This window comes from Mixophyes fleayi, chromosome 2 (genome assembly GCF_038048845.1).
Source record: "Mixophyes fleayi isolate aMixFle1 chromosome 2, aMixFle1.hap1, whole genome shotgun sequence".
Taxonomy (NCBI): Eukaryota; Metazoa; Chordata; class Amphibia; order Anura; family Limnodynastidae; genus Mixophyes; species Mixophyes fleayi.
The window spans coordinates 47,453,016-47,597,194 of record NC_134403.1 but is presented as its reverse complement, the minus strand read 5'-3'; the positions used below and the strand labels follow the sequence as shown (position 1 = coordinate 47,597,194).

General features: G+C 40.6%; 2 protein-coding genes across 4 annotated transcripts in view; one reads left to right on the top strand and one right to left on the bottom strand.

Moving 5' to 3' along the window:
* Window positions 1–53,452: 53,452 nt before the first annotated feature.
* Window positions 53,453–105,913, bottom strand: CDK8 (cyclin dependent kinase 8). Of its 3 annotated transcripts, XM_075198921.1 has the most exons (14): window positions 105,783–105,899; window positions 105,310–105,746; window positions 83,922–83,997; window positions 82,672–82,782; window positions 78,986–79,126; window positions 66,016–66,073; window positions 65,122–65,253; window positions 62,108–62,251; window positions 61,583–61,652; window positions 60,016–60,088; window positions 59,462–59,559; window positions 57,133–57,235; window positions 56,658–56,816; window positions 53,453–54,936 (listed from the first exon to the last, which is right to left on the bottom strand). In XM_075198921.1, exons 2-14 carry the CDS (start codon window positions 105,435–105,437, stop codon window positions 54,811–54,813), a joined length of 1,419 nt encoding a protein of 472 aa, XP_075055022.1. In that variant the 5' UTR covers window positions 105,438–105,746; window positions 105,783–105,899; the 3' UTR covers window positions 53,453–54,810. The 3 variants fall into 3 exon arrangements, with proteins under 3 accessions (XP_075055022.1, XP_075055023.1, XP_075055024.1); XM_075198922.1 differs by having other exon boundaries at window positions 53,455–54,936; window positions 57,157–57,235; window positions 105,310–105,905; XM_075198923.1 differs by lacking the exon at window positions 53,453–54,936 and having other exon boundaries at window positions 56,663–56,816; window positions 57,153–57,235; window positions 105,310–105,913.
* A 35,835-nt stretch (window positions 105,914–141,748) lies between these two features.
* The window catches only part of ATP8A2 (ATPase phospholipid transporting 8A2), a 612,290-nt gene continuing 609,859 nt past the window's right edge, over window positions 141,749–144,179 (top strand). Inside the window, exon 1 of the mRNA XM_075198918.1 lies at window positions 141,749–141,858. Coding sequence (XP_075055019.1) covers window positions 141,816–141,858 — 43 coding nt within the window. The 5' untranslated portion in view covers window positions 141,749–141,815. The remainder of the gene's footprint in view (window positions 141,859–144,179) is intronic.

Here is a 144,179-nt window from a genome sequence, read left to right as displayed (position 1 = left end):
TTCTGGCTTTCAAAAGTCATATTTAGCAGCAATATTTATACAATATTTTGAGGAGAAGAAGAGAAATAGACCCTTCCCTATGTTGGCATGTGCGCATAGTAACTTTTATGAGATCCCCGGGATTCGCATATACAGTAGTTAGGGAAAATGTGAATGTAACCTCATATTTACATAGCGGCTTTAGTGAACCTCCTGGTAGGTTTGCCCTCAGTTTAAAAACATTTGAACATATGACCCATTATGTGTACTCTCAGTATTTAGTTTTAGGTCCATCCAACTAGCAGAAGTGCTGTTATGTGGCAGATGTGATCACATTTATCAATATCACAATCACAATCATAATTGTGCCCAGATCACAATGTACAATAATCCTTGCTCCCACTTACAATCCTTATCCATATAACATCACTTCTCCCAGTAATCACATCACAACTGCTCCCAATAATCGACATCAATCTTACTGCTACATATATTTCAGTCTTACTGCTACATATATCAATCACTGCTACATATGCAATATAATAAGTATATACACCCTTGTTGAAACTTGAGGTGTTGTGATATAAAGCCTGAAATCAAGATAAATCATATCAGATCTTTTTCTACCTTTAATGTGACCTTGCAACTAATTATGTGAAAAACAAATAGACAATTTTTAGGTAACAGAAGTGAAAATAAGAAACGTACAATACCCTGCATAGGTGTGCACACCCCTTAACTGAGTCGTTTTGAACAAGTCTCTTCAAAGCCTGAACTTTGCATTTATTACACATTTCTCTGCACAAATGTTCATGGTCCATCAAATTGTGAGGGGATCTCCTGTACACTGATCTTTTTAGGTCATTCCACCGGTCTTCAACGGGATTGAGGTCTGTGCTCTGACTGAGTCATTTCAAGACTTTGTTCTTCCCTTCCTGAAGCCATTCCTTGGTTGACTTGAATGTGTGCTTTGAATCGTTATCATGATGGAAGGTGAAATTTCTCTTTATCTTCAGCTTTCTGACAAAGACCAACAGGGTTTGTTCCAAAGTATGTAATTTACATCCGTCCCTACTCCATTGGAGCTTACTGACTATATTTCCTACCCCACACACACCTGTGTTAATTTTGTCAGCAGCCAATTTACCTACCATTGAATTTGGATCCGAGTTGGGGGAGTAGAAAGTCTATTTTTGAAATGTGAATGCTATTAATTTAATGTTTGGGCTGGTAGGTTGGCAAATAGGCCTATTGTCACAGCCACTATGGTAATCGGATTCTTGTAGCCTGTCTAACTAGACGCTGCTTAGCACCAGAGGTGCGAAGTCTAATGAGACAGATTGTTTGTGCCAGGGACTCCCGCAAGGATGTATGGACATTGCGGCCTCTGCCCTGCAGGTCGTGGTCCTCTGAGTGAGTGCCAGACAAGACCAGTAGAGAGAACCCAGAGGCTGGGAAAAAGTGATGATCCAATAGAGAGTGAGGAAGGCCTGATGGTCTGCAGAGTTGCTGGAGACTAGGAGTGATAGTCTGCAGGAGGTATGGCGACCACTGTGGTTATCTGCAGAGTTGCTGGAGCCAAGGAGCGATAGTGTGCGACAGGTATGGAGATTCCTGTGGTTAGCTGCAGAGTTGCTGGAGCCAAGAAGCCATAGTTTGCAGCAGGTATGGAGACTCCTATGGTTAACTGCAGAGTTGCTGGAGACAAGGAGAGAGAGTAGAGCAGGTGTGGGGCAGGAGATCAAACGGAGCCAAGTCTGAGTCCTAGAGAGATCTGACTCAAGAGCAGATGCCTTACCTGTGGAACAGATGTCTTAAATATCCTAAGGGATAATTAGTCTCCCAATGAATGGGATGAGGAGATAACAGCTGAGTGTGCACATGCATAGTCCAGGATAGCAAACTGTTGTTGTCAGGGGAAGCTGCTGTGCCACAGTGTCACGATTCCACACGAGGTATCAAGCTAATGAAGTGAATCCTAGGGTTTGTACAGTTTGGCACTACTCTATCAGGGCGCGGAGTCTAACAAGGAGACAGTGTCCACCAGGAACCGCCGCAAAGCAGTCTGGTCTTAGCTGTGTCTGACTCGCAGGTCGCGGCCCCCACTAAGAGTACTGAACGGAAGCCCTTCGGAAGGCTAGAGGAGAAGGAACCGTAGGAGGAGTAATCAGCGGTGCTGATCGCTAGATAGGCACATAGGAACACAAGTTGGAGCGTGAGCTCTGTAGTAAACAGAATACAGGTGCAGCGGATAGAGCGTCGGCTCTGCAGTCTAGCCGGTTACCACACAGAAATGGAGTGGAGAGAATCAGCCTAGAACAACTGTAGAGGGTCAGCTCTGCGGACAATAGTATACAAATGCAGCAGGTGGGGCGTCAGCTCTGCAGACAATGGTATAGGAATACAGCAGGTGGAACGTCAGCTCTGCAGATTATGGTATAGGAATACAGCCGATGGAGCGTCAGCTCTGCAGATAATGGTATAGGAATACAGCAGGTGGAGCGTCAGCTCTGCAGACAACGGTATAAAAATCCAGCAGCTGGAGCGTCAGCTCTGCAGATAATGATATAGGAACACAGCAGGTGGAGCGTCAGCTCTGCAGACAACAGTATAGGAAATGCAGCAGGTGGAGCGTCAGCTCTGTGGACAATGGTATCAACAGGACACACAGGGGAGCCGCATCTATCACCAGAGGGTGACTAAGAGAACAGGCACCAGCGGTAGTGAGGAGGTGCCTTTTAAACTAAGCGCCACAACAGTCCACCAATGGGAGAGGAGGAGAGGTTTTATTATAGCCAAGATGGCGGCACCCAGGAACAAGCAGACCGCCGGAGGCAGGTAAGTCTGCCGGGTGTTGGGTGCGCTGCCCGATCACTCGGTGCGTTACACACAGAGCCGGCAGGATGCTCAGTGTGCATGGACAGGTGAGTGCGCCAGACCTTGGGTGTCGGGTCCGCAGGTCCGACGTGTGACACCTATTTTATTATTTGAATAATATTAATTTAATTTCAGGTTCTATATATTTTATAACAGGCTGGTTGGAATAGGGAGACAGAGTAGTCACTAGTTTCTTTGCTTTTCATAAGGTAAATAATAATGATCATTTTTCCAAACAGGAACTCAAAATTCCAGGGTCCAGCCTAGCGGCAAATAAGCTAAGACACCAGCAACAGCAGCAGCAACCAGTCAAAGCTGCAAGAACCGGTAGGAGAGCAGCACAAGGTTGGACAACTGTCTAGTGCTTGTAAAGGGCTAGGAAAGCTCCCACAGTAGGGCAACTCTGTCTCCTCCAGCAGTGTGCTGTCGCTGGGAGGCAGCATCTACTCCCATCAAGATTGGGGAGTGGGGCGCCAGTGGTCTCTCTTGCCCAAGGCACTAAAATATCTAGTTAGGGCCTTGTAAATATATTTGTCAATGTAACTTGGCACCTCTAAGTTTATAAGATACACTAATGCCTGGCCTCCTGTGGAGTACCATTGTGTAGATTGTTTAGTTAGGTTACTCTGGGTCGGACAAGACAGTTATGCAACGTGAGGACTATTTAGCCTTCCCTCTACCACTTCAAAATTCCTTTTGTGTTACATTATCTGCAACTATCAGCTCTGAGCAATGCAGGATTTATACATTAGCTGTTCCAACCATGTAACAGACAGCTGGTGTTGATATTTGATGGGAGGTGTAGTTTATGGCTACAGTCATTTTGCACTGTAGGGATTCTCACCTCCAGCCAACTTGTGAGATAGATCATTATTCAACCACTTAAATTCACTAGACATTAGTGACAACGTGTCTCATGTTTTAGTAATGTCACTAGTTAAGAGTGAATTGATAGACTGCATTTTCATGGATATTTGTTCGGCCAACAAAACTGCCATTTTTTAGTACTGTGTTGACATTGGGGCAAATTAGTGTGACGTTCAGTGTTCTGAAAGCATCATTTAAATCACTGTAAAATAATATTTGAAGCATTAGAAAAAAGATACATAAAGAAGGGAGATTGAAAGGTCGCTGCAAGCATAAAATAAAGGGAAGGAAGAAGTAGGGGGAGGTGGACGTATAAATAGCAATGGTTAGGGAAGTGGGATTGGGAAGATCACTAGGGAGTATACATATTAAGCAATAAAACACAGATGCGTAATACAAAAATACACCAGCTGGACAATAGGGAAGTCCAACAATAACCAGTTAGGCAATTGTGGATCATGAGAAATGAAAGATCCAAATATAGCTTTCCTGAACACAACAAAACTTCAGATGAAAGACCTTTGACATTCAGTTTTAGCAATTCAGTCAGCTGTTGCCCTGATAGACTTTTGTAATTGGCATAAGATTATATCATCACACCTCATTAGTGCCTACACCTGCATTCCTCATATTTAAGGCACCTGTTCTCAGCACTCCCTGCCTGAGTAAGGGATTAGTATTGAGCATTAGAGGACTCATATGTCTGTGGTTACTCTGTTGTAGAACTTTGGCTTGTTTGACCAAGCCATTTTCACCAACCCCTTACAGTTTGTAACTTTAATCATTCGGCCCTCTCTCCATTCCTGACTTTGGCTTGTGACTGTTTTACCTTCTCCAGGTCTTGACTTTGGCTAGTCTGTTTGGCCATTCTTCTGTCTGGATTTCCTTCCTGGATGATCAGATGAGGCAAATGTTATTAGGTCCAAGACATTTAGTCCTAACCTGTGTCTTGCAGTTCCCACTCCTGTCTGTTGCAGGTCCTACTGCTCTCTGTAAACTTTGTTCTTCCTGTACTCAGGAAGCAGTAGTATATAGGACTGGTCGCCTGGAGATCACTGAAGAGTAGAAGTGGTATGGCAGAGAAGACAGCAGCGGAGCGTTGATCCAATGCAGACAGGCGAGTTGACACAGGCAGGAACACTGTAGAAGCATGGAGAGCGGATCAACTGGCTGCAGACACGAGGAGTACTGGAGAGGAGCGATAAGCAGGACACTGCAGATACACGGAGGTAGCGGATAGGAATCAGCAAGTGCGGTCACGATGAAACACGAGAGCGTTGAGGTAGGCTGGAACTGTTGAACACGGAGACAGCGGATAGGAATCAGCTGGTGTAGTCTCGATGAAACACGGGAGAGTTGAAGTGAGCTGGTAACTGTAGTGCACGGAGGCAGCGGATAGGAATCAGCTGGTGCAGTCACGATGAAACACAGGAGAGTTGAAGTGAGCTGAACTGTAGTGCACGGAGGCAGTGGATAGGAATCAGCTGGTGCAGTCTCGATGAAACACAGGAGAGTTGAAGTGAGCTGATAACTGTAGTGCACGGAGGCAGCGGATAGGAATCAGCTGGAGTAGTCACGATGAAACACAGGAGAGTTGAAGTGGTCTGGAAACCACAGGAGTTGAAGTGGTCTGGAAACCACAGGAATCAGCTAGGCTGAATACACGAGGAAACACAGGAACACCTTCAGAGGCTCATGGGGAATGAGACTCCAAGATCAGGCAACGAGGTATAGACAGCAGGTGCTTTAAATAGGGAGTGTTGCCTGATCAGCCAATTAACTCAAAGGAACAGATACTGAAGGTTTGAAAGGGCTGCACATGTGCAGACCCTCAGGATGGTGGACGGCCACGGTTCCTAAACATACGGGAAGAAGCACTCACAGTCTGGTGAGTGACAGACTTAAATGTGACAGACTTCCTAAAGTGTGATAATGTCACAGATCACTTTTCAAGAGCACAGTGAACATGTTCCTGCCAGTACATGGGATATTCCCATTCTCATTATTATTCATGAATGCCCATATACTCATATTCTGACTCAGAACATGGCATCTTCATGCAGGTATGTAAGAAAGTGAGTTTAAAAGAAACTATACTACTGTAACCCACAATAAATGTTACATATAATGTGAACCTAACCTTCACTGCTCAACAATGGGAAAAAATGTATGTAACTTCTCATCGCATGTCAAAATGCATCAATCACACAGAGATGCAGGTCAAACTTATCAATCGCCTGTACCTTACCGCCGGACTGGTTACACAAGTTCTGGCCAAGTCAATCAAAATTTTGCTGGTGCCACTGTGCTCAGATAGCCGATATTTTTCACATCTTTTGGACATGTCCGGTGCTGCGGCCGCTCTGGGGCGAGGTATTTGTCTTGATCTCAACTGTTTTAAACACCACCGTTGCTCTAGACCCCGCCCTAGCTCTTCTCCATGTATACCCGATTTCCATTTCAAAACAGGATCGATATCTCCTGGGGCACATATTGATAACCGCCAGAGCAACAATAGCCCAAAACTGGAAGTCCCCTGTCTCCCCTACTATTACCTGAATCATTTCCAAGATCCAGTCCAGCTTTGAGATGGAAACAATAGACATGCCCTATTCCTCATCTGCATCAACCCCCATTATAGGATGGTTTAGGTGGCATGAATATATCACAGAAGGTCCTGGGGCTCCCCGGGATACCCCCGACAATCCACCAGCCCACTCTCCAGCGGCCCTCATAGAATCCCCCAGTCCATTGAGCAGACTACACCCCCCGGCACCCCTCCCATGTTGGAAGCATCTCCGGACTGTCAAAAGGAGGGTTAACGTGTCTTGATGAATTCTTGCATTCTCTTATATGTATATTGCTGACACTGAGCCTTAGTTCAATTCAGTGACTCCCCCCCCCCCCCTGCGTGGGTCCCCCTATGTGTTTCCCCTTGTATGATTTCCCCCCTTTTCTTTTTCCTGTACCCCATACACTGTGGAAAATGTTGAATAAAAATATTGATGCAAAAATAAATGTTGCATATGTGTGAGCTAATCAGACCGGGGTTACCGTCTTTTGTGGTAGACGGCTGCACTTCAGACAGACCAGCCAAGGATATCACACCAAAAAGTATTACATATAAGAATACTCCAGGCGTATAACATAGAAAACATAGAAACTGTTCTCTAGTTGTTCCTCAAATGATTCCCCAAACGATAGTATCATAAATTGGAAACAAAGAAAAGAGACATTAATGCAGTGTAGTGTTTAGGGTATAAAGCTTTGGATTTGTATAGAACATTTTTTTTTTTACTACTTATGTATTCCTGAGAGTTTGTGTCCAAATACTTTTCCCTTAATACACCACGTGCAAGAATTATGTATATGATGTTATTATATATTTTTGCACACAAGCCAATTTCTTTAAAATTATATGTAGACGTTCAGCTGTTAAGTTTTCCTTTCTTGCGCCACTCCTTAAGATCTCTTGCTTTTCAATTGAATAAAAATATATATATATATATATATATATATATATATATATATATAAAAACAAAAAACAGTGATGCACTCTAGACCAAATATTGCACAAGATAAAATCCTATACTAATCAGCAAGCTCACCCCTACCAGGGCATTATGATATAATCAGCATTCACATGTAACAGTTCCGGGTTAAAACAGCTGGCCGACACCTTTCAGCTGGAGAAGTATTTTTCTTGCAGTCTCCCTCCCAACGCGTTTCAACCCACCTTCTGGGGTCTTTATCATGACATGTATTATATTGCATCCGACAGTGATTATGTAGCTGTCAGACAATCATAAAACGATTGATGTAATTAACTGTGTGAACATTTTAAACAACATGAATTCCAATAAAAGCAATATCTTAATACATGTTAAATTCTATTAATTTTACATAGAAATGATTCTTTTCCAACCTGCACCTTATCGGCATATCTGCTGCTTCATATGCAATTAGCTCAAAAGACGGAATAGGTTAAATACCGTATAATAATCTTCGGAATCTAATCTCATCCTCACAGTTACAACCTCTTCCGCTTTATCTACATCAAACTACCGGACTACTATTACCTATCCCAACAATTTTGTGGAAAGTGATCTTAATAAGCCTTTCCTAAATTGTACGTCCGGTTATCATATAAACCTAACAATGCGCCATATCTTTTTGATGCATTATGTCCTCTCCATACTATGATGCTGCTGATTTTTTCCCGTTTGGTGGTTTCAATCAAAGAAATAGACTAATTACCATTCGTCTAGGGAACATACAATACAAGGCTTTCAACTATTTTTTTTTTACATACTTCCTTATTTTCCATATGAATATTTGCCCAAAACACTATGGCTCCTATTTACTAATGTCCCCATTGTATGAAAGCTAGTTTTCAATCCTTATGGCATATGCAAGGATTGAACTATCTTTTATATTTAAAAAAACCTCCACAGGAACAGCAGTTCAGAAAAATGGCGAAGTACAACACTTACTTTATACTGCCTCTTCTCCAGTTGCGATACTGATTGCGATCTTGTTTCCCGATTTCAATCCCTGTGCGCATGCGCCGAATGAAAACCTCAGGCAAGCACACTGACTCTCCCTGAACTGCAGTGTTACTGAGAGCTCTGACGTGAGTCATGTGACATTGATGGATCATATGATCCATCCACACATGCACTGTGAAGATCTGCTCTTCGGAGCAGAGCTGAACGCAGCTGAAATCTATCACATATGGTAATGTACGGCAGCCTGACCTGGCGCACATTACCATATGTGTAAAAGCATTTTCAATACTTGTTAAATTGCGGTACATAGCAGTCCCCATAGACATCTATGGGAACTGCTATGTACTTTGAAAAAAAATACAAAGCATCAGATATCTACGATATTGCTGCTATGCATGGATGATAGATTTGGAACATACTTCAATGTGCGTCTATTCCCCGAAAACAGCCGTTTTCGCGGAATTGACATGGTAATTAGCTATACTAAATAGGCCCCTATAACTTACAAAAACTTAACAGACCAGCATCTTAGGATTGTGTTCAATATTGCCAACAGATGTATACTTAATCACAACCTGCAGATCCTCTTTTATCTTAATATCCATAGGTCTGTCATATACAGCACCGGTAAAAAAAAGTTTCTCATCAACTCCAATAGTACCTTATATGGTAACTAAAGCTGATGTTTCTTTAGACCTACACGTTAATTGACTTCATATGAACAAATGAAATAAATGGAAATATATATAAATTGATTTTATGAGAGCATAAATCTTGATATAGGTTATGTCCTTCATATAATCACTTTAACATTCATACGCCTCAAGTTAATAAATCATTGATAGTATAATTCTTTTATAATTCTTACTTACATATATTATATCTCTGTATACATTCCAGATATGAAACTAGGACTTAAAGTGAATGACTAGAGGATGGTTGATTCTATTTTATTTATGATAGAAGTTCACATGCTATAGTATAGAAAAAAAAAATATTATATTGTTTGTCAAATATACAATGTAACATATATATTACACTATATAGATACAAAATCAAGAATGAGCGCTAATGTATCTCCCAACAGCAGCCCGAGGTACATAAACAACGGAGAGCTAATTTCCATCTGCGCATGTACAAGGTGAGAAGGTTCCAAGCCTCGCTTTGATCTATAGTGACGCTTCCGTATCACATGACTGCCCACGTTTGACGGGATTCGCGGGCGAAATCACATGACTGGACTGCAAGAACTTGTAAGGACATTACTTTGGGTTTCCTGTTACCTTGATAAAGAATATTGTATATTCGAAACGCGTTGGTTAATTAGAAATACCGGCTTCTGGACTACCCCACGGATTCACCTGCTGATTGAGAGCTGATGGACATCGGGTAAAGCCACTACTATTCTGACTGTAAGACACTATTTGAATCCTATATTGGGGTACGCTCCTAGAAGCACATTAGAACTTGTTGGTTGTTTTATAATACTTTTAATAAAAATGGCATTATACTATGATCTTTTCTCTGTACATATATCCCACATCATTGGAGTTCTGTATGGAAGATAACGTTGGAGTCACCGCCAGATGGTTGTTTGATGTGCTGTACCCAAAGAGAGTATCTTGTAAGCTTACACCCTGCGGGGGACCCCTCCACATGGTTATTTATATCAGTTGGCCACATAGATCACCATTGGAAGAGGGGTTTTCTCACTGGAAGATATTTCTGACATTTATCCATCTGTTGGGACTGTACTGCTCTATGTGTGTATTATTTTATGTGTTACAGCTATCCATGTATGCTGGCATTCCATTGCATGTGATCCTTCTAGCGCTGTGAGTTACACTTTTCTGTTATAAATATATATTACACTATTTGAATGGCATGTTAGAAAGCCTTTAATTTTGTGTTTAGAACCATTCGTTATAGACTTATACCCCGTGATCTTAACATGATCACTCTTTAAAGTTCTACATGGTAAACAAGTACTGCACCGATGGAGAGCTACTGTATTAATGTGTTTTATCTTATTCTCTCTAGGTAACACACTGCAAAAATTTTATTTCTCAAACTAGGGGCCTTTCTATAAATAAATTTTGGTCTGTCTGGCAAAACACTTTTTTGCAGACAAGAAAAATCAATTCTGTTTGTCGGCAGTCTTGATTATTCATTTCATTTTACTTCTTGAATTGTAACCAGTAATCACTACTTTATTTATTTGTTTCATGTTCTTTTAAAAACTCAATAAAAACCTTTTAAGTTAAAAAAAAAAAAAGAAAAATCAATTCTTACAAAAAGCATATTCAAAAAATGCGGTCGAAGGCACCCATATGAAAGTAAGAAAATTGGAAAGATTTTTATTTTAAAGCCAAAAAATAAAGTGGAGGAAAAAAAAGAGCTGATAAGTGATATAGCATTTATTACCCAATACAACAGGCAGCATAGGAAGTATAAGAGTGGGGTCTCTAAGTACTGGAATATACTGAAGAACAATCCAGTCTTAAAAAGTGTATTGCCAGACAGACCGACTTTTGAGCTGTGTATATGAAGCAGCAGATATGCTCATAAGGTACAGGTTGGAAAAGATTCATGTTCTATGTAAGATTAATAGAATTTAACATGTATTAAGAGATAGCTTTTATGTGAATTCATGTTGTTTAAAATGTTCACACAGTTCATTACATCAATCTTTTTATGATTTGCTGATAGCTATATACAATCACTGTCGGCTGAAATATCATACATGGCTTGATAAAGACCCCAAAAGGTGGGTTGAAACGCGTTGGTGAAACAAAACTACAAGAGAAACACTCCTCCAGCTAAAAGGTGTCGGTCAGAAGTTATAGAGGATTTTATCTTGTGCAATATATGGTCAAGATATATATGTTTTTATGAAAAATTAAAAAAGAGAATGTTCTTAAAGATATCGCGCCAGAATTCTGTTGTCAGATTTTTGTATAAATTATAGATAGATATAGACATATACATATAGAGATATAGAGATATAGATATACATATCTATATATTTACACACACATGTATATCTCTATGTGTCTATTTCTATCTAGATATATATATATATATTTATATATATATATATATATATATATATATATATATATAATAGTAACAAAGGGAGGCATTTATCTGAAAGTCTGGAAGATGGCAGGGGCATTGCAAAGGCCGAAAGGCATTACCAGATATTCAAAATGACCATCCCTCATATTGAAGGCGGTCTTCCACTCGTCACCCTTCTTCATCAAAAGAACGGGATAGAGCATCTGCCCGCCCATTTTTAGCACCTGGACAGAAGGTAAGAATCATATTGAAGCGAGCATAGAATGATGCCCAGCGGGCCTGCCGAGGATTCAAACAGCGAGCTTCACGAATGAATGTCAAATTTCGGTGATCTGTGAATATGGTAACAGGAAATAAAGCACCCTCTAGTAAGTGTCGCCATTCCTCCAAAGCTGCTTTGATAGCGAGAAGCTCTTTGTCTCCGATTCCATAATTAATCTCGTTAGGAAGAAATCGTCTGGAGAAGAACCCGCATGGAGAATGGGTACCAGAGGGTGTGTATTTGGAATAACACAGCTCCAATGCCTATTGAAGAGGCATCTACTTCCACAAAGAAAGGTCGCTGTTGATCCGGCTGGGAGAGAACAGAGGCAGAGGAAAAGGCTTTTTTTTAGAGTAGTGAAGGCAGAAACAGCCTCTGGAGACCATATCTTCGGATTGGCAGATCTCCTAGTTAACGCTGTGATTGGATGCAGAGAAAGCATACAAGCAGAATAAAACATTGGCACAGTTATGCACTTAGATTGAGATTAAACCAGGTAACCGATATATTTTTATTAATGTTTATGTACCAGGAGCCTGCACAATTTATGGGCTATCGTGGATCTTGCTATCGTACCCAGTGCGCATGTTTCGGGAGTGGATAATTCAAACCTCGCTTTGGTGGAAACCAGGACTTCCCGATATTGCACATGCGCACTATAAACATGAAAGATCTATGCTCTATTGTGGATCCGTCGGTGCGTCTAATGCGCATGCTCCGGGAATGGATAATTCAAGCCTTGCTTCAGTGTTGACTTGGACTTCCTGATCTTGCGCATCTGATCGGTAAATGCCTCTTGAAGAGCCTTGATTGGAGGGGCTGACCACCTGACTGGATGTATTATGTTTTAAAGGACTCCTGTATCGCTTTACCCGCTACCTTGAAAAAGAATCCTTGTGATTCGAAACGCGTTGGCCCTGCGGGGAAGCGTCTTCTTAGAACTACCTGGGGATCCACTTTTTGATTGGCCGTGAGTCCATGGGAATCGATTTATTCATCTGTTTATTACATGCTGTATGAACTCTCCCTTGTGGTACGCTCCTAGAAGCACATTAATCCTTGTTTTATTTAATAATTTTTATAATAAACGGTATTATGCTATGATCTTTTATTTTTTTGTATACTCTACGTTGGAGGCTTCCTGTGGAGAAAAAATACTTGACTACCAGATGTGATTAGATGCGCCTATGTCCAAGAATCCATCTTGTAAGCTCATTACCTGCGGGGACCCCTTCACGTGATTTATTGTTTATTAACCCTTTCACACACTTGGAAGAGGGATCCTATTTATAGGATTTTTTGTACTTTGTTAGGACAATATTGCCCTATGTATGCTTTTATTTGTTGCAGTATTTCATCTTGTGATGCTGGCATTTGTATTTATGTGATCCATCCAGCGCCGTAAGTCACACTCTATTATTTATTTATGCTCCATGTAAGGAAATAGGTGGTTTTTCCTGTGTAACTTAGGCTGCTTTTTGGTTATACATCAGCGCTCATTCCTGATATATTTTGCATATAAACTTCTAGCCTAAACACACACAGGTGGTCTAATGAGGTAATTAGATTAAGGGGAGGAGACTTGTGTATGTAAAACCTGAGTTGGACAGTTGTGTTGGTGACTGATGCTGGAAGAGCTGGCCAGTCAGTAGAGAGCCAGACTGTGTTTAACTAGCATTAGGGCCACCAGGAGGTATAAACAAGGTGACATTGTTTACTGGTGTCATCAAGTATTGCTCTTTATTGATTGTGACGCAAACAATAAAGTACCGTTTAATTTGGAGCTGTCTGTGTCTGATGCGGGGGTGGTGTCAGTGCCAGAAGTACTACAAGTGATGTCAGAAGGTGTCAGAAGTTGTACAATAGATATATATATATATATATATATATATATATATATATATAGATATATATATATAAATTTTTCTTTCACTCTCTCTCTCTCTCTCTCTATATATCTATATATATCTATATATATATATATATATATATATATATATATATATTGTAACAAAAGGAGGCATTTAGCTGGCAATATGCAGAGAAAGCAGGGAAGTAGAGTAAAACATTGGCACAGTTATGTACCTAGGTGGAGATTAAACCAGGCAAAAACATATGTGTAGTTTAAAATTGGTTTACATTGATTTAAAAGCTGCTTCCTCTCAGCAAACAGACAGGGTGGGTCTGATAGTCTAAACAGAGCCAGGGATGGGCGTTTCCTTTTAAAGAGAAGGTGGGTGTGTCACCTGTCCATCAAGCTAGGCCTGTGGGAGGAGTGTCAGGTATAAAACCCTGCTTGTTTCATTGTTCAGGGAGATCAACTCTGGGCTAGCTGGCTGATCTGGACAGAGAGCTGGACTATGTATAGTAATAATTGAGGGTCTCCATAATTGCTGTGCAAGTATACGGTGTCAAAACATTATTACCATCCTGACAATAAAGAACCATAAAAAGGAAGAAGTTGTACGCGTGTGCTTCTGCAGTAGCGGGCTCTTGCCACACTATATATATATATATATATATATATATATATATATATATATATAGAGATATATATATATATTTATTTATATATACTTATATATACACACATATATATATATATATTCTATCTATATATCTCAACTGTCGAAAAGCAGGAGATCTTAAGGAGTTACCCGAGAAAGGAAAACCTTCACAGATGAACGTCTACATATAAATTTCAATGAATTGATTTGTGTGAACCAAACAAGTGCATTCACAAAGGGACAAAGGGCTAAGTGCTCATGGGTCCAAAAGAAAGATATAGCAACAGCATATTATTATTATTATTATCCATTATTTGTAAGGTGCCACAAAATTTCTGCCGCGTTGCACAGAATACGAAAAGTTGCACGTACAGGGTAAAACAGTACAGAACAATAAATGAATAATACCAAGACTCCAAGAGCTCCAAGCATAGCTAGTATAGTGAAGTTCGAGCAGAAGAATAGTTATAGAGACAGGAGGAAAGAGGTCCCTGCTTGTAAGAGCTTACATCCTAAAGGGAGGGCAAACAGACAGCAGGTACAAAGGGGAGTCAGATGAGGGGATCTAGTGCAAGAGGAGCGAGAACAGAGGAAGAGAGAGGTGAGGAGATCAAGCATGGAAAGATATTTAGGTGGATGGCTGGTAGGCTTTAAAGAACAGATGAGTTTTAAGCGCACGTTTGAAGGTGCACAAATTAGGGGACAGTTGGATAGAGCGTGGGAGCTCGTTCCAATGGAGAAGGGCAGCCGGAAGAAATCAGAGGCGTTTAGCAGCACGAGTGCTCTTCTGAAGGAAGCAAGTGAATTTAGAGTGCCAAGGTTTGGGTATCAATCGGTGATAGCGGACAGAAGAGGCGGGGATGACAGCATCTAGGGCAGTGGTGAGGGAGTGGTTGCAGAGAGAGATTGCCTGGGCAGGTCAGACCAGAGTGGGAAAAGGGGGAGAGGAGGGATTCAAGAGAGGAGGAGAATGAAGTAGAGTCCCTAGCATCATAGGATGGGGGAGAAAAGACAGATTGAGTGAACTTCAAAGGAGGAGAAAGAGAGGGAATGCACAGCGGAAATGACCCGAAACGTACAGTAAGGTGATGGGAGGATGCCAACTCCACCTCCAAGACAGTCATCCGTTCTGGTGGAGTGGGTGAAAGAGAGACCCTCATGGGAGAGAGCAGCAGGGGAAGTAATGTCAGTAGAGGAGAGCCAAGGAGGTTAAGAATGTTGGATATGAAGAGGTCACGGATTTGGTGTTCCAGAGGGCACAGGAGAAGAGGAGGGAAGGAAGTGGGGAGATTTAGATGAGATTGGCAGGGTTGCTGGAGCATATGGGTAGGTTGAAGGTGGGGAGGGGAAAGGGGCCAGGGATGAGGATGGGTATGGGACTGGAGCACGGAAGTTTGGTGAGTGGAGGGGAGGGAGCGGATGAGAACTATATGAGAGTGGGCTGGTCATGGGGAAAGAGTTGTGCGAGAAAATAAGGTGGGCGAGGAACAGGTAGTGGCAAGGTAGCAGAAATGAGGTATTACAAAAGGTAGTGAAGACAGGACAAGGAGAAAAACAGGATGAGAGGTTAAAGTGTAGAGACGGAGACAATAAGCATCAAAAGTTAACCAGAAGTGAAATAGAACAGTATATGCAAAGTAATAACAATAGGTAGAGTTATAGTGATTACAATACCAGACAGAGTAGATAGGAATAGCAATAGTGAATAGTGAATAAACAGTAAGGGGGGTATTCAATTGTCAGCGTTAACGCTGAAAAATGAGCGCTCAAAAAATATTACCGCTTATACGGTAATATTGCGCGCGAAATCCATTAATACGGTAGATTACTCGCGGAATTTCAGCTCGCCGCTCAGGGAGCGGCGAGCTGAAATTCCGCAAGTAATTACCGTATTAACGGTAAGATTTTTTGAGCGCTCGTTTGTTAGCGTTAACGCTAACAATTGAATACCCCCCTAAATGTAAAAAAGTAACAATTAAAAAAAGTTACAATGAATGCAATACCAGGCAGAGAAGATAGGAGGCAAGAAAAGCAATGGTGAGTATTCACCAGTACAGATGAATCCAGATGATCAGTGTCCACAGGAACAGGTGAATTTAGGTAGTGATGTTGTGAGCAGGAATTCAGGTGAGTCCAGGTGCAGGGAATGAGAGTCCAGGTGCAGGGAGTGAGTCCAGGTGAAGCACAATGCCAGTGATGTAAGTAGTCCTTAGGAAAATGGCTGGAAGATGAGTCCATGAGGAGTAGATCTATTATGTGCAGGCAAGTCAGTGAGGGGAAGAGCTATAGGGTGAGGCCAATATGATGGCTGGAGTTCAGGGGGTCCTGGAGAGGAGCAGTGGGGAGATACCAAGACATGGTATGGTGGGAGAGAATAATCCAGGGACATTAGGAGAGAATGAAGTCCTCAGGAGGAGGACCTGTGTTTTATCCTCCCCTAGGTGTCCCCCACAGCAATGTATATGCACTGCTTTTAACACTAGACTAACTAACCTGGACTAACTCGCCCCTAAAGAGCCTGGTGTTTTCCTACTGTATCTCTGACTTGTAGCACCTGGGCTTGCTGCTCTTGCTGTGTAGTGGCGACATTCATGAGGGTTTTCAAAACTGCCTCCATGTTAGCATCTGCGTGGGTTGGATAACGGAAACTTGATTCCCTAAGCATCCACACTTCTGACACCACTTGTGACAAGAGCACACTTCTAGTGAACACACGTGAACAACTTCTTGCTTTTTACTTAGTGTAATGTGAGGATGGTAAAGGTATTTGACATCATACAGATTCCACAGTTTCTTGTGACCCTGAACACTAGCTAGACAAAGACCAGCCAGCTTCCCCAGCGTTTGTCACCCTGAACAGTGAAAGAAACAAGGTTTTTATACCCGACATTCCTCCCACAGCCCTAGCTTGATGGGCGGGTGACACACTCACCTTCACTTTAAGAGGGAACTCCCATCAACTGCTCTGTTTGCTCTGACTTCAGGCACACCCTGTCAGTTTGTTGTGGGAAAAGATACTTTCAAAGCATGTAAGTTAAACCAAACTTTAAACTATTATTTTTCACACATATGTCTTCAACCTGTTTATCTTTAAATTAGGTGCATTGCTGCACAAACGTTTTCCTCTGCTTGCATGCTTTCTCTGCATATTGCCCACTAAGTGCCTCCCTTTATTACAGTACATAGGTACAGAGCAGAAAATTAAATGCATGGATGCAATGAACAGAAAAATTTGCATGACATACAGAAACAAATAAGCATAAGGCATGACAGGGACAAACAAGGAAGACAAATATAGGACAGACGTGAGACAGAGAGTAGGAACCCTGCCGTGGGAGCTTAGATTCTAGAAGAGATAACTGGATCTTCCTTCTTTGCTATCCTCCTCAAGGCCTGAGTTAGCACTCTGTAAAGTTAGCATCACATATCCTGGCTGACCCAAAATGTCTAGTAGTAAGAAAATGGAAGCAAAACGTGCCTTCCTCCATTGCCTCCCTTGAGACTCAAATTGATTAATTGCATGCATGGGAAAAAACAAACAAATGCTACCTGCACGTTAAAAGAGATACGTGTTACTTGGTTTGCAATTCATTAGAAAGGGGGCAATTGGCAGCCGTGACAAGATGGTTAACCAATATGGATATAATCTCCTCTCTATAATCTCACTATTTTATACGAATACCATTCTTTGCCACAATGTTCCTTGTAATATACAGCTGGCTACTACTACCTTCATTTCTATTACTGCCATTTACTCTCAATATTAATATCATTACTTATTTATTGAAATGTATTTATGTAACCAGGCAGTCTTATGCTGAACAGCCAGGAACACAGGGTGAATCAGATGTAAGCCCTGCCAGTTAGTCTAAACTGGGAGGAGAAGGAAGGAAAAACACACAAGAAGAGGTGCTGGCAGCCGGAGGTGTGTGTGCCAGCAACCGGGTAATGGGAGAAGTTGGATAGGAGATTCTGTGGGAAAGACAGTGTTTACAAACAAAGAGAGAGACATCAGTGCTATCATAATAGATGTTGGGTGTAGCTTTGCATAGAAAGGCATTGTAGCTGGATCCCTGCAGAAAATAAGATATCAAGCAGCCTGAGGGAGCTTACACAGCAAAGCGAGCCTATGTGCGGAGAGGGAGACTACCGCCAGATTCATAACTAGGGCTGTGCAAGAGGAGCGACCACTCAGGGTGCAATGCTGAAGAGGGATGCAGTTTATGAATATTGTAGGTTAATTTGGTTAAAACTGAAGGCTACGGGGACGACTGTTTTCCTTCTCGTCTCAGGCGCTATTTTAAGCTACGGCTCTGACTTCTGCTAACAGCGAATTGCATGTTAGCAGAGAGGGACAGCTAGCAAAATCAGGCTTGCAGGTAGTCCATGTCTCAACAGTGGCCACAGGGAGAGAGATAAGTAATAACACACCAAACACTGTGGCAACATTATTGCTGCATTAAGAAAAGAACACTATACCTCTAATTCCACAAATTAGACCTCTTTACATTAATATGTACATATAGCAAAGACTGTGTTACATTTCAAGTATAAGAGATCAAATGCAAGTTTACCAACGTTTATACATGTGCACCAACGTTAACTAGTTAATCTCACAAACTATTCAATATTGGCAGGACTGTGATTATTATAAACCATTGCTTAACTATCTTTTTTACACTGTGTGTGAGTGCATTGTGGGAGAGTTTGGGCGCCAGTGAAAGCACGTGTGTTGGCTATCTTGTTTGTTATTATTCACTGTACTGTTGCCTTTGATTATTATCTTATCAGTTGTTCCACTTATCCCATCCAAAATCTTCCCATATTTAAATCTGCCTTACCCATTTACTTTCCCTATAATAAACACCCAGTTGATTGTTTGTAACCACATGGTGTGGTCCATTATTATTCAGTGGGTTAGTGTGATTGGGTATAAGGGACTTCTAGAGTCAGTCCCAGGTAGATTCAGTCACATTCTGCATCTCACCATACTGTGTACAGGACTCGGGTGAAAACACTAAAGAGAAACAGACAACATTTCACCACCCCTTTTAGAGAGCTAGGGTATGGGGTGTTACATTTATATAGTGCCAATCATGTTACATAGCATTATACAGAGAATATGTAGTCATTCACATTAGTCCCTGCCGCATTGTATAGTCCCTACCACACACTCTCCGTAGGGTCCATTTTGTGAGAAACCAATTAACTTACTGTTAGGGCTAACGGCTACCTGGATACACTTTTAGAACAGGTCTGATAGAGATCTTCACCTATAGCAGCCGCCTTTCCTGTAGAAGTGATAATATTCGGTGGTACTTGGATGTCCCCAGGATTTAAATCTAGAGTAGTAAAAGTTTATCAGGGGTAACCATAGCTCAAGAAAGAGGGTGACCGGATTACATGAGATAGGTACCAGAGGCAGAGCCGTAACTTAGAATTCTAGCGCCTGGGGCGAGAAAGGCAAATGCCGCCCCCCTAGCCCTCAATTTTAACCAAATGTACCTAAAATATTCCTAAATTGCGCCCCCCTTCAGCGTTGCGCCCTGGGCGGTCGCCCCTGTCGCACAGCCCTAGTTACGGCCTCTGGTCCAGAGGCAGTCCAAAGGTCTTGGGTCAGTAGCGAGAAGGGTTCCTGGGAAACAGGCCAGAGGTCAGGGCATGTTGCAAACATGGGGAATCTAAATAGACAGGCAGAGGTCAGGCGTAATCAGCGTTCAAGCAGGGTCAAGGTCAAACCAAAGGTCACAAAAGGAATCAGGTCAAATGCAGAGTATCCACAGGACAAAGCAGGCCAGAGCTATTCAGTAAATGTGCAGCACGCGGAATCTATAACCGGCAGGGAGGCTAAGCCCTCCCCTGCCTTAAACAGTAGTAGCTGATACACTCGCTGAGACGAGGCGTAAATTAACTAAGCATCCTGGCCATTGCCATGGTGATCGCTGGGGCGACGAGGGCGGAAGTGACATTCTGGCTGTTGCCATGACAGTCTGGGCGTAGCCGGGGGAGCGAGGTTGCGAGCCACTTGCGGTTCGTGACACTTATCGGACTGAGAGAAAACCTGGAGCACCTGAAGGAGATCCACACAAACACTGGGAGAACATACAAACTCCACACAGATAGGGCCCTGATTGAAATAAAACCGATAAGCCCAGAGTGGTGAGGCAGCAATGCTCTTTTATAAGAACAAAATGTCATCCGATGCGTTTTACATTCTATTGTAAGAGACAGTATTTTTGCAAAAAGTCAAGATTTATTATAGATCACCATGACTGAAATGAATTCCTCAGTGTCATGTTTGTCAGTAGTTATTATCCTTAATTACAAATAATACTTCAGCTTTCCCATGTGAGTTATTTGTAGGTTAACTCTTTGCTTTGTAGAATACAGCTGTAATTGAGCCTGTGTGTGATTTAAGGGATATTATATTCCTATTGAAAGCCGTTTCCCGAGGTTGCTAGGCAACACAGTCCTAAAAGCTCAGAGCTCGCAAGTCACAAGTGTGGAATGAGAATTAAGGCAACTCAATACTTTTTTCTTATGGCACTAAAGGTAGCTAGTGAGTTACTACACATATACTTTAAGACAAAGTATTGTTCTCTGCATTAGGTAGATTGACTCTGCAAATTTACTTTCATTATTAACAAAAGGAACAAAGTGATCCATAGAATTTCTTTACTCCATAATGTGCTTTAAAATTACAGCACTGACAAAAAAATTGTATTTTAGAAATGGGTAGCATTAGAATGTACCGTTCCAATATATTATATATGGAATACAATATATAACTGCAGTGCTGGTATAATCATATACTAAATATTACTAAGGATGAGCGGGCTCGGATTCAGCTAATCCGAGCCCACCCGAACAGTGCACTGTTCGGGTACTTCCGGCCGCCAAAGGAATCCGAAATGAGGCTATGACATCCAAGTCTTGCTTCAGATCTCGCGATACTCGGATGTCATAAATACTCACCTTGCGGCCGCCATCTTCATTTCGCCTGACATCAGGGAAGAGGGAGGGTGTGTAGGGTAGTGGTGCTCCCGCGTGATCAGTGCTCTGTCCTTGCTGAGTCCAGTGGTGCTTTATGCCTGTGTCCAGTGCTCTGTCCTTGCTGAGTCCAGTGGTGCTTTTGTCCTGTGCTCTGTCCTGCTGAGTCCAGTGGTGCTTTTGTCCTGTGCTCTGTCCTGCTGAGTCCAGTGGTGCTTTGGCCAGTGTCTGTCCTGCTGAGTCCAGTGGTGCTTTAGTCCTGTGCTTTGTTGTGCTAAGTCCATACAAATTTTATAATTATTAAAATCTCATAAAAACTACTAAAAAAAAATTATTTAAAAAATTATACAAAATTAATAAAAAAAAAATATTTAAGCAGTTCTAAAGAATAGGTACTGCAATCTATATTACATTTATTACTTTCAATTTTTAAGCAGTGCAAGAGAATAGGTACTGCAATCTATATTACATTTAATACGTTCAATTTTTAAGCATTTCCAAAGTGTGTGTGGTTTAGGGGTACACTCATTAGTGCTGCATATAATGGAGTACAAACATTTGGAGGATAAAGTAGAGAAAGAGCAAGACCTACTTCCTCCTAATGCTGAAGCTGCTGCCACTAGTCATGACATAGATGATGAAATGCCATCAACATCGTCTGCCAAGGCCGATGCCCAATCTCCTAGTAGAGGGCATGTAAAATCCAAAAACCCAAAGTTCCCAAAAATTAGCAAAAAAAGAAAATTAAAATCATCTGAGGAGAAACGTAAACTTGCCAATATGCCATTTACGACACGGAGTGGCAAGGAACGGCTTAGGCCCTGGCCCGTGTTCATGACTAGTGGTTCAGCTTCACCCATGGATCTAAGCACTTCTCCTCCCCCCCCCCCCCCTCTAACAAATTTAAGAGACTTAAGCTGTCATCAACAACTAGTCCAAGTCCAGCGAGTCCAAGGGTTTTTGTGGTTGCGAAGCCTGACCTTCCCATCACTGTACGGGAAGAGGTAGCTCCTTCAACCATTTGCAGCACACCCTCTGCATATGCTGGAGCCACCAGGGGGGGAAACAGTTGTTGTCCATGGGATGAAAAAGCCCATCGTCATGCCTGGTCAGAAGACCAAAAAATCCATCTCTTCTGTCTGGAGTTATTTTTATCCGAATCCGGACAACAAATATATGGCCATATGTAGCTTATGTAAAGCTCAAATAAGCAGGGGTAAGGATCTTGGCCACCAAGGGACATCCTCACTTATACGTCACCTGAAGAACCTTCATAATTCAGTGTTTAGTTCAGGACCTGTGGCTAGGACCGTCAGCAGTCCAGGGACACCTAAATCCCTTGGTCCTATTGGATACATACCACCAACACCCTCCTCGTCAACTTCCTCCATGATCTCCATCAGATTTAGTCCTGCAGGCCATGTCACCAGCCAGACTGAGTCCTCTTCAATACGGGATTCATCCGAGGAATCCTGCAGCGGTACGCCTACTACTGCCACTGCTGCTGTTGCTGCTGGTAGTCAGTCATCTTCCCAGAGGGGAAGTCGTAAGACCGCTACGTCTTTCACCAAACAATTGACCGTCCAACAGTCATTTGCCATGAGCACCAAGTACAACACTAGTCATCCTATGGCAAAGCGGATAACTGCGTCAATAACAGCAATGTTGGTGTTAGACGTGCGTCCGGTGTCCGCCATCAGTGGAGTGGGATTTAGACGGTTGATGGAGGTATTGTGTCCCTGGTACCAAATCCCGTCGAGATTCCACTTCACTAGGCAGGCGATACCAAAGATGTACAGAGAAGTAAGAACAAGTGTCCTCAGTGCTGTGAAAAATGCGGTTGTACCAACTGTCCACCTAACCACCGACATGTGGACAAGTGGTTCAGGGCAAACAAAGGACTACATGACTGTGACAGCCCACTGGGTAGATGCATCGCCTTCCGCAGCAACAGCAGCAGCTGCATCAGTAGCAGCATCTCCACAACGGCTGCTCGTTCCAAGGCAGGCAAAGTTGTGTATCACCGGTTTTAATAAGAGGCACAACGCTGGCAACCTCTTAGAGAAACTGAGGGAAATAATCTCTCAGTGGCTTACCCCACTTAGACTCTCCAGGGGATTTGTGGTGTCAGACAACGCCAGTAACATTGTGCGGGCATTACATATGGGCAATTTCCAGCACGTCCCATGTTTTGCCCACACCATTAATTTGGTGGTGCAGCATTACCTGAAGAGTGACAGTGAGGGAGGAGCTGTTAAAGCATTGCGATTCCACCAAGCATGTAGGTCTTGTGGATGAAGCCCTTCGTACGCTTTGCCAGGATCCGAGGGTGGTCACTCTTTTAAAGTCAGAGAAATACATTCTGGCCACCGTGCTGGATCCTCGGTTTAAAGCGTATGTTGTGTCTCTGTTTCTGGCGGACACAAGTCTACAGAGGTGCAAAGACCTGCTGGTCAAGAGATTGTCCTCTGAAGAGGACCGTGACATGCCAACAGCTCCATTTACTTCAACACCTGTGGCTGCGAGGAAAAAGCTCTGTTTTCCTAAAAGACCCGCTGGCGGGGATGCTGAGAACATCTGGTCCGGACTGAAGGACCTGCCAACCATTGCAGACATGTCTACTGTCGCTGCATTGGATGCTGTCACAATTGAAAAAATGGTGGATGATTACTTTGCTGACACCATCCAAGTTGACATGTCAGACAGTCCATATTCTTACTGGCAGGAAAAAAAAGGCAGTTTGGAAGCCCCTGTACAAACTGGCTCTATTTTACCTGAGTTGTCCCCCCTCCAGTGTGTACTCGGAAAGAGTTTTTAGTGCAGCGGGGAACCTGGTCAGTGAGCGGCGAAGGAGGTTGCTTCCGCAAAACGTTGAAGAAATGATGTTCATAAAAATGAATTATCAATTCCTCAATCAAGAACAGCACTGCCCTCCAGAGACTACAGAGGGACCTGTGGTTGTGGAGTCCAGCGGGGACGAATTGATAATGTGTGAGGATGAGGAAGTACACACTTAAGGGGGCGAGCAATCAGAGGATGAGGATGAGGACGACATCTTGCCTCAGTAGAGCCAGTTTAGTTTGTACAGGGCCCAAACAAACCAATCATTTCAGCCACAGTAGTTTGGTAGGCCCTGTCGCTGAAATGATTGGTTTGTTAAAGTGTGCATGTCCTATTTCAACAACATAAGGGTGGGTGGATGGGAGGGCCCAAGGACAATTCCATCTTGCACCTCTTTTTTTTCTTTGCCAGCTCGTTTTGTGGGGGTCCAAACAAACCAATCATTTCAGCCACATTTTTGTAGGCCCTGTCGCTGAAATGATTGGTTTGTTAAAGTGCGCATGTCCTATTTCAACAACATCAGGGTGGGTGGGAGGGCCCAAGGACAATTCCAGCTTGCACCTGTTTTTTGGCCATTATGTGCTCTTTGGGGCCTAGTTTTTCAAACTGCCATCCCGTCTGCCACTGCAGTGCCACTCCTAGATGGGCCACGTGTTTGTGCCGCCCACTTGTGTCGCTTAGCTTAGACATCCAGCTACCTCGGTGCAACCTTTTGGACTAAAAACAATATTGTGAGGTGTGATGTGTTCAGAATAGACTGGAAATTAGTGGAAATGAATGTTATTGAGGTTAAAAATAGTGTAGGAGTGAAAAAAACCAAAATAATTGATTTTAGCACTTTTTATGCTTTTTAAAAAAAAATCAGAACCAAAACCCGAAATCAGAACCTAAACAAAGGCAGTTTGGTATCTGTCTGCATCAGCCCCTCCCCCATTCACTTGTAGTAAAATAGAAAAAAAGCAGCCTTCATAGACTGTAAAATTACTGTACCCAGGTCGGCGCTATCAATAGGTGGTCACCTAGGGCTCCAAAGTTTAGGGGGAAACAAAAACAAGGAATGAGTGATGTAATGTCACTATTGTCGCCCGCAGTGCTCCAACTCTAGGCCCCGTCTACTGACCCAGAGGAGCAGCAGCAGCCGGCAGATTCTTACCTGTCAGTGATGGGCAGGGAGTGTGGTGCTGTCACAGCCCAGGACTAGACTCCCGGTCTGACACAGAAGCAGAAGATGCCCCCCCCCCCACATACACACACTTGCTCCACACAGTTAAGAAAGAGGGAGGGAGGGGGGCTAGGGGCATAGATAGCATCTGACGGGGGCACCCAAAGGAGGGGCGAGCACCCCAGGGCCCAGGGAGCTTCCACAGGCCCTGCAGTCACCTGTTGCACAAATAGCCCACTCACCAGCCATAGGTTGCACAGTTACTCTCGCACTGTTAGTCATAGACACACGTTATCACACCCATCAGATTACCAAAGTAAACCCAGAGCCTGTTAGAAAAGAGGCAGAACTAACGCAAAGGGGATAATTCAATTAGCCGTAATATTCTCAGGAACATCGAGGTTGCGCAGTTTTACCATTACTACGGTAAAAATAAACACTCAGTGTTTCTCGCACCTCGACGGGGTAGAAATGAGCGGATGTTGCAGTAGAAATAAATGCACAAAGTGTCCCCGGAATGTCCGCGAGACACTTTGCGATCAATTGAATTCACCCCAAATGGGTCTAATTTCTGTAGCATAAAACGGACAAAAAGCAGTGTAAACGCAGTTTTGGTGGTTCCGTGCACCGCAAATTGCGATTACACCTCGATTTCATCCAAAGCAAAAGATTATATAGCAAAATGGCAATGTTTGCAAAGGAACAGAAGTATGCACCTGCAGATGAGAGGATTAGGGCGAATTTTCAAATTTCATTATTTGCAAATCATGTAGTTTTGCTGACCAGTGCAAAAGACAAGGAGCTGGATTTACTAAACTGCGGGTTTGAAAAAGTGGAGATGTTGCCTATGGCAACCAATCAGGTTCTAGCTGTCATTTATTTACTAAATTCTACTAAATGACAGCTAGAATCTGATTGGTTGCTATAGGCAACATCTACACTTTATCAAACCTGCAGTTTAGTAAATATACCCCAGGGTTTCAATTTGTGGAGTGAGATTATTGAAATGCGATAAAAGGGTGCAGAACACACATGTCTATGGGCGAGCCTTGCTATGCGGAGTCTGTTTCCACTCCACAGTGCACAAATTGGCTCTTATTTAAATAAGATAAGTATTTCCGGTGGAGATTACTCTGCATACCACCCAACTGTCCCGTTTTAGGCAGTTATAATTTGGTGGCTGTGTCCCACCATCCAGATTGGGATAGCTTTGTCCCATGGAGGGGAAATTTGGAAGGTATGTCTCAATCACTGCTGGTCTTTGTGGCAGAGCAGCAGAGAATGGTGTTTGGAGAGGAGGGCGAGGATAATACGTGGCAGCCCAGCACTTCAAAAGAGTTACACATGGCCCCTGGGGTGTGGTCACACCCCCTGTCCTGAATGAAGAAGAGGCCAGGTGGTAAATGTATCAAGCTGAGAGTTTTCCGGTGGGTTTGAAAAGTGGAGATGTTGCCTATAGCAACCAATCAGATTCTAGCTGTCATTTTGTAGAATGCACTAAATAAATGATAGCTAGAATCTGATTGGTTTTTCAAACCCGCCGGAAAACTCTCAGTTTGATACATTTACCCCCAGGTTGGGAGGAAAACCATTGTACTATACATGCTGTGAGTCTGCATAATATGGGTATTCCTGCCTAAAGTTGGCGTAGGGCTGTGATTTATTTTAAATAGTTTAAATATGAAAAGCTGAATAATTTGTTTTAATATGTCTATAAAAAGATTGGACTAAATGCTGGGCAGATATAACTAAGCATTTACTTGCACACTATAGGAGTATGATCTGCTCCTACTATAGAAGACAAGTGTTGTCATAACACGCTCACGTGTTGCTTTGGTCCTCTCTGATACTGTAGAGGAGCAGATAACATTGTGTATCTGAGAGAAAGCTGCTATGTAGATATACTAATACCTATACTGGGCTTAACATGTAATAAGTGACTTATGTAACACAGTGAGGTAATGAGTAGCAGACATCAAGTCAGTCTGGTTACTATATGAAAATACTGTATAACCACTAAGCATAGCATTTAATGTTTGTCAGATAGCACCCTGGTGAGAATTTAACCCAAGCTGTGAGGCTGCAATGCTAACCACTGTGCTCCTGTGCAGGCCAGTGTGATCATTATTACTTGTGACTTATTTTACTGAGGACAAGAAGAGACTTGATCAATGTTTTAATAATCAGCAAAAGGGGTCTCTCTTAAAGGGAGATGATATTAGGAGGGTGCACTGTATAAATGGTGCGTGGTAGCAATTACCTTCATACCTGTCAGTAGTCCTAGTTTTGCTGGTACTGGACTAATTGTTAGACTGTTAAAGAGAAAGAGATTATAGAAAGTGGGTATAGCTATGGCAGAATGAGAACATGTTTAACATATCTGGAGGGGTCTGTGTGTGTGTGTACTTTCTTAATTTTGCTGTTTTAAAGTGTTAAGATGTATATTCCTGGCACTAAGGGTCTATGGCAGCTGTATACAATATTTCTTTCATATGTAATGCATTAATATTACTACTGCTGAAGATTATTTGATTTTTTTGTAACTAGCAAAGCACTTATTGTTTTTAATGTGGGGTTTATGCCACCTGCTGGTCAAATGTATTCACTTTGAAAAGTTTTATTTTTTAATTCAGGTTTTGTTTTGTTTTATATGACTGTTCTGTTCTATACCTATTTGCAGTCATACTTATGTCTGAGTGTATTTGCATTGCAGTGAGGTTTTTATGGATGTTGCTTGTTTTATTTTAGTGTGGTCCAAGCATGGCATCACTGTTGAAAAAAGTCCATTATCTTTATGGATGAGCATTATGTACATACACAATAGGTATGTATACACTGGTTAAACCGCTTGTGTTTAAACAAAAGTGCTGTGCAGTACATTTCCCATTTATGTATATGGCCCATTCATTTCAGTGGTTGTGCTCTACATGTAGAAATTCCATTGAAATGGACGGGCCAAAGACAAGGATGAGCGCCAATGTGCAGCTCTGTTAATTACTTTTTTTATTCCAAATTAGTATTGATTCAATATTCTCTATTGCTGTGTGATAAAAGTAAGGAGACCCCCGGGACTGCCCCTTACTGCAAGCCAATAACAGGTAGTTAGCTGGAAAAACCACTTGTGATTGGCTGAGGCGCTAAGGGCAGTTGATTCTTCTCTCATGCTGCGTAGGGACTGGAACCACTGAGGTGGCAATATTGCCACTCCAGATGTCCCAATATTCCTCATTATCCCAGTACACACAGCACAAGGGAAGAGTCCCAGCAAGTTTCAGCATGAGGCTTGTAGTCTCTGGGACAGGGGTCCATTTTTTTTGCAGCCCCCTAACTCCATAGAGATTTCACCCCCAAGCTGACCAGTGTGAGTCTGATCCTGCAATGACAGGGGGACCCCATGTTGCAGGTTTCCCTGTTAATAGTGTGCTCTGTAGTGTTCAGACTGATTGAGGGATTGGGGTGGGGGTGGGGGCACACTGCCAAATTATTTATTTATTATGAGCTTGTTCAGTTCATTCCAATAGCCCATTAATTTCAATTGAATTTCTACACACTAGAAGCACAAATGACATGAATGGACTATAGAACTGAATGAGAACATTTCTGTATCACTTGCACCTGGACTCATTCACTTTACATTAAGGAATTTAGACTGTAAGCTCCAATGGGGCAGGGACTGATGTGAGTGAGTTCTCTGTACAGCGCTGCGGAATTAGTGGCTCTATATAAATAACTGATGATGATGATGATGATATGCTCCCATGCTTTATAGTAGGGGATTGGCTACCCTTGTATAAAGATGCAGAGAAAAGGAAGAGACCATAACACTGAAAATTGGAGAAGAAAAGTTTGTCTTTTAATCACTCCAACTATTCATTTGAAAAGTAGATTACTATTTCTAGAATTGCCAAAAAAGAAACCTCTGATTAGGTCATTAGAAGATGTTGATTATTATGATGAATATAGACAGACAGAGGTAAGAGGGCCCTGCTTACAAGTTACACTTGCTTTACTTTGTATAGTAAACTGTTCCCTTTAACTGCAAAGTGATCCAATGACAACTTATATAATAATATAAGCGAGACACTAAAGCAGAATTTAAGTGAATTACTTAACATAACATAACACACAGCTTCAGATGACACACTTCATTTTGTGGTAGCTAACACTGATATTTTTCTGTTGAGTCACGGAGCCCAGAGTGATGATTGAAGGGTCTATAGCTATTAGTACAGTACCAAGGACAGCGGCTCAAGCAAGTGCTCATAGTATTATAACCCCACACAGAGAAGCTAAATAGCCCAAGGTGAAATAAAATAAACTCTTGTGTTGAATTTGTCATGTAAGATATACCTGACTGAGGCATCCCACTAGTGATTGGCTTCATGCTTTTCTGCAAGATTTCAGCATTCTGAGTTACCAGGCAAACAGGACGAGCATTGGAAGAGTTGTACCTGGACATATAATATAGCAGCGGCTCCTATCAGCCATTCAGTTTAACGGTTAGGATTCAGCTTATTTCTTATATGCGGCACAGGTCTAACTATAGCCCCCAAGGCTGCTACAGGGCCTGGAGCCACAAGGGGCCCAGTGAGATTCAGGTCCATATGGGCGCTTTTCCTGCTATTTTTCTACTATTGGCCCCAGGAGTGCTTGAGATTACAGACATGTATCATATTAAACATTATACTAGAGGTGCCTAACATTATTATAGTGCCACAGAGTCAGCCCTGTGTCATAGATTATAATTTTATATATTAGAGCGTGTGTCTTTCTATATTCTTATGTGATTCATTCATAGACGCTGATAGAATAGAGTCACCTAGTGGCAGAATACTGAGCTGATAATAAGATTACTAAATCATACTGTATGATTGACGCCGTACCAGTATTGTAGATCATTCATTTATTAATCCAAACCTCTCTGACCACACTATCACACTGAACAGCCTTACTAACCTCAGACTCTCATGGGTTTATATTTCTATGTAATCTGTTCTGTGACCTCTTTAAGTTTTATCGCCAAAGCCCAATCATTTGATACAGATGCTCTTTGCAAGAAATAGAGTAAGTGCCCCAGAAGGGCAACTTTATGGGGAAATCAATTATATTGCCTCTCCAAAGGTAAGATATACGGCCTGGTCTGCAGGTAGTGGGGGGAGGGGGGGAGCTCTCTTCCATTCATCTACTGATTATTTGCAGTTTCTAAACTGTCACACTCTGGTTATATGGAAGTGAAATGGAACTCTGTCTTTTCAGAGGACACATCAACCATCCTATTAGCAAGAAACATTGTTGTGATAAAAGTCTACAGTTCAGTGCTGATCCTATTTATTACATTGTCTTGTAGGACTAGGGCATCTCAGTACAGGGGACAATATGGAAAGTATATTGCATTTAAATTAGATTTCAGAGAAATCCTACAGATCCGAGTTTTGGAGGTCTGAGTAGATACAAAACACGACTCTATTCTTTGCACCAAAATCGGATCTGAAAACAAAGCAAAACGGAATTTCCAGGAAAATATGGAACCAAAACGCTTGCTATACAGGAAGTGTGTCATTGCACTTCTGGTTAATGTGTTCCAAGCTGGAGTGTGCAATTGATAGTGGAGGTGCATTATTGCACCGTCCTGGGGAATACACACCTGCTAGGCAGGTGTCCCAGTGACTCACCTAGGAATCGCTGTGTTTGGTTGCTATAGTGAATACCCCTTTTGTATACTTTCAGCTCCAACACTTCTGGGTTTGGCACTTCCGCTTATGCGTTTCAAAGTGGAAGGCATTGTGTTTGAAGTTCATTATAGAGAATACAAGGGAGCCATTGCCTCATATATTATACAATGATATGCAAACTATCACCTTTTGATGAACCATGAGCTGCAGCTGAAGACAATCTGGGATTACATAAGAAGTCAGGTAACTGTTAGGAACCCCTCTAGCCGGTACAGCACAACCCGGAGTCTGCTCTGCCAGTCAGGTGTTCACTGGAGCCCCTAGTGGTGGGGACAGACTTGGCCGCAGACTAGCAGAGGGTCGTGAAGTGCGTACCGATTAGGGAGAACCAAGGAAAGCGGAGTGAAGTCCAGGCAAGGGTCGAGGGCCGGCAGCAGACAGGGAATCCAATACACAAGCCGGGGTCAAGGGTCACAGGCATGGTAGCAAGGTCTAGATACAGGCAAGAGGGTCAGGGTCACAAGAAACACAGGCAGGGTCCAAATCCAGGCAAGGGGTCATACACAGGCAATCCGATCGTAATATCCACAGGACAGAACTGGGAACACAGCAGCTCAGCAAACTGGCAACAGGAAGCTATAACCGGCAGTGAGGCTGCAGACCTCACTGCCCTAAGTACCCAGGCAGACCAATCAGGGCTAGAGTACACACTTGCAGGCTAATTGCCTGCCATGCTGCCAAACAAATCATAGCTTGCCCCAGGACCTACACTCAGGTGTAGGTTAATGAAGTAATATGACCTGGTAAATCAGCCCAGAGGCTGCGGGGAGGTACAGAGCATGCGTCCGGCTACACAGCATGCCGGAGCGCATAAATATCACTTTCGGCGTCCGGCCGTTGCCCTGGCAACGAGTACCGCCGTGGCTCGTGACAGTACCCCCCTTTTCCTTGAGGAGGGGTTAAAGAACCCCGACACCCAGGTTTCCCAGGGAATTTTTTGAAAAATTCCTTCAAATGTCTTGAAGAGTGCAGTCGTCTCCGCGGGACCCAGGACCGCTGCTGTAACCCGCGATTCTTCCACTGCACTAGGAAGTGCACCTGACCCTGCACTTTTTTAGAGTCGAGAATCTTCTGGATAATGTATTTTGGTGGTTTGTTCATATTTCTCACAGGCAAACTTGAAGGCTGGGATTGGTTCGGGTATAGTACTGGCTTAAATAGAGAACAATGAAATGTGTTGGGGATCCTCAGTGAACCAGGAATCTTTAATCTGAAAGCTACCGGATTAATCTGCTTGATAATCATGAACGGACCAATGAATTTAGGCCCCAGTTTCTTACAAGGCTGTCTAAGCCTAATATTCCATGTTGAATGACACACTTTCTGGCCCACTTTGAATGAGCAGGTGGTACGGTGGCGATCCAACTTTTTTTTAGAGAAAAATGAGTCTCGTTTTAAGGAGCACTGAACTTTCTTCCAGATACTTCTGAGATCTGTAGCTGTAGAACGTATCTCTGGAATTCCAGCGGACCTGACCGAATATAAAGAATTGGACCTGGGGTGGAAACCAAAATTACAGTAGAACGGAGAAGTATGAGTGGGTGAGTGACAGGAATTGTTGTACGCAAACTCTGCCCAGGGTAACAGAGAGGACCAGTTGTCGTGGAAGACTGAGGGTGGTATGCAGATGAAAGACCGATTCGGGCAGTCCTGGCAACGGTCGGCCTGAATCCAGGAAGTGACGTCCCGGTCGTCATGGTGACGGCCGGAACGTCGGAAGGAGCAGAAAGCGAGCCGCGGCGGCTGTGAGTACCGCCGCGGCTCGTGACAGTAACTACATATGTACACATGTTCTTCTATATGGTTGTCTTGACAGAGGACAAAATGTAGGGCCAAAACGTCTACTTATAATGTGAGATATGGAAATTAATTAAAAGAAAATGAAAGCAGAAATGGTGATTGTATCTTTTAGTAAACTGCCATGTATTTTTGCCGCTACTCTGTCACTAATTTTAGCCAGTCAGCTCGCTGCATACTTTGGCCAAAATTAGAGAAACTTTGGATAATAGAGATCATTAGAAAATAGACTGTAAATGACAGAAGATGAATGTTAATGTTATAAATAGAAATACAGGAGCTAAAAATCACATCATTTTACCTATTTTTCACAATGTTTTAATTAACTCCAGATCCAAAACCAAAACCTTTCAGAATTTTTGGGCAAAACTTGTAACAAAATCAAAATACTAAGATGTTTTAGAACCAGAACAAAAACACGGGGGGTCAGCGCACATCTCTAATTTTTATACATTTTGCTTCTTCTGTGAGTCATTATATTCCGGAGGGCTACACACTATATCAGGGGCGGATCTAGAAAATTGCTATACCCCGGGCGATTAAGGGGGGGGGGGGGGGCGATTTAGGCCCCGTCCCCTTTTTTACATCAAAGGCTGCCGGCGGCTGCACAGTATGTGCAGGTCCACTCGGCAGTGACAGTGTGCTGCCTGGCTGCTATGATTGTGTCCCTGCTAGGGGGGGGCGATTGCCCCGATCGCCCCCCCCTGGATCCGCCACTGCACTATATATAGACAACACCGAGATGTATCTGTGTATCCTTTGTATATTGCAGCCGGTCAGGCAGAGTCGGATCATCCATTAGGCAACCTAGGCTCTCGTCTAGGGCCCAGATAACCCTTACCTGTTTTTATGTTTTTTTGGGGGGTGAGAAAGGGGCCCAAACCAGGATGTTGCCACAGTCCCATGGGGACTTAATGCTGCTCCACTGTCAGGTTTGATACTATTCAGCAATGTCTGTAGAAAGTAGCTATTGCTGAAACAGTTATATTTTACTTATGTTTGGAGCCTCGTTTCATTACATTATAGCTCTGGCATTTCAGGGATTGGGTGTGAGGTTTTCCATAGCTGGAAGCATCGATTTGTCTTATTACAGATAATAAAATCCAGGCTCTTCAGTTTTTTTGCCTTTAGTGGAATTTCTCACTTGCTGTCAGCTTCATTTGGGCAAAAAAGCAACTCAGTTTTCCTGGCACACGCAGCCCAGTGCAATGTGGAGACTTTCAAGATTATCTGTCGTGTCTGCAGCAGTGAAATCAGAATGTTTCACACAAAAGGGTTGTTGTTGAAGGAAAATTTTCCTCATGGTGTATTTCTAGTCTTGGATCACTGATAAAACTCTGAGGCAGCACAGCGTGGAACTGGGCGTTGTTTAAATTGCAGGATCGACCTGATAGCAGATACTTCGGCTATCACACAGGACACTTTATTGAGGTTTGTTCAGTAAGGCATCAGTCCTGACTGTATGCTGGAACCCATTAACCAGTTCTGCTGATTCCTGAGCAAAGTCATTTGATAGAATACATTGAGAGCCTCCCATTCCAATAGCCAGGCAGGTATTCACAGGGTGGGCTATACCAAATGTTAGAAGTTGCCGGGGTGAATGGTGATTGAGAGGCAGTCAGAGGTACATTGAGTGTGGAGTTTGTATTGATATATTCAATGTAAAATGTATAGGAAGGTGGTTTTCTCAGATAACCTGGACGATACTGTTGTGTTTGTCTCTAGCCACAGGTCATTGCCAGAAACCGAAGACCTTTTAATATCATCTGTAACTCGTGTCGCCATTTTAAGCTAAAAGAAGGGAGTTAAGTCTGAGGGGTGTTGTCTATAGCAACCAATCATATTCTAGTTTTATTTATTTAGTACATTGTGCAAAATGCAGCTAGAATCTGATTGGTTGCTATAGGCAACATCTCCACTTTTTCAAACCCCCAGTTAATATAAATACACCCATAAAAGTCAATGGTTTAGTCTGGCCTTGCTTAATGAATCATGTAACTTGTTTAATGAATCATGACAATTGTGCAGTGCTTACAGTGTATGAGGCAGTTGCAGGTAAGTGAAAGTTCTAGTGGTACTCTGAGCAGAAAGAGAGGAGTGTGATGGGTGCTCCCAAGTGTCAGTTATCCCTAACCTCCATGCAAGTACATCCTGCAACTCATTCAGCAGAATTATCAATAAAGAAGGTCTATAATATGTCACATATCTTCAATTTCTGCCAAAATTTACTATTTGAGGTGAGAGGCAGCCAACTATACCCCTGAATAAGAGGAGGAGTGTGTGGACAAGTGTCATAATTGGCTTCACCCTATTAATGGTACACCAGGGCAGTAATGGGGTATTTCTACTATGCTATGATATGTATTGAATCATCATCAGTTATTTATATAGCGCCACTAATTCTGCAGCGCTGTACAGAGAACTCACTCACATCCATTGGAGCTTACATTCTAAATTTCCTATCATACATACACACACAGACTAGGGTCAAATTGATAGCAGCCAATTAACCTACCAGTATGTTTTTGGAGTGTGGGAGGAAACCAGAGCACCCAGAGGAAACCCACACAAACACGGGGAGAACATACAAACGCCTCACAGAAAAGGCCATGGTTGGGAATCGAACTCATGACCCCAGTGCTGTGAGGCAGAAGTGCTAACCACTAGGCCACTGTGCTGCCCAATGAATAACATCATATAGAATAATATCATAAGATTAGTCGTTGAAAATGAAAGGATAATTCTACTGAAAATTTAGTTTCAAGCGGAATATGCTAAGTGAGACCTGATCGCTAAATGTTACTTGGACTCCAGTGTTCAAGACTCTCCAGTAGGGGGCCACCCAACCTCCTGCTGCTCCACACATTCCTTAGCTGCAACAGACTGAGTCAGCAGAAGGGAGGCGGTTCCAGCGATGTCTGCTGCACTCTCGTTGCTCCTGCCAGCAGAACATGGCACCTGCAGGAACAAGCCAGAGATGGAGGCGGCGTATGCAAGATATCAGGGGACCCACCATAGTAACCGAGTTCTGGCTGCTACTGCTGCTTCCCCTGTAGCTACGCCACTGAGAGTAACCTCGAATAAGACGAAAATTATTCAACTTAATCCACTGTAGAGGGATAATAAGACTCCACATAGATTTCCATCAGTTACAAAACTCCAATGCAATGTTGTGTCCTTTATTCTTCAAAGTCTGCTCTGCGTTACATTATTTATAATAGGTCCTCATAACTTTTTTTTGTTTTTTGTTTTGTTGCATGTGGGGAAATGTATCCTGTTCTATTAGTTAGGTTGTTCAAGATTAATTAATACTTCATAGCGATTGCATTCATAAAATATTAAATAAAAGGTTTTTGGATGTTAGCAAGTTGGACGTAAGTGTCCGAGGCATGTGTCCAGTGGTGGGATTCAGCCGGTTCGCCAGAACCGATACCTAATTTTAAGGTGAGATCGGCGAATCGGTTGCTCCAGAGTCCACCCTCTTCATTGGTAAGGGGAGCAGGGTACTTTAAAAAAAGAAAAAAAAGAAAAGAAAATACTCACTTGTTCACTGCGTTAGCACTCCTCCTCGCTGCTCCGTCTGCACTGCTCCTCGCTGCTCCGTCTGCACTCCTCCTCGCTGCTCCGTCTGCACTCCTCCTCGCTGCTCCGTCTGCACTCCTCCTCGCTGCTCCGTCTGCACTCCTCCTCGCTGCTCCGTCTGCACTCCTCCTCGCTGCTCCGTCTGCACTCCTCCTCGCTGCTCCGTCTGCACTGAATGTCAGGCGTGACGTCATCACACCCAACATTCAGTGAGTAACGGAGCAGAGCGGACCCAGCAAGCAAAAAGACAGAAGAGAAGAAAAGAGAATAAAGAGCAGAAAAGGTAAGTGAAGGAACGGAAGTAAGGGGGAGCAAAAGCAGCATGGCAGAGTGTGAAGGGGGATCAAAGGCAGCATGGCAGAGTGTGAAGGGGGATCAAAGGCAGCATGGCAGAGTGTGAAGGGGGAGCAAAGGCAGCATGGCAGAGTGTGAAGGGGGAGCAAAGGCAGCATGGCAGAGTGTGAAGGGGGAGCAAAGGCAGCATGGCAGAGTGTGAAGGGGGATCAAAGGCAGCATGGCAGGGTGTGAAGGGGGATCAAAGGCAGCATGGCAGAGTGTGAAGGGGGAGCAAAGGCAGCATGGCAGAGTGTGAAGGGGAGCAAAGGCAGCATGGCAGAGTGTGAAGGGGAGCAAAGGCAGCATGGCAGAGTGTGAAGGGGGATCAAAGGCAGCATGGCAGAGTGTGAAGGGGGAGCAAAGGCAGCATGGCAGAGTGTGAAGGGGGAGCAAAGGCAGCATGGCAGAGTGTGAAGGGGAGCAAAGGCAGCATGGCAGAGTGAAAAGGGGGATCAAAGGCAGCATGGCAGAGTGTGAAGGGGGAGCGAAAGCAGCGTGGCATAGTGTGAAGAGGGAAAAAGCAGCATGGCACAGTGTCAAGGGGGGGTAAAAGCAGCATGGCAGAGTGTAAAGGGGGGTAAAAGCAGCATGGCAGAGTGTGAAGGGGGCTACAGCAGCATGACACAGTGTGATGAAGAACGGCATTACTGTGGCATAATTTGAAATGGGGGCACTACGGTGTGGCATAACATGACTTATTACTATGATTATCTTGATATTAGCAGCATAAAATAAGAAATATTTTATACACACACGCACACCTGGGTTTGACTAGATAACTGCCTCCTGATATTGATATAAATAATTTATCATTATGCAGCTTTTACAATATTTGTTGTTTATTACTTTGCTATTGTCTGTGTAATGTGTTAATAATTTGTACTCTCTTACTGCCTATATTTAAGTTTAATTCCTATTGTGATTCAATTTATGTGTTGCCATGTAACTTCCGTTGTTGGTACTTTATATTTTTTTTTAGTTTTTTGTCAGCTATTATTTAATATTTGTTCATTAATATTTTAAAACGCTTTCTTATAACAATCTAGTTTTGTGTACCTCTTTTATTGTTCTTACTTGAGTATTAAATAATAAACTACCTTTCGGTATATCTTTTTGTATAATTAAAATAGTCATTAGGGCAGAGAACCGGTTGCTAATTTATTTGAATCCCACTACTAGGTGTGTCTGTTGTCAAGCGAACGCATCTGCTACTCATTCAGACCTGGGCATATCTTCATCTCTGAATACAATGTAAATACGCATACACTTGTGTGGGCTTTATTCAATCGCAAGTTACGCTTACACTTGCATTCTACTCTGAATCAGGCCCTTAGTGTTAATTTGGAGATATTCAAAGGGTCTACAAACATTTGTTGCAGCATCTATAGTGAGGTGCCGTTTTAGTTTTCCAAAACGTCCATTACCAGTCCGATCCCCTTGGTGGACTAGAAAATCATGGGAAGAGAATTGACCCAGAGTAAATTCGAAGTTATTCCAAAGCGGAGTGAGAGGAGAGGTTGAAGAGGTGAAGCTAAAATTGAGTCTACATTGGTCCCACTTTTGTCAGGAGAAATTAATAATTGGATGCGAGAGCTCTAAGGTGGGTTTCTGACCTGGATGCTGCAACTGCAGCCAAGGAAGAGATCATTGCAGAAAGTGGCCTAGAGCCATGAGTATTCACAAACTAGGCCATCGCCTGGCTTACAGTCATGGCCAAACGTTTTGAGAATGACACAAGTATTGGTTTTCACAAAGTTTGCTGTTTCAGTGTTTTTAGACCTTTTTGTCAGCTGTTGCTATGATATACTGAAGTACAATTACAAGCATTTCATATGTGTCAAAGGCTTTTATTGACAATTACATGAAGTTTATGCAAAGAGTCAATATTTGCAGTGTTGACCCTTCTTTTTGAAGACCTCTGCAATTCGCCCTGACATGCTGTCAATCAACTTCTGGGCCACATACTGACTGATGGCCGCCCATTCTTGCCTAATCAATGCTTGGAGTTTGTCAGAATTTGTGGGTTTTTGTTTGTCCATCCGCCTCATGAGGATTGACCACAAGTGCTCAATGGGATTAAGGTCTGGGGAGTTCCTGGCCATGGACCCAAAATTTCGATGTTTTGATCCCCGAGCCACTTAGGTATTAGTTTTCCTTATGCTGGAAAAGCATTGTTTGTCACAAAACTGTTCTTAAATGGTTGGGAGAAGTAGCTCTTGGAGGATGTTTTGGTACCATTCTTTATTCATGGCTGTGTTCTTAGGCAAAATTGTGAGTCAGCCCACACATGAATGTCTCGGGATGATTTACTGTTGGCATGACACAGGACTGATGGTAGCGCTCACCTTTCCTTCTCCGGACAATCGTTTTTCCAGATGTCCCAAACAATCTGAAAGGGGAATCATCAGAGAAAATGACTTTACCCCAGTTCTCAGCAACCCAATCCCTTTACCTTTTGCAGAATATCAGTCTGTCCCTGATGTTTTTCCTGGAGAAAAGTGGCTTCTTTGCTGGCCTTCTTGACACCAGGCCATCCAGCAAAATTTTTCGCCTCACTGTGCGTGCAGATGTACTCACACCTGCCTGCTACAATTCCTGAGCATGCTCTGCACTGGTGGTGCCCCGATCCTGCAGCTGAATCAACTTTAGGAGACTGTCCTGGTGCTTGCTGGACGTTCTTGGGCGGCGTAAAGCCTTCTTCACAACTATTGAACCTCTCTCCTTGAAGTTCTTGATGATCCGATAAATGGTTCATTTAGGTGCAATCTTACTAGCAGCAATATCCTTGCCTGTGAAGCCCTTTTTGGGCAAAGCAATGATGACGGCATGTGTTTCCTTGCAGATAACCATGGTTAACAGAGGAAGAACAAGGATATCAAGCACCACGCTCCTTTTAAAGCTTCCAGACTGTTATTCTAACTCAAATCAGCATGACCGAGTGATCTCCAGCCTTGTCCTCATCAACACTCTCACCTGTGTTAACGAGAAAATCACTGACCTGATGTCAACTGGTCCTTTTTTGGCATGGCTGAAATGCAGTGGAAATGTTTTTGGGATAAAGTTCATTGTCATGGCAAAAAGGGACTTTGAAATTAATTGAAATTCATCTGATCACTCATGACATTCAGGAGTATATGCAAGTTGCCATCATAAAAACTAAGGCAGCAGACTTTTGTGAAAAATAATATTTGTGTCATTCTCAAAACTTTTGGCCATGACTGTAGATGAAACTCCAGATAATAGAGACAGATGTCTGAGAAGCCCCATCATTTGACCCCCAAATATTTTATTGCTCCTCCAAGATAAAAATGTAATTACTTTTTTTTTTTGGATGAAGCGTAGGAGGTAGAAATGTAGGGGTAGGGTTTATACCTTGACTAGCGACCATACAGAGATAGAGTCTTGTATAGGTTCTGGAATGAGGTATGCGAAGGGGCTAGAGTAAGAAGGATATCTACAGGGAGTTTTTATAGTCTTCTAAGACCAGCGAGACACCCTTTGTATCTGGAGGCAAGTTAATTCTTGTGCCTTGATGATGAGTGCAAATATCAAGTGTGAAAGGGGACACCCATGTCTGGTACCATTGGTAATATTGAGGGTCTCTGAGAGAAAGTCATTCACCAAGACCCTGGCCTGGGGAGTTGAATACAGAGCTTACAACCCCTGTAGGAAATCACCCTCAAACCCAAATTGATTCAGAGTTTCCATCATTAGGAGCCAGCTAATTCTATCAAATGTTTTCTCTTCATCAAGAGAAAGCACTGTTGGGATTTACACACATACACATATATATATATATATATATATATATATATATATATATATATATACATACACTGTGCAAACGTACATATTATATATGGATGGAATTGACAATATAGCATGATAAAACAAGACATAAACTTCGGTCCTTAGGAAGAATTATTATAGTTCCCAATCAATAACATCTGAAAATCAAACACTATCCTAATTTGTTTATTCTGTGAAGCAACTATGATTCAACTAGCTCCTATCTAATATCTATTGATCTCTCTAATATCTCTCTCATATCTATCTCTCTATATATCTCATATATACACAGAATTGGTAGTGGTGAAAGAGATGTAAGATAAGTGGATTCAGTGACCTAGATTCACAAATGTGTGTGAAGATTCAGCTGCTTAATTGCCTTCTGCTGCTATGAAGAGGTTACACAACTAGGTAAGAAGAGGAACAGTCTAGATATGACAAGGAAGAAGAGACTACTGTGGACAGCACATGATTTCCTTTCCTAGAAGTTACATTTTATTCTAGTCACTTGCCCCAGTTTTGAGCCTGGGAAATCTACACCAGCTCACCAATGCACTGTTAGACCAGAAAATAAGCTATGGTTATCTTCATTAAGGTTATAAACAAAGCTGTAACCAGGCCTGGAATATGGAAATCAATATGCAGTCATGCCCAAAAGTTTTGAAAATGACAAGATTATTATTTTTCACAAAGTCTGCTGCCTCAGTTTTTATGATGACAATTTGCATATATTCCAAAATATCATGAAGAGTGATCAGAAGAATTGCAATTAATTTCAAAGTACCTCTTTGCCATGACATTGAACTTTATCCGAAAAACAACATTTCCATTGCATTTCAGCCCTGCCACAAAAGGACCAGCTGACATCAGGTCAGTGATTCTCTCGTCAACACAGGTGAGAGTGTTGACAAGGACAAGGCTGGAGATCACTCGGTCATGCTGATTGATTAAAAAAAAACAGACTGGAAGATTTTAAAAAAGGAGGGTGGTGCTTGAAATCATTGTCCTTCTTGTTAACCATGTTTACCTGCCAGGAAACACGTGCAGTCATCATTGCTTTGCACAAAAAGGGCTTCACAGGCAAGGATATTACTGCTAGTAAAGTTGCACCTAAATCAACCATTTATCGGATAATCAAGATCTTCAAGGAGAGAGGTTCAATAGTTGTGAAGAAGGCTTCAGGGCGCCCAAGAACGTCCAGCAAGCGCCAGGACCATCTCCTAAAGTTGATTCAGCTGCAGGATCGGGGCACCATCAGTGCAGAGCTTGCTCAGGAATTGTAGCAGGCAGGTGTGAGTGCATCTGCACGCACAGTGAGGCAAAGAATTTTGGAGGATGGCCTGGTGTCAAGAAGGCCAGCAAAGAAGCCACTTTTCTCCAGGAAAAACATCAGGGACAGACTGATATTCTGCAAAAGGTACAGGGATTGGGTTGCTGAGAACTAGGGTAAAGTAATTTTCTCTGATGATTCCCCTTTCAGATTGTATGGGACATCTGGAAAAACTATTGTCCGGAGAAGGAAAGGTGAGAGCTACCATCAGTCTTGTGTCATGCCAACAGTAAAGCATCCCGAGACCATTCATGTGTGGGGTTGCCTTTCAGCCAAGGGTGTGGGCTCACTCACAATTTTGCCTAAGAACACAGCCATGAATAAAGAATGGTACCAAAACATCCTCCAAGAGCTACTTCTCCCAACCATTCAAGAAGAGTTTTGTGACAAACAATGCCTTTTCCAGCATGATGAAGCACCTTACCATTAGGAAAAAATGATAACTAAGTGGCTCGGGGATCAAAACATCAAAATTTTGGGTCCATGGCCAGGAACTCCCCAGACCTTAATCCCATTGAGAATTTGTGGTCAATCCTCATGAGGCGGGTGGACAAACAAAAACCCACAAATTCTGAGAAACTCCAAGCATTAATTAGGCAAGAATGGGCGGCCATCAGTCAGTATGTGGCCCAGAAGTTGATTGACAGCATGCCAGGGCGAATTGCAGAGGTCTTCAAAAAGATGGGTCAATAGTGCAAATATTGACTCTTTGTATAAACTTTATGTAATTGTCAATAAAAGCTTTTGACTCTTATAAAAATGTTTGTAATTTTACTTCGGTATACCATAGCAACATCCAGGGGCTGGCCGGCAGACTTAAGCCCAGAGGGCAAGCAAATAGCACTGGCCCATAAGCAGCGGACCATCCTTAAAGGGTGGTCTTGGTACAATATATATTTATCAATATAAAAAGAGGCAATTTTAGTGTTGCTTAACGCAGCGATACTTTATTATTATAAATGATAAATCTTAAATAATGAAAACAAAAAATGCAACAAATAACAAATCTCACTTTATATTGCATTTTATTTTATGTTTCTTCTCCCTACAGCACTTTTGTTTTTTTCCACATACCTCGCTGATTATAATGGGGTATAAATCATATTATAGCAATAGATTATATAATGTTCTATTACAGTACTGAACACAGGGGCAGATTTATCAAAATGCAAAAAGCCTTTAAAAACCTGATGTTTTTGCCAGCAAAAGGGCTCGTTTTTGCTTTTGACTATATACAAGTAGGGTTATTATTTTAGGGTTAACCTAAAACAAATAATATGAGCGGTGCTACTGGTAGAAGAAGTAGAGCACTAAGGGGCATATTCAATTAGCTTTCCAGTTCGCGGTAACGCGCCTTACCGTGAAACCTGCGCAGTATTGCCGGTAATACAGTACCGCAATAACGCAGATTTTCGTATGCAACCCTATGGGCTGCGAACGAAAATCCACGTTATTGCGGTACCGCGGCTTGACTTCGCGGCCTGTTCCAGCGTGATCCCGCGAACCGGAAAGCTAATTGAATATGCTCCTAAGTGTCAATCTGACACCCTGGCCCAAAACTGGATTAAAGCTCTAGGGGGCCCGGGTACTTTAGATAGGGGGGACCCCTGTGGTGTAACATGGTTATCATTTTAGACAAATTTTATACAATTCACAGGCAATACTGTGTGCACTATTGTTAGGTGCACACAGCTCTGCCTTCATGAGCGGTGGTAGTCTCTTCGCCGATGTTGATAAATCTGACGCTGAGGGCACCTATAAAAGAAAACCGATTTGAGAAGACAACGACAAGAATATACACAGACTTACCTGATCAGCGACTGTCCATATATTCGATCCTAGCAGAACACTGACAGGAGCTTCTTCCGAATGCACAGGTGTCCGGCAGTAGTGTCTGACGTCAGTGCGCCCTTGATTAATTTTTATTTAAAGCGGCAATGTCGGGACCATGCAGGTTTACTGTTGAGAGGGGTCCCAACATTGCCGCTTTAAATAAAAATACATTTTTAAGGGGATGAGTCCCCCCCAACCCAAATTAAAAAAAAAAGCGAGAGGACGCTTCTTTGACAGTGCCGCGGCTGCTATATAGTACAGTGCCCCTATGTAGCGGCACTTCTTTAGCGGAGGGGAGGGGTTTCTGTAGACCCAGAAACCCCCCCTGCGTGCGCCCCTGGCACATGTCGCATGGTACGTGTCCCATGTGACATCAATAGGCCAGGCCACACTATTGGAAGGGAGATAGGGTGGTCGGATCCTAAGGATCCGCAGCCAATTGGAGAAGGTGGCTGGTGCCGGAGGAGGGGCCAGCTACCAAGTAATAAACACTAAGGACCAGCCCTAAACCGATCTGTTTAATCCAGCCCAGGGGCATGTGCCCTCCTGCCCCCCGGCCCAGCCCGCCCCTGGCAACATCTGACAAAAAGGTCTAAACACACTGAAGCAGCAAACTTTGTGAAAACCTATACTTGTTCCATTCTCAACACTTTTGGCCATGACTGTAGCAGCCAGTGTGTATGGAAGTCATACTGATAAGATTGCACGTTCATTAGTCCTTATTAACATATCATAGGAATGGGTTAATTATCGCTAAATTATAATCCCTATTTTTTTTTATACAGAGAGGAGGCAGCAGGAGTTGGGACCAAGGAAAGTTATTACTGAGGTGGAGCAAAATAGTAGCCAAACTGTCGCAAAATTGTAAATCCGGGGCTGACCCAATCTCTAATAAACCGAGCTATTACTTTTTCCTTACTATCTTGTAATATTTTTTTTTATAAAATTACTGGTTATCTGGAAAATAACCAGATTATGTTGGGTTTTGATAGAACAGTTTCTCTTTACAAAACAATCTTTCAAGCATGCAAAACGCAGAGGAACAACTGCTTAATGTTTATTGTACTTGGCCAATTTCTTCAGACTTGACTTTGTTAAATGCGGAGGTTGGTCTGAATTAACTGGTTTATCAGCAGATTTTAGCCCCATTTTTCTTCTTACCAAAGCGCTGCTTCTATAAACTAATATTCTAGAAGGTACATAATGTTACCTAAGAAACCCAGACTAATATTATAAATGATTCAAGTGTATTATTTCCAATAAATCAGCAACCTTCATATGTCAGCAATTCAACCCCAGTATTTTCTATAATCAGTATTTCTCATTTGTATACAGTTACATGATCCAACCAGTTATTTGTCTGTGGAGCTGAGCGTGCAGAATGTTAGATAATATGAGGCTGTAATGTAATCATAGAAGAAACAGTTTATTGATGTGTTTATTATGGTACAGAAAACCCATAACGAACTCGGCGTCCCTGGCTCTGCACATGTTGGTTTTAACAATGACCTTGAAGACAGGAGTAAGTGTATGTGATGCAAACAGATACATACACATAAGATTAAAGCAGAAAATGGAGAGAAACATTTTTTTAAAAAGTATCTTAAGCATTTTCTATTAAAATTTCGAAAGTAAAACATCCTGGAATGTATCAAAATTAAATTTATCATCAAGGCTGCAATATGCTTTATATCTGAACTCCCTGAAAGGAGGTCCTGGTTATGTATGGATACTCTACAAAACAAACATCCTGAACTTAACCCCAAATTTCAAGATTATATCGAGATTAGACAGGCAATGTCCTCACAGAGAAGATCGGTTTTGAGAGGTTATCCATCTCATCCCTTTACGGAATCCTGCTTAACTCAGTCCAGACATGAGGGACTGGGAAAGAAATCTTGGATCCCCACCCCAAGATGACTTTTGGAATTAATTAAAGAAAAAGTAGCCCAAACTCAATCTCAGCCATGATCAAAAAAATGCTTATAACTACAGATGGTATTATAGCTATGAAAAAGTCACAACAATGTACAAGTCCACCACCTGATTGTTGGAGGGAATGTGGACAGATATGAAGCTTCCCAAATACCCTCCCCTAAACATTACTCGCCACACAAGCTTTCTATATAAGTACTACTGCTATAAGCCTATGCTAATGTTTTGAAACAGATTTAATGTATTTGTATTTTGTTACAACTGTGTACATATAATAATGTAAATCTTCAGATCCTGAATGAATGTATTATATTATTTCCTAATGAAGTTTTTATCTATATGTTAAATAATCACAGTGGATGGGAGGTATACACATGTAAATCATGTACAGTAAGTGTGACAGGCCCCCCTAGAGATTCTGCCTAATCTATGTTGACCGCACCTCCAGTTATAGCATTTACATCTCTTGCGGGTACTCAACCCCTTGTGCAAATATACGCGTTGATGATAATTATTACGTATATCTTCGCAGATTGATTAAATAAATGTTCCGCCCCCCCCTCCCCCTTCCCCCCCTCCCCCTTCCCCCCCTCATCAACTCAGCCACAGCCTGTTCAGCACTGGGCAGTATTCCCCACAGTGTGTTAAAAATCCTTTATTTCAAATAAAGACCAATCCATTGTTGCATTTGTTTTTTATTGCTTGCCTAATTCCTATGGAAATATCTTCTTTCTTCTTTACCTGCTGTTTTTTATGATATTCAAGTGGCTAAAAAGAGGAACTTGCCCTCAGCAAGGGTAAAGTGGCTTAACTTTAAGCCACGGAAGGGGGGAGAGGGGGTGAGCGTGAGATAATAATAATAATAATGATTGTCAGTTTATCATGTAAGGGGGCCCCTGCTTGTGAGAATTTATAATCTAGGGGAAGAAAGAAGCAATCATCATCTGTAACCTTTCTCAAAACCCTGCAGTGCCAGAGTGACAAATCATACATAAAAAAAAGTACATAAGAGGTTGACGAAGGAGATGCAGGCATCCGATAGAGGGTAGAGAGGATCTTTCTTACCAGAGCTTACAGTCTAGAGGAAGAGGACAATGCTGAGACTATAGAAGCTAGTGGACCTTGGAGTGGATATTGGTACGGAGTTATTTTCTTCACCCCATATTGCAGCATTTTTTACCTAAATGGAGGCTTGTCTTCTAGAATAATAATGCCTCTCTGCACAAAGGCTGTGTGGTCACCCAATGGTTTGACAAATTTGAATTTCATGGCCTTCTTGGTCACCAGCTCTGAACCCAAATCTATCATTTGAGATATTATGTAATATCTGTTACGCTGACGGTCAGTACACAAACTCACAGAACTAGTGGGCGGAGGTCTTCACCTTTAGCAGCCTCCTTTCCCATAGAGCTTTATACGCTCACCGGTACTCAGATGCCCCTAGGACTTATCTCCAGATGTAGTGTGAGTTTGTGAGACTAAACCATAGCGGCAGGCCAGGAGGCAGCGAAGATGGCAGCGGATGGTCAACCGAAATCCAAGGTCAGGGGTCACTTGCAAGCAGGAATAGCCAGGAAACACGCCAAAGGCCAGGGTCACAAGCAATATAGCAGGGTCCAAGGCACAGGCAAGATGAGTCGGGGTCACAGGCAAAGAGGCAAATCCAAGGTACAGGCAGGGGTCATACACGGCAAAGACTATCCAAAAGGGTTAACACCAACAGCAGCAGGTAGCAGGCAGAAACGGGAAGCTACTACTGGCGGGGAGGCCGCCCCCAGCCTATGCCTAATTAATAAATTACTTCCTAATTAGCCCACAGGCTAGTTCTTCAATTGCGCACGCGCCCGGCTGTTCATAGCGACGGCCGGGACGCCTGTGAGAGAGTCACGGCGGCTGTGCACCGCCGCGGCTCGTAACAATATCACTCAGAATAGTTTTCCAAAACCATAAACTAGGGGTCAGTTGAGAGACTTTCTTGTGGAAGAACGTTGCTGCACCTCTCCTGCACAATTACAGAAGAACAAGTGCCGTGGTGCATATAAGCTGTACAAGACTTTATATTGATGTTTCCTTTTTGTTTTCTCTGGGTGCAGATGATATGCATATTTTCAATAATAACATATATTTTTTTCTTTCAGTTATTTAATTTTTCATTTCTATTGTCTTCCACTTGTCCATTCGCCCATGCAAAATTTAGTCTTGTGCACACTGGTTACTTTAAGGCATCTACAATGCATTGCATTCCAACTTTAACACTGTACCTTGTGTCTATCAATATTAATCTATTTAAAAATGTACTTAATGTTTAAACAATTATCCTTATGTGGCCAGGAGGTAAAGCACTACAGCTGGGCTCACCGCTGAAGAACAGAATCCCTGGGGATCTACATACCAGCTGCCAGGAGTACATTTCAAATCTGATGTGGCAGTAGGACCCAGGGCAGAACTACTGAAAGTTAGTTTGGTGGGAGAACCACTAAGTCTGGGCTAGTCGTACACGGAGAGGAGTAAAATACCAGCAGAGCTTTCTCTCAACCTCGGAAATCGCTATTGTCACATCTTCCTGAAGATCCGAAAAATCACTTGAGGAGGAGGTAGTCAGCAACATCTTGGAAACTTCCCCTTCCCTTCATTGATTGAACAAGATCTACTTTGCCAGGGTGACTTTTGCAAGCAATGCCCAGTTGTTAAGAGTAGGCTCGGTGGATAAACGGCTTTGGTAGTCTTGCTGTTCTTCATCGAGATACAAGTGTATCTTTTTTCACATCTTCAGTGAAAAGTAAGAGCTGAGCCATGTTCCAATTGGAAACCTCATACATCTTCCTGAAGTTGCCTGCGTTTTCAAATGCAGCAGTGCAGCCCTTCATCATGGCATCTCGGCACTCCACAAAGCTCAAAAATCTTTTGCAAGCTTTGCCCAACCTTCAGTGCCAGTTAGAGTGTCTTAAATACACCTGTGTCCTCGTCATAGCCAGCTATCAGCTTCACAGCATCTACTATGTGCAGACTGTTTGATGAGATGGTAAAGTCTTCCATCCTCCACAAAGGGGTAGCTCTTCTGGCATGTAACAGTAGTTTGCCTATTTCTCTAAGGTTTTGATGGATGTACTCCTGCCTGTTAACATCTGAACCGGCACGGTTGAAGAGATGCTGCCCCATCTGCATGATGCATCGGTTGTTTTTGACTGTAAAATTGAATCTGTGGTCATGTCGCTAAAGAGCTTCCAAAGGCCACCATTGAGGTCCGGTGGAACAGGCTGACTAAAGGCGCACAGAAACTGGACTCCGTTTTTGCAAGGTTTGGGTTTGTTGCCCCTTCACTTTAGCTTACATCTCTTCACACATATGTGTCGTCACAGATATTTTCTTGCAAGCAAACCTTGGAAGTTTTCATGGTACCAGAAGGCCACGTTTTCTGTCCTTATTGCCTGTCTAAAGTGGCCTCTATTGTGAAGATGTGTCAATTGCATGCACCGTTCTTTCGAGTGCTTATGAAATTTCATGGCCCAGACTACTTCAGTCTCATTACGATCCTGCTTTGCTCCTGTGATGAACAGATTACAGCTAACCCTCTAATCCATCCCCTGGCTGTCCTTCGTTGAGCCCAACATACTGCCTCAACGCTCTGTCCACTCACTTTGGACCAATCAGTCTTGGTCCAAAGTAAGCAGTCAGGAGGACTTAGCCAGAGAAACCAGCACAGAAGTATTACAGCAGCTGCACAATGCCCAAAAGTGACTGATGAAGGAGCCTGGATGTGGCAGCAATGCCCTCTTACAACTCAAGGAACCAAGTAATTACACAGTTGACAAGCAGCATCCTTAGGAGTGCTCAATGATGGCATGTTACTGACATCAGCGGAACCACATACCGGTTACTCGATAGTATGGCAGGGTCAGCAAAAGTAACATTGGGCCCAGATGTGGCTGCTTCTTGGAACCTCCCCTTAGGCTGTTAGCATATAATCCTGCTCGGGATCTCTATGCAAGGTACCAAGAGAGTTGATTTTGTATTATGCCACTGTAACGAAAATAAGTTAAATTACTTTGTTTATGGAATGATGTCTGAACAGAAAGGAAAAGCAATGTATTTACTACAAACTGCAGAAGGGTCACACCCATAAAGTAGTCATCAATATGTGAAAACCCCTTAACATCAAGTGGCTGCACACCATAGTTACAGTCTTGTATCCTCATAAAAGTAAAGTGCTTGCATAGGATAAGGTCATACACTTGTTAGCAAATCTGAAATCAGGTAGAATTTGGTTCCAGGTAAGCTTTTTTTTACGCATGCATTATACTAATTATGCAACAAAGACCTCTGCTTTGAGCCTTAAGTGTGGATGGATAGTAAAGAACTGCGATGAAGGCGTTCAAACAGAAAATAAAAGCATACTTAGCTCGCAGGCACAGATTGATAGATGGACCTCCCAAGAGATAGCAGTAATGCTCCCATGCCACACGCCTCTCTACACTTAGCGCTTCATCTGTTCAAGTAGATTTTTCACTCGGTGGAACCTTGATCATAATCAGTGTATAACTAACTTTGGTATCAATTAAGTAGAGTGTTTCTGTTTTGGGAATAATGTGCTAAAAGAGCCTTAACTTTTGGATTGAACCCACTGTGGAGCATCATTGTTTTGGCGTGTGCACATTTTGGGCGGAGATATACACACACGGATATCAAAGCTGTACTCACAATACAAAGCATGCAATAAAATGCTTTGCTGTAATTTTCCAGTGACGTACAGGCAGGAAGGGCTAGTTTCTATCTTATACGATATCTGCTTTAATAAACCATCACCTTACATGGTAAGTATTCTAATTTAGAGTGTGGAGTAGATTATCAATGTTATAAAAGTGCTGTGACTGTACTACTAAATCTAATACTCTGGTATTTAGACTGGCAGTGATCTTTTTAAATGTGCATAATTATGATAGGTACAACCCTGGTATTTCGTTTTAAGAAATGTAGGCCAGAGTTAATTAAAGCGGAGGATAATATTTAATTAATGGCTTATCTTTTGATTTAAAGCTAAATGAGCTGAACATTTATATGCTTAGCTATTTATTTCTCAAACAAGATTTACCAGATCACTTAAGGCATTGTTAGAACAGATTAGTACATATGCCGGTATGTGTATACGCGACGAGTCTGTTACATGAACATCAGATATGGAAATCTGTCCTACATACTATTTTGGGGCTAATAATTATTATGACCAACATGCCTGGCATGTATTTGCATATAAAGTCCCTATACACCAGTAGTTTGTGATTGTTAGCCTGGTAATGTGTGGAAAACATAGTCAAATGCCCTAAAATTATAAATTAGAAATAGAATACACAAAGTTGTAGTTTTTAAATCAAGTGTGGTTGAGTCATGCCGCTATTTAGGATGGGCTACCATGAGACGCTCTGAAAAAAAATAGTGTACACGATCAAATACACCAATCATGTATTAAAGGATAGCGCCTGTACATAACGTTTATTTTATCCTTGTTCTCTTATAATGAATTACTGAAATTATTAAATTTCTACACAATTAAAAATAAAAAATGCATACTTAGTGAAGTCATGGGAAACTGGTTCACAAATTATTTGGGGCCAGACATATACACAGTAGTAGAACAATAGAGTTTTGCCTCCAGTGCAGATATTATTTCCATTGATTTATACAACGCCACTAATTCCGCAGCGCTGAGCAGAGAACTCACATCAGTCCCTGCCCCATTGGGGCTTAGAGTCTAAATTCCCTAACATACACACACAGACTAGGGTCAAATTGTTAGCAGCCAATTAACCTACCAGTAAGTTTTTGGAGTGTGGGAGGAAACCGGAGCACCCGGACGAAACCCATGCAAACACGGGGAGAACATACAAACTCCTCATAGATAAGGCCATGGTCGGGAATTGAACTCATGACCCCAGTGCTGTAATTCAGAAGTGCTAACAACTTGGCCACCGTGCTGCCCTGCACAGTTGCAGCAGCTAGAACAGCAGTCATTACAGAGATCATTCATTTCTATGGTATCACTTTCCCCATATGCTTGTGACGTGGAAGATGCATCGAAATGTGAACACACTGCACGTCAGGTGCATTCTACCCTTTGCAAAGGCGCTGTATTGACCATAGAAAGGAATGGCTACGTAACAGGCATTCTAGCCGCGTTTACCGAACAAAGACAACAGTAGTTTTACCAGTGTTTATGAGGCTTTAGAGAAAGACCTGAGCAGCAGTGTCAGCCAGACTGTGGGCATTTTTATTTCCAATAGGAGGATTACATCTGGGCATCAGCCAATGTGGTGGGACTATATTACTAAATGTAACATGAATAAGGCTTACAGTATGTAGAATAGCACTTTGAGCCCGATTAATCTTCGAATGCAAGTGCATTTATGTGTCGTATCTTGTGTGAACATGCTTTGTGCATGCACCAGAACGGAACTTACGCCAATGAACGTAATGCAATTCATTTCCAAACACAAACATGACTGCCTACGACGTGAAAGGTGGTACGTGGGAGGAAAGGGGCAGACACAGACGTAGACAATGTACAGTAAGGGCGCACTGAGGGTGTACCAGCGCAGATGCGGCAGATTCAAGTGCAGGGTCTGTGTCTTTTAGTTGCATCATTTTCATCAGCAATAAGGCAGGTGTAAGTGCCGACTAATAGTGATGAGTACACGTACGCGTGCCAGAACATGTTTGTAAGAGAAATTCTAAGAATGCATCTTATGTACAGTACTTCCAGATTTATGTAAGCACATTTTTTTTTTTTAGATGATTATAGTTTTAGGTGTTAATTTATTTTATAGAAAATTTTTACTGCATGCGTTCTGCTGGGACTTTATATTGCACACACGTATCTGTGTAACCTGCACAGTGTTCTGTATACATACAGCAAGTAATGTATAGCCATAGCGTACTTACACCCAGACTGAAATGGAAACGTAACTTGAGATGTTTGTATTTAAATACGGACGTACAAGTTACGCGAGTTTCTCTTTCTTTAAATGCAAGTTGCATTCATGTTCCGTCCAAGGATGAATCAGACCCTTTGTCTGGTGCCTACTCCCCTTATGATGACTCCTACTCCCGGCACTGGTACGGTGATGGTGGCAAATTTGGAAACTTTACTCCAATCATGGTGTAGCAGAATTTAATATAAACAATGCAGCAAGAAATGCCTTTCCATAGCTTATAAAAGTGTATCAAATATGCTCATGAAAATGAAAGCAATGAATATAATAAACTTAAAAAAAGATAAGGAAAAACAGTGTGTGGATGTATAGTTCAATAACCGGGACATCAGATTGAAGGCAAGAAGTGCCGACACTGGTTTAAGCATCCAAAATTGCTACTTGATCATAAAACAAGAATGATGTCTACTCTGCTAAAGTCCAAAATGTTAACTTTCTTACAAACAAAACCATTGAACCAATCCTGGTCCATTCTACACTGTGACCCATTATGGATATCAGTTATCACATCCCAACCTCAATTTTAATAATAAATCAATGCTTTATTTACATATATTTTTTAGTGTTGCTTAGTAAACACCATATATATCATACAGGACAAATGATAGCTATAACAAGCCAGAGAGATTAGGGGTATCTTTAATGGTTTTGTGACGAACGGCAGACCCAGACGTTTCTTATGAGCTCATCACTTTCACCCTCACATACTCTTTGATGATCCAATAAAAATAAAAGAATAATATTGGAGGTGAAAAAACACACGTGTCCCCAGGATTGAAAAAAATTGTTACAAGCTCTGCAGACAACAAAAGAGATCTTGTAAAATACAGCGTCAAAATGCCCATCTGTCTTGGTCCTACAATTTCTCATTGAGCAACATTTAATAGCTTTTTCCACCTATTCTGTCTGTCTATTACTGTTCCTGTGTGACAAGAAAGAATATTTTAAATGGATTACAATTATGTAAAGCAAAAACATTGTTTCCTTTTTAATGGTAAATTACAGCTTTAGTGTGCTTTTTACTTTCATTTAATTATTTTACAATGTCTTCAAGCTAAGTATATTATGGTTAAAAAAAAAAAATCTATACGATTTGCATGTGTGTCTTAGACAGCTGCAGAACACATGTGAATACCAGCTCAAAAAAGGTAAATAGCCACTAATTGCCAGGACGAAGATTTGGTTGGACTATAAAATCCATTTTTCACCACAACCAACATCCTTACACCTTTTCTGTGCAACAAACACGCATGGATTAACCTTTTGTTTTTATGAAAAATAAATTTATTACTTAACACCTTGTTTTAACAATGTTGATTTTTTTTTGTTTTAATCAGAATACTTGTCATTCATGTAAAATAGTTTGATACAGTACATCGTATGTTACAGTTTATGTATTCCTTGTAAATGCTAAGGCTTTCCTACCCTTACCCTCTGCTGTAACAATACTCACCCTAAAATAAGGTGCCGGCCAAATAAGAAACAGAAAAAAAGGAACAGGTTTCAAATCCACTACACCGAGCCAGCTTACCGCACAGACGCCACGTCTGAGCAGGAGAAAACGTTCATGCTCACTTTTTTGCTGTGCAAAAACTCCATAGCATGCTCACAATTCAGCAACACAAAATAGGAAAGAAATATGACCATCAATTTTACGGATTCAAATCATTTTCAAACATATTTAGCAGCTTTAATACCAGTCAAGTTAAGTTATTCAAAATTCAGGTTGAAATTCATCTTTGGGAGGCTCATTAAAAAAAAAAAAGAAAAAGAAAAGAAAAGAAAAAGAAGAATTCATAATGGGGTAAAATGTAACAAATTTGCTGGTCAAAAACACTGATCACTGTGATAATATAAAAATTATCACACAAACTATAAAATGCCAAAAGGAAATAAAATAATAAAAAAAAAAATTAAGAAAAAGGAGGTACCAAAATGTTCTGGATAAGTTTGTTCCAGATTTGTGCGATAGGAAATTATACTCATTTTTAAAAGAAAAAAAAAAAAAAAAAAACACAAACCTTGAAAATTAAAAAAAAGTTATTGGTCAGATAATAGTCTTATGTTAAGAAGTCACCACATACGATAACGAAAAACGGTTTGTTCCAAGCATACTTCACAGCTTCAACTGCTAGCCTCACTGTAAGAAATGCATTGGTCAATTTGAACCATTTTCAAGTATACTATGGAAGTAGCAAATTCACAATATGGACTGTGCTAGGATTTGCACACGCTCTCTCTCTCGAGTTGAACCTCCATGTGGATCTACATTCTGTGAAATGTGGTGTAAGTTGGCTTTTGGACATTTTCAAGGTGTGGTTGTACAGTACATTCCAAAGCCAGGCTCCAGGCAGGAGGCTACAAGCTCAGTCCTGCAGCATAAGCAACAGCGCATTGACGTTTCCTCGTCTCTGGGTACAGTTCAGTACCGATGTGTTTGATGGGAGTACTGTGGAGGCTGCTGGGAGGTAGTTGAATATCCCATGCTGCTCTGAGGTTGTGATGTGCTTGGTCCAGGGTTTGGGTAGGCAGCATGTGGATTGGAACGCTAGAAAGAAAAAGGGAAACAAAAAAGTAATTTTTCAGTGGGTGGCGTTCTCCAGCAAAGGCTGGTGGAAATTTTAACCGACTTGCTTGACAGTAAAATTTAAAAGGGCAAATCCATTTTTGGACAACTACCCGACACTGTACCTAAACACCTTATGCAGCTAGTAAGGAAAGGCTCCTTCACCCGGATCCACCCTCCACTTGCCTGACCCAGGAGCCACCAGAAGAAGATTGTGCTGTAATCTTGCAAGAGGAGGCAGAGAACCCATTCTATCCAGTTCCATTGAGCCGTATGGGAGAGGACAGGAAGGACTCCTGCTCTCTTTCTGGTATGGGGGGGAATGGGATAGCAGGGATTTGTCCAGAAGTGGATTTCACTTTTCACTAAGAGAATCAGGAGTACGAATAAAACTAAAGAGCATGAAATAAGCTTTCTGAGAAATTGAACAAAATGGAATGTTGCTGTGGCTCTGGGGCTACATTGTACTGTTCAATGTTATTAAACTATACTAACCCTAATTTTACATTTACCCACATAATCTCTTAATATTTAAAATAACTAGTCATGTTGTGGGAATTATCCTTCCTTATATAAAGCGTTCACCAAGCCTGTTTGTAAGGTTTAGCTTTCTTAGAGAGGCATTATGTTTGTCCCAGAATACACCCCAAAACTCCTAATGACAATCTCCCAATTATTAGATTAGCTATAGCCAACATCTTTAGTCTCTGGCCCACTTCTCACATTTGCCTCATGGTTCCCCATTTATTCGTGGTTGGTGCTACAGCATTGAAAGACACTGCTACTACTCAAAATCTAATCCATTAATGTCATGTACCCAGTTAAAACCATAGACTGTAAACAGAAGGGACATTGTCAAATTCCAAATTTTATGGCAAGGCAAGGGTATGTGACTAACCTTCTGCCCATCTTCCTTAAGAATGCCCCTTATGCTCCCTCTTGGGTGCTCAACCTGGTAAAGCAGGTATGGGATCCTTTTCCTAGTTATGTTAGCCCAGATTAATGCAGGTACTGAATGCTACGATAAGCATTCCAAGTTCTATAAAAGGTGGGTTTGGGAAAACTAGGTCATGTGAAAGTCATTATTTACCATCTAATAATATTTCACCCATTTATGGGCAGATTAACTGTACTGTCTTTGTAATGACAATAACCTTTTTTTTTTTTATTGTGTGGTCTATTCAAGTCCATTTTCTTATTTATTTTTATATATTGTTTTGGGTAATGGAGGACCCACACTTATCCAATTACTTAATAGAAACATGAGTAATCCCAGGTCTTTACACCAAAGCTGAAGCACCCAGTTCTGATGAGTATGGTGACCATGTCTTTAATAATTATAACCTCCATCAACTCAGGGAACTAGGATAAAATAGGGAACACAGCATCTCAGAATCATTTGTAATAGTGAGCACGTTTTAGCTATTATGCTATTACAAGCAAGCTACTGAGACAGAAGAGTACTGGACAACTCTCCCGTGCCCTGACTTGGCCACCGCTGGCTGGAGGCAATCCCTGCTGACATCATACTGGACATGGCTCCACTGCATCCTTTGGTCTACTGCCTAGATCCAGTTATACCTCCGAGAGCCAAGTAGAATATTCCTGAGAAGTGGCCTTATTCAATGGACATGCTATAAGAAGAGTATTCGTGCCTATATTATGCAGGAAGGACCAGACGCAAATATGTTTTCTCTTTTTACCTGATAGTCTGAGGTCATGATGAGTCCACCTGAGGTAGTGGTAGGGGGGACAACTCTCACTTTCTTCAGTGGTGGCCCTTGTGCGTGGCTGTTATCTTGGTTTCCTGGATGCCCGGTCCCATTAGTATGATTATTGCCTTGCTGCTGCTGTTGGTTTTTCTTGAGAAATGTAAATAAATGCAATTACAATGAGACATACATAAAAACTACCTCAGCAGATACATAAATGTAAGACGGATGCTCCTCATGGAAGCTGACAGTCTAGTGCAGGCTTGGGCAATCTATGGCTCTCCAGTTGTTGTGGAACCACAAGTCTCAGCATGTCTTGCCAGGGTTTGGGACATGTAGTTCGACAACAGATGGAGAGGCGAGGACATAAAAGTTTATGAATTACTAGGCTTTGTTTCTAAAGGACACAGACTAGAACATAATATAGCTGCAAGTGAGAAGAGAACGAATGTGATTGTGTAAGCACCATAGTTCTGTGTGTGGCACGTACTTTGTCTCCCTTATCATCAGGTTCCTCTTCTGTGAGGAACTCTCGCTTGGGGTATGGAATCTGGCAGCCTGCAAACACACTGCAATGAAACCGCTGGTTACTACGAGTGCAACGCACGTGCAAACGCTCCAATTTCTCAGAACACAAAAGATCGTTTCATTTTGGCTTTTTTTTTTTTTTTTTTTTTTTACTGTAACATCTTTATTGAAAGTATTAAGACAATACAAAAATCCAAAACAGACCATAAGATCTATTGCAGAATAAAAAAAGTATGATATAAACAATTTATGGCAGACCTTGTCCTATTCCAGTGCCAGTTTATTATTTTAATATATATGGACACTCATATTTCCAAAAGACTCCCCACTTAATTGCTTTAGGCGAAGGACCGGTAAATAGTGTGTAACGTACTTAGCTGGGTTCTTCCTTGCTAATGTAGATGACCAATATTGCAGAAGAACACTGTCAGCTCTGAGAGTGCAGAGGAGACAGCAGCAGCGGGACTAAATAGTATCCAGCTCAACTATCATCATACTGGGCCCGCTAAGAGCCAACCCCTCTCTCAGGAGAACAATGGGGGGGGGGGGGGGGGATGTACGTCATTAAAATCCCAAATACACCACATTGAACGATCTTATTTAAATCAAAATGGAAACACTTATTTTAAATGTTAAGTACTTTTAAAGGACTCACAACGGTTACACAACCTCAGCTTTTTGCTAATTGGGGTTTCCATGTATCTCGTGTTGTATGCAGATGGAGTAGAATTTAGTCCACACACTATTTCACAACTACAGCCAACTCTTTTTCCATGGAAAAAAAAGTGACACCTGTTTTACAGATGTCAATGTATGAGCCAAGAGACCTGAATACTTCAGCAAAGGCTGCTATATCTGTATTAAAGATTAAGTGATAGATTTATCAGACCTTCTATAACAGTAAAGTAGAGGTGTTGTAACAACCTCCCCTATGTGTTAATTGAGGTAACTTGCTGTGATTTTTGTTTTGAATGTATATGTGTGTATATATATATATATATATATATATATATATATATATATATATATATATATATATATATATATATATATATATATATATATAAAGTGCACTGTAGCAAACAGCCAGTGAGTAGTGATGGCTAAGTGATGCTCACAGGAATACAGCAGCATTTCTGATTGATTTTTTGAGAAAACAAAACTGTTCTGATATTCAAGAAAAAGCAAGAACAGAAATCATTTTTGGGTGCGTCTTTAAAACTTTATTAGTTAATTTGCTCATGTAGGAGTTTAAATGACAAAGCTGTATTCTTTTGTTAAGTTGTAGTAAGAGAAGGACGGTAATGACAAAAGTTGATATATGCAAGAAATCAGGATTAGTAAACTAAGTATAACATTTTACTTTAAAGTTCAATAACACAACTACAAAAATACCTTAAATGAATTAAAGAAACATGAAATATTTAAAATAACACACCATGAAAAACACAATCTCTTTTAATATGAAATACAGGAGGTTGTTGTGATTGAGCAATTATTTTATTGTCTCCAAATGTTCCATCACCTACCCTGCAGGTTATTAGAGTTAGACCCATTGACAGGTAAAACTGGTGGGTAACATACCAGGATAAGGTCTATTTCAAATGCAATGAAAGGATTAAATGGTAACTACATCAGAAAACCTCCAATAACGAATATCCCCCTCACTGTGGGGGTCTCAATTCCAGAGATCATGTAGTTCAGGAATAGTTACTCCACCAGCACAGTAATGACTTCTGTCCCTGTACAGACAACCAGCATCAGTCCCTATCCAAACAGTGTTGTGTTCATTTAGTGTTGCTAAGGAGCGGATAGGAGAGAGTCGCAGCTTTGTGCAGTCTGATCCATTTACAGTTTGTTGAAATGGATAAGAAATCATTATTAGTGCTGGTGAGGCCAAGTTCTCCGTCACAGCTAGTGGGGGGGGGGGGGGGGGTGAGAGGCCGTTCTACCTAGGTCACCCTGGCTTTATCAGTATTGGAGGAATGGAATAAAAGAAGCCCCCAGTATGTTGCCCATGTCCACACTGTTCTTCTACTCTCCTAAAAAGGTCATGTTTTTTTCAACTTATTTTTACACATACAAACCACAATGTAAATAAATATTGTTACTCATAACAGTTAGGTTCCCTTAAACAGGAGAAGACAAATGTATAACTGCCGCCTCTGAAATGGAGCCACGTTAATTTAACTAGAGCCATCACGTTCTCCATGGGCGATTCAAGCTGTCGGGAACATTTTCAAAGTATGAACCATTTGGCTACTTACTCTGACGTAGGAAGAGGGTCTTCTAGAAAATATGGATCCTGCATAGCTTGCTCAGAGGAAATTCTCTTAATTGGGTCCATTGTGAGCAATTTCTGAAGCTTTGCAAACAACAAAGTTTTAAATGAAAGGTTAGTTCTTGATAAATCTATAAATATGCCTCTCTGTCTGTATGTATTACCCAGTATTGTCTTATTAAGGTTTGTTCCCAATTGTAAAGCGCTACGGAATTTGCTGGCGCTATATAAATAAATGTTGATATGTTTCTAATGATCTAAACCTATGAAAAGACACATTAGCACTTTATTTTTCCCTTGTATTCGTGCAACATCAAAAATGAAGAGTTGAAGGATGAATAATATTCATGCAGCAGGGCAACCCTAGATGTAATAAAGGTGTAACAAAGAGGACTATCAAGAATTTAGCTAGCCTACAAAGCTCATGCATGATAATCCCGCCGACAGTACAATTGATATAGCTTATTAGTAGGGGGTATGAAGACATTACTGTGGGTGTAGTCTGCAGGTCATAAGAATATAAATGAATATAAAACTTACCAAATGGAATGTTTTGCTGTCTGGTTTTACTTTATGCTTTTCCATATATTTAATAAGGCTGCAGTTGGTATATCTGGAACATGAACATTTTGTTTCAACATAAGGAGTATACAATAATCTGCAAACATTGATAACCGTAATTGCAGTAGAAAACATTTCTAACAACTGCAGTCAAATAGAATGTTAAAATATTTGTTATTCTAGGCGCATAGGTTATTTCCACCTCTACTTTGACGACACACAGATCTAACTGTCCCTCCCCTTGCTTCACTACATCATGTGACCATGACTGTCTCTGCTACTTCTACATGGATGTTGCAACGCTACCTAAAACTCAACATATCCAGAGAGAGCTTATCTAGCCACCTCTCAAAGTCATCACCCTCCTCTCATATCTCCCCCACCATCAACACTCGTTTCCTTAGTCTGCAAAGCCTGTTGCCTTTATGTTACAACGGATTCCACCCAGTGCTTTACCCCACACATCCAATCTGGTCTCCCAGTCCCATTTTCTAAACAAGATTCCAATCAACCCAAATATTTATTTATTCTCTGAATCTCCCACCTACTGCAACATTCTCCTATGACCCATCTATTCCTGCTTCAATCAGTTCTAAATAATGACGTAGGGTTGTTTTACCATTCTTACCTCATCATTCTGCAAATCCTTACACTATGTCCCCATGTAGAAACCAATAAAAATGATTTAACCTCACTTATAAAGCGACAACACCACCCCTTCATACATCTCAAGTCTTATCTCAAAATAATCTCCCCTAGTTAATTCCATCTCTGACTAGCGCCTGCCTTTGGCGGCCACATCTCACTCCAGCCTACAATACTTCTACCATATTGTTTATCCATCTGTGGAATTTTCTACTACACCCAATCAGACTCTCTCCCAGACAAATCGTTCAGAAGACAACTCTTTATAGGAGCTTACCCTACACTGCTACCTATACGAACTAGTGCACCCTCACAAGTGTCCCAATCTCAGCACTGCCATTTCCCCCTGGATTGTAAGCTCACTCATGAGCAGGGCCTTCCCTTTCCTTTAATTTTACATCTATCTTTATATCTTCAACCTTATATGTCTCTGTTTTATGTTTTTTTCCCCCCACTGCTAGGCTCCATGAAGCACTGTGGCTCCTTACAAATAAACAACAGTACTATTAAACACCCCAAATCATTTAATTTACATTTGTGAAAAGACAAAAAACAAACAAAAAAGGGATTGAAAAAAAAAACAAAAAAACTAAACTCCTTGAAAGAGAAATCGTTTCTACGGTATTGTTCCTCCTTGTTTGCGTAGGTGGCTGTTTTGGGTGGTTTTTTTTTGGTTTTTTTTTATATAACATACAACAAATGATGTCACTGAAAGTGTTGTAGGCAACGGCGTTTAAATGTTTAAAAAAATAAGTTAATTTCATATCTCAGAGAACAAATAAACCACATAGCAGATATAAATTCTGTAAATAAGTCAGCAGTTTAATCATCAGAATCATCACCTGGGTCTAATGTATAAGCAATAATAATGGTCACAGTAATGGGATATCAGCCAACTTACGTATTTCTGCGAAAATCCTTCATTAGAGTGGAGTGCTCCGGCATCTTCTTAATATCTTCCCAGTCCTTATCTAGTCACAGGAAAAAAAAATGTAAGTAATAATATAACACATAATAGGTAATCATTTCAGCCCCTCACTGATCTATATGGAGAGACGTGTGCGTATTTAGCGCAGATTGCAGGGACACTGTGGAATTAATAAAGGGTGTAGGACATGGGTTTAGTAGACTATGATCTTGCTTACAGACGGTTTAGCTCAGTCAGACAAAGTTGTGTTCAGTGTAGTTTTCACCTATGTCCAGCATGGTTTTTCAGATCTCCCCATAGAACACAGGTGACACTACAAGTAGCACATGCAGACTACTTACACATTACTACACCTGTGCTGGTGATACAAAGCTTATGAAACCACCGCTGTAGTCCCTGACACTTGTGCTCCCTTGTTTGCAGCTCACTTGCATCAAATGAAGACCTTTGTTGCCAATTCATAAGATACATTAACTCACATTTTTCTAAATGACATACCTGCAGGAAATCCCATGACATTAAATATCCTGTCCAGCTGGTCATGGTGGTAAGGATTACTAGTCTTTATGTCTTCTTGCCGACAATGAAAAATTGGCTCTGACGTTAGAAGCTCTGCAAATATACATCCTATAGCCCAAATATCTTAAAGTAGGAAGGACAAAAAAAAAAAAAAAAAAAAGCAATATAAGAATATTTTTACTTTATCTTTAAGAAAACAAAAACAAACAAAAAAAAAACCCATAACACATAGATAAAGAATTACAGATCATCACAAAAAAAGAAACTATGTATTCTTTAAAAGTGCAGCAAATTATGGTTAAGTGTTAAAGTAGTGTAAAAATAACAACATGTTATATAAATGACTTGCAGGTAGCAAATTGTAATTTTTCCAAAGTGGTTTATAGATTTTTCTTCACGACATACAATTACATAGGTTTTCTTATATTTACGAACAGTTATTAAGCCAAGAGAGCTTAAATGACTATGTAACCTTGCATTGAGCAAGTCCCATTTTCCTACAACTGCAGTACTTTAATATGAAGTTATAACAATCTTGTAAACTAAAACATCAAACAATGTAAATTAAATCAGCAGGAACTTTTTTTTTGCCATTTAATCTGTTCAACTTTGTTTGAGATTGATCTCTGAAGATGAAATACAAACGTATTGACCTGTGTTGCCAACATGAAAGACTTAAATAAATAATCTTGCAACCTTTATATTTTATCTGCAGACCCTTCTCCCAGGAAATGTTTACCCATGTGTTCACAATCTAATTAACTATAGCAGATAATAAAACTCTCCAATATGTCTACAGGAATTTAATAAAGAATATACCTTCAACGGTTTCATGCAAATTTGAAGTTCACAGCCTGTCTAAAATAGACCAGCCATAGTATCTTAGATTAGAGCAATGGTAGAACATTGGAGGGAGCAGGAGATCCGCCATATTGGGATGTACTTTCATAGTGAACTATTATTACTCATAAACTTATTCTTATTATGCTTCCAATACGCACAAAACCTACGGAAACCTTCAGCTCCATTTAGAGTGAATCGGTCACCTACATACAGTGATGACAGCCATTCTGTATGCTGGAATTAGCGTCCATTTGCCTCAGTGATGTCACTGCCTAGTGACTGACCAGCTGCATTCACATAGACGCGGCCAACAAAATGGCTGCCCCAGTGTATGCTGAAGACAGGTGCACTTCAAAAAGCAGAGAAAATAAATCTAAAAGTAAGACAAGATAAAATAACGACCTTAAAACAATATATTCTATTAAATGTGATTGGAAACCGTTCGAGGAGTGCCTCACGCACCTTTTTAAATTTCAAAAGGACGGTTTAATGAACGATCAAGGAGCTCCCAGACAAGGAATAAAGGGGATTATTCTGCCCTGTTTATTTCTCTGCATAACATTACTATGACAACAAAGAATTCACCCAAAACACAACATTCAGTGTTTAATAAGAGACTTAGCAAACTGTTCTCACAGAGAGCGATACAATATGCACGGTGCGTATGCAGGGATGTCTGTCATGGAGCCACATAAGTATCGATAACAAAGAACAAGCTATGTATTCAAAACCTATTTAATGTGGCAACCACAGGATGGTACTGAGAGCACCACCAGCAAACTATGAAGAGTTTTGCCATTTATAATACGTGTTAGAGAGGCTCTTCAGTTTTGCCCCTGGAATTGTTAGTCTCTGCCCTTTTGAGGGCTGAAGCAAACTTCATAAGACAGCAGCTAGGAATGTGTGGGGTCACTGACCTCATACCGGCCATTGGTTGACCCTGCATCCAGGAACAGCGACTTCTACTCACATTCCTGTAAACGACCGCAAGGCATCAATCGAGTGTCCTCCATTGCCAACCACCTCCTCATACGCAAGTTACTACCGCATGCCAACTCCCATTGGGTTTGACAAGTGGTGCCACTGGATTTTCCTTAACCACATAAAACCAGCCTTTAATTTGGTTACATGAATATATATCGTGAGTGGATGATCGTTTAGTGCTGTAGCAGTCTACGGCTGCCGAGTGAAGATAGGTGAAACAATTAAAGAGATAAAATCCATTATAGAAAACCAAACCTGAGACAAAATTTTGACAATACACATAAATGTTTGTTATACCAAACTTGCCTCCTCAATATATCATTTTCCTGATTTCACTGGAGACTTAATTTCCTTTTACATTTGATCTAGTAGCACTATATGTTTAAGTCAGAATAGCTAATGTAGAAGATTGTTGGAAATTGCGGAAATATGGCAGCCAAGAGTAACCTGTGAAAGTGACCTTAAATAAATCTAGCCTTAAAGCTGCATTACCATCTAGGATTTTTTTTTTCTTCCTGCGGTAGCCTACCCCCCCCTCCCCCCCTCCCTCCCAATCCTGCCGTTTTGATAAAATGGCTCAGGACCCACCCTGACTAGGGAGAGGAGCCACATAGGAAGATATTTTCATAGGTGGTAAAGCAGCTTTACAATTAGACCACTGTTTCCCAACCCCAGTCCTCAGGGACCCCTAACAGTGCAGGTTTTCCAGGTCACAAGTGAAATAATTATACCACCTGTGGATCTTTCAAAATATGTCAGTCAGTAATGAATACACCTGCGCTCCAGCAAGAAGATGTGGAAAACCTGCACTGTTAGGTGTCCCTGAGGACTGGAGTTGAGAAACACTGAATTAGGCTCATGACGTGACAAGGCTACGTGTTACAAAATAATTGCATAATTATGCCATTTGCTCCAATAGACCTCTATTGTCCTACAACTTTTATGAAAAACAGACTGACTTTTATTCCCGCGGTCCTTCTTTGCTTCCAGCAATGTATTTATATCATCAGGAGTTCTTTGTTTTGCAGTGAGAATAACACAAAGCTGCCATCTGAATAGAATTTTACGGAAACCCAAAAGGCAGATGAATGGATCCCATTATTTCACCCATATACCTGTCACACAGTAGGGGAGCCACCCTGTGTACAGAGACCACATCCACTTACCAATAGCTTTGGTATAATGCCTGGCCCCCAGAAGCAGCTCTGGAGCTCGATACCAGAATGTAACAACTACAGGATCTAAATCTGCTAAAGGCTTTAAAGGTGAATTAAATAATCGAGCGAATCCCATATCCGCTGTAATAGAAAAAAGAGAAGACAAGTTAAGTGGGATAAACTGAATCTGTGTTTAATGTAAATATTAGGACATAATATCTTGCATAAAGTATATTATACATTTATAATAAATCATTTTAACATTTGATAGAGAACCATTGTCAATACCCTTATATCTTCCCAAAGCTCTCCTGTCAGTCTGATTTATGTATGATAATCCTTCTGCTATATAATGGATTGAGGGTGTGGCCTAATGACAGAAGGTGGGTATAAAGCCATTGTGCACGTGGTGTAATGTGACTGGGACATGGAGAACCAGAGTCTGATACTATGAGACGATTTGGCAAAGGGGAAATAGACCCGTAATATGGATCACAGCCTGTATAAAAATATTATAGAAAACTAAGTCCATCATAAAAAGCACCCTCCTCCAAAACATAATATTTTATGTTAGAGTGCCTTTAAAAACAATACCCCTCTGTTCCATAGAGATAATCTTTAGTACTAGAGATACAGAACATGTAGCCATTGTAACTGGTTTCTAAGGATTATGGGAAATTGTAGAAAAATGGAATTACCCAGATTTTTGTGCAGTGTATTCTGAAATGCATTTGGTTACACAATTCAGCTATTAATAGCAGAGGCCAAATATTTGGTATGGGCACATAACAGATTTGTAGTGTGATAACCAGTTGCCTGGGTATGTCTATTTTCTACAGACTTTGCTATCTGGCTTAGCACAGTTTTGTAAGACACACATGTAACATAACGTTTTGTACAAACCTATTTTTACTCGTCCTCGCTCTGGACCTTCACCCATGACTAAAATATTAGCAGGTTTCTGTGTAAAAGTGGGAAAAGAAAATATTATCACACACACACACAACACTTTAAATAAATAAAATTATCTACACTGTTGCATATAAAATGTGACCAGGAAACCAATTCACTCTTCACCAAGGTCAGATTTAAAACACTGTTCCACATGTATTCTTTTTTTTTTACCTTAGAATAGCTTTACTGAATAATACAGATCACAGGGAGATTGTATGGTAGGAGAAATAAAGCTTTCAATACATATAGCTATCGCAAGCCAATCGCACGTCAGGCTATCGCAAGCCAATCGCACGTCAGGCTATCGCAAGCCAATCGCACGTCAGGCTATCGCAAGTCCCTGGCTAAAATGTCCACAGGCAGCCAATGCGAGAGCAACCAGCATCTTCCTCTTCAAAGGACCTGAAGATGGGCTGCCGATTATACATCAAATCTATGAAATCTCCTCAGAAAGTTCCTGACACCTCTCTCTGCCTGGTCAGCACTCTGCCGCATACTGGAAGCAGCTTTGGACTTTAGGATGGATAATTTCCTGTGACAATATATTCCCACTCTATAACTGGCAAATACTGCTGGATGCTCTTTGGACTCTACAGCAAATGGTTTTACACAATTTTTCCCATCATTTTTCTGTATTGGATCGTAGCCTCACAGTGTACATCACGTGCAGAGATGATGCTCTGGGGGAAGAAGGTAATATATCCGAGAATAAAACCACAGGACGGAGGTTGGAGGAACAACAAGCCCACAGCTTTCACTCTCCATAGGTGCGCTATAATGGGGCTCATTTATTCATAGAATAACTTTATACCTGCAATGATCAGACCATGTTACACGTTATTTTTATAAATACATTGTACCAGATAGCTTTGCCTGTTCCTCTGCAGAGTTAAGAAACGTAATCAGAAAGCCTGGGTCTGCAGGACAGGAAGGAACGATTACTAAAGAGTCATGTTTTCTGCAGAGTCTTTTCAGCCTAAAATGGTAAAAGCTCATCATGTACAGTACATGTGGACAAAAAAATGTTTATATAATACTAAAACGCTATTAAAAGGCAAGAAGTACAGACACAATGAAGTAAAATATTTTTAGAGCACAATCCTGTGCACTGTTTTCAATAGGGACAATGTTAGTGGATAATCGTGGTGGAAAAAATATAATAATGAGCCAAGCTGTGGTCAGCTGGATGTTTTCAGGAAAGATGAACACTCATTTATATAGCGCCATCAATTCTGCAGCGCTGTACAGAGAATCTATCAAGATTGGTAGTGGAGCTATCAATATAACCCCAGAAACTGATGTGTTAGCAGCAAAGTTACTCTGGCTTCCGGTATTAATATTGTCTGATGGAAATATGCAGGGATGATTTGTGGAAAGTGTAGTCAGTGAATAGGTATGAGCTTGTGGATAGTGATCAGTTCAGAAGTGTTTGTAAGCATCTAAATGCTTCTTGTTGTTTTTTTTTGTTAGTTTACGGCATATGTTGCATTTCAACGCAGCTAAAAAAAAACAAAAAAAAGGATACAAACAGTTCATTCCCCTCAATGGGAGCACATTGTAAACCCAATGAGATATGTTGGGATTGGACAAGATTAATGTCGTCACAAAAGCATGCATTAAAAAACGCACATCAAAAGCATTTGTATACTCCTAACATGCATAGAATTTATATACATTTTCATTTGCTTTTCAACATGTGCTTAAAAAAAACACAACAAATGCATTGCAAAAGCCAGTGTGTATGTAGCATAACAAGCTTCTCTTTTTAGCAGATAATCAAAGCAAATCCTGGTGAACTAGGGCTTCTTAACGAAAGAAGCATCTTATGTATATGAAAATAAATAGCTGTTTTTCAAGCAGACAAAGCAGGACCTGAGCTGAACCACAATGCAGATGGAGGGCTCAGACTTCGACCGCAGCGTTCAGCAGAGTATTTCAGCTTTAAAAGACATATGCCAGTTTGGGAGTTATTAGAGGTTTGTATTAATGGGTTTGCATATTATCAATACCAATTAAAATATATCTATCACACATCTTCTAGAGGTGCAGCTTTCTGTAAACATCAAGACGACAATACAGTAGACAAGCTTGAAAGAGAAATATGTCCCTTCTGCAAGCACGAGTATCATACAGTTTGGCTGGCTACTGTAGTATAAAATACCATCCATAATCTGGTAACTCGCTGGCCATATTCTCACTGCAGCTAGATGCTGGATTGCCCAGAATTGGAAAAAAACAGATCCCCCCATAATCCTAAATTTAGTTAACAATGTTTGGCAGTTGTATAAACTAGAACATATCACCAGCATAATCCATGATCATCCCAATCAATTTTTGTCTATGTGGCACGTCCTGGAGGAATTACTTTGATTCTTGAGATCCCTTCCTCTCATACCTACTAGTGTAAGCGCGCGCACTTTAGGAACTCCGCATCTCCTTTCACTCATACCACCACCTACCCCGTCCCCATTCACTCCCATTTTTGTAGAGCGTGCAGAGGGGTCTGTTCTCTGTGTTTTCCATATAACTTGAATTTATAGCTGATCTGTCGCTTACACACAGTGCAAAAAGCCGATTAGTGGGCAAAACCAACACTCCAACAAAGGCATCCTAACAATTCACTAATGACGAGTCTGTGACATTAGGCCTCACTAGTTCCCAGTGACAAGATGGGCTGAATATTTGGAAAGCCCACGAAAAGGCTGCTCCCACCGTGTAGGGTATCGCCACATGCCACCAAATGGCCTGGATCAGGAAGGGCCCATTTATCGTGGGTGGTCATTAACAATTACATACACTGGTACATCAAAGTTATTGATCTACTGATCAGATAATGTTTGGGAATGATGTAGCAGATCTAGTAACTGATTGTACAAACACTACAACATTTATGAGTAGGTTTTGAATTTCTCTATACAAATGAAATCATTTAAATGCTTTTTGCTGGTATTTTCAGTTCAATCGGACTTTCTGTTCTCTAGAAGTTTGTACAATGCTGCCATAAGCATTATAAAGATGGTAAAACCAGACTGCAGCTGTTCATATGAGAAGGATCGTCACACGCATTACTGGAAAGCCACATTAGGGGACATTTAATAGGGGACTGCGGTATTACATAAAAGGCACGAGGGTTTGAACATGCAGGGAACGTGTATGACTTTAAGGGGCATATTCAATTAAGCTGACTCATCGCAGCTGCGCATTTAAAGTGTAAATAGAGTACCGCAACATTGCGGATTTCCCTTTGCAACCCTATCCACGCATAGCCGCAATGTGCCGGCTTAATTAAATATGCGCCTAGGTGTGCATGCAAGTTATGGCCGAAGCGGATTCCTGGAAAATGAAGTATTAAAAAAAAAACCAAAACATTTAACTTGTCCCAAAGCTGCTGGACTTTTTATAAATTAGATTATAGGAGCTGGTTGCATTTTCATATATGAAGCATCATCATCACCATTTATTTATATAGCGCAACTGATTCAGCAGCGCTGTACAGAGAACTCATTCACATCAGTCCCTGCCCCATTGGAGCTTACAATCTAAATTCCCTAATACAGACAGAGAGACAGAGAGACAGAGAGACAGAGAGACAGAGAGACAGAGAGACAGAGAGACAGAGAGACAGAGAGACAGAGAGACAGACAGAGAGACAGAGAGACAGAGAGACAGACAGAGAGACAGAGAGACAGAGAGAGAGACAGAGAGAGAGACAGAGAGAGAGACAGAGAGAGAGACAGAGAGAGAGACAGAGAGAGAGACAGAGAGAGAGACAGAGAGAGAGACAGAGAGAGAGACAGAGAGAGAGACAGAGAGAGAGACAGAGAGAGAGACAGAGAGAGAGACAGAGAGAGAGACAAAGACAGACTAGGGTCAATTTTTGATAGCAGCCAATTAACCTACTAGTAGCATAAAAGTAAAACTCAGATCTAAAGCTGAGTTCACACAACAGGGTTATCATCCAATTATCGTGTCAATTACACGAAAAACTACTGTTAGGTCCAATATCGCATTAGTGTGTGTATGGTCCCACGATCATGGTTTATCGTACGAAAGCACATGGTATCGTTTCCTGTGATTTTATACACAGATTAAAAATCACTATCAGCGATGGAATGATGTCGGGCAAATGTGGAAGTGTGTACGCACTCACAACCAGCACTGTAGGCAGATCTCTATACAGAGTGCACAGAGTCAGGATCTTTTCAGCAGATGATTATGACAGATGAAGATCACAGATCTGAAGGTAAATCGTGTAGGTGTGTACACATAAATCTACAAGGTCATCTGGACTTTCAACCGTTGGTAAAATCTATACAGATATCTCATTGTGAGAAAAGATCTGTAGTGTGTACCCTGCTTAAGCCTTACCCAGACTTTCCACCACAGTACAAAGTACAGAGAGATGCAGAAAGTTCTATCAAGTAAAGACAAAACATCAAGCGGCCGTCATCCATCTCTTGAATAATGGAATGCCTGTACAGGACACTGAGCTTCAAACCACTAATAGCTTAGTGTATCAGCTGTTCCAGTAATGGCCCAGTGTGTGTATCCACCTAACAGAGCACAGGTGCAGCTGCAATTTGTAATCTTTCCGATTCCGGTCATTCTACTATAGAGGACTTTGTCAGACGACATACATAGATTATGACAAAAGCATGGTCTTTGCCCTGTAGTTATGCTTATGAATCATACAAACATTAGACAAAAGGCAAACTCTTTGTAAAAGGGTTATTAATATAAGGAAAGGACCAGTGACACTGGGCCTGATTCATTAAGGAAAGTTAAGTAATGTTAAGTAGCACTAATTTGCACCCCTTGCAATATTTTTTCTTAACTTTCCTTAATGAATCAGGCCCATTATTCATACATAGTAAACAATCTTAGAGAAGCTTTTTTTTTTATTATAAATGGCCCTACAAAAGGCACCTTACTTATGAAGATAGCATTTTTAAAAGTATAAATATCAGTATATAATAGAAAATGCACTCCAATAAAAGTACATAAACATATTACACACACCCCATGCTGTCCCTTACGTTCCTCTACTCAGTAAATTATTTAGCAGCGCTCATCATATAAACTACAAGAAAAACATGATCTGTGTGTATGACATCACCAGGCATCAGCAACTATTTACTTCTCTTTTCTGAGTGTAAGAACTATCTGGATAACAGGTTTATCAATAACACATCCCAAGCTACAGAGCCAGTACATTGTATATATAACCGTCTCCTGTGCATGCAATGTGTCAGAGTGGAAAATGATTACAAATTACCCTAAAGGTAGAACGGTCTATGGAGCATATCAGAAAAGCATCCAAATACGTGTCACAGGTCAGTGTAAAACCCACAGCAAGGGGCATTCATTTCAATGTGGTACGAGATACATAAGGATTGCAATGCCCCCACAATCCTGTTAATAAGCCACAGCTGGTGTTTCTGGAGGTCCCATCACTCCAAATGATCCGGTTTACTAAGAATTCTGCTACAAATTACTGTACCACAGGAATCCAAGACGCTGTCCAAGCAAGATTGAGACAGCAGAGCAGACATTATGATGCAAGAATTCCCCATTGTACGATTAGAAGAGTTTTAATTGCCTTAAGCACAAACATCTAAAACGCAAAAAGGAAACTCTCCTGTTGCCGGGATTTCTGGACAGAACAGACTGTGGCAAGACTTCAACATAAACTTCACTTCAAGCCACATGAACTAACAGTTTCTGATTGTACAGCTGATAGAGAGAGCTGCCTTAGTCATACTGACCCTGTTCCAGACCCTTCGCTCCCCCTCCCCTTCCTGCCCAATGCCAGGGGCTGCAGTAAGCACAAATAATCACATCATATTGTGAGAAATAGAGGCTCCCAGGGTGATGGAAGATAAATAAGGTTTTTATAAAAAGATCATTTCTATTTTTTCAATCCGCAGTCTGCTAAATATATTGGACGTTGTAAAAAGACACCAATGAACATCGAAGTGCGAATAATAAGGAGTTCGTTTTTAACCCCTTTACGTATTATATTTCTATATAAAAGGTCATATCTGGTAGTATCACACCACAGACTAAACATTTGGGGATGGGGGAATCTAGTACTATGTTTGCATAGCAATCAATGGTCTCCCCCTTTTCATGCATCTCACCATTTTTTTATTTGCCTTTGCAACCACTGCCTGGCTCTGAGTGCTGCTCCTCAACATTCTATTTTCCAGTATTCATACGTCACTTTCCACCCCAGTTCACCTCAGTTTATTGCCATGGTCTAGGTATATATTCCTACATTTACCTAGATAACATTTCACCTGCATTTCTGAGCCCAGTTTGCCCAAATCTTCCAGTAATAAGTTACTTTCCTGCTCTATGTTAATACACCTAAATATAATGGTGTCATTTGGAAATATGGACACATTACCTTATAGGGCCCCCTTAGACACCGCATGCTCATCTTGTATCAGAATTACACAGAACAGTGTCACTTTTACAAAATCAAAAATACAAGGCGTTTCAAAAAGATGGACCCAATTTCAAAGCAATATTGTTCACAATGACACGTTACAATTACATAACAAATGTAAACAGTTTAAGGAGTTATCCAATTTTGCTAACCATTTTATAAATGCACTATGTGCCCTCCACCTGCTGTATGGACAACATTAAGACAAAAGTGGAATTCATCCGTAACGCCTCTAAGAGTGTCTTCTTCCATTGAACTCACCGCTGCCATCATTTTGTTTATGAGGTCATTTAGATTAGTTGCCAATGGTGGCACAGAATCATGTTTTTTTGACGTATCCCCACATGAAAGTCACAGGGTGTAATGTCTGGGGATCTGCAAGACTTGGGGTGCTGTGCAGCCCATCCAACATTGAAGCAGTGTGTCATTTAGAAAACATGGAACTTGCAGGTGCCAATGTGGTGGTACTCCAGCTTGCTAAAAAAATGAAGTTATCGGGGATATAGCGATTTCAAATCGGGACCATCTTTTTAAAACAACATTTATAAACACATCCACAGAAATACCAAGATGCAGATTGAAATTTCAATACACACACTAATCGTGTGTGTTAGGCATGACCGGTCCTTCATGTAACCATGCTGACACTTATCGAATTACTGAATTTCCCGACTAGCCTCTGTGCTTTTATATAAGAGAACACTTTCCTTGCCTACAAGCTTCAATGCTTCTCCCAACGGATTAAACATTACTCTTGTAAAATTCATAGCTTTTGGATTTTCCTTAAAAAAGAAGGTTTCATTCAAATGCAAATTAAATGTTAACATGTTACATTCACTATTCCATAAAGAAGGAGGGGTCATATGTACACTAGTATAAAATCGAGTAAACTTCTAGTGATTAATTTTTTTTCCACTAATTTCAAAATCAACATTCTCCCCTCCCAAAAAACAAAAAAGTACCAACAAAAATCAGAATAAGCAAATTATGGCGATTCACTACCAGCCAATCACAAGTGGTCAGTGTGAGAAACGGGGTCAGGTAGTGTTAAGTGTGCAGTCACTTCATCTTTTGTTCACGTCAAGTATGTTTGTTTATTTTTCTCACTCGTTTTACTGGAAATTTTTAACTGGAGGTTTGGAGAAAAAAAAAAAAAAATAGTGTTCACTAATTTATGAAAATCGTGCTTTTGTAGCTTCTGTCCCCAATATCTGCTACATTAAAATGTTCTCTTATTCGACAGGTCTATGGTCAACTTTAGTTTCAACACCACATTAAAGAAAAGGAGGCTTTAACAAGCTTACAACATAACAGGAAATACTTACTAGCAATGGTATAGATAGCTCTAATAATGATAAACATTGTTTGTTTTTTTAAACTAGAAATCATGTCAAAATAAACTAGGCAGCATTGAGTCATCAGCATGATCACAGGAGTAATACGGCAATACTGAGACTGTCAGCTTTCTATCTAAATATAGTGCAGCAGGTTTATAATGATACCATACACCTTGCCTTAGCCTTATCCTCATTAAGTCTCACTACTTGAGCTGAAGTAAGTGCCCTGATCATCCTTTTACAGTCACAGGCTTTCCATGCATATAAATAGGTTGTGGATCAGTCTGTGCAGCTCAGCTTTACAATACATGCATACGGTAAGCCCTGTCTGGCTACCCTTTGATTACAGGGCAGATAAAGCCACCACTTAGTGTGTATATAGAAAGAACATTTCCATCTCCTCTGGTACATTTCCACAGACAGAAGGTCTGTATATTAAATACATTTATAGAAAATGCTTTCTGGATAAAATAAAGACAAATAGTGAACAGCATATTTACAGAACTGAAGCAAAAGGTTAGAAGAGCATCAAGCAGGGTGGTCTCCTCTAACATGCAGAGATGCTGATTAAAGCAACAGGCTTGCTCCATAGGTCCTCATGTTCCTACAGCGCTGCAAGGCCCACCAGCAGATCAGCCTGTATGCTACAATCAAGTGACAGTAGGAAGTCATTGATTGTGCGCTTGTAACTGGGACATGTAGAAGAGAGTCGGCACAATAGAATTTGTTTCTTAACATTCTATGCTGATGCTGTAGTCACTGACAGACGCGTCCCCAATATGGCTGAATCCCACCGTAACAAGCACAGGGACACAAGAACCAGCACCCAGACAGCCTAACTAGTGCAGGTAAAACTAAATGCACCAGGAGATAAACCCACACAGATAGTATTACAGACTACTGTTTAAGAGCAAAAGTAGTTTGCAAATTAAAAGTGCAACATGTGAGCTTTGCTAAAGTCAATGGGAAACCTCTAAGCAGTGTGGCAATTAAATATTGCAAGCATATTATAGAGTTTTATGAATTGAATTTCATCTCCCCTTTCAGAACTATAATACTGCCATTCTATATTGTATAAAGAAATGTTCCCGGCTACTATTTCTCAGACGACAAATAAAGCCTTTACCACCCATATAGTGCAGGATTGCTGCAATAAAGACAGACATTTAGTAATGCATCTTTGTTATTGAGTCATGCACTGTATGAATACTAGACTTGTGCACAACCAACATTGTATATAGTGTCGGTCATGCAACAGTTTCTGGCCTTTTCAAATGAATAGCTTTTTCTTTTTAGAGGCATGTAGAAGTCAAATGTTTGTTTTGAAAGTTGTACATGGCTATGAAGAATTAGGTTTGCCTGGTACTCCCACTCTACAGATCACTTATGACAACTGAGTTAAATGTAGTGCATCTGATTTTAACTGCATTTCTCTGATGTTTAAAACATATAGGTCAAGGTAGGCCCTGCATACAATGGACTCTGGGATGCAGGCTTAAATGTTTTGATCAAAATATGTACCAATACATCATGTTTACATTTGCAAGATACACACATATATAGCGCCAACAATTGTCTTCTTAAATAGAAGCATGCCAAGTATGCTGAGACTCTAAACACACTGATATATATTATATTGTGAAATTCTAAGTAAACACCAAACATTAATCCTTAACTTCCACACGCTACAGATTTCACAGTAGCCTGCTCCTGTTAGTGACCAAGTTCTATGTCTACAGTGCAAACTACAGCTTTTGCAATCCCCTCCCTTTCTAAATGTAAGCATCTATTTCCATCTAAGCTAACATATAAGAATCTATAACAATTTACATACCACAAAACTCTAAAGAAGTCAAAATACTTTGGGCCATGTAGTGTGCAAATAAATATAATTTTGTCTTTTATATACAACATTATAAATGCCAATGGTCATTTGTTTGTACACAATTTATAAATATATATATATATATATATATATTGTTGAAGTCGTATAATTGGATGAACGAAAGTATATTGGTTTAATATTGGTTTGCCGTGCGTATTGCGAAGCGTACGCCACGTGTTACGTGGCGTGGCGCGTTCGCACGGTAAAATACGCACGCACACACTCGCATTACAACATTTGGTTATTTATATAATTTCATATTGGTTCTGTTATACTGTAATTCAGGAGCAGATAGTATTCGGTTTATTATTAGTCTATAAGGTGTCATGCCTGATATCATATTGAAGCCCTAATCATCAGCAGCTGTCCGGTGCAGTCGGCGAAGAGATCGCACATTGCATACTTTAGTTATTGATATTAGAGAGTAAACCTTTGTATGATGCTGGCTATGAAAGGAGCAGACCCCCTGGAGAGAAGACCCCCACCTTTGGATTCTTTAGATTGAATCAACCTATTACCTGTCTGGCCTGGACCCACCCAACGTCTGGACCTATAGAAACAATCTACGTCATCTCTATTGTTCAAGTGTAACACTGTACTGTATATAATATAGCTGCACACCCTTTGGGTCTCAGTCAACTCTGACCACAGTTATCTAAACAGATAACACTGTTCCATTGGGACCCATGGAAGCGCAGCGATTGCAGCGGTATGTATGTATGTAACTTTTGGTATTGGCTGTGCTATACTGTACTTTATTATAATATAATAATGTATTGAATTGTTGACTATTTACATCTGCTAAAAATAAATAACTTTGTGCTTTGGAAACACATACAATTGATTGGGCAATGCTTATTTTAAAACGATAGAATTACTTTAATTATATATATATATATATATATATATATATTGATATGTATTTGTATATAAGGACATAGCCTCTCCTATTTCTTTTCAAGTTGTAGCTGAAGTGGCTAACCAATATTTATACCTCTCAGATACCCCAATTAGTGTCAGGTGAGAATTATAGTGCTTAGATCTATTGTAATCTAACCAACGAGAAATTGTTATATACATTTCCTACAATCTGATAGTAGGATAAAACATATAGTTGATATTTCTCTTTATACACCATAAATAGGATGGCGAGCCATTTATTATGTAATATGGGAGAATGATATACAAGTTAATAGACTGGACCTGCATGCCGCGAGCGTCATGTATCTATGGTAACTGAATAAGTGAAATATCTAGAGGGTAGTATGCCAGATGTTTCCTCTCCATATCACATCCACAAGAGGAATCAGGAAGCCCTACATTCAGAGGAATTGCAGTCCGTTTGGCAAGATTCAAGTATCAGAAGGAGATTTTAGGACTACACGTATGTGTGTGTGTAAATATATTCTTTGTTTATACAGGGTGGGGCATAAAGATCTCCCACTCCTACTATTTAGGAGAACATTGTATTTATTTCTGAACATAAATAACAGTTTTGCTTTAATGGGTTTTAAAGATCATATCAGACACATGGCAGCCGTCATTGACAATACATTGCTGAAGACGTTCCCAGAATTTCTCCATCACTCTCCGGGTCATATCAGGTGGAATGACTTTGATTTCCTGTCTGATCCTTTCCTTCAAATCCTCAAGAGATTGAGGATAATGTTTGAAAACCTTTTCATTCAGGTATCCCCAAAGGAAAGAGTCCCATGGGCTTAAATCTGGTGACCGTGCCGGCCACCCCAATTCTCCCCTTAAAGAGATCAGACGTCCAGGGAACATTTCCCTCAACACTCTGAGCAAACCTCGTGCTGTGTGAGCTGTGGCCCTGTTCTGTTGAAACCACACGTTCTGTATCCACATTGTCCAGTTTAGGGCCCAAAGATTAGAAGTCCATAGCAAAGTAATTTTCCGATCTGGTACAGATGCATTTGGACCTAGCGCGAGTGTACGTTGGAACGCTCTCTGCGTCGTTATCATAGAACGGTTGTTCTCATAATACGCTTCAACAAAGCCCTGATGTTCACCGGTCCAATTCATGATGGGTACTAACAACGCAGAGCCTAACCTACCCAATTAAATCTATCCCACCTATTTACCCCTACTACAGCTCATGCAGTGCCCCCTCGAAATATGGGAGATCTTTATGCCCCATCCTGTATATTCCAATATGGTTCTCTATAGAAAAGAGCCCACAATAACTTGGAATTTTCGCGTGGATTTCTATTTTGTGAGAGGTTGGAAACAAAAGTTTTTTTAAATGTTTGTTTTGATTTTTTTTTTTAAGTATGACACAAACAGAACTTACATTTTTGTGGTATGTAATTTGTTAGAGGCAGTGCCCTATTTTTAGACATTTTTAACATAGTTTACAGTGGTTCAAGACCAAGACAGATATAAAATAAGCAGGCTTGCCTAAGCTTGCACAAAACCAAGCAAGAATATTGTTCCATACTTGACCATCCCAAAAATAAATATTACACAGCGAGTTTTAAGACTCATGGACTTGATTATCTAACCATCTACATTTTTCTGCGTATACTTAAACTTCAATCTTATCCAAATATTGGGTCACAGTGAATTAACTCTTTTCTATTCAACTCAGAACATTACTGTCATACATACAAGTCATTTCTTGCAGAAAAGATTATTTCTTAAATGTACATTTTTATTTTTCCCCTCTCTTTGCTGACTACTCTGTATGTAAATGAGAAAAAGATAGGAGACACATTCAGCAGGCAGACTAGTCCACTAAAAAGAAAGATGGCTTCAGCAAGCCTGAGGTATCAAAATACATTCTTAAAATGTTCTTTTAAATTAAGAAAGGAAAATTAGACCTAGGGTAAATGTATCAAGCTGCGAGTTTCCGTCAGGTTTGAAAAGTGGAGATGTTGCCTATAGCACCCAATCAGATTCTAGGTATCATTTATTTAGTACATTCTACAAATTGATAGCTAGAATCTGGTTGCTATAGGCAACATCTCCATTTTTCAAACCTGCAGCTTGATAAATTTATCCCCTAATCAACAGCTCTGTTTTTAATTTGGGCATTTAAGCACCTTTTCTCTAAAATGAACTCCAGAACAGATCTGTACGACTAGCAGTGCTTTGCTATTTGAAAGGGTTTCCTTAGCAGAAGAGATTTGATTACTATTCTAGTAACGTTCTTTTTCCTTGGCGATTCTTCGTCTTTATAAAAGAAAATTAAAAGGTTAAAAAATGTATGGCTGGTGATCAACTTACCAAATCTCTATGCAACACCCAGTTGGCATGCAGGTAGTGAATGCCATCTAGAATCTGATACAGTAGTGACTTCACCATTCCTCGAGGTAACTGCACGGGCTTCTTGTTGGCTTTAGACGCTCTGTGAAATTTGATTATGTGCTGAAAGAAGCAAAAACACATTCGCCAATGAGATGGGGCATGGGAAAGGTTATTTTCACTCAGTTGTGAAGTCTCCCTTCTATTCATGGAACTTTCATTCAACTGAATTTGGAGCTGGAGAGCAAATATGAATACTATAAACAAATACGATTTACACTGGTGTCTAGTGAAAGAAAACCAACACGCATAACCTGTACTCTCTGTATAACCTACCATTTATCTTCATGTTCAAAGTATCTGCAAATGTTTCCATACAATAATACGTTCTAGCATTACTCCTGAAATTCTCAGTGCGGCAAACTTATTTTTTTCTGTATAGCACTCTTAAGGTACCTTTATACTAAAATGTATAGATTTGAGGTTTTAATGCCAACTTTTTTTGGGGGGGCAAAAAGATAATAAAACACATCACATGGTCAAACATATAATATAAAATGTTTTTAGAGACAATTTTCTGTATTCCGTTACTATAAAGTGTTACAAAATCAGTTGTATACCCATCACCCAGCAAGCAAAAAAGGGAAAGGTCCATGTGCTGGGACCATCAGCGTTCCTAATATTTAGTCAAATGCTAAGCTGTGATTGGACAACTGGCGGCTCACAGAGGGGTCACATGAGTACCAGACAAAATCATTTCTGCTCTTCTATTGATTCCAACGTCACAATGAGCACTATACATTCAGAATCTATAGGGCAGGTAGGCCCATAATCAGATTGTTATTTCTTCACACCGGTCCTAGTCAGCCATAGGATAACTTATTTGTGGGGTCTCTAAGTGATCTGATGCTTGTCCGTATAACTATAAATGTGCCCCTTCTAGTATGAGCACCATGAAAGGATCACGTTGCCCGCACTGGTGTAAAGCTGGGTACACACTGATGCAATCATCGTGCAGATCACACAATACAACAAACATTGGGTCCAATATTGCCTAGTGTGTACGCTCCCACAATCAGGTTTTATTGTACTAAAGCACATCGTGAAGTTTGATTTGGTTTTATAAACTTCCTAAATACCACGAATGGAATGAGGTTGGACGGATGTATGCACTCATGACCAGCAGTGTAGGCAGATCTCTAAAGCATGTGCAGAGTCATAATCTTTTCAACAGATGAAGATCACAGATCCGAAGGTAAATCGTATAGGCGTGCACACATGAATCTGTATACTCATTGGGACTCTCAGTTATTGGTAAAATCGTTACAGAAATTACATCTGGAGTAATTCTCAATAGTGTGTACCCAGCTTTAGCAGTCCAGTCAGATTGCTTCAAACAATAAAGAGGTGGCATCCCTTGTCTTATTGAACAAAGCAGCTTACACTATGACCAATGTATGCTATACATTAGTAGGATACAGGCTTTTCTTCCCTGTCTAATATTCTACAACATGAGACCAGGAACACAGAGAGGCAATGCTGGTGAACTGCTGAGATGTACAGTTGAATTGGACACCTGATAGTGCATGCACACAAAAGAATGCATCTAAGAGCCAGACCCAGCAACGTGAATACACTCGGCAGTTCAGGCTGATGAAAGGCAAGATGTTGGAATACTGCCGGCTTAGAAGTGCACTTTCAAATTCCCTTTTCTAAGAATCGCAGCCAGGGCCGGAAGCTTGGCCATGGCATTTGATACAGTAACACAGTGGCTCAGTATACTTGACTGAATAGGGAGCCAGGTCCATTGAGTTTATTCTATGGGCCTGCTCCACTATCTTTCCCTGGTATGTTTAGCTAGAGCGAAACACAACTGACTGGAAAAAGCAGATGAAGACAGAGCCAAAAAAAATCCTTCCTACAACTAAATAGAAACGGCTTTAAGAATCCGGAGTCCAAACAGCAAGTTGTGGCACTGGAATGATTTTCTATAGTACAGAGTCTGCTTAGGAAAGTATTGTGCAGACACCTGGAACAACATATCTGCCGTCCCCACACACCAGCCTATCAATCAGCTCACACACCACTTAAACTAAGGAGTGCAAAATCCGGAAGGGATTAAAGAGAAGAAATCTCATTAGACCACTAAGTGCAAGATAAACAGAATACTGCTCTGCTGCCACAGAGGCAATAGGACACCGGAGGGTTCACGCTGCAGCCCCTCCGGAGAGTATACAAGCAGGAACCTACTCTGCACAAGCTGCCAAGTCACAGACCAAATATTTTGACGTTTGTACTGTTCCAGATGACCAGGGAGGAGAACTCATACATGTATGCAGGAAGCTTGTGACACGCACAGTCTGCCACCTGCTTTGTATTACTGACTGTTCCTCAACTTAGAAAAACTGCATTAATCTGGTGTTGTGCGATCACTGTATTATCCATCAGCTGGTTCAACACCAGTGTGTAGTGTTGTGTATTTTGATCCCTCGACCTACCTAATGAATGGAGGGTTAATGCCCCTGGAAGTAACATTTCCATTTTTCATCTATCCAAGCAAATAGATCCAGGACAGATAGTGCAGTGTTTTTTGCATAAATATTGCACTCTGGGAATTTATATAGGGGGGAATGGGCAAAAATAAGTAGGGGGGGAGGATCTTTTCCACTTTTCTTCCCAAAATTACTTTTAGGTATTTAGTACAACCCCAATAATGTAACCAACTAGATCGTCACAGTGGGAGAAAGTGGTGATAGGGCCAGGAATGGAAGGACATAAACCGGGGGGGTTAGCAACCTTTGTGTAGGCCTTACACGTCTTCTGCATGACATTCATGTATTTTTACATGAATGTTACTCCCTCACTTCACTGTATTCTATAAAATAAACCAGGAATGACAGAAATACAAGTGGGAAATTGTTGCGATTTACAGTGTTGGATTAGGTAGTGTTCATTCAGAACACTATGTAACAGTGATCTACACCTGGGAAGCAAATTAAATGGCTCAGAAAGCACAAGGCTGGAACTACTTCAAATTATCTGAAAAAAAATGTTTGCCGTTTTAAGATGGCAACTCTGGCTTCATGAAGTCAGCAGTCAGGAAGTAGTTGTCATTGGAATCTCACAAAACAAAGCAGGGACCTCGCGTGTATGCAGAAATCCACAAAGTGGTCCTATCAGCACCTATCTTCCATGATATCTGCTTGTCATAATTATTTTCTGTGCATGTTTCGCTACAAGATGACTATAATTGTGAATGCTTTCCTGCAACCTAAGTGGATATATTGCTTATTTCTTTCTAACTTCCTGGCTGAGATTATTCCTTAAGTCAAACATCAAATAAAGTGTTCAGATGAAGTGATCACAGTGAAAAAGCATGAAGATACAGACACAGAAATTGAATTTACACTTTTAGGAAAGAAAAGTCTGATTACATTGAAGTGCACACACACCACACACAGCGGATACAGCCGATCGGGGAGATGAACCACTATGATGGAGAATCAATTCACTAGAGACCAGTGACATCAAAGCAGCAGTCTGTGCTTCACTCCTCAGTGAGGTCACTAGCTCCTGTCGAAAGTTCTGCCCACGATAAGACTCCACTTTGTATTAGTAACAGGTAAAAACTAGGTTATAGAAATATCGTAAAGAGTAAAGGGTCTTACCCACAAGTCATGCTCTGCAAAATCAAATAGAAGATAGACCTTCCTGTCTGCATGCGAGAGAAACACTTTTTGTAGAGAGATGACATTTGGATGTTTCAGCTCTCGTAGAAGCTACAAATTAAACAAATAAAAGATGAAAATAATTTGCATAAAGAACAAGCACAGACTGACAGGATAGGCTGAAATACTGCAAAATGGTTTCAAAAACTTGACATAGAAAAGTAGGTGTCCATCATCACAGCAATCCCATTTAAATGGTCAGTATGGCCTCACCTTACTTCATGGAAGGAGGGGAGGGTGTCTTATTGAAGTCTTAAATTTTAGGGGTCAGTTCACGCTGACTGTGACGGAAGTACGTGCCACTGGCAAGCTGCTTGGGAACCTCCTCATAAACACTCAGCGGATTTTAACGTCCAATTTTTAAATGGGTTAAAATGTCGACAGACAGGAGCCCAAAAAGCAGCAAGTCTCCATTGAAAGCTAAGATCCCACTGCTGGGATCACAAGCCCCGTTAGGTTGGTTAGACTTACACGAGGTCTGAAGTCCAGTCCTAGCAGTAAGTACTGACCATGTGCACCAACAGGGCAGCATTCATTTCCTGCTAAAGTATTAATTAGTCTTCAATACGTTTCCTAATATAGCATCAAATATGAATACTAGTTCATATATCTATATGAGTGACTTCTACGGAATTGTGTTTGAGCAATAGATTCTATATCTGGAGTTTTGAGATAAGCTTGCCACACTTAGCGTTTTTATGCTATAAAGCAGTGGTTCCCAAACTGTGCACCTAGGCTCCCTGGGGTACCTTGGAGATCTCACAGGGGTACCTAAGGCAGGGCCAGTGGTAAGCAAGGCGGGGGACTACTTGGTCATTATTTTGGCTTAGGGGTGTCTTGAAATTTTTTTGCATTCCCTAAGGGTGGCTTGAACTGAAAAAATTTGGAATCCACTGCTATAAAGTATATACGATTTTATATGTTCTTAATTGAAAGTTTATAATAAACACATCATTATCACTATAACCTGCACTCTTTAATTTGCTAGTTAATTTTTTGCTAGTGAGTTTGCAAATGTGACTGACACAACTTGAGATAATTGACTTTCCAGAGTATGGGAACCTTTACATCTACATTTGTGGAAGTTATTAGCAGAACTTTCATACAAAGGAAACTTGTACTTCAGGTTTAGAAGTTCTTTAATGTGCGAAAGGAGAACTTTAAGCGTAGACAATAGAAATTCTACTTACTGCAATTTCTCTGCATGCAGACATAGAAATTCCAGTACCTTCTATTTGTTTCAGTGCATAATCTCGGTCATCTTTCCTAAGACAAAGCAAAGAAAAGCAGTTAGTGTTAGGGCTGTACACTGTCAGAACATGCAGGCTACATTGGCAGTTGTACACCTCTGCCAGCAAGCCCATACAATCCCCAATCTGCAGCCTGAAAGGGCCAACCAGCAAACACTACCAGGACCCTCAGAGAACCAATAGACTGACTGTTTCTATTGATTGACACTTCTACCCTAGTGGTATAAATTGAACCTGTAACCTACACACAGAGCCATACATTGTGTGGACTGAACCAGTTTCCAGCCTATCAATGTGCTGTAACCAGTGACATCACTGAGGCCCTAAACAGTATTCATAAAGCACGACTTGTATTCATGAGTCCTGGTGAATAGATCAGTCGTATTGTCATGCCCACTGCATGTGGTGGCATTGTGTACACTGGAAGAGATCTGGCTGGCTCCAAGAGCAAACATGTGAGCCACAGAAGTCTGTTAAAGTGGTGTTAAGTATTACTTATTGAGTTATGGCCCCCATATATGCAGAATGTAACCAAATGCTACTGAGAGCATCATATTAGAAGGATACATACTGTACATTGTGTAGTCACCAAACTCAAAAACATTCAAGGTCAATTTTAAACTGGGATCAGCAATCGTAAATATACACCACAAAAACACACAACGTTGAACAAAACTGGCAACATATTACTTTGTTTGAATAGGCAAACGTATTTCATCGTTTAGCCACCCTTATAAGCGCTTTGCAAATAAACAGGGAAATAAATTATGTCTGCAGTAATTTATCCCAGACCTGGTTAACAAATTTTGACAGATCACTCTTTAAAAAAAAAAATCCAAGTATAAAAAAAATTAAAAATAAATAAGCATTATATAAAATATATCAAACTAAACTCTTACATTAACAAAAATATGAATTCATTGTGCTGTGAGCTTGGTAAAATGTTCATATGCCGGCATTTTTATTTAACATGTGTCCCCAGTAATCATAGTCTTGTTACGTCACCCGAGAAAGCTAGGCTTAATTTATAAACTCATCATATATTTCCATAACGCACCGCGCTAGTTCAGGAAAGTGATCAGACCTGAACCAGCGTGAATGAGCTCCATAAAAGCCCTGTGACATATCACATTAGTCTTACCCAGGCATGCCATATAATAATGAACACCCCTGAGTGTGCCAAGGGATTTTTTATTGTATTTATTAAACAGATTTTCTGAGTTAGGGATTAGGTTAAGGGTTCAGAAACAAAATGAGATTAGGAGCGAGTGTTTGTAAAATTGACAGATACACAAATACAGTCTTTGAAATATAAATATTGCGTTGTCGTTGTGTATACATTAGGGAGCACAATATTACCTCAATAACATTGTAAACAAAAAGCTCCAAAGGGTCGATCCGCCCAGCAAGAAATAAGATGGGTGACACTAAGGGCGCAGGTTTCTGTAATGTGAAGAGCCCATGTGCGAATAAAGGTGTTTTGTGACTCATCATCATCTATATATTTATATAGCGCCACTAATTCCGCAGCGCTGCACAGAGAACTCATTCACATCAGTCCCTGCCCCATCGTAGATTACAATCTAAATCCCCTAACATACACACGCATAGACCGAGAGAGACTAAGGGCAATTTAATAGCAGCCAACTAACCTACCGGTATGTTTTTGGACTGTGGGAGGAAACCGGAGCACCTGGAGGAAACCCACTCAAACACAGGGTGAACATACAAACTGCACACAGATAAGGCCATGGTCAGGAATCAAACTCATGACCCCAGTGCTGAGGCCAGCAGCTGCATTAACACTATAGACCAGTAATAGGAGAAGGAGCTAGTCATTAACAGCTTGAAGATGTGAACTCAATAGGCAAGTAATATGCTCCATTTGCAAATAAGCCAAATTATCAGAGCGACAGCTAATCGAGAAGGAGACGTTTCCATTGCACGGTGATCAGATATTTGGCGGCATTTAATATATCTCAGTATAATTTCTGAGACGATTTAGTCATATCATCATCAACATTTATATAGCGCCAGCAGATTCTGTAGCACTTTACAATTGAGAACAAACAGTATTAAAATAATATTGGGTAATACATACGTAGAGGTAAAAAGGCCCTGCTCGCAAGCTTACAATCTATGGGACAATGGTAAGTGCTACATCATATTGAATATTTGTTCAGTTAGAATGCAAAGGTTACAAAGCATTTAGTGGACTCAGTCACACAGCAATGTTGGTCAGAGGGTTGTTGTATTGTGTTAGCTGTGTAGAGAGGTGGTAATAGCGTAACCTAGGGAGATTAAGAGGGTGGTAGAGGAATCTTATAAGCTGGTCTGAAGAGGTGAGTTTTCAGAGAATGATTGAAGGTTTCAAGACTAGAGGAAAGTCTTACCGTGCGAGGGAGGGAATTCCATAAAGTGGGTGCAGCCCGAAAAAGAGTCCTGTAACCGAGAATGGGAGGATGTGATGAGAGTGGAAGAGACGCAGATCTTGTGCAGAACGGAGGTGTAGAGTTGGGAGATATTTTGAGACAGGTGAGGAGATGTATGTTGGTGCAATTTTGTTGATGGCCTTGTATGCTAGTAGAAGAATGTTAGATTGGATTCATTGACAAACAGGCAACCAATGTAGAGACCGACAGAGTGACTCAGGAGACGAAGAACAATTTGCAATGAAAATCAATCTAGCCGCTGCGTGCAAAATAGATTGTGGGGCTCGAGTCTTTTTTTGGGAAGACCAGTAAGGAGGGAATTACAATATTCGATGCGGGTGAGGAGTGCATGAATTAAAGTTTCTGCAGTGTCTTGTGCGAGATATGAACGTATTCTGGAAATGTTTTTAGATGTATGCAGCATAATGTAAATATAGAGTTGATATGGGGAACAAAGGATTACAACTGGGCAGTGAGCTTGCGGGGTGGAATTTACGGTCATGTTGCCAACCGAAATATAAATGTCAAGCAGGAAGCTTCTATTGTTGGGTGGGAATATTATTAATTCTGTTTTTGAAAGACTGAGTTTGAGTTGGCGAGACGATAACCAAGATGAAATGGCAGAAAGTCAGTCAGTAATGCGAGAGAACACAGATGGTGAGAGATCATGAGAGGATAGATAGATTTGTGTATCATCCTCATAGAAATTATACGGAAATCCAAAAGGAGCTTATTAGTTTTCCAAAATAAGTGGTGTAGATAGAGAATAGCAGAGCACCTAGGACTGAGCCTTGTGGTAATCCAACTGATAAAGGAAGCAGAGTGGAGGTTGTTCCAGAGAAATTAACACAAAGAGCAATTAGCTAGGTATAATGAACCAGTATAGGAAAGTGTCTTGAAGACCTAGGGATTGTAGCGTCTGTATGAGGAGAGAGTGGTCAACAGTGTCGAATGCAGCAGAGAGAACCAGGAGAATTAGAAGAGAGTAATCACCTTTAGTTTTACCAGTTATCAAATCATTGACAACCTTGGTCAGCGCAGTCTCTGTGGAGTGTTGAGAATGAAAGCCTGATTGAAGAGGATCCAATAGGTTTTTTTTACAGAAGGGAAACGTGTGAGGCGAGTGTAGGCAATTCTCTCGAGAAGTTTGGAGGGGCATGGGAGCTGAGAGATGGGGTGAGAGTTTGGGTCAGAATTTTGTTTTTAGGATAGGAGTAATCACTGCGTGCTTGAATAACGATGGAAAGATTATTCGAATTATTATACCATTATCCGAATATACCAATTAGAAACTGAACATAGTCTAGAGAAAACAAGATCAAGACAGTGGCCATCCTGATGAGTAGCAGATTCAATCCACTGGGAGAGGTCAAATGAGGTGGTTAAAGAGAACAGTTTTGAAGCCGTATTGGAACATGGATTAGCAATAGGGATGTTGAAATCACCCATGATGGTTGTGGGGATGGGGATGTCAGAAGATAAGAAGTGAGGGAGCCAGGCAGAGAAAAGTTCATGAAAATTGTTGGTGGGGTCCAAGGGGGCGATAGATCACAGCGATACGCATAGAGAATTGGTTAAAAATCCTAACAGTATGTATTTTAAAAGATGTGAATGTGATTGATGGGACATTTGGTAGAACTGTGAATGTGCACTGTGGGGAGAGAAGTAGTCCAACCCCACCTCCCTGTCTGCCTCCAGGTCTGGAGGAAATGGAGGCCACCATGTGAAAGGGATGCAGGTGAGGCAGAGTCCGATTGTGTTAGCCATGTTTCTGTTATTGCCATAAGGTTGAGGTTGTTAGAAAGTTAGAGGTCATGTACAGTGTCGAATTGGGGCATGAAGGGCCCACCTGGGGACTGCAACGCTAGGAGCCCACCAGAGGGGGTGTGGCCAGCCCACGAAAGACAGCTAGCAGCATAGTGTAGTATATAAATAATGTAGTGTGTATATAAAGAATACACAGTCTTGACCTGCCCTTTAGATTGGGCAGAACAGTCAGCAAAAATCAGGATTGTCCCACTAGACTCATTTGATAGACTGTCCTACCTGTTCTTGTCACTTTCACCACCTGTGGGTGCTGGTTTCTTTAGTTGCAGCTTGTCTGGATCCTGGAATGTTGGGGGCCCTATTTGGAAAAAAATGGGTACATTTCGAAAAATTCCAACCAGCCCCGGCGTTAAATCAATAGGGCCCACAATTAATACTTAGGCCTTCCTCCAGCCCCAACATTAAATAGTATTCCCATTTAATAAATAAACCTATTTCCCTCCCTCCAGACAGCCCCAGCAATAAATTAATAGCATTCAAGTATAATAAATATACCTATTTCTCGCAACAGTCACTGCCATTAAATAATTCATATTCACATTTAATAGACCTCATGCTCCTCAAACTCATTCAATTAACAGCGCCCAAACCACCCCATCTTAAATTAATAGTACCCACTATAAAATTAAATTGCCTCACCATCACCCCACAAACAAAATAGCACCCATTAGTTAGCCACCACCTACCACACACACATTACATTGCCACAAGCCTGCTGTGCCATCACACTCGCACGCGCGCGCACACACACACACACACACAATTACTGTACCCCTTCATCATCATGCTGTGCCTCCTCACTCTCTGCCATGCTGCCCTTGCCCCTCCTCACTCTCTGCCATGCAGCCTTTATTCCCCCTTGCATTCCGTTCTTGCACTTACCTTTTCTATCGGCTTCTTTCGTCTCTTCTCTCCTCTTGCCGACTCCTCTCTGCGCCGCTCCTCACTGAACGTTGGGCGTGATGACGTCACACCCGACATTCAGTGCGAATGGAGCAGAGAGGATTTAGGGAGCGCCGGTCATTTTTTTTTCTTTTTTTTTAAAAAAAAAAAAAAAGAAAAAATACATACAAGTTACCCACTCCCCCACCAACGAAGAGGGGAGCGATCAGGGTCGGGGCCTACAGGGGAAAAGCCCGGCCCCCCGGTGGCCCAGTCCGACCGTGGTCGTGTATGGAGGCAAGTTTGTTACAAACAGAGCATGTGTTCCAAAGGGCACATTTAAAGGACTTTGGAAGAGAAGTGAGACAGGTGATGCAGTGGCGTTCAGATATATGTGTGGGAGAAGTCCAGAAAAGAGCAGAATGAGTTCCCAATCATTACCAACATTCCAGATGAGGTAGTGGAACACTCTCCACAAGGGATGGATTTTATGAATGGACCATAGAGGAGCAATGTTCTGCAAGAATTTGGCTCCTTGATTAGTCAATTTATTTAAGGTAGGAGCCGCTAATCCACAAGGGAATGCCTGTATTTACAAAGGGGGAACATAGTGGGGGGGCGAAAGGGAAGTTATTTTATAGAGTCAGCGGGGCAGAGTCAATTTACAGAGGTGACGCGCTGTGTTTCTGGAGCAGTCCAGAGACACATGGTGTCAGGAGTTTTAACAGAAATTCCTGCTCAATTTTCCTTGCACCCCATAGAGTTGCACCAAAAAAAACGAGCAAAAATTTCTTACCGTAATAGGTGCATCTGAACATTTGGGCGATGTTCCACAGCACCAATGATTCAGTCTGTGAAGGGGAGTGCTGCATAGTGCATTTCGCTATATGCAAAGCCTCAAAATAGAGTGTTGGGTATCCCATGGCCACCCTCCCAGATAGTCTGTAGAGTGCACATGCGTGTTCGAAGCTGTTTTGCCAGAACATATTAATTTATACATTAATTGCAGCAGGAGTTTGAGTACTCTGAGGGGGCAGGAGCATGCCAAGTTGTGTGTCACAGTGCCTCAATGATGTCACTGGTTAATAATTCATAATGCTCAGGAATATTAGGTTTAATCCACAAAGTGGCTGCTCCGTTGTGTGTAGGTGACAAGTACACATTAAATTGCTAATAGGTGGACACTCACAACTCTTGACAAGAGCTTGACCCCCACAAATAACTACAGGTTACCCTTGAGTGGTAGATTTGCTTTCATGTCTTTTTAAAACCTTAAGAGGGAAAAAGAAATGACAAAATTTTCTCAATAAGTCCATAAATATGTATTTCAGTTAAGTGTTTTCCTGTGGCTTCGTTATGACATATTACTTCAGTACTACAGGTCTCAAAAATATTAAAATTGCAATCATTAAAAGGGATGTCCAACCAAAAGATATTCACATTTTGTTGTCACAAAGTCCTGCAGACCCTGCAACCATAGAATGTATATATCACAATGTATGTTGGGAATTGTGAATCATTGTAGCAAGATGTTTAATAAGAGACACTAACTTCAAAGATTTCTTGTGTTTCATACAGGGAAATGCCAGAGGGACGTTGTTAAAGAGTAAACCCTTAATCACGTACTTGTCACTAATACAAATATGTAGTCCTATCTGGTGGGACAAACTTGCATGAGCTTAGTCGCAAGATGATAAAAGCCTGGGTGTCCATCTTGAATGATTGAGATGCTTCGATCAAAACACAATGTAGACAGAACAGGTGTCTGTGTGTAACCCAATTACACAAGTATATGTAAAATGGCTAATTCCTGCAAATGTTCTGCCCTCTGGCATCATATGACTTGGAAACAATGTAAAACCTGTAACAATTAAGTAGAGGTTAAGGAGATCCTTAAAAGAAAAAAGAAGAATTCTACTGAATTATTTCTTTCAGATCTACATCAGTTATGAGTTTAATTTATTTAAAAAGTAATCTATTCAAAAAGATTTCCTGCAGTGCTTGGTGCCACAGGCGTGAGACCAGTGAATCCACCTGTACCAGACCCCTGGCTTCTCATACAGAAAAGCGGAGGGCATATTACGTACTGTAGTTTTAAAATGAATAAATGTTAAGTTTTATTTATAAATGATCATGCGGCGTCTATCCATGAGATTAGATGTCTAAGTGACTAAGTAAACTACTAATTTTGCTTAAACCACATCTTTTGTCCTCGTTTCAATAGCTAGTCCTACTTTCTTACTGTAGCCCTGTTGTAAATGATCACTGTGAAGACACATTGGCAGTATGCGTGTTAAATTATCGCAGAATTTTATGTCAAATAGCAAGAAAATTTCACTTTTCTGAACACACACAAAAAAGAAAAAAGAAAAAGGAGGAAAGGAAGGAAATGGCCAAAGCCTTTAAATAACGATGGTACCGACATTCTGCATACAAGACTCTTTAAGGAACTCCAGGAAAATTAATTATTTTAATTCTAACCCCTCCACTTCTCCCCAGCAAGAAGTCCCGTGAGAGTTCCAAGCCTGAAACTCATCTGACCACGTTGGACAAAGACTGTCCCAAGAGAACGCAGTAGAACCACAACTTATCCAGACATCGTCTCTCCAACAACCCTGTACAGCGGTTTGGAGAATCAGCAGTCGCTGGTGCCTACGGAGATGATTAGCTACCTACAGAACTGGGGGAAGTGTTAATATTAAAGGACGTCTACAGTTCCACTATTTGTGGGAGGGGTAATGATTAAATATCTATGCCAGGGTCTGTAATTCTTGTACCTACCAAAAAGGAGTACAAAGGTCCATAACATGCTGCGTCGTTCCAGAAGAGCAGCCATGGTTGCTAATAATAATGATCGATCAGCAAATAAATACATGTATTATGTGTTATTCCTTTGCAACAAGAACAGGAAATCTTTAACAACTTTTTTGACTGGTGAAATGCTTAAAAGTCATGTATAAAAGTAATTCCTAACAGAGGTAAGAGGGTTTTATTTATGGATATAAAAGATCTTTTACCTTCCTACATAACAAGAAAGCTGTCCAAGAATGGCTGCTAGTAAAAAAACATGAAAGTCACAGTGAGCAATCTAAAATAGACTTGTGGCCCTCCAATTACCCATCATAAAGTTTCCTTTAGCAAATCGCTCTATAATAAGCTTGACTTGTGATGGCTATAACAGACATCCCACACACAGAAAAATAAACAAAAACTGAAATGCTACAATAAGCAAAAGATAAATGATTTTGCTCAGCACAAAGCAGGGTTTCGTGCATGGTTTAATGTGATGATAATCTAGACATCTTTATCCCACAAACTTCCTGCTTTAAAGATGCCAGACAGATTGGGCTAAAGTCAGACTGGAAACATACAAAGATATAGGGGCCAGAAGTCTCAATTTTCCCATTGTGTAGCCAAAATCGATTTACATCTCTGTCCTTTTAACCAACCAACTACCACTGCTAAGCTATAGCTGGTGTCATAGCATTATTATAATAAAATATAATATTAATAAAGACAAAAAATATGAAGTGCTTTACATTGAAGGGATCACGACAAAAACAAATTACATCAACCAGGAGGTAGAGTACCCTGTGCAATCTATGAGGTCTGGAGAACACGTGACACATAAGATAGCAGAATAACAATTGCAGTTGCTGATGCAGAAAGTGCGTGGGCAGCACAATTATTAGTTGACTGGCATTTCTGTGCAGCTACAGGTGGTGTAGCGCGGTCGGAACAATGAGTGAGCGCCGAAGGCGGACACACGAAAAAATGAATCGGTCACTGTACGAATTCGTATATACAGTAACTCTTAACCAAATGTCCTTCCTCCGCTGGTTCTCGAGGAAGCTTTTGCGTTGCATGGGCACTCGTGTGGTTATCTGTCAGTCTGGAGCAGCTGTGCACCTGGCGTTTTAGTGTCATGCTCAATGCCGGTAAAGAGCCAGTACTGTTGCTCCCCGTGTTCGGTGGCAGCTGTGTCGTCGAGGAGGAAGCAGAGATCACACAAAGAGGAATAGAACAGGAAGGACAGTTGAACTTTACGAGTTCAACAACAGAACAAAGATAGAATTCAGTAGATCTCTTAAACATTGTCCTTGGTGTGACGACATTTCTTGGTATCACCATGTAATTTCCCGCTACCTTTATAAAAAAATTTACACCAACGTTATATGCCAGAAAATGTAGGTTCCAATCAATATAGTTGGCTGCACAGACATCTAGATTGTGTTTGGCGAATGACCAGTTTTACCACATACAGTCATGTGGGAGCGACTTCAGTGGCCAACATAAAGCAATACACACAACACCGGACCTGGTGGCTGCATCTCAGGAAAGGTCTGAGAAAGTCATCTTCTTTAAAACGATTTCTCCATTCTCTCTATATCTGCATATAGATTTTATAACCTAACCCTCCTCCTCAGCAGATGTCTAAAAGCCATTTCTCCGGTTACAGATGACAGGAGATATTGGAAAGAACAGTCTTGCGACTTGTTACGGCTTGTCATGTGACCAGAGCACCGATTGGTTAGTTAAGTCTGAAACATTACAAGCTGCAATGGTGTGAGAAGCGGAAAACTTTTCATAAAGTCAAGTAGAATCAGCCGTTAGGTTCTTGGGATCCTCTACTTTCTTGTGGCTGCCTCAGATTTCCTGGGCATCAGACCACTACCAGTCTGATATCTGTGGGGAGGGGGTTTACTAGGAAAGTCCTGCTATGGTTGGGCAAAGAGTGGAAACAAGCAGTTAACGGGTGTTAATGTGCCACAAAATAGCAGCACACTATCCATTATTGAACCACACTAAAAAAAAAAAAAAAAAAGTAAAAGGTATAATCCAGCTGGGTGCCTAAGGTTGCCCATTCCAATCTAGAACATGCAAACTACAGACAGAACTTCCAAGTGCTTCATTTTGAAAAGCCAGGTTAACTGGTATGCGAGATTGTAAGCCTTATGGCCCATCACCTATATGACTAATTTACAAGGAGCCAGGTAATTCAAGACAAATCCTTTTCTATAGCTTAATCAAGGATAAAATCATTACAGAAAGTTTGCACAATTACAAAATAGGAGTGCTGCCAAATTATATCCACTCCTGGTTCATGATGCTTTAATAAAGCAAATGAAAGATATAAACAATAAAATATGGGCTCCTTTTTGTAATGAACAATAAAAATCTCAAAGTTCTATTAAAAGTACAGTACTATAAATCATTAACAAATTAGTCCACACAAAATGCATCTTGTAATATGCGTTTGACATTGAATGCACTCCTCTTATCTAGATAACTACTTTTGTCCTGTTTTTTAGGCAAACAGATCTCTCATAGTGTACTAATACTTGTGTTACTGACAGGATGAAGCTGCATGCTTACTAACAGAGTAAGAACTATTATATCACCTGAGGACTCCATAAGAGGAGTCCCAGTGATGTCTCACACCCCTGGCCAGAGACTAGTGAGGAGGACAAGCTGTGAGGACTGGAATCTGAGAGTGCAAGACCATGCTGCTTATGAGCAAAGACATAAGAGGCTGTAGCTGGAGACTATGCAGACAGGGGGAGTAAAGGAAACATTTTCAGAATGTGGGATTTAAATAAAAAACAAACAAACAATATTATGTTTACTAGTCCTTTAATTAGATCACCTTTAACATGCTCCCCCACAAAGTAAACACACTTAATTGTGCCTCATGTCTCTGATGTCACTAGTCCCTATGCTGCATCTTCAGGAATATAGCTTCAGTCAACAAAATGAGTGCCCCCATGTGAAGTCTATAAGTGTACTTTAATTCAACTTCATAAGGATGTAGTCTTCCAAAACAGCATTACGACCCCTGTATAAGAAATTAATACATATCGGTGTCTGTTTATACCGTTTTACTCCTCTGCAGATGGCTGCTATGTTAGGAGGGAGGGGTTTCTCCAACTAAACAGGCAGCCTTATAGATTTTCTCTGCAGAAATACACAGAGTGGATTGGTGGATTCATACACAGGGACAGGGCCCTGATGTCACAGCGGCTCAGATGACTGCAGTCTCACCTTTCTGATCTGTATCCGATACTACCGGGACACTGTCCTAAAGAGGTGGCAGGAGCTCCTCCTGTCTAATGGAGTGGGGAGGGAATACTTTTGAAAACAGGTGCAGTGGAAACTCAGATTAACACTGAATAATGTATATTACCTTTATGATTCATGCTATGCAAATGCCAATGTAGGTGATGAGTGGCCCTTTAAGTCTAAGTCATGTGCATTAAATTTACAATATGCAGCAGTGAGACAAGTAAGGTGTAGGTTAGACATTCTTCTTTCAATAGTAAAGGATGTGAGTAAATATACCCATACACACATTCATATCATAGAACTGATAAAATGTTAAAGTCTCTTTTGGTTGAAACAATGGTTTTACAGAGACATTATTTCAGTTATAGCCCACAAGAGCTGCTCTGAGAGATCAGTGGGAGAGGGGAAAACAACAAGGAAAAAAGACTGGCATAAAAACCTCACCAACACTTCTCAGTGAGCTCCCACACCCACATGGGACAGCAGTGAGGGATTGTTGCAGATTAACACACAACACTTTTATCACTATTTTAGTTTTTTTGTCTAGGTAGCTACTTACTGACCACCCGCTGACTTCAAACAGTGAAGAGGCGGTCTATTTATTGTGACCAGAACATGGCTTCCTCAATGGATCTCTTAACAGGACTTGTGGGGTCAGCGGGCACCTCAACGCCGTTGGTCAGTGCCACCTCCCTCTATGGCATGCTGGAGAAATCCTGTGACATCACTGCAATAACTTCAGAAGACTGCAGGACAGCACAAGTAGTGTCTACTACAGCTATTCAATCCATGTAAACTGGGTCTAAGCTATTACATCCAGTTTTCACAACTTTAGTGGTGGCAAAAAGGGAGAAACCCCACGTTAAAAGAACACACAAAAAAAAATAACACTAAAAAGTAAACATCAATGTAAGTATCTGTACATGAGGCAATACCAAATAAAGATTAAAAAAAAAAAAAGGGGAGGAGGACTGTCCGCTTCTCACCCTGCCTGACCATGTCTGACACTCTCATATCACAGAAAGGGATAACTATTCCAGAACAATATTTCCATCCCATTCAAGGACAGGGGAGAATTTTGCCGATTACAAAAAGTGTTTCAATACTCTGGCTCAGTTTATGAAATTGCTAACAAACAAAATAATAATAATCCCTCTGTAAATCAGTTTTGTGCAAGGGGTCTGTGCAATGAAGCTATGCGCAGTAGTAACTGAGTCGGTGCACGGGGCTGAGTAATTTGGCTGCCAAAAGAGGTTTTGCAATATTTTCAGTTGTTCAATGAATGGGTTATATGTGGTCATTTAAACTAAGAAGCAGTAACAGAAAAAAAGCTGTCTCTACCCTTATGAACTAAGTGAACTGTGTTTAATTTTATGAACCTCATAACTTAAGCGACTTGAGAGGAGAAACTTTCTCCCAATTTATTTGCCCCAAAAAAAAAAAAAAAAATTTGTGAAAAAGTAAATGAAGTTTCAATGATGGGCCCCATTACCTACGCATTAAGCTAGGGTTAACACCAATACAAAGCCAGCAGCCGGCCCTGAAAATGGAAACCCACACGCAGCATTATTCGCATGTGAATGCGCTGTATTTTTCTGCAGGTGTTTACTGCAAGTAAATGCATTGGGGAAGCCTAGGCTACCTCCATTGACTGACATGTCAAACACATTTCACTTTCATATGGGCGCAAAACAAAACACTGGTGCTTATATACATTGAGGAAACGCATTTAAATGACCAATGTACAGATGCCGGTAACTCAAGGCTGTATGATTCACTATCACTCTCCAACAGCTTGGAACTCCTGTGGGGTTTTTTTTTTTTTATAGTAGCAAATCAATAATTGTACCAGTGACCTGACTGTATGTAAACTTAAATAATCAGATTTTATCTTAAGAAGCACTTTGCTCAGGTGCAAAACTATTCCATTTATCTAGGAGATAACTCGTGTAATAGTCTGTGAAATCAATCCAGAGAAGAAACGGTTCCGTCTACTATTTAATTGGAACCAAATTCTCCACATACATTTGTCAATATATTTTTACCCTCAAATGCTGCCTTCAGCTTCCTTTAGACTTTGTACCAATTGGCATCAAAATACATGCGTTTACTAGCAAGTAAGCAAGGGTGCTGTAAGTTATTCCATTGTATTCTCCCCAAGTACAATGATACAAATACAACTAACGCTGCCCTGAAAAAGCGTTAAGCCGCTAATGTCACCAAGGGGTTAATTGCCATCCCCTTGCTATTTTCCAAGTAGAAATATACATTATTCCGATTGTACAACAAATACATACATATACACACATAGCCATCATCATTTATATAGCACTAGCAAATTCCGTCGCACTTTTACAATTGGTATAATGTTTAGGACACAGTGCTAGTACCATTCAGCAAGTAACTATTAGATGAGAGGCTGCAAACTGCTACAATTGATAAATTAAATTACAAATACGTGGTGTTAATCTACTAATAATTTCACTCCATCAACTCAAATAAATATGAGTCACATTCACAGACAACTACAGAAAGCGATAAGCTTAAAAAAAAAACAAACACCATAAAACATGTAATAGATGTTTACCAATTATTCCTAAGGTAGGTCATCTATACCAAGAACCTTTAAATGTGCAGAAAATACTTATGCATTTAATAGTTTTAAAAATACCCCTTCTGTCTACTTTTGCTTAGTTTTATTACTTACTAATAAATGTTAGGTTATCTTGTGTTCTATTTAACAAACTGAAGCACCCCTTGGATCGGAGGTTTTCCTGGGAGTATACACAACACAGGTTGAGCACCAAAGGTCTATGGCAGGCTTGGCCAACAGGTTTCACTGCTGAAATCCAGATCCATTGGAATAAAATCTAATACACACACACTGTAAAAAAATAGCAAATGAAGTATCCAAGTAGCAATTTCCTTAAAAAAGATTTAAAAAAAAACCTCAGAAACACGTTTCTTTTTTCTGAGCATCTGTAAACAGAGCAAGTATCCTCCTTCTAAAATGCAGGTGTGAAACATGCCTTAGGCAGGGGATAGCTAGATAAAACAGACCATTATGTCTCAATGTCAACAGGGATTAAGAGAACACAGAAATTACATAATGTTCCAATTAAAGTGTCACCTAGAAAAAATCAAGGAAGCCAAAGTTTGGGCTCAAGCAATGCAGAATGACACCTATAAATTCACATATACACACACACATATCGTACTCAGTGGCCACTTGTAGGTACACCTTTCTAGTACTGGGTAGTACCCCCCCCCCCCTTCCCTTATTGTCCCCAGAATAGCCTGTATTATTTGTGGAAAGGATTCCACAAGATGCTGGAGATGGAGATCCTGGCCCATGGAGGACATGATAACGTCATGCAGTTACTGCAGATCTGTCAGCTGCACATTCATGCTGCTCATCTCCTCCATCACATCCAGAAGGGGCTCTACTGGACTGAGATCTGGTGACTGTGGAGGTCACAGGAATACAATGGACTCATTGTCATGTTCATACAACCAGTTTAAGATGACGACTGAGCCTCTTGACCATATCTGCATGGAGTTGCTGCCACATGATTTGATTATATATTTGCATCAACAAATACATAATATAAAGTGGCCACTGAGTGTATATACACATTTCTCTGAATTGCTCACGTACGTATTAAATACTAAAATAAATACAATTATATTGTAAAAAATTATATATATATATATATATATATATATATATATATATATATATATATATATATATATATATATATATATAAAACAGTTATTTTTCCATTTGCAGTGTGACCTCCGTGGCACAGATAATATACAGATACCCCCTAAGTGTACACGTCAGACACTGGAGGTTGTTTCATCATTTCCAATCTACAAAGCACCTGGCAAGATGGTATCTGCTTATTACCATTAAAATAAAATGGAGCGCACATTACATAGTGGATGGACTGCCCATGTGTCCCAAACATGATCTTTATGAACCGCTAACTGTGCCGGTCAAATCTAAGCTCTTTGTTTTCATGTCTCAATTTATTTTGTCTACCTTTTATGTCTGTTTTATTTATATCCTGAGTACTATGGGGTTTTACAAAAACAATGATAATCTAGATGCATTCAATAATAGGTCAGAATAAATATTAATGTTTAAATCAAGAACATTTAATTAAGGGGTGTGTCTGTAATAAGATAAGTATAGTACACATTTAATTTAAACATGTAAACATTGGTTGTACTGAATATGATGCTAAGGATCCATATACACTTATGAAGGCTCTTAAGGTTTAATAGAAATGAAAAGAATGTGCATTTACAATGACCGCACAAAGAACAACAATTCATATAGAACAACATATCTCCCAGCCAACATCACTACTAATGACAACATTGGTTGTTTGGGAGGATGGGGCACAGTGGGTCTTTGCAACAGGCAGAGAATAGAGTATTGATGGGGGATGTTTACAGGTCTGTTAACTAGTCAAATGGGTGATGTGTCAGGTCTTGGGCAAACAGGTCTGTTAACTACTGTAATAGGTGCTGCATATTCTACTGGTCAAATGGTGTCTGTTTACCAGTTAAATGGTTTCTGCACCAAGCAATGAGCCAATCTGGGTCTGTATACTTGTATTGTGCTGCTTTGTGCACTAGTCATATGGGTTCTACTTGTCTAGTTGATGCTGCATTGTATACTGATCATATGAGGCTGTATAAAAACAGGCTACATAACAGGGAAGCCCTGAGCTACATACTGCATGCTAAAAGTGTTGGTGTGGTGATAATGGAAACATGGCACCATTAAAAAGGTGTGTCTAAATATTTAATCATCACATTCTAAAATATATACTGTGCCTTTAAATCTCCTGTGCAGCCAACCGAAATTAACTTTAAAATTCACAGAAAATGTTTCTCTAATAACCAATGATCTACGTATATGAGAAATATGTTCTGTCCCAGGTACGCATGTCCTCTCGATATTTATAAACAGGAATCATTAAAGAAAAAAAAAGAATGTTGATCGCTGCCAACTAACATGAAGGTCTTATTATCATTTACTCACATTGCAAAGTTCACTGAAAATGCTGCAGACATAGGGCTAGGTTTACCAAGGCATGTATCTGTCGATGTTGTACATATTGTCCACATAATTACTCTGCATATGACCAAAACTGAAAGGTAAGTCCATGAACGAAGCCCTGTCTGCTGTTCGTACGCAAAAGGACACTTACTTCCGATTTCGGAGAGGGAACTGTGCGGGAAGGGGCGTTTTGCTGTAATCAATATAAAGTAGGTGTGTGCTAAATTCAAGCGCATGCATCCACGTCCAAATCCAGCTGTTAGCGTCTCAAAGTTACTTGTTTGAGATAGGCGTCTTGATGAATTCAGGAGTACACAAAGGGGGGATTCAATTGGCTGTGTTACTTGAAAAAGTATTGCGGTCTGCGCACTATTACCATTATTATTGTAGTATCAACGCCAGCTTTTTGCTCGCAGCTCTGAAAGCCGGGTTAATATTACCGTAATAACGGTAATACGTTTAACGTGGCGGTACTTCAGGGGGAATTGAATTCCCCCCAAAGCCTAAATACGGAATTACAGTATAACACTGAATACACGCTGCGCTCAGAAAACGTGCCCCACAGTGATCCTTGACAATGGGGGTGAAGGGTACAAACAGTAAGCAATACATCCCAGTTATAAATGTTATTGTCCCTGAAACATGTAATAATATTCTCTTTATAAACAACATGCAATGTTTACACAGGGAATACTAATAAATGGGAATATCATGAGATTTACCAGTACTTTCATTTGTTCCACATTTCAAATTTCACTACATTTTTCTACTAAGTAACCTGTATATCAATAAAGGTTTGCCAAGCACCCTATGATTCCCATAAATATTTACCAAGTTCCCCTTAAGCCTGTAAACATTATGCAGTAGCCCCTGGTGTCTGCTTTTTGTGCTAAATTTAACAGGCTGATACACCCCTCCGTCTGTGTGTACCACAGCTTCAGGAAGCTGCTCTAGAATTTAGACTATATTGTTGTCAATACATGTTAGCCAACTGGAGCTGTCTGAATTTGTAAAACCAAAATAACAATTGTGCAGTTATTAGAAGCCGACATCACCGGCTTAAATTAACCTCTTACATATGCTTTGACAGTCGAGAAAGCAATGCACGCGAATAGACCTATACATACATTTTACACTAATTTGATGTTGCCTGTAGGGTTAAGAGCCAGTAACATTTGGTGGCATACAATGGAGTTCTACGGGAATGCTCATTGGGCACATAGTATAAATACGTCTTGCACTCCATTAAAAGTAAAGGAAAAAAAAATTAAAAAGTTTTCACGACATTTTAACTAACATTTTCAACTCCTGTATGTAGTAGTCATGAGAGATTTGGTATATCTGTATATTTAGCAAATAGGATCTATCTTCAGTGTTTTGCTCTACAATCAAAATGTTAAAGTACTTGTCACATGTGATACAGGAGCTGTGTGTAAAATTGCAGCAATTTTATATTTCAATGCGTCTTTTTCCACGCCACATAATCAGATCTTCTAAATCAGCGTACAAGTTACTATATCTATTTATTATAAAACAGTATGGCTCCAACATATCTACGGAGGAGACATATGCAGAAGGGAATCATTTACCCAATTGGAAAAATTTAAAAAAAGATTGTAAGCTATGGAACAATGAGACCAGGTTACCCTTGGGGATAACATACAGAGGAAGGAGAGCATATCAAGTCATTGTCAACGGATTGCCGTCTGCTCCAAGAATCTCATTTCTGACGTGTATTTGACAAGAGCAAACAATGATGTTGTCTCCAATAGAACAGCAAGAAATATGATGGAAATTCTCTTTCTATTCTACAATTCTACTTATTATCCATGTCACTACAACATGTCATTAATTCTAAACACCTTACATTTGTGTCTACAGAACGCACAACAATATTTCCCAGCCAGTGAAATATAGTGAGCACAAACACATAATAGATAACCAATTACAGAATATTTTTGAAATGTGGTGAAATTTCGTCTGCTATTAGAACACGCAACGCGTTGCAGACATGTGTTAAACCTCTTATTGGAAATTTCCCAGCGCAGAAAACCAAAGTTGCAAAAGAAGATGCAACCCAGCAATGATTCCATCTACTGTTACAGCTCCTGGGTCAGATATTCACTAATAATGTTATGTCCACAGATACTAAGAAAGGAATACACATACTAGAAAGTTAATAAAACATTACCAATGTAGAACAAATGCACCAATGTATAGACAAATGTCTTAACAGATGTCTAGTACAGATAAGCACGAAACGCAGCCACACTATAAAATTACAAAGAAAGGTTAAGGTACATCTGCAGATAATTGATATCAACAACAAATACAGAAAGCATTATTCTGTAAATGTATATTACCTCTGTATAATTTAATATACTATGACATCAATAGTGTATATATAACCAATGTACTATGAGATCGGAATGTGTGGAGATATTATCAATTTACAATTACTTTTTATCTCTGCACACTGGACTATAAAGAGTCTAGTGCAGTGTACATATGAATTATGTCAAAGATATCAGGAGAGCTAAACAGGTAAAACACAAGTAGAGTTGTAAGACTATTATACTACTGTATAATTGAATATATTGCATGCAATAGGTTGTCAGGGTATTGTCTGCAAGAACTATGTGAAATATACCATGAAATCTAATAAAACTGTTGTGTCGGTTACCTATGAAGCTAGAATAGGAAATGATCTGTGTATATCACCTCTGTATAATAGCATATACACTATATACTAAGAGATATTATTATGTGCAATAGACCATGAGCCCTGCATGCTATGTACAAATGGCGTATGTATATATAAATGTACACCAGTAAATGGCAGTATATATAAACGTACACCAGTATATGGCAGTATATATAAACGTACACCAGTATATGACAGTATATATAAATGTATACCAGTATATGGCAGTATATATAAATGTATACCAGTATATGGCAGTATATATAAATGTATACCAGTATATGGCAGTATATATAAATGTATACCAGTATATGGCAGTATATATAAATGTATACCAGTATATGGCAGTATATATAAATGTATACCAGTATATGGCAGTATATATAAATGTATACCAGTATATGGCAGTATATATAAATGTATACCAGTATATGGCAGTATATATAAATGTATACCAGTATATGGCAGTATATATAAATGTATACCAGTATATATAAATGTATACCAGTATATGGCAGTATATATAAATGTATACCAGTATATGGCAGTATATATAAATGTATACCAGTATATGGCAGTATATATAAATGTATACCAGTATATGGCAGTATATATAAATGTATACCAGTATATATAAATGTATACCAGTATATGACAGTATATATAAATGTATACCAGTATATATAAATGTATACCAGTATATGACAGTATATATAAATGTATACCAGTATATGACAGTATATATAAATGTATACCAGTATATATAAATGTATACCAGTATATATAAATGTATACCAGTATATGACAGTATATATAAATGTATACCAGTATATGACAGTATATATAAATGTATACCAGTATATGACAGTATATATAAATGTATACCAGTATATGACAGTATATATAAATGTATACCAGTATATGACAGTATATATAAATGTATACCAGTATATGACAGTATATATAAATGTATACCAGTATATGACAGTATATATAAATGTATACCAGTATATGACAGTATATATAAATGTATACCAGTATATGACAGTATATATAAATGTATACCAGTATATGACAGTATATATAAATGTATACCAGTATATGACAGTATATATAAATGTATACCAGTATATGACAGTATATATAAATGTATACCAGTATATGACAGTATATATAAATGTATACCAGTATATGACAGTATATATAAATGTATACCAGTATATGACAGTATATATAAATGTATACCAGTATATGACAGTATATATAAATGTATACCAGTATATGACAGTATATATAAATGTATACCAGTATATGACAGTATATATAAATGTATACCAGTATATGACAGTATATATAAATGTATACCAGTATGACAGTATATATAAATGTATACCAGTATATGACAGTATATATAAATGTATACCAGTATATGACAGTATATATAAATGTATACCAGTATATGACAGTATATATAAATGTATACCAGTATATGACAGTATATATAAATGTATACCAGTATATGACAGTATATATAAATGTATACCAGTATATGACAGTATATATAAATGTATACCAGTATATGACAGTATATATAAATGTATACCAGTATATGACAGTATATATAAATGTATACCAGTATATGACAGTATATATAAATGTATACCAGTATATGACAGTATATATAAATGTATACCAGTATATGACAGTATATATAAATGTATACCAGTATATGACAGTATATATAAATGTATACCAGTATATATAAATGTACACCATATGACAGTATATATAAATGTATACCATATGGCAGTATATATAAATGTATACCATATGGCAGTATATATAAATGTACACCATATGGCAGTATATATAAATGTATACCAGTATATATAAATGTACACCATATGACAGTATATATAAATGTATACCAGTATATATAAATGTACACCATATGACAGTATATATAAATGTATACCATATAGCAGTATATATAAATGTATACCATATGGCAGTATATATAAATGTATACCATATGGCAGTATATATAAATGTATACCATATGGCAGTATATATAAATGTATACCATATGGCAGTATATATAAATGTATACCATATGGCAGTATATATAAATGTATACCATATGGCAGTATATATAAATGTATACCATATGGCAGTATATATAAATGTATACCATATGGCAGTATATATAAATGTACACCATATGGCAGTATATATAAATGTACACCATATGGCAGTATATAGGGCTCTCCCCCTATGCTGCACACCAGTGCCAGGCTAGCACCCCCGCTGAAGCCCCGGCCTGCCCAGGGCCCTCACACTCACCCATCTTTCCTCTTGGCTTTGAACACATGACCGTAAGTGCCTCTTCCAACTTTGCAGCCCTCGTACTCAAACAGGTCCTCCACCCGCTCCCGCTCTCCGCTCAGCTTCACCTTGAAGTCATAGTCCATGTTGGGCCGGGGACATGTGGCGCTGTGCCCGGGGAGAGGGTGCTGCACGGTCCGCAGCCCTGGAGCCTCACAACAGCCGGTCTCTCTCTCACACAGACGGCTGCTGACACCACTGCCAGACGCCGCTGCCGCAAACACTGTCGTAAAGACGCAGCCCCGCCTGTCCCCGGCCGTGCGCCGCCCACCGCCAGCCGGGAGGCTGCTGGAGGTGACCTGGGATAACCTGGAGGAGCCGCCTGTCCGGCCGAGGGACAGGTGGAGGACAGGAGGGCACCCCGGGCAGGGCGGCGGCCGAGGGTCAGGAGGGGACTCCGGGCAGGGTGACGGTCGAGGATAGGAGGGCACCCCGGGCAGGGTGGCGGCCTGTGGCGGGAGGCCGGCCCGCAGCACCAGGGCACTGTGTCACCCAGCACGGCCGGGCCTAGCTTCCTTATCTCTGAACTGCCGAGCCTGGAGTACATCTAGTTATTATATAGACCTGGCCAACCTGGGGCTCTCCAGGTGTCAGGAAACTACAAGCCCCAGCATGCCCTGTCAGCTGTCATCTGTCTGCGTACGAGCAAAGCATGCTGGGACTTGTAGTTTCCTAAAATACTTGCAGCGCCCCAGTTGGGTAAGGCCTTATATTTATATAGACTATATAATATAGTTATCACCCTCCTGAGCTGACCCAGTCCAGACTCCTTGCCAGGGGCATCTGGCCCCCAGGCTTGTCCCTTCGTGGGCTATTTTGGGCTAGTCACTGGAATATCTGCATTTTTTTTTTTTGCTTTAAGATGTTCCTAGTAGTCTGCTGTGCCGAGTCTCTGCCCCGTGGCTAGAAGTTGCCAACCAGCTCTTGCTCCTTACATTCACTTCTCAGCACCCCAAGAAGATGAAACTGAGAAAGGCCTCTTGCCTTTAATGTCATGCTCATGTTATGTAGGTTGAACTGTTGTGTGCTTGCTGTTTTGTATGCTTATTCTGTTGTCTAAAGTGTCCAACTTTATACCATCAGCTGTTTAATTCATGCAACATAAAATGCATTTTCTTATTGGATCAGCCACAATATCATTCACTGTCTGTAATATTTGCATGTGAATGCAGTACATTTCCATAGATTTGCCTGTATTATGTTGAAAAATCTGAATGTTTTCATGGTTTTTAGATCCCATCTGCTGCTGAGAATGGTTTCATGGAGAGATGAAGTAACATCTGGAAACCCCCAAAATCACTGCCTGTATATATATTTTAATTCTTGGGTTGTGTCAGTTTTTCCCCTTAGAGCATAGAGAAGACTGAAATATCAATGAATCTGTATCAAAGCTTCTTAGGTCTCCTTTAGTGAAAAATCCACTTTACTATAATTTGTAATAATGAGCCATGCATTAACATTATTACATACCTCAGTTTGATTTTGGCATTTCCTACATTAAGGGGCAGATTCACTTGGCCGCATTACTGTAGAAAGTAACGGGGCCTGTGCAATTAACGTTAATACGGTAATTTCAACGCTGACTTTTTGCTCGCGGCTCTCAGAGCCATGATCAGAAAGCCGGGTTAAATTTACCATATTAATGGTAATACACTGCTGCGGCGGGATTCTGGGAGGAATTGAATTCCCCCCTAAAAGGGACCAGCAACATTTTATTTTGTGCACATGACAGTTTTACATTTTGACAGAATCTGTCTACCAAAATGAGGGTATCTTTCTTTTTTTCTTGCACATATACATTTTTTATTTAATTATTTAATCCGTCATGTTGAAAGAGGAGAAGATGTTAATGATAGAATTTTTTTTTTGCTTTTTGTACATGTTGGTGGTCTGCAGTAAAATTAAGCTATAACATCATTTTTTTATTTTGCTTTTCAATAAATGTTTATTAAGAGTTAATTTATCATTGCCAGTGGCAATATGATGATAAACAAGTTGAATGCTTACATTACATTACCAAGTACTAGCCTTAGAAGTATGTTACAGAAACTTTACAAAAGTGACTGTTCTCAAAATAAGATTTATTCATATTTGGCACCATTAAACCAGTGGTGAAGATATCTCAGATGCCTACAATACATATGCTGACTCCTGCAGATGGGGTGCACTTTATATTTACAGCCAAACTGAATAGCAGAGTGCTCCATTAGATGCTCCACTTTCAACATTATGGGACAGATTCAATTAGCCGTGAGGTGCCGACGGTCATCGCATCAATGTCTGGCTGCAAATCTTGTCGGCTAATACGGTACAGAAATCTCCACTCATTTTCCCTTGCATCTCTATGTTACGCAAGGGAAAATAAGCAGAGATTTAAGTGAAAACTTAGGGGTATATTTACTAAACTGCGGGTTTGAAAAAGTGGAGATGTTGCCTATAGCAGCCAATCAGATTCTAGCTGTCATTTTGTAAAGTGCACTAAATAAATGAAAGCTAGAATCTGATTGGTTGCTATAGGCAACTTCTCCACTTTTCCAAACCCGCAGTTTAGTAAATCTAGCCCTTAGACTCTTCTGGAAACACATTTCATCACCTTGCGCCAAATTGAATCTGCCCCTATGACATCGGAGCATTCGTATGTCTTCACAGAGCCCAAGCAGCAGGTTAATTCGTCTCTGGCCTCACTATCTACTTAGGAATACCTGCTGCACAGGATGTAGGAGTCTTCTGTAATGTAAGAATATACAAAGAAGACTTTTAAGAAAAAATATTTTTGTAGTACTTGTCAGTACACTACCTCTAAACATTGGCACGGTTTTCCTCATTCCTAACATTTTACATTTCATTATCCACATGCTGTTTATACCACCATACGTTCAACTCTTCAGTCGTCCCGGCTAATTTCAATCTCTGTCCTGACTGCTGTCAATCTATTCCTTCAGAATAGCTGCACTTATACTAAAATTTACATAAGTGTTAAGCCAATAGAGGAGTACAATGTGAACACGTTCCAAAACTCTTAGGAGTATATTTACTAAACTGCGGGTTAAAAAAATTGGAAATGTTGCCTATAGAAACCAATCAGATTGTAATTATCATTCATTTAGTACATTCTACAAAATGACAGCTAGCATCTGATTGGTTGCTATAGGCAACATCTCCACTTTTTCAAACCCACAGTTTGGTTAATATATCCCTTAAAGTAGACGGGATAGTGAGATAAAAATTCAGCAGCTACAGAGGTTTCTAGATTTTTTTTATGAAAATCTGTAGAATTTTACACATCAAACTATGAAAGACTGTCTTGTACAACATAAGAGCCTAGTTTTGTTAGCCAAAATGTTGGTATGTTAATATTTCATCATGTAATAGCCTAAGCTTTCATGCCTTGTTATCTTCGGTACAGAGTTATTTTCTCTTCTTTTAACATTGGCAGGTTTAGAAAACACATCTGTGAACAATGCTGCTTTGTGCAACACATTTATAAATCATAGATCATTTGCCTCAAATGCATCAGCTTACAATGTAGGATTCTATCATTCTTTTGTGTTTTAGTTCAGACGTTCTTTTTGTAGGAAAGAATGTAACAGGTGCACTCTTATCTAGCAGTGCAGAAATGAATACAAAAGAGGTTTTGTAGAATTACAAGTTTTATTTTATTTTTTCAATGTCAAAGGGTAAATTACTCATATGTTTGCCTTCAATATATAGTGTACCAAAAATACACTAATATGTAGATTTATCAAGCCTTCTAAAAAGGAAAAGTGGAAGTGTTTTCCATGGCAACCAATTAGATGCTAGCTACCATTTTTCTAGCATGTAATTTAAAAAGATAGATTCTAGAATCTGATTGGTTGCTATGGGCAACACTTCCACTTTTCCTTTTCAGAAGGTTTGATAATTCTACCCCGAAAAAGAAGAGGGCAGCACGGTGGCTTAGTGATTAGCACTTCTGCCTCTTCAGCTCTGGGTTTATGGGGGGAATTCAATTGATCGTGTTACTGCCTGCGCACTATTACCGTTATTACGGTAATAGTGCACGTAAATACCGTTATTATGGTAGTTTTAACACCGGCTTTTTGCTCGCAGCTCCCCGAGCTTCAAGCAGAAAGCCGGGTTAATATTACCGTAATAACGGTAATACGTTTAACGCGGCGGTACTTTGGGGGGAATTGAATTCCCCCCTATGAGTTCGATTCCCAACCATGGTCTAATCTGTATGAAGTTTGTATGTTCTCCCCGTATTTGCTTGGGTGTCCTCCGGATGCTCCGGTTTCCTCCAAAGCTCCAAAAAAAACATACTAGTAGGTTAATTGGCTGTTATCAAAATTGACCCTAGTCTCTCTCTCTCTCTGTCTGTGTGTATGTTAGACTGTAAGCTTCACTGGGGCAGGGACTGATGTGAGTGAGTTCTCTGTACAGCGCTGCGGAATTAGTGGCGCTATATAAATTGATGATGATAAGAAGGAGGAGGAAGCATTCTAAAACGAGAAATTATTTTCTGAATGAAAGTGAAAAATGGATACCATTTATGAAATCTGCTCAGATTTAGCCCTTAAGCTCATTACTTGGATGAATGTGCACTTGTTGCCATGAGTCATGTGTGTAGACAACTCGTGACAATACTTATGAATTTTTTCCACGGTGATATCGCTGGTTCCTAGTCATAGACTGCATTCGCATGAGTGATGGGTTAGCCCATAAAATGGCTACAGCCACGATGTGTAGTCAATGGGTGCACTTCAGAGTGTATCTGTCCTTTTCACATAAAACTAGATAGGCCTTTTTAAAACATCAAACATGGCTTTGTCTGAATGGCTGTGTTAACTACAGCAGGTTTTTTTTGTGATTATCATTTCTATTTTCCACATAAGAGTGCTGGTGTAGAGCTGGACGTAAGTGCTGCACGTGCGTATTAAAATTGCGTATGTCTAAGCCTGTGTTCAGACATTGATGTATCTTCCTGTTGTTCTTGTTTGCATCTAGAGAGGTGGAATGCGGGAGGGAACCCAGGGTGATGAGAGTGGGTTAATTATTTAAAGTGCCAATATATAATTTTTCAAGGTGCACTACTGATGCCAGCATGCCCTTGCTGTCTTTAGGTGGTTGGGTATGGTGGAGTTTGTAGTACTACATGCTCCATTATACCCATAGCTGCCAGGGCATGGTGGCACTTGAACCAAATTGTAAAAACAAAAGCCACACACATTGTATATAAAAAATATGTTTTTCTAAATAAAGACTCCCATCACTTCCCTCATCCCAGGACCGATACTGTTTCCTTATACTGAACCACCAACCTAAGCACTAATGGACAGGGGCAGAATTTACAACTACTCAGTACTAGTAGTTTTTCTCCCATCCTAGAATTCAGACTGTTAGGGTGGAACATGTGCATTGAATGCAGAACCTCTTTGAATGGCATTGGGACCTGTCCAATCAGACGCCTAGTTCATTATTCAACTCTTCTTATACAGTTTAAATGTTCTGCCTAGTTTGGAGCATCAAAAGATTGCAACTCCCAGACTCCATAGGCACCGTTGTTATATGGTAATGGTATGGGTACCACCGGAGAGTCTCTGGGTGTTAACCAAAAACAATTGGTTGTCCCAAAATGAACAACCACTTTAAGTTGGACCTATCGCCTACATACAGTAGAAGTAACCATTTAGTCGACTGAGCCAAACATATTCATGAGAATCTGGCTTATCAATTCACTAGGAAGAATTTAGACATTTGGTTCTTTCTGCAGAATGATTTATGTCCATATTCTATGCTGAACATTTATGGAACAACGTTAAAATAAACCCTAGCTATGAACAGTCCCTATTTTCCCTGTAAGCCTTTTTTATTTTTTATGGCGTAAATACTTGAGGCAAGTCTTTAAATGCCTGTTGCTTCGTAAATCTGCATTTAATAGAGACATCTGTTAAATGTGCATTTTCTCTAACTTAAGAAACATTTGTTTTGTAGAAATACTGCATAAAAACAACTGACAAATTGGTCCATTTAATAAACATTAAGAAATCAGTCACATCTGGCTCCTTCCCGAAATCAAGTAACATTCCCAGGTCTAGGATGTTAATAATGTTTTATTAAGGAAGCATTTAGCATACTTAGCAGAAGAGCGAACAAACAGGAAGGATCTGCACTACAACCAAAATGAAAGAGTAAACACAGAACCTGGATACTTCAACCTAAGCAGGAGTTTGGCAGCAACTGAGCTAACAAAGTTGTTGGCATGGTGGTGTCCATTATAAGAGGAATGTGCAAGAGGATTAGCAAAATAAAATACAAAGAAGTCAAAAAGTTTATTTTACCGGCTAAAATGCACTATTATTTAAGTAACTTTTTTATTGCTTTGCCTTTGCCCAGTGATGAACAATAGGTATTCACCTGTGGCCCGAGCTCCTTGCTAACATTGGGATGGTCTGAAGGTGTCCTGTGGTATCTGGCACCAAGACGTTAGCAGCAGATTCTTCAAGTCCTGTAAGTTGCGAGGTGGGGCCTCCATGGCTCGAGCATCAATGAGCCTTGGGCGCCCATGACCCTGTCATCCTTCCTTGGACCACTTTTGGTAGGTACTAACTACTGTATACCGGGAACACCCCACAATATATAAGCCCCCAGCGCAGCTTGCACATGTATATACAAACATACAATATAGTGACTATATGGACAAAGTATTTGGCCACACCTGTTAATTATTGAATTGTGTTTCAATCAGACCCATTGCCAGCGATTTATAAAATGAAGCATCTAGCCACGCAGTCTCCATTTACAAATATTTGTGATACAAAATGGGTTGTTCTGAAGAGCTCAGTGACTTCAAGCGTGGTACTGTGATAGGATGCCACCTTTGCAATTGGACGATTCGTAAAATTTCATCCCTGCTGGATATTTCACGGTCAACTGTAAGTGATATTAATAGAAAGTGGAAGCGTTTAGGAACAACAGCAACTCGGTCACAAAACGGAAGACAACAAAATCAGAGCGAGGTCAACGACTGCTAAGGCACATGGTGCGTAATAGTTGGCAAAGCTCTGCTGATTCCGTAGATGCAGAGTTCCGAACTTCCACTGGCATTAATGTAAACACAAAAACTGTGGCGGGAACTTAATGGAATGGGCTTCCATGGCCGAGCAGCTGCATGCAAGCCTCACATCACAAAGACAATGCCAAACGTCGGATGGAGTGGTGTAAAGCACACCAATACTGGACTGTGGAAATGTGTTCTGTGGAGTCATGAATCACGCTTCTCTGGTTGGCAGTCAGATGGGCGTGTCTGGGTTTGGTGTATGCCGAGAGAACGTTACCTGCCTGACTGCATTATGCCAACTGTGAAGTTTGATGGATGAGGGATAATGGTATGGGGGCTGTCTTTCAGGGTTTGGGCTAGACCCCTTATCTCCAGTGAAGGGCAATCTTACTGCTTCAGCATACCAAGTCATTTTGGACAATGCTGTGGTTCAAACTTTGTGGCAACAGTTTGGGGAAGGCCCTTTTCTATTCCAACATGACTGTGCCCCAGTACACAAAGCAAGGACTACAAAGACATGGTTTGATGAGTTCGGTGTGGAAGAACTTGACTGGCCCGCACAGAGCCTCGACCTGAACCACATAGAACATCTTTGGGATGAACTGGAACGGAGATTATGAGTCAGGCCTTCTTATCCAACATCAGTGCCTGACCTCATAAATGCTCTACAGAATGAATGGGCGCAAATTCCCACAGAAACACTCCCAACATCTTGTGGAAATCCTCCAAGAAGAGTGGAAGCTGTTATTGCTGCAAAAGGGGGACCAACTCCATATTAAAGTATATGTATTTGAATACAATGTCATTACAGTCTGCTGGTGTAATGGTCAAGCGTCCAAATACTTTTGTCCATATAGTGTATATGTTTATGCCAACACATGCTTAAAGTGTTTTCCTTTGACAAATGTCTACAGTGAACCTTGTGCAGTGCACAATGTCTAGATTGTCCTAAATGGGAACACCTAGGGCCTGAGTCATTAACGAGAGCAAAGCAAAAAAAAGGTGTAAGTTATCTCCTCGACAAACCATATTATAATGCAAATTAGTTTACTATTTTGCACATAAGTTAAATACTGGCTGTTTTTTTTATCTAGCACACAAATACTTAACAGCTTTATTTTTACACTGAACTTTAAAGTTGATCTAGGACATCCCCTATCCCAACTATAAAAATCTGTCCCTACATTTTATATTTAGCTCCCCCTCCAATGCAACATGGTTTTGAACGGGTGCAAAGTTACTCCTTTTTTATACTTTGCTCTCCCTAGTGACTCAGGCCCATAGTCTCAGCACTCAGGTTATACCTCAGCAAACTAAAATGTGCTGAGGTCTGAGGCGAGACACACTGTGCAAAGGTGTGAGAGTCACTTCAAAATCCAACCTTCTACCACGTTAGATCCCCCATTTTAATTAAACAGCTTTATTTTTTTTTCTTTTCAAATACTACTCAATGTACTTTTATTTACTGCCTAAATTGATCATGAGAGTGAGGGGACATTACATGTAGCAACGTTTGAGTGTATGAAACTTTGTTTTACATGTGGCCTAGACATGTACTTGTATCTCAAAGTGCCGACAGAAGGTACAACATGTGTCCCATTTAAAGTATAGGATGAGACTCAATTTCTGTGCTGGTGCAAGGACCAAACATTTTTTATGGAGTGTAATGCACCCTTCTCCACAGCAAAGAATGACCCTAAAATTGGACTCTCTCCATCCCATTATATCTTTCAATACTCTCGTTCCGCCAATATAAATGTAGTTTTTGCTCTGCTCTGCAATATAAGGCACTCCGGCATACCTGCTCTGCCACCTCCCATCAGCTGGTGCACACGTCTCGCGCAATGTCTTGTCTCTTTTGCACTTTGTAAGTTAGACCCTGTGTTTGACTTAGATCCAGAATATGGGGGGGCATACAAAGATGTCCATGACGGACGAGTTATCCCTAAACAAAAAGAGACAACAATATTATAGCTCTGCAGTGGCAGCACAGCTACTAGTTACCGTGAAACCTTTTAACAGGTACAGTATCATTTCTACTTACTAGGGCTTCTACTAGGAAAAAAAAAATTCATTGCTTTCCTGCAGATAGCAGGAATGACACAAATATAAAGGGACATATCATAAACCCAATAGAGTTTCACTTAATATTCTGAGACACTATCTAGTTTATGGCCAGTGTCGGCCTCCTGGGATCTTTAGTACACGCATTCAGGGCTCCGACATGGCCGATGAGCATCAATTATCCCCCTTGTGACTGAAAGCCTGTCTGCAATCATATCTATAACATGGAGATAAACATCAAGACTTGCCACTGTATGATACGTAAGTGATGACTATGACAGATGACTGGATACTGCTCAGCAGTAGAGAACAGCATGGGGCTGATGAGAAGACTGATTACTGCCTGATTTAACACAGTTCCAACAGGAATTGTGTTGAACAATAAAGAATTTTAGTGCACATAGTGGAATACAGGTTTCTAGGCTCACTAGGATGACATTTACTAGACCAAATAGTCAAGTAGTAAAAGACGGTATTTTATCTGTACACAACGGTAACGAAGAATTATAGTTATGGTTATTACCAACAAGTTGTCTCAACACAATATAATATTATATAGCAACAATAAATATATATATATATATATATATATATATATATATATATATACTGGGGCTTACAATCTAAATATATACAATACTATTATATTTTAAACACTTTTAATAAGTAATAGCTCATATTGCATAAAAACAGAACTGCATACAGAAAAGAAAAGTAGTACTGAGTGACTAGCAGAATTAAAGCGGATACTGGGATTTGTGTGCAGAATGAGAGAAGTAGTACTGTATACTGTAATGGTCCATACACTCAGGATAAGCGCAGCTACTGAAATCTACATGCAGGAAGCGGAACACAAGTAACTGATATGTAATTGTACAGACGGGTCCATGTGCAGGTGGGCGCAGGGGAAAACATGCACGTAAAAAAAATATACTTATGCGCATATGATGAGATGGACCCATCCCAAAATGTATCCAGCTAAAAAACAGTAGCATTTGCACATATGTCAACAAATGGGTATATGCTCCACAATAGTGTAGAGATAATGAGGACATATGGCTTAACAGTATTGCTAGTAAATACTAAGGTCACATTAACCTATTGGTACACAATATAATAACATAATGTCACATTTTCATTATAAAGTGTAATTAAATACAAATTAAATTAAATACAGTGTGTTTGTTTTCCCCTTTAAAAATCCAATGGGAATCTTCTGTCCTACAGTAGTCCAAATGGAACTGGAAATCTAGTAATGTGAATAGACGTCCACAATCTCGTGTGATATAGACGCTAATGATCTAAGTACTATTAGCTGTAGGGGTCAATACGCAATTAGAAGCTGGCAGATAGTGTTGCTGATTGTCATCATCATTATCATTGTGTTCCGCTTCACCAGCCCACAAGAGCTATGTCTCCTAAAAGGTGTATCTGGGGATGTGTTGACATCCGATTGTGTTGCAATTAGGTAAACATGCGCTTACTGTGCTCTGCCTATGCTTTCCTACCATTGCCCAATGCTGTTCCATATCTCCAGGAAAAAATGGATATTCTGACATATATGTATGCAAAGAAATCTAAACATTCTACTAAATTCTAATCATTCTTCTAAATGAGCCCTAAATTCAGAATAGAATACATATAAATTAAATAAGTTTCAACTGCTGCCATGTAAAATTTTATACAATATTCACATATTGTACGCTTAGTTAGTGTAATGCTGCCATCTACTGTATCTTTTCCATGCATATAGAGGCTTGGGCAGAAAATTCTTGAAATTACTCTAATCAGGAACTTGAAGTGTGGACCCATTTGCAAAAACTTGACAATGGCCCCCTTGTACCTCCCAATGCTAAAAAAAAATCATATAGGGCAGATGAGCTGGGAGTTCCTCAAATTGGGTCCCATAGCAGATTCACCCCCTGCACCTATAGTAGTTATACCTTTGACTCCACTGTTGCTTGAAGTCACAGGTGTCCTGGTACTTTTGTACTACAGAGTGTCTTGAACATGAAGTGCATTCTTGAACCTTTGGCTGGTATTTGGGTTTACTGCACAGATTCAGATCATTTACCTATATGCTAACCTGTAATCAGAGTTAAGTAAACTCTTTAAATTATAGTTTTCGCATTCTGTTCTTATTCCTTTATACTATTAATATTTAATGATTGAAAAGCCATAACCATACTCCAACTTAAAACTGGCAAAAAGGTGTTAAATGACCCATATAACATCAATTATCAAAAAGTTGATCTTCCATCTTGTTGACCATTCATTTTACATCAAAATAGTAGCAAGTAGCAGCAAGCCATACACTATATTGTGTTTTATGTGTCTTAAATAACAATTTCCTTTCTAAGTACTGTTTTAAGCAGTAGAACACACAATGAAGAGGTCCAGGGTTCAACTCCCAGCAGACAGTTACAATACTCACATGCATAAGTTGACAGTCAGACCAGAAGTGGGGGAACATTTTGGCAGACATCATGTCTAGTGTTTGAACCTACGCTGACTCTAGAAATGTCCACATTTATACAACAACAAGGGCTTGCCTGCATTAGCTCTCACTCAGACTGTACTTAATAAGATACATGGGAGACAAATCAGGTTTTAAAAAGCATTTATAATGGTTCTGGCTAAAAAAAAAAAACAAAGATTAAAGTGTTTGTTCTTAATTATTTAACACTTTTCCAAAGTTTCTTGATGAAGTCATTTGTGAAAAGTTTCATAACAAACACTGCATTAAATAAGTATGAATATGGCCAAATATTCAGGACCTGATTCATTAAGTAACTGGTGATTATTTTGCATATAATGCAGCACGGTGGCTTAGTGTTTAGCACTTCTGGCTCACAGCGCTGGGGTCATGAGTTTGATTCCTGACCATGACCTTATCTGTGTGGAGTTTGTATGTTCTCCCTGTGTTTGCGTGGGTTTCCTCTATGCGCTCCGATTTCCTCCGTCAGGCGTTGTCCCCCTACAGTCCCATTGTGGCTGGGATGAACGCCTGTCTCCCTTGCTGAGCTGCGTCCCTTAGGCAACGGGACGTACTACCAGCTATGCTGCGCGAGCATGTGCAGTAAGTTTGCGTCCCGTTGCCAGGCAACAGGATGCTCCTTTCACCAGCTAGCCAGCGGTCAGGTGCATCTGACCGCCGAAATCATTCACACCTATCAGGGCCCACATTAAACTATTTAAGGCACCTCCTCCCTACAGTCTGTGCCAGCGTATTGGTTCTCCAGTCTCCAGTGTTCCAGTGTCCTTCTCCCTGTCTATTGCTTCCATTCCTGACCTTTGGCTTGTTCTTTGACCACCCTTTGGCTTTGTGATTCGGTACCACATTGTCTAGCGTTTCCTGACCTCCGCTTACTATGACCATTCTTCTGGAAATTGCCCTTGTACTTCGCCTTGGCTGTCTTGCACTCACTTATCCTGCCATCCTGTGTGCACTTCATTGCATTGGTGACTAGTTGGGAAAACTGCGACCTGCGCACCTCACACAGCCAAGCCCATACCTCCTTGCTGGGGTTCCTGGTGAATACTGGGGGCGCGTTAGACTCCACGCTTCTCAGTCTAGTTGTGTCGAAACCACGATACCAGTCAGTGGCTACTTTAGTGCTACAAACATGACAGCCCCCACACTCCAAAAACATACTAGAAGGTTAATTGGCTGCTATTAAATTGACTTTAGTCTCTCTCTGTCTATGTGTATGTTAGGGAATTTAGACCGTAAGCTCCAATGGGGCAGGAACGGATGTGAGTGAGTTTTCTGTACAGCGCTGCGGAATTAGCGGCGTTATATAAATAGCTGCTGATGATGATGATAATGCGCGTAATTACTCTGCATATGCCCAGAACTTGACCATACTCCACAGAACGCAACGACTTCCAATTAATCTTTGGGCACAAATGAAACTTACGACAGCTTACGATTTCAGGAAGGGAACAGGGTGGGAAAGGGAAATATGGCCGTAGTCAGTGTACAGTTAGGGTGTGCCAAGCTCAAGTGCAAGCAGCAGTGTCTGATTAAAGTTCTGGGCATCTCTAAGGTAATTGTTTTTTAGCCGTATCTCTTGCTCCTGCTACAGGTCTTGCTAAGTGCTGATTTTTTCTCGCAGCTCTGGGAGCAGCGAGCAGAAAGCCGCATTAAAATTACCGTACTATCTGTAATAGTGCGTGGGCTGCTTTACTTTCCCGAGTAACGCAGCCAATTGAATTCCCCCCTATAAGTGTATTATTATGATGTGACATTAACTGAATAGGGATTTTTTTGTGTGTGTTCTTTTGTTGAGTTTATATTCCAGTAGTAGTAGAGCAAAGCAGACCTATACCAATATTCAGCACCACAAGTATCTTCACATCCGCTCTCTGCTGAATACAGACGTGCGTAAACCCATTTCACGTCCATTTTTAAAGAAACACACATTACGTTCATTTACGTTAATGAATCAGGCTCTCAATGTTGCAAGCAGTTAGAGCATTAAAAAATTTTAAACAACTTATTTTGTATTGATTGTGTTCTCTCGGTAGGATATAGTATTGTATGTCCTGCAAAGTCACTTTCAGTAAAGCAAAAGAAGGTGATTAGCTCCATCTACAGGACATAACAGCAATTGTTTTAAAAGCAGTGCTTGTTATTTTATTAAAATTCTTATTCCAAAGACCTGTAGTAAGGGTTTATTAATAGTTATTAATAGGTAAATTATCTCACAACTTAGACTCCCAGTGGCTCTGAAGTACAATGAATGGTGCAAAGAGAATCTCAGAACCATGTTGCTACTCTTGGCAAATAAAAAGAGCATAATGCGATTTGTTATGAACTTAGCAAACTATGTCACAATTAACCTAAATCTACTTAGATGGCAAAAATTAATTATTTCATGGTTGGGTCGAATAGTTGTCCTTAAGATGAATATCCTTCCCTGCTTGCTTTATCTTTTCCAGACCCTCCTGGTGCAGGCACCTAGATCTATTCTATCTCAACTACATCGTTGCTTTTCTCAATTTGTGTGGCTGCATAAACCCCCACAAACTAGTTTTATTACTTTACGTAGAACAACAGTTAGTGGTAGCAGAGGTCTCCCGGACATCCACTTATATTATATGGCTACCCATATGAGCCAAGCTGTGGCATGGTTTGCAGGGCACCGAGGTCCCCGATGGATTGATCTGGAGGCCTCCTGCTGCAGTGTATCATGCCTAGGCTCAGCTCTGGGGATTCCAATGGGCGCAAGATCTTTACGGTTGAAATCTCATCCTATTACTTTCTTCACATGTCAAACTTGGGATTATTGCAAACTTCACTTCAAGCTTACTTCCACTCAACTCCCCTATAACACCTCTCTGGAACAATCCCGCTTTTACTCCAGGACAATGTCCTTCCCGTTTCAAGGCTTGGCAAGAGAGAGATATTAGGATGGTGGGGGACGTTATACAAGCAAACCAATGTATTTCTTTACCGTTGCTACAAGAAAAATTTGACTTCCCTAATGTAAGCCCATTTGCATTTCTCCAAGTAAAGCACTATGTTGACTCTCTCCTTAAAGTTGATATAACAAGACCTTTAACTTCCCTGGAATCCTTATGTATACATCTGCCTATAAAAAAGGGGATTATTTCCACACTTTATGGCCTCCTGGTCTCCTACAAATAAACTAAATCCCCCATTCATGAGCTCAGGTGGGAAGCTGATATGATATTATTTGGATCTGTGGTGGTATGAACATGTGGTATGAGAGTTTTGCACTTTTCATAGTTGTTGGTTTTCTCTTTTGTCAGTAATAAACACAATTAATGAGCAGAATTCAGTTCAAACTTCTTACCATCATTTACAAAGCCATCACCAATGCAGCATCTCCCCCATAAATGTCTGACCTTGTCTCAAGGTACATTCCCACCCAGCAACTCCAATCTATTTCTGACCTAAGTATCTTCACCTATCATTACCTATCATTACCTTCTCCTACTCTAGCCTCCAAGACTTCTACCGTGCTATCTCCAGCTTTGGAACCCCATACCCCACCTCACACTTCTCTCCCCCATTCTACAATCCTTCAAACTCACCTCTCCATGCTCGCCTATCCTACCACCTCTTGTCCATCCTCTTCCTTTGCTCGCCATCTCCATGCCAGCCTGCTACTTTTGTGTAACTGCCTCATGTATTTATGATTTTGCTTACAGTATTAGTTATGTCTTATCTGTATTTGTATGATTGTCCAGCACTACGGAATCTGTGGCTTATAAATAAATAAATAAATAAATAATATTTGCAAGATAAAGATCACAAAATCTCAGAATTAGAAAAAAACATACATAGATTGCATGGCTGTTAGATTTTTATCAATTAAACCATTTGTCACACATACATTGCTGTCTTTGTAGTACTTTGTTAGCAAGAGTTTGTTTCCAATGTAATGAATTCTCTCTTGACTGGTCTCCATTAGCAGAGTATAACAGGGCCACACTGACCCTTGAGATGTGTAGAGAGGGGGAAGACGGGGCCTCCAAAAGCTAGTGTAATGGTGCACAGCATTGGCTTGTACCATCTTGGTGACCCTGCATATGACCCACATACCGCACACTCCTAACATTTGCTTTTTAAAGAGGACCTAAGGGATATTTGGATCGTTTATATATTACAATACAACTTAGCACTTCATATTTATGGCCAGAATTTTTTTTATGAGTTATTTGATTTTATCTATGCCTGCAGTGAGTATAATTAGAATTTTGTGTGACTATCGTCAATAGATATAAATGAATTAGAGTTTTTACAGTATAAATAAACACAGTGGGCCTGATTCATTAAGGAGAGTAAAGCAAAAACAAGGAGTAACTTTGCACCTTGGCAAAACCATGTTGCATTGGAGGGGGAGGTAAATTTAAAATGTGGGGACAGATTTATAGTTGGGACAAAGCCGTAACTTAGAATTCTAGCGCCTGGGGAGAGAAATACAAATGCCGCCCCCCTAGCCCTCAATTTTAACCAAATGAACCTAAAACATTCCTAAACTGCGCCCCCCTTCAGCGTTGCGCCCCGGGCGGTCGCCCCTATTGCACAGCCCTAGTTACGACCCTGAGTTGGGGTAGGGCATGTCCTAGATCAACTTTAAATTTCAGTGTAAAAATAAAATCAAGTATTTGTGTACCACATGAAAAAACAGCCAGTATTTAACTTGTGTGCACAATAATAAACTAAGTTGCACTCCTTGAATTGTAATATGGTTTGTCCAGGATCAGATTTACTCCTATTCTGCCTTGCTTTCCTTAATGAATCAGGACCACTATGTTCATCAATATTACTTATAATCTGAAAGGTTCTCCCTAAGACATAGGAGATAATATAACGTTAGAAAATCTGAATAAAGGAAAATGTTCGTGATTAAAAAAAGGCAGAAGTAATTTCACAAATAAACGGTATTTTGAAAACCTATAAAAAAAACAATATGTTACTATGACCTTCATCACATAATATAAGCTGTGAGCATTGAATCAACGTCATATAAGTGATTCACCTGCTTTGGAAAGTGTAATTTTTCTATAAGTTTAGCAGCTGCTGTGGTGACACTATATTTGTATTATCTATGCGTTACATACATCCTTCAGTGACTCCATCTACTGTTCTTCTTACCTTGTCAATGAAAAGAAACTTCTATTCATCTTCCAACCACAGCTGAGCACACAATGAAGACACTTTCTTTTGTGTTATTAATGCTACTATTTATTCAGACAGCTGTGTGCAGCTTGTACACTAACTGGGTAGTAACATTTGAAAATGAAATATGTATAATATACAATCATGGGATCCCTCATCTGGAAACCCGTTATCCAGAATGTAATCTTTTGCTGTCATACACAAACATAACCACCCACTGCCTTCTCCTGCAGACACTGTGAAGAGCACTGCTAAACAATTTAATGAGGAGGAGAAAGCCCAGGAAAGTGTTGTATAGACATTTTAAAGTGCAAGTAAAGGCAGTATTTGCCATGTGTATGTATGTATATATGTCATAAGTGTTACCCTCAACTCCTCCATCTTCTTCACCCCCACATCCAATCCCTTGCCGAATCCTGCTGCTTTCACCTCTGCAATATTGTCCGGATCAGACACTTTCTCTCCATTGATGCCACCAAAACTCTCATCCATTCTCTTGTCTTCTCCTGCATTGATTACTTTGATTACTGCAACCTCCTCCTTACTGGTCTCCCCTGCACCCGTCTTGCTCCTCTTCAGTCCATATTCAATGCTGCAGCCCGACTAATCTTCCTCTCTCGCAGGTCTACGTCTACTTCCCCCTCTCTGTCAACCACTGAACTGGCTCTCCCTCCATTACAGAATCCTCTTCAAGCTTCTCACCTATAGCCCTCTCTAACTCCACTGCTCCTTACCTCTCCAACCTCATCACCATTCATACCCCTTATCGCCCTCTACAGTCATCTCCCATCTGGTTACCACTTCTCACTTCAGCATTAAAAATGTCTTCCATGCTGCCCCCCTTTTCTGGAACGATCTCCTTTGTTTTATCAGGCTATCCCCTAGCCTGACACACTTTAAACAATCCCCTAAAACCCATCTGTTCAGGAAAGCCTACCCTTCCTATGTCTAACATCTCCCCTACCCTCCTCTACCCCTCTTTACGACCCTTCTTCATTAACCACACTATACCTCACCCTCATTCTTCATCTCTTCCTCCTACTACCAGTTCTTGGTCATCTCTCCCCTCAGGGTTCTAGTCCCCTCACTCTATCTCAGTGGATCCCAAACTTTCTCAGTTCAAAGCACCCTTAGGGTTTCCATAATTTTTTCAAGGCACCCCTAAGCCAAAATAATTACCAAGTAGTCTCCTGACTTGCTTACAACTGGCCCTGGCCGAGGCACCCCTGTGAGATCACCGCGGCACCCCAGGGAGATGCGGCGCACAGTTTGGGAACCACTGCTCTATCTCCCCACCTTGTGTCTCCTATGGTAAGCTCCGTTGAGTAGGATCCTCTAATGCTCATGTCCTCCTCCTCCTGTTTAACTTTACACCTGTTCTCAGCTGATGTCTGTATTTATTTGCACTTTGTGTTGTACTGTCCTGCATGCTGTGCTCTGTTTTGTCACATGCTCTACGTATGATGCTGTGGACCATTTGTGGTTCCTTATGAATAAAATATATTATTATTATTATTATTATTATTAATAATAATAATAATAATAATAATAATAATAATAATGGCCTTTTGGTCTCTGTCCTACTAATCCTGTTTTGTTGACCGTTGATACATTCTTTGACACTATAAGTCTGCTGTATGATCACCCTCACAGGGTTTCCACAGCCGAAACACATCTGCGATCACTCATGCAAGGTCGCAGAATAGCGGGAAAGTATTGAGGTTCATAATGGTTTCTTTATATGGATCCCTCCTGGGTCTTGCATCAAAAAGGTGTTTTTCTCAAGGTTATGATGTAGCAATAATCCAGGGGCAAACGCAGGATTTGTAGAGGGGGGTTTCCACGCCACGCCACCAGTGGGCGTGACCAGCATGCATAGGGGCGTGGCTATAATTTTAGACAGTGATTGACTGCTCTCCAACTCTTTCTATCCCCATAATATACATGGCCAATGCTGCATGTACTACTGTTAGATGCACGCAGCTCTCCCTTTTCAAGCAGAGCCGTGTGAAGCGGGAGCAGGGTTCAGCCATCTCAATTATAGAGTGCCCAAGGCTTGGAGGGGGGTTTCCAGGCACTAGGAAATTACCCCTCGGTTTGCCTATGTAATCCCCCCAAAGATAGAGGAAAAGTTGTAGCGTAATATTGTTTTAAAAAGACAATTTATTTCAATAAAATAATACATATGAATAAATATTAAAACATGAGGGTATACAGACATAATCCTACCAGATAGGAGAAACGGATGAGCATCAAATTATCAGTCACCAGATGCTGTGTTGCTGGGTTTTGCCAATAGATGAACCCATCTGTATCTCCAAAGTTTCAAAAACGTATAAAAAGAACAATGCTTTTTCATTTACACTCTAAAACCCGACACGTTTCGACTTGAATAAACAGTCTTTGTCAATGTATGTTTGTTTTTAAATACAATTTTTCAAAACATCAATCGAGAGAAGACCTCACTTACAGTCTTTACCTGTAAGTCTGTCTGTTCACCTTTTATTTTATTTATACAGCTCTATGTAAGGAGTTAGTACTTTCTAAATAATGTTTAATAATAATGACAACAATGATCCCGTTAGTAACTGAGATTAAAGACAGTTTCAAATTCAAATATGTGAACTGAATCCTGTGAATTTGTAAATGTGGCTTATCTCTAGCTTTGGTGGTCTTCTGAGCCAGTAATAGTACTGAAGACCAAAAATGATCAATAACTTTTCCTTCAGCTCCTTCCTCACCTTTCTCCAGTGGGCTTCTGATATTCTGTTCTGGTTGTTCTTTTCAGGATCCAAAAAACAGGGCTGTTGATGAACCCTTATGTTTTATGTTTAATGTGTACATATGGAAATCGTACTTCTATATTTGTACTTATAATTGTACATGTATGATTTATACTTATAATTTGTACTTTGTAAGATTTGCTGTTATGTTTAATCTGTATTTGTGTGATTTGTATGCTGTCCGAAGCTGCGGAAATTGTGGCACCTTACAAATAAACAATGATGATATGGAAAATAACAAAGAAAAAACAAACCTGATTGTTTCAAAAAGGCGCTGCACTGTCTATACCAAAGATGCCACCACACCCAAACAACAATGTAAAATAAATAGTAGTAGTAGGAATAGTATATTCAATTCATTATGTAATGAATCACAAATATAAGCAAAAACAATATATAAACAAGTGTATACGTATCACAACTCACGGGGGGGATTCAATTGGCCACGTTACTGTATAAAATAATGCAGCCTGTGCACTATTACCGTTATTACAGTAATAATGCGCTTAAATACCATTATTACAGTAGATTCAACGCTGGCTTTTTGCTCGTAGCTCCTTGAGCTGCAAGCAGAAAGCCAGGTAAATTTTACCGTAATAATGATAATAGGTTTGAATTCCTCCCACAGAGTCTATGTTTTGACATGTTGATTTTATCTTGCGAATTTGCGATGATCTTGTTCTTCAGAGATATGAGTTCCCTTTATTCCTCCATTGTGTATCACAAAAAGGAAACAAACAATAAAGCTAATATAGTGTAATAGGTATGTACTCAAAATAAATTAGTGTCAATTAACACCTCACATATGCCAGTGAACTTTCCTTTTCACATATATTAGTACCCCAGAGACAAAACTTATGTGAATCAATAAGAAAGACTCATTGAGTAGAAACAGGTGTCACACTACCGGTGAGCCCTTTTGTGATACCACTCATTTGACACAGATGAACAAAAGTTTGGTTCTTTGATATAACAGTTGCAGGATCTCACTTAACCTCAACCCACGTTCAAGACATAAGCGATTACGGAGCTCTCACCCAGAGCTTTTGACAGGTGTATTAGAGAGACAAGGATTAACATCTGAATAATGAACAACACCCTGTCGGGTGGGTCATGTAGTGACAGGTGTCAGATCATTCAATACCTGTCTCAATTATCCCTGTCTGCACAACAGGTGCTGTTAATTACATTGATGCCTCCAATCACAAACAGTAATAGACTGTTGAACTGACTGGGTGATAGATCTCACCTATGGTCACATTCGATATTTGCAACAAGTAATTAAAAATACCCCTTTGTTATTATTATTTTTTTTGTGAGAAGAGCACAGGTGGGAAGGTAACCAGAAAAACATATCCTGCTGATGAGGCTTAAAGAAAGGTTATCAGTGCATATGACATGTAGTGGTACCCAGCACTTCCACTGGCAGATGGGGGGGACGCCATTGATCCATATGTCTTCACTTGTGGTAACCGCAAGTAAATGGGAGAATACAATGTCAATAAGACAGTGCTGCAACTCAAATGCTCTCAAATACAAGAGCAAATGCTAATTGGTCATGGGAACCAATGGATTCCATTTCTATACCAAATTTGATAAACAAAAAAGAACACTAGTAAAAGTATGCATTTTGATGCAAGAAAGTGCAAAGAGGAAGAGTGTGTATATATATATATATATATATATATATATATATTGTCAACATATGAATTGGTAGTGCTTCACTAAATAATGGTGCATATATATATTTTGCCTATAGCAACCCATCAAATTCTAGCTGTGATTTCTATGGTACCTTTTAGAGAATTATAGCTACAATCTGATTGGTTGCTATGGGTAACACCTCCACTTTTTCTTTTTTAGAATGTTTGGTAAATCTACCCCATTGAGTCTTCTTCAACAATTCAGCACAAGAGTAGTTCAGTGCTGTCCACACAAAGGGGTAGATTTAGTAACGCTTCTTAAAAGGAAAATTTTAGGTGTTGCCCATAGCAACCAATCAGATTCTTGCTATCATTTATCTGGTAGATTCTAGAAACTGATAGCTAGAATCTGGTTGGTTGCTCTGGGCAACATCTACAGTTTTCCTTTTCAGAAGGTTTATTAAATCTGCCCCTAATGGTTAGATATACTAAAGGTTTGCGGAGGTTTTTAAAAACACCAGATTTACAAGGCCAAATTGCCCATAAAACGGCTGGAAAAAAACACAGTTTCACAAAGCACCGCTTTACAAATCATCATCCCGGATGATCAAAATACAAACAGCCAGATTAACTAAGCTCTTGTTTGACAAACCGCTGGGTAAACTGCCTGTAAACCACCTAAAACAAAAGAGGTGGTTGTGAGAGGTGATATTTATCAAACTACATGTTGTTTGAGCTATCCTGTCATTCAGAAAAAGCGGAGACACTATTGATTTATGAATTATGGGGACAATTATTATTTATTGATAAAGGGGCCAAATAAATTTAAATGAACTTGTAGGGGCAATTTTTATTTTTTACTACATTAAGTGGGCAATATTAATTGTATTATTGTATTATGGGGCAATATCTAGCGCCACATGTGTGCATCATAAATAAGTATCTCTTCATAACGACTCCACAGGGTGTAAATGAATATGTTATATGTATATATATATATATATATATATATATATATACACACACACATATATACAAACATACATACTAGAGAAATATATACTGACCCCCGTGTCTTGGGTTTGGGTGTAGTTTTGGTACATGTTTTGTTTTTTGTTTTTGTAACTACTTTTCACCAAAAATTAGTTCCCTTGTTTAATTCACAAGGGGCAGCACTAATGTACAGATTTACCTTACTCGTAGCTCCGATCTTGTCTCACAATGAATGCTCTGCCCATCAAGAAGTGAATAGCACTAGTCTTTGAGATTTTTGGTATGGGTGCAGGCCGCCTTCATCTATTTACTTTTATAAATATCTAATTCCATTCATACTACTGTCCATTCAATAACCTCTGCCTGTTACTGTAGCCCTGTAACATTCAAAATGTATTGTGTGTGCAGTCTTTGAAGTTTTGCAGTATGGGTGCATGCCACCTTTGTCTATCATCGTCATTTATTTAGCGACAGCAAATTACGTGTGGTTTTACAGTTGGGTATCTACTTGTCTAAATATCTAGTGATGCCTCTTTCCATTTAATGACATCTAATTGTTATTGACTCATCACTCTCAATGATGCATGTTGTCTAACACTCCAAATATAGCGTGTGCATAGCATTTCAACATTATATTCTTTTGAACCTTATATTAAATGTTTGTTGTTGTTTAATTTATCCACTGGGCTTGCTTCAGTTTTTGCGAGTCTTGCATCAATATTTTCCAGGAAATTATATTTGCTGCGTTTTAAGATTTGAAATTGGAGCGCGAAACCAACATCTTGTATCAAGCTCATCTCATATATATATGTGTGTATATATATATATATATATATATATATATATATATATATATATATATATCTACATATAGCTACAGACTCTAGATGCTGGATTTCTGGGGGCGCAATACACTGCCAGACACAGTAACACAGGAGAGTCAAACAAGCCAGGGATCAAAGCCAGACTGTCCACCACTATACCAGGGAGAAAGCAAGTATGAAGTTGTAAAAGGGGTTCTGTGGTGATTTGGGGGTTTTAATCCCCTTAATAATCTGGCAAATGTATGGATGACTATTTAATAGCGTTATGTATGACTATTACTGTCAACCAACTCCTCGCAAAGTTACTTCTAAATTAACCTAAGAAATATAATTCTTATCTTCCCTTAAATCCACAGGAATAATATTCATATAATAGCTTATGCTCATATCTTCAAGAAAGACTACCCACAAAATATAGTTTCATTTAAAACGTGTTGTATTATTAACATTACAATTGTAAAACGTATATATATATATTATAAAACAGTATAAAGTGTAACAATATTTTACACAAAGTATAGATTTTGGTGCCATATATTACATTTATTGCCTATATAAATATACAAGTCATTGTGTGTGTGTAATTTTGACTAACTATTGTCTAAAGGTGTGTGTGTGTCTGTTTTAAGCTATACCTATTGTGCCAGGTGTGTGAATGCATTGTGTGTGTGCAGGGGGAGGAAGAGTAAGACCAATCTGACCTGGGGGGAGGGAGACCACACAGACAATCATGCACTCATCTTAGTCTTCCAAATATTCTCACAAAGTCCAACAGCCATTATTCACTATCCATAGTCCCTTCACATGAGTTTCTAGATGGCAGCCATTTCACAGGCTTGCCAGATACTAGATCCATTTTCTCTCTTGTTTGAACTCATGCTCTAAACACATGGTATTTAACCTTACTGCCATATTAAGTACGTCAACATTTCCAGCAATAAACCACATTATTTCAGAGATTCAGAGTTACAAACTACCCTTTAAAACAACAGTATAACAAAACGTTATATTATACAATCTAACTACTTCCTGAACAATCCAATCACTTACTATGCATCTATTCAACAGCAGCATAACAGACTTTCCAATACCATCTACACGGTTTCTTCACTTTCCCATGAAATACTTTTCCAACACCACCATTCTATCTAACAAACAAACTATTTCCATACAAAACTCCATTACAACATTAAACCAACACAGAACTATGCATAACACAAATGCTTCCATTTAAGCCAACAATCCATTCCAAACACAACAGGAATTCCAAGAATTGAATAGTATTACAGGAATCAACACATTGTCAGCCATCTTAAGCACATATGTGCCTCTAATGGCCCAATTCACTGCTAATGCAACTTTCATAGCAACAGGGCCCAGTACTTATTAGACTACACAATCACATACAAATCAGACTAACACCATACCATTACCTATGCTATATCTACACAGCATTGCGACATTATTACAAGGCATACAGTTAACACTATCCATACCAAACCGAGGTCTAACTTTTAAAACCAACACAATCTCGAAATAACTCTTGCACTAAACTCAGGCAATTCCATTCACATTTATGTAAGGTCCCTCGAGGAGATGTGCCTCACAGGGCGACTAACTCCTAGTACCTCCGAACTTACCATGATTCGCGTGGATGACTGGATCCTACCTCGGTCCCAGATCGGGGAGTCCTCCGGACGCCCGCGAATAACCTAAGAGGAGAAACAGAGTTAAACCGAGCCTACCAAGTAAGGGCTGTCCGCGAATACGGCAATGAACAAGAACACTCTCAGTCCAAGCTCCCTTGCCGCCTCCTCACTTTGCTCTTGCCAAGGCACGGGGGGCTACAGGCACTTGAGACCAGGACTAGTCCCGCCTCAAGTACCTCGAACACCCCCCGGTGAGGGTCTAACCGAAAGGGGGAATCGAGCGTGATACTCACCGGGACACTCCCACTTCCGATACGATTCTCCTGCACCTCCCCGACACCTGCGGATGACAAGGAACACACAGCCTCCCTCTGCTCTGTCAGTGAGACTAAGATGGGCACCCACAAATGCTAAGGTGTCCACAACAGCGACCCGACCCTAACAACACTCTAATGGTCGGCAACGCAACTAAACTATACAGCTACAACTAACTAGGTGTGGTGCGCTAACGGAACTGCTCACTAACCACTACAGGGAACACCAGCCGGTGTTCACGGACTAACCCGGAGGGCGGTTCCTAACCCCCTCACCCAGGTCGTACCAAGAAGCTGCCTTCTTGCTATGGGGTCACCCACGGATCCTAAGGACCGGCTGCACCAGGCCCGACTGAGGCTCACTGGAACAGCACACTAACCTGCGTACAGACTGCCGCCCGGAACAGCCGATCAAACTGAACCGCCCGACTGCCTGCACCCAGATATCGAACACGTATCCCACTCCGGAACCGCCAGGGAACCTGCATGGAACTGAGGACTGGGACACTCAACCTGAACCACGGACGGGACGCCCCTGGAACTGTGTTGAGCTGTGCTGCACTGCCACTGACTCACTCAGTCACCCCCTCTGGAAACCAGTGCGACCCCAGGGACCTAAGGGATGGGAAAACTACGTCTGTTCTTCCCTGACTATGTGTACGCTGGTAACTACACTTGTCCCCCACAGCACGGGTTAGTACAGGAAAACACAGGGAACAAGAGCCTACCTTTAATGGGGGCCTGACGTCTTGCCCCTGGACACAGTTATGTAGCACACCCCAAAATACCGTAATACAAACAATACTCGCCGCACAGACAGAATAAATACAGTATACAGTACTTTGCACGCTACTCACCAGAGCACACCGCTGCTAGCCAACCAGCCGGTTGCTACAGCACCACAGGAGCCTCTGCACTACTGTACCTCCTAACGCCGTGTGCTCACCTCACACAGGACCGCGCCTACACTAACGAGGCTCTCACGCCTCTACCACACACCACCAGGGCCTGTTGCCCTACACACCATGGGCCTCTGCCCAGCTACACACAGAGCCTTGTGCTCTGTTTTATGGGCCTCAGCCCCCTCTCTAACTCAGGGCTCTGAGCCCACTAACTAGGGCCATGTGCCCTGCTACCGAGGGGCTCTAGCCCCTGCCTACTTAGGCCCTGTGGCCTTCCTAACTAACTGAAGGCCTTGTGCCTGTAAAAGCCTATGGGCAATCAGCCCCTAACCAGGCCCTGTGGCCTCTCCTATGGCCTCTAGGCCACTACCTAACTAAGGGCCTTGTGCCCTTTTATCCCTGGGGCTCTGAGTCCCCCTCTAACGGGGCCTTGTGCCCTTTAACAATATGGCCTACTGGCCCACTAACTTTATCGGGGCCTAGTGCCCAGTTTCCCTGGGCCTTGTGCCCCTAATTCTCTGTCCCACGGGCCTTGTGCCCGAACGTGGCCACGGGCCTAGTGCCCGAATTTAGTGGAGGAGATGCGGGCGGGGATCCGGGAGAGTTGTCGCCCGCAAGGGCCTTACCTGTTGCTGTCTTCGAGGAGCTTCTCCTGGCTCCTTCCCCGCTGCCGCCGCCTCTATGCTCTGCCGCCGGCTTCTGCTCTTGATCCCGCCGGTCTTCAGGCACAAGAGGCGCTCTTAGCCCTAACAAGGGCTCTCTGCTGCCGCTACTGGTCTCCGCTGTCTTCTTTACTTCTTGGCTTGATCCCGCAGCTCTCCGCCACCCGTCCGTCTTCTTGTCTCTCCACCGACAAACTGACACAATGCTACGTGATGACGTGGCGGGTCCTGATTGGCCCGCCGCCGCATAGTTTCAAACGGCCGGGAGGTGAGCCCTGATTGGTAACAAGAAGAGACAGAACAGAGGTTATAAAGTGGGGCACTCTAGGATACGAGGTTAATGGAGATGTGTATGATAAAAAGCAAATCTTTATTGGTATATGTTAAAATACACACATCCTAGCAAAAAGAAAGCTAAGCGAAATAGTTAAAAGAAAACAAAAATAGTGAAATTAAAAGTTGCAAATCAACTGCAACAATCGCTCTATGGTCAAATTCTTAGGGCTAATAAATCATATAATATGATATACATTGAAGGGTCAGTGGACAAATATCAGGTTCTAATGCAGAGGTATATTTGTAAAAACATCTATCCTCTGTCTATGTTATCATAATAGATACCATAGACTACCAAGTCAAATATTCTCCTTTAAATTAGAGCCCTAATCACTGTCCTGATACAATTCTCAAGGACAGAAATATAGTATACTCAAATAGTATAGCTGGTATGTGTCAGTTGTATAGTATGAGCATTTCCATTAATAACAGGTTCATTATCTATCTGAAAAAATAAGGGCAATGTAAGCCATCAAACTATACTCTGTCCCAACAAAGGAATACACTTAGTAATATGATTAATTATGTATAAGTCTGACAGGTTTAGAGGCTGTGCCTGCTATGGTTCTTAATATACAAGGCTAACAAAAATGGAGATTGTATCTGCTATCCGTGTTATCACACATGCTAATAGTTTGTGCAGAGATTAGTAGCTCATAAATCCTTTAATCCTGAATCATATGATGGTATTGTTCACTCAAAACCCCACAGTTAATTGTATCTCCGTTATCACCTGTGATTTATAAAGGTTCAAACATTAGTGAGGCGCTCACATTAACATTTCTATGTGAGTCTAATTAGCCTGTAAACTGTCTCCACTAAGATTAGTAACACATAGCGTTTGTAGTCTATCTAAATGCTAGTATCTTATGCTTCAGTCCTCTGACCCTAAATAGAGAAGCGCTAGTCACTATAGTGTCCCCAGAACCCCACACATCGCTATCATTTAAATTTAATTTTGGTAAGTCTGTAAGGACTAAATATATATAGAGCGCTATCTACATATTAGTTTTTGAGACACATAGAGCGAACGCCAACGCGCGTTTCGCTTAGTTAGCTTTTTCAAGGCAACCAGATTGATGATTAGATCAGCCTTAAATAATCCATAAGGCCAGCCCCCATAAGTCACATGATAAAATCAGCCAATCCCATCATGAATGGGGTGGCATTGATTGCCATCAGAATGCTGCAATGGTAGGGTAAGGATAAGTTATAATCCCGCCCCTGTAATAGCGTGATTGGCTGAAAATACCTGAGTGTGGAGAGTTCCAAATAACAGATATATCATATATAGGCATCATTGTAAAGCATCCAAAAGAGGGAATAAAGTATTAATACAGTTAATATGTTCTTATAGACATGATAACCTGGATTTCAACATGTTACAGATTCAATAATATAGAGCAAAAATCGATCTAATCTTGGCTAGTTTGACTAAATATTGTATGGATCATAGTAAGTAAGAAGAATTATGATACTATCCGTGGTAAAAAGTGCATTGCTATGTGACATATTGAAAATAAATAAAAATAAAAACAAAAATGAAAATGTTAATAAATGTTAATAAAGATTCTTTATATATAAATTAACTATTTTTTTATTATTAATATATATCTTTTTTGGTTTGTTTTTTTATTTTTTTTATATTTTTATATTTTCTTTCTATATTTATATTTTTATATTTGTGATTTTTTGATTCTTATTGTTTTTATTATATTTTTATTTGCAATATTAAATTATGAATTTATTTCAGTGTTTTATGAAAGATAATAGATTGCTATTAATATTGTGTAGGTATTACAGTGATGTGTTAACTAAAAGTGCTAAACCAACATGTGAAACAAATAATAATTAGGGGGTAAAAGAAACCCATATACATTAGAATCAACAGTGAATAAAAATCATCACGGTAAGTATAGTTAATTATGTATTTACATACATATATGATGTATGTTATTCTCCTTAGATTCATAGAAATGCAGAATAGCTATTGTAGTCGTTTAAGCCATGGGGTGACATACTTCCCATCAGGAAGATCTTTTTAGTCTCTTTTCGCAGCAATTGTCCCTGTATGTCTCCCCCTCTAAGATTTAGTGTGGTTTTCTCCATGGCAAAAGCTTTGATCTGCTTAGGATCACTATTGTGAAAGATCATAAAGTGTCTTGCTACGGTTGTCAGAGTTTTAAAATTCTGTTGGTCCTTCAGTGCATTCTTGATATTGCCGATATGTTCAAGTAACCGTTTTTTAAAAGGACGGCTTGTCATGCCTATGTAGTTAAGTCCACATGAACAGGTCAGACAGTAAATAACTCCACAGGAATTACAATTTAGAAATTCCATAATTTTCCATATTTTTCCATATTTATCCACATACTGTTTAGTAGGAATAGTAAATTGGCAGGCTTTGCACAAACCACAACTAAAAAATCCCTTAGGTCTGTTATCCTCTCTTTTGGGGTTTTGTAAATAGCTATGTACAAACCTGTCATTCAAATTCTTAGATCTCCTCCAACTAAAAGCAATTTTATCATCTAGTTCTTTATTCAAGTCCTCATCAGAACATAACACATGCCAATGTTTCTGAAAAATGGAAGATAGTTGGCGCCACTCAGCACAAAAAGTACCCACCATCCTAATTTTGGGTTGATCTTTAGTTGGATTAAGAGTTGGATACATCAAAGTGTCTCTATTTTTATGATCAGCAAAATTTTTTGCTTTCCATATGGTGTTTCTACCATATCCTCTTTTCTTCAGTCGTTTAGTTAATTCCTGTGATCTCCTTTGATATATTTCCTCATCAGAGCAATTGCGTCTCATGCGCAGAAATTCTCCCTTAGGAACTCCTTTAAGGACTGGTGGAAAGTGGGCACTAGAGTGGTGAAGAATGCTATTCGTAGCGGTGGGTTTTCTATATGTATCTGTGCTGAGAGAGCCATTGGATGTTTTATAAATGGACAGATCTAAGAAATTTATAGAGGTGTGATTAATCTCAGATGTCAATTTTAAATTTATATCATTCCTGTTCAAGATTTTTGTAAAGTCATGGAAAAGTTCGTCTTCTCCTTCCCACAAAATAAGGACATTGTCAATATATCTTAGCCACATCAAGATGTGGCTAGTATATTCTTCATGGTCTTCTGTGAAAACTACCTCTCTCTCCCACCAACCGAGAAAGAGATTAGCATAAGTGGGGGCACAACATGTCCCCATCGCCGTGCCCCTCACCTGTAGATAGAATTTTTCGTCAAAAACGAAATAATTTTTGGTGAGGATGAAGCGTAACAATATCAATAAGAAATCACTGAATTCCGTCTGAGTATCCATACTCAAGAAATATTTGACTGCAGACAGACCTTGATTATGGTTAATATTGGTGTATAATGACTCCACATCATACGAAGCCAGCCATGTTTTATCATTGGTTATAATTCCCTGGATTTTTGATAACACATCCAAAGTATCCCTTGTGTATGAGGGAAGGCTGACAACAAATTTACGTAGATGTTTGTCAATAAATATGCTCGCTTTCTCAGTAAGTCCCCCGATTCCCGAGACTATGGGTCTCCCCGGGGGGGTGTGTTCACATTTGTGAATTTTGGGTAAGATGTATATGGTGGGAGTTTTTGGGTTTTCAACCTTCAAGTATTCAAAATCTTGTTTAGATATGACACTGTTCTTAAATGCTGTATTGATAAGGTTATTATACATCAGTGTAAAGTTAGATGTGGGATTAAAGATAAGGCGTTTATAACACATTGTGTCATTTAGTTGACGATATATCTCTTTTTTATAATTGTCCCTTGTCATTAGGACAACGTTGCCTCCCTTGTCCGAGGGTTTGATCACAATATCTGTCCATCTGTCCCTAATTGGCTCACCGCCCCGACCGAACAGAGGGGACCGCCGCCGCCCGAAGACGGACGACGACCCCATTCAGGTAAGTCCTCCACATTTACCAACTGTACCTTCAATTAAACTGACATATTACATACGCCAAATGATCATTCATTCTCATTTACTTTACCACATATGTATCCAGATTCCACCACCTTCCATTCAAAAACACATTACAAACTATATATTTCCCGATTCACTCACCTTTCATTTATTTCATTCAAAGACTCCATCATAACTAGCCAGGGCATGGAAGGCCATCAAGTAACTTACTTGCCTGCATGTCCAGCTAGAAGCTATGGCCGCATGTCTAGTCAGCCTGGTGGTAGGGCTCGAAGAGAGAACTTCTTCCTTTGTGTCACGTGTAAACCCCCTCTTCTGTTTCCCAAGTATTCACAAGCCACATGTTTCCAGTGGGGGGAGAGGTTTGTTCCTACTCACTTTCTATTTCAATTGTGGCTGAATCTGTTCAAATATTATAAAATGAAACATAAATAACAGATTATTTATGTACTCTTTATCAGAAGTCACAACAATGTCGGGTCAGGGGTCACAGGAAGACATGCCAAAACGGAGGGACAAGCAGTGGTCAATACCAGGAAATCATTCAGGGATAACACACAGGAGAACAAGCCGAAGTTAAGGCAGCAGATTAACTGGCAAAGACTGTTGAGAGAGACAGTCTTTTAAAGACTAGAGACAGGTGCTAAGCATATTAGGGTTAGGGTTACAATCCACGTACCACAGTGGCCTCTTTGGTGAAACAGCGGTACTGCAGGCTTGATACATATAATGGCAAAGTCCAACATAGTTCTTGGCAGACAGGAGCTGCAACCTCATGGAAGATGCTGTAGACCAGCCGGAGGCAGAACATGACACAGAGGGAGTGGTTTGCTACAGGCTTCTAAGAGAAAAGTTAGGTATTCATCTGGCAGTCTGCAGGGCAAGACTGCAGGTCGGGATACACATTTGTACAGCAGTGCACCCAGGTTAAAGCTAGGCAGGTAGAGGACATATGTGTGACAAAGTAAAAGTATAGAGTGTGATTTAACTTACATAGTTTGAGGTGGTTTGGATGTATTTGATTTCCACAGCTACCAGCAGCTGACAGGATGTGGCCCCTGGAAAGACCTACTCTATAAAGACCAGGTTTGAATGTCACCTGTCCATCAAGCTATGGGAGAAAGGAGTGTAATGTATGAATTTGTATTCTTTTGTTGTGAGCGGAGCTACCAATGCAGAGCTAGTGGCCGGTGATTCGGCAGAAGGTCTGTGTCTTGCCAGAGCTACGGTCACCTAGTGTCATCAAGAGTGTGCTGTGTATTATTGGTGAGGTGTACAATTAAAGCACCGTTACACCGTTATTCAAGAGAGAAGGCACTGTGAGTTATACAAGGTGTTCGAATAATCTTCATTTCTTTCTTCACTTTCCACTGCTGTTGATATGCAAGGACTGCTCTGTGTACTCATTCCAGGGTGTCTATCTTTGGAGAACTGACTGTTATCTGGCAAAAGCAGTGGTGAATTCAGCGAGATCGACTAAGGTATCATTTACGTGTATCCTGTAGTTATGCTACTTTTGGGGGCTTTTATATAAAATAAAAATGAAGTGGAATTCTTACTTCAGGACTGGCCAAGTGTTTGTTTCAAATAAACTGCAAAGATTATTATTATGATTTATTTATATAAAACCAAAGAGGACTTTACAGAGAATGTTTAATCATTTCCTTGAGTCTCCAGCCCAGTTCTATACCACACACAGTCAGGTTATCAGTATGCTGTTAGACTGTGTGTACACAAACCCTGGGATAAACATACAAACTCCATGAAGAAAGTGCTCTGGTTGGGATGAATTCCTATATCCTCAGCTCTACGAGGCAGTAACCACTGTGACTCCTGTAATACAATATGTAACTTATACACAATTTATTTAAAAAAAACACATTTTTGTTATTACTACAATAAGTAACGAGTGGATAGTGTTATTTTTTTAAAATCACACTTTCAAGGTTGATGGACAAATTTTTGCAATTTGATTTTTTTTTCTTCCTCTTATCAAGAATTAGGAGATTGTAATAAAACCTGAACAAAACTGTGCATAAGAGCAGCAATATGTGCACTTATACTTATATATATTACAATGCCGTAAAAGGTTTGGTCTATCTTGGATATGTAAGTGAGATTTATTTAAAATAATATATATAAAAAAAGATGCATTTGGGGCAAAATGTTTGTACGGCCTCAGGGTGGATGCTGGGGGATCAGACGTTTCCACCGCATTATAGGTAAATATACCCTGCAATCTTTTGTAGAAATATACAAAGAGTTCCATATATCCAGCAAAAAATTCTACCAATTTTTGCAAATACAACATTTTATCCAATCCTCATTTAAAGATGCTCCTTCTCTCCCAGTTCTAATGCACCTGTTTATGCAACTCTAACTTCCGAAGAGATCAGGGGCCGGCTGGGCTGGGGGTCAGGGGGGCATCAGTGGGCTACCTTGGGCTATGTCACTGGGCCACCTGCAATTTTTTTCCTTTAAAATGTTCCTAATAGGCTGCTGAGTCGAGTCTTGCCCCACAGGCTAAAATTTACCAGCTGTCCCCCGGAAGAGATTAATACTAGAACCTGTAAGTGTTCATTTGGTGTAGCCATAAAAGAGAACTCTTACAAAGTTCTTACGGTATCTGGTCCCTGAATGGTTTCATAAAATTTTCCAAAGTTCTCCTGAATTGTGCTATAGAGAACATGGCCAAATAGGCATATTTGTGTATATCTAATGTTCCTGTCCTAGTATCACAATCTTCTCAAGCAAGATAAAAACCCCTATCGAAAATATTACTGGGCTCACCCTTAGTCTGGCAATCACTAACTTGCTTTCTCTGCTCACCCATCTAACATACCAAAAAGTCACTGGACAAACTTATACTACATATATCGTGTGCTGCGAAATACCAAATTTCTCGCAACTGGAAAAAATGTAACCTCCCCTTGCAGTAGGAAGTCGTGAATATTATCTGGTTTGTTTCCAAAATGGAATAATATATCTCCAGCCTCCAGAATAATAAAATCAGTAAAGCTAGTTACACACTACAGGTTTTTCACCCAATTAAAGTGCCGATCACACGATAAACGACTGTTTGGTAAGATATTGCATTTGTGTGTATGCTATTTTATCATACCAAAGTGTGCACGTTTTATCATGCTAAAGCACATTGTATCATTTCATTTGGCTTTATAAACTTCCTAAAAATCACAATCAACGTTGCTACGATGTTGGACAATTGTGGAAGTGTGTACACACTCACCACCAGCAGTGTAGGCAGATATCTGTACAGTGTGTACAGAGATGATCTTTTCAGCAGATAGTTATGACAGATGAAGAAGAGCACAGATCTGAAGGTAAATCGTGTAGATGTGTACACATGAATCTGCATGCTCATCAGGACTTTCAGTCATTGGTAACATCTTTACAAATATCGCATCTGCAGTCATTTTGTGTAGTGTGTACCAGGGGCGGGCTGGGCCGGGGGGCAGGGGGGCATATGCCCCCCGGGCTGGACAGTAGAATAGTATTTTGGGCCGCCTGGTGGTCCAGTGGTAATGCGATGGAGACAGCCTTTGCGGTCTGTGCAGGAGCTGTCACATTGCGTAGTACTCACTGCAGCTGCATCATTCATTCACAGAATATTGTACTACAGCTGTAATACAATATTCTGTGAATGGATGATGCCCCGCAGTGAGTACTACGCAATGTGACAGCCCCTGCACAGACCGCAAAGGCTGTCTCCATCGCATCTCGGTAGCAGCTTCAGATCACTGTGTCATGTGACTGCAGTGGTCACATGGTACACAGTGTACTCTATGATGGAACTCTATGGTAGTCAGTGTGCAGGAGCCTCATCATTTCTTCCTGTTAATGGAGTCACTCGTGTAGAAAAAGGTAAGAGGAAGGGGTACTGTGTTGGGGGAGCTAGCGTGTGTGAAGAGGGGGGGGCATGTGCGATTGAAGCTGCAGGGCAGAGGAGGACATGTGTGGCTAAAGGTGCTGGGGACAGAGGGGGACATGTGTGGCTAAAGGTGCTGGGGACAGAGGGGGACATGTGTGGCTAAAGGTGCTGGGGACAGAGGGGGACATGTGTGGACAATGACGCGTCCATGACACTATTAAGCCCCGCCCCTCCATTTACTTTTCCCCAGCCGTCAGGAATCGGGAGAATTGCCCTCTCTCCCGGGAGACTGACCCAGATTTCGAGAGTCTCCCGGATATTCCGGGAGAGTTGGCAAGTATGGGCTAAAGGTGCTGGGGGAAGAGGGGGGGCATGTGTGGCTAATGGTGCTGGGGGCAGAGGGGGGGCATGTGTGGCTAAAGATGCTGGGGGTAGAGGGGGACATGTGTGGCTAAAGGTGCTGGGGGCAGGTGGAGACGTGTGGTTAAAAGTGCTGGGGGCAGAGGAGGGGGCATGTGTGGCTAAAGGTGCTAGGCAGAGATGCATGTTTTGTCTAAAGCATGTGGGCATAAAGGGGGGGGGCTAATTATAAAATGTAGGTAATATAATGATTTAATGCCAGGGATTGTTGAAGTTTTATAAATTTCATGTACCCGTTTTTTGTTTTTTTTACCAAATAGGGCCTCCAAGGATCCAGAGCTAAAGTAACCAGCAGCCACAAGTGGTGACAGTGACAAGAACAGGTAGGAGAGAGCAGGACAGTCTGCCAACTGTCCTGAATCTGGTGGGACAGTCCCGAATTTGGGTGACTGTCTCGCTTAGGACAGTTGGGATGTATGTCCCGCTTCACCGTGTACTGCTTGTGAAGGCAGAACTGTGTGCACCTAACAGTAGTGCACACAGTATTGCCTGTGTATTTGTCTAAAATAATAACCATGATACATTATAGGGGGTTACCCTGTCTAAAGTGCCCAGCCCCCCCAGAGCCTTAATCCAGCTCTGGCCTGAGCATAAAAATCTATATATGGATTAAGCAACACTAAAATAGCCTCTATTTATATAGCTAAATATATATTGTACCAAAATCCACCCTTTAAGGATTGGCCGCTACTTCTGGGCCAGTGCTGTGTGCATGCCCCCCGGGCTAAAGTCTGCCAGCCCTCCCTTGGTGTGTACCCAGCTTAACTTTCACAAAACTACCACTAACATAACACCTTGCTTCCAGGTATCTCTTGAACTGTGTTCCTTATTCCCACATCAAAGTACTCTTTATCTATCCCCGTAGTACACAAGCTCCACAAACTCAATATATTACTCTGCTGAATGTATGTTTTCACCATTGTTTGTTCAGAGTTTGTAAAATAAAAAATACACAAATTATTGTAGTAGTTGTGGCTTTATTATTATTTATGTGTCGCTTACTTTACTGCGTTCAGAAATAAAAACAATAAAGAGATATTTTAAAAAATAAAAAAAAAATGCATTTGTGCAATTATATATTGTACAATAAATAAATATTGGTTCCACAGGACCTGTAATGTGATACTGTAAGTGTAATGTGCTGCAGTAAATCGCTGCTAATAATACCTGCTGTGAGTGTAAAACTATTAGCCCTGGCTGGCAGCAGTCCCCTCTGGTGCATCAGTGACTTCCTGTGAGCTCCCTCCCTCCTGTCAGTCAGTGTGTGGCAGAGGAATGCATTAGCAGCCGGCTGCAGATAGCTATACAATATCATCCACATAGCCGGAACACAAAATGTCCTTGCAGAGGAAATCAAAGAAGATCCACTCCTCAGGGGGTAAGTGGCTCTTTAAGAAGGGGGGGGAATGGGCGAGGAGGAGGAGGCGGTTCTGTTACTATAATGATATTCACCGACCTTCTGTCCGCATAGTTTTTACTGCATTTTCCTCAGGCTCTGCCTGGTGTATCTGCATTATCATCACCATATAGTGTATCTTTGGGATATGTAAACAAAGGCATTTCCTCCCAGTGTAAGATAAAGTGTTATTTTATCTCATTATCATGAAAGCATCTGTCATCCTCGTATTTCCTTCACTGCACGATCACGGTCCAGGCTTCCCTGACTCATCTGTTCTGTAATTGTATATGTTGCAGCACATGACTGTACAGGTAGTGTGTTGTCAGCTGGGTGTATTGTTTTGGTGGACATGTGTTAAAGTCAGCAGGATTCTCTATGGGAGCACTCACTGGCTTTTCAATTCTTTTGAAACTATAATATTTTTCTTCAGGAGCACGTTACTATTCTATGTACATTTTTTCTTACAATATATAGTGTGGGTAACTAATTACATTTTATGGATTGTGGAAGGTAACTTGGACCATCAAAATTACAATTGAATTAATGCATGTTTCTTACTGGTCACTGAACTCAAGGGACTTGTAATCAATGTTTCCCTCTATACTGAGCCATGTGGAAAGTTAAAAGGTGAATTTAATACAGATTCCACCATGAAATTTTCCAGTCACAATCTGCAGGATTTCTTTCTAGCTAGTTCAGCTTTCAAACTATTGTTTCCAGATCGATTACTTTAGTGAAAACTGTGCATGTAGTATACGGATAATCTCTGGCAGATAGATAGTAGTAGTCTACATTTGAATATAAATTCCAGTGATCCTGTTGGTAACAATCAGGCACACATCTCTTGACACTGTCCAAATTTAAGCGGAATAGTCCCAATTCAGAGGGACTGTCCCACCATCCCGACTGCCAGGACTGTTGAAAGGTGTGTCCCGCTCACTGCTAGTGCCAGGCACACCCCATCGTAATGCAGCTGCTCACGCCTCCTTCTCACAGTGTCCCAAAGTGTGTACATCTGTGCTCATACCACCTGTCCTATATAGCGGACACAGCCATCTCATAGGCCAAACCAGTCTATGTAAGCAGGCAGTACTTCAATGCACTAGATACCATTGAGGCAATTTGTGACTTCTTTTCATGAGACCTGACTGATTCATGAGGTTCTGGTTCCTAGTGATTTCATAGGGCACATTCTTATGAATATTGGCTCAGCCAACAAAATGGCTGCTTCAGCTGTATGCAGGGAACAGGTGCGCGTTAATTATGCTGGATTCTAGACGACTTACTCTAGAGACTGACCATCGAAGCTACCAGTGGCTACACTGGTGGACCCCATGACCAAGCGGTCCCTCAGCTGTGGCTGGCACAAGTAAAAACATAGATATTATCTTGTCTAGAGACTCACAAAACACTCCACAAACTGTATGAAGCCCCCCTGTCCATCTGTAGGATGGTGTGTAGGTGCACCTACCTTATGCTATCCAGCCAGGTCTAGTTGAGTCCTCTTCTTCCCGGGATACCACAGAGAGTCACACGGACAAGTCAGATGTGGTGGGGACACGGATGGTAGTGCAATACAATTAGTTGACAAATGAATGGGCACCAAACCATTATTATTATTATTACCATTTATTTATATAGCACCACTAATTCTGCAGCACTGTACAGAGAATTCACATCAGTCCCTGTCCCATTGGGGCTAAATTCCCTAACACACACACAGACAGACAGAGACACACAGAATAGGGTCCATTTGATAGCAGCCAATTAACCTACCAGTATGTTTTTGGAGTGTGGTAGGAAACCAGAGCACCCAGAGGAAACCCACACAAACATGGGGAGAACATACAAACTCTTCACAGATAAGGCCATGGTCGGGAATTGAACTCATGACCCCAGTGCTGTAAAGCAGAAGTGCTAACCACTAAGCCACCGTGCTACCCATAAACCATCGCTCTTTTGTGATGAAATAAGAAATTAAGCGGCATCAATTGAATGAACAATTCCTCTCTGTCCACCAGTGAGCCTTTGTAACTGGGAAATTAGCACACCACTTGTGCTGTACTTGTGCTTACAGTGGTGCACTTCTTAGTTATACAGTGGATATACTAAATAGTCTGGTGATGTACCCCAGGTTTTCTTATCTCTGGTCTTCAACTACCCCGATAAATCATGTTTTGATATCTGTGGGTTATCTGCATTTCTGCAAGTGCCGTATAAGCAGAGCGTACCTAGACCTGCATTCAACAAAAGACATTTTTTTAGATCCGCTTCTAGTTGAATATGGACCTGTGTATGAA

Excerpts from the sequence above, each read along its gene's own strand:
- CDK8 (XM_075198921.1), bottom strand. The coding sequence starts at position 105,437 with ATGGACTATGACTTCAAGGTGAAGCTGAGCGGAGAGCGGGAGCGGGTG. Across the intron at positions 66,074-78,985 it reads GGGTGTTGCATAGAGATTTG|AAACCTGCTAATATTTTAGT; the intron begins GTAAGTTGATCA and ends ACTTTTACACAG. Across the intron at positions 62,252-65,121 it reads GCATTATACCAAAGCTATTG|ATATTTGGGCTATAGGATGT; the intron begins GTAAGTGGATGT and ends TCCTACTTTAAG.